A 144,179-nucleotide genomic window follows, 5' to 3' on the forward strand; every position below is an offset into this window, starting at 1 on the left:
CTGAGCTTGAGATAAATCATATCTCAACAATGCATTAACATTTGTAGGCACACGATCCCCAAGGTGTTATATCATTTCATTATTACTCTTAACTCCCTCATTAGCATAGTAATCCACAAGCCCATTTGCTTTACGGTAGACATGGGTAATATAAACTTTTTGAAAGGTCCTTAGGATGTCCAGGGATTTATTAATCCATTTTTTAATGGTCCAAGAAGGTTTTTGGTGGCCTTTTAAACTTTGAATTATATTGCTAGAATCACCCTCCAACCATACCAACTTAGCATTAATACATTTAACCTTTCTCAAACCATGAAAGGCTGCAACAACTTCAGCCATGTAGTTAGTGTGACATCCCAAGGGGAGTGCCACCACTGAAAGAAGCCTTCCATTATCATCTCTGATCACTCCCCCACACCCAACCGGCCCTGGATTTCCCTTATCCATCTCGTCAAAATTAACTTTCACCCAACTAGAAGGAGGAAAATTTGAATGCACATTATCCCTGGGTGATTTAACCGGTCCAAGAGAAATGGAGATATCCACATTTATTTTCCAATTTAGAGAAACCCATGAATCATACGAAGAGAAAATTTTCTTAGCCTTGTCCCCATAATTTTCTCTTGCTTGATGGAAGTTTTCCTTCATGGCCCTAATGATTTTATTGGAAACAACATCTGAAGGCAAAGAAGCATTCCTCAAAACTCTATTGTTTTGTTCTTTCCATAATCCCCATACCAAATGAGGAAAGGTAAGGGACCACAAAAGATGCAAGGCTTAAATCAAAGAGGGAGTTATCCATTGGTTAAGAAAATCCACCACAGAAAATGGAGTGACCCGAACCATATTCCAATTTTGAAGAATAGAACCCCACACCTCACGAGGAAAGGCACAGTGCAAAAACAAATGAGAAGTAGACTCAACATCCTTCTGGCACAAGAAACGCCTGTTAGGTAAGAAAAAACCTCTTTTACATAGATTATCAACAGTTAAGATTTTGTTTTGGAGCATGATCTAGAAAAATATATTGGTCTTTGGGATGAGAACATTGGACCACACTCCAACCCAAGGAGGGGGGGGAAGGGGCATATTGAAGAGAAATAGTCGAGGCAATAGATAAATCACCCAAAGATGAATTTCTCAAGACCAACTGAATACTCTCTGTTGGCATTTTTTATGTTTATGATGTGATTGTCATTGATGGACACACACTTGCATTGAGATCATTTTTGTATGTATGAGTTATGCTCAACCGGCAATTGTTCCAACAGATATGATGCATTATAGTTCGTAGACTATTGGTGTTTTGCAGAAAGTGATTACCGATCTTAAGCGGTATACTGACCCCAAGCGGTTCGAGGATGTCAAGCGGCACGAAGGATCAAAGCGGCAGAACACATATTTCCCAGTCTTCATTTTTGTCAAACCAGCAATTGGAATTTTGCTTGAACCGGTATATTGTATGAACTGGTAATACTCTATGATGAGTTACCAACCGGCATTTTATGATGAGTTACCATCCATCGATTGTTTGATGGTGTCGACACTTTAACGGTGCTTTTTGTGTGGTGTTACCAAGTATGTCTGGGTTCATTGAACCTAGGGAATTGGATTGTAATCCTATTGGACCGACATGAAATCAGATTCCTTTATAAGGACATCATGTCTAGGGTTTTAGGTTGTTGATGTGGTCGTTGTGAAAGTTGATATTGCTGCTAGGGTTTAAGGTGGTTGAGGAGTTAGAGAGAGTGTGAATGTTTAGAAGACTAAAGTAATGTTGGAATGCATTAGGAATGAGCTATCAAGGATCTAACCAAGCAGTATGTGCTATTAGCTAGATCAATCACTTGTTGATTACTCACATCTTCGACAAGTATGTAACCCTTAACCGGGTAGGCCCAAAAGCCTTTTGTAAATCCTCTAACAAGGTGGTTCACATCTGTGGATCTAAAATCCTCTAGCAAGGTAGTCTTTAATCGGACTTATCTCCTAATAGAGATTGAGATTCCTAACAGGATCTGTTCTGGTAAAGAACATTGTAAGATCTTAACCAGTCTGGTTCCTATTCTACAAATAGTTACTTGTGAGTTCCATCTCACCGTGTTTTTTTCCCATTTGGGTTTCCACGTCAAAATCTCATGTGTTATGGTGTTTGTGCTTTTGTGGGTGAATGCATTATTTGCTATTTGATTTGCATGTGTGCTAACCAGTTTGTTTGCTAAACTGTTTTACCGATTTACTGTCAGTCTTGTAAAGTGTTTAAGTGCAAAGATTTTTGGCATACTAATTCACCCCCCCCCTCTTAGTATTCATCACTCTCTTCCGAATTAAGAAAGGATGAATTCAAAGAGATTTGAAAAGGAAGCAGATCAGGGCTAATATCTATAAAGTTCACCCACTTATCTTCAACAAAACAGTCCACAACCCAAATACCAAATATGGCTTTGCATTCCACCATAAACTTGTTGAAGATTGGATTGTTGCAAAGTGGTTAGTGGCCAATCTAACTATCCTCCCAAAATCTTATCCTTCTTCCCGATCCCAATTTCCAGAAAACTCTAGAGCCTAGAGCCTATTATGATCTTAACTTTGACAACATTATTCCAAAGAGTAGATCCCATCAAAATTTCTTGAGATTCAAGTAACCCCTTCAAAGAATCAATATGATGTAGATACTTACTTTTCCAAATAGCATTCCACTCTCCTTTGAATTAAATATTCACCATATTTGTTTAGCCAAAAGGGCTATATGAAAATCTATAAGATTCCTCAGCCCAAGTCCTCCACATTTTGTAGGTTTACAGACAAATTCCCAAGCCACAAGAGGATATCTCTTTCTCTCTTCCACTCAGACCAAAGAAACTTCTTTTGAATTTTCTCAATGGAATCAGAAAATTTAGCCAAAATTTTGAACATACTAAGAGCATAAACCGGGAGATTTTGGAGGGTAGCCTTTAGGAGTTGAATTTTACCATCTTGGCTAAGAAGAGCTCCCTTCCACCCAACTAGTTTTTTATGAAAGTTAACGATTAAAGATAAACAAAAGGAATCTAGAACCTTGGAACATAGAGGCAATCCCAACTATATAGCAGGTAGATTACCAATGGCACAACCCAAAATATTGGAGATCTTCTTTTGCCTGATCTTAGGAGTATTAATAAAATAAAGAGAGCTTTTAGTAAAATTAATACATTGGTCAGAGGCACTAACATAATCGACCAAGACTCTTTTGAGAGATCGAGCTTCCCCAACAGAATAATTCCACATAACAACAATATCATCCACAAATTGTTGGTGAGAGCAAATAAGAACATTAGAAGAAGTTCTGAGACCTTTCAAACAACCAGAATTTACCATCTTAAGCATGTAACTCCCAAAAGTTTCTGTCAAAAAATGAAGAGAATAGGAGATAAGGGATCTCCTTGTCTAAGGCCCCTTGAAACCTCAAAAAAATGGGAGGGGGAGCCATTAATAATCACAACCAATCTAGAGGAAGAAATAAGCTGCTAGACCCAATCAAGCAATTTGCTATTGAAACCAAAAGCAGCCAGAACCCAGATGAGGAAGTTCTGGTCCACCCAATCATAAGCTTTAGATAAATCAAGTTTAAGCAAAAAACCTTAATGATTAGAATTCTCTAATGAGTGAATATTCTCATGGATAGTAATAATGAAATGTTGGAATCAAGAAACACTGAGAGGGGGGGGTGAATCAGTGTTCTGCAAATCTTACTTTTAACTGGTTCTTTTAAGCACTTAACACATTTAATCAAAAGAAAGATGCAAGAACATAAAATAAATAACCACAACACCATAACACAAAGATTTTGTACATGGAAAACTGGTTAAGGGAAAAACCATAGCGGAGACAAACCCACAATATAGGTAATACTTTGTTAAAAGTATTACAATAGAGAATGCACTTATATTTGAGCACACTGCCCAGAGCTCATTGCTCAAGAGGAGGCTCACTGCCTAAAGAATCATTAAAAAAAATTACGGAAATATTTGAACTGAAGAACAACATCTATAAATGCCAAAATATAGTTTCGATTAAGCACAATATACTGATTTCATACACTTCATCTCTCACTACTTTGTTACACTGCTCTGTCAAATATTCAAAGCATAGATCTCTATCTCGTGCACATGAAACTATGCATAATCAATCATTAACACCTTTTGCATATCCAAAATGATCAAAAACATTGATCATATACATCCACAACAAGAAATTAAATCCATCACTAGTCGGCTCATGAAGACTTAGAACATTATTCAAACGTGTATGAACAATCGGTGGCATTCGAGCTCCAATGCTTATGAGAACCAAAAAAATTGTTTGCACGTTGCCACAAATGTCGGCCATACCTCCTAGATCACAAAAACAATCACCAAAATTGCTTCATCAGATCCGCACAAAAATCAACTACACAAATCGGCAATTCTGCACTGTCAAACAAAAAACCAATACTCAGAAGCTTCTATCTTTCACATCAATTATCACCGGAGACCAAAAATCTAGAATAGAGTATTCCAGACATCCATCTACCTTCCCTCAAATCCATGACACAAAATGTATAATAGAATAGAAGTATCGACCAAGATGCTGAACACTATCAAATGCTCTGTTCTTAGCTTGTCAGACTTGAACAAATCTCCAATTTGACTTCCGGTATGATCAAATAATGCACTGTAGATGGGTACTTTGAATTGGGTTGCCATTAATGACAACACCTAATAACCTGTGCAGTGTCTCTTGTCAACAATCTCCCCCTTTGGCATTGATGGCAACACTTGGTGAAAAATGACTGTGTCAGAATCAGTACCACATATGCACACATGCTCCAAAACTCCAAAACTCAAAACTCAAAACTCCCCCTAAGATGAATATTACATTTTTCACTACCCTACACTCCCCCTTTGACATCAATGGCAAAGGCAGGGATCCACATACCAAAATTTCAGACAACAACATATGTACAAATATACATTTCTAACTTACATCAACTTGAATACATCTACAAAAATGTTCTTTAAAAAATTTAAATCACTGTCCCAACCTTTCTTGTAACACTCCAAAACTGAGATGAGACCATTGAAGAGAAATGCTTGCATCTCTACTAACTGAAGATTTGAGGGATCATTGATGACCATGCCATCTTGGACTTCATTTAAAGCACTAAACATTGTTTTTAACTTAGGAGCATTTAGACTTCAAAGATCACCAACTCTACCAACAATCTTATCCTTATCATGAATCAATCTCTTAATCTTGTCAAGTAAAGATATAACTTGACCTTCTTGAATAGCCACATAAACAGTCAAGGGATCAAAGAACTGAGAAATATCTGCCAACCGCTTCTCATTCTCCTTTATCTACTTCTTAATATCTTCAACAAATTTATAAAATGATAAACAAGACTTGTAGACACTGCCTCCTTCAGATAAGGCATTTTGAATACTCTTTACACAAGTGTCTAAAAAAATCCTATCATTAGCAATCATCTCCTTCAACTTACTACATCTTTTAACATCAAACTCATTCCTAACCCTAACTTCTGTTGATTTTTCTAAAGACTCAAAGTGAGTACTTACTTAATTAATGAAGCTCTATAGCTGACCGGAGGGAGAATCAAATGTGTCCTTGACAAATATGGGCATTATCTTCTCCAAGACACCAGATGCAAGACCAAGAAACTCATTATCTTCTATATGAGATTTCAGAATCTCTTTTCTTGCATTGGCCTAAGCAAATGATGCTAACTTCAACTTCTGAATTAGAGAAAGAGTGGCCAAATTGATAGGCTCTTGAGATAACATTGGATCATCAAAAACCAGTTTATCCTTCTCAAGGAAGTCCTTGACATCTTCTGCAGTGTCTCTTACTTTAGAGACAACACCAATTAACTCAACCTTTTTGTCTTTTGTGTCAATCTATGTTTTGACCTCCTTTGGACCTTTATTTGCAATTGGAGCTTGAATCTCCACATATGGCATTGTGTCCATTTTATTCGGTTGGTCTGAAGGATCATGAGTATCCTCAATTTTATCTACTTCAACTGACTCCTCTCCACCTTGGTTCAACATGTCTTCCTTCTCTTTGTTCACACCTTCTTTCAGAACAGATGACACATTTACATCAACTTGTTCAACTTTTGAGTGTAATTCTTGAATATCCGAAGCAGATGAATCATCACCACCATGGGCTTCTTCTGTGACAACATAATTTTATTTTTTTGTCCAGAACTAACTTCAAGATCTTCTCTGTTTCTTTAATAACTTCGTCGGTTTGCCCAATCATTAGCTTGTTTATTCTAGTTTATTCTAGTTTTGCTCCTAAACTCCTTTTTATCTTCTTTGACTATTTTAGTCATTTCTTCTACAGATATCATAGGGCATAGACTGGTCAACACATGCTCCCTTAGTCTTTCATATCCAACCTTAGCATTAACTCTTCTCATTTCTAAAAGGTCATATAGACTTTTAGGTATCTCAGACATTATTTCAACAAGAGCCCTATTAAATGTATTCAAATACTTAACAATGGCTTCTTCAAGTATCCTCTTACTGACATCATCAAACTTATCATAAAGTTCAGAAAGTGGCTTCAAATTACCTTGCATAGTTATAGCTTTTTCAACATCATTGACTGACATGCCAGGTTTGTCTAAATCTAACATCATTTTCTTACTTACTTTCTCTTCATTAGAGGTTTGTCCTTCAAGACTCTTGATTCTTTTGTACCCTTTGTCTTGATCTTCTTCTAGCTTCATCTAACTTTGTCTCGTCATCATCATCAACACTGACATACACCCTTGTGCTCTTAGCTTTCTTTCTCTTTCCTTCTTTCTCAGATTATTTAGCTTGTGATTTCTTAGTCTTGGCTGGCTTAGGAGAACTGGAGGAGCGTGCAAAGCTTCCGGTTTGTCTTGATTTGGTGGAGGAGACTTTCGGACTAGTTGTTTCAACTTTGATTGGTTTCTCCTTAGCTTGCTTTGCTTTCTTCCTAGCTTCCCTAACTGCTTCTACCGAAATTCCAATGCTCTCTGCATATTCCTCTACTTGTTTTTTGACCTTCCTTACTATTTTCGGTCTCTTAAATTGAGAATGCAATTGCAAGTCTTTCTCTGCAAAGGTACCAAATCTCTCCTCTAAAGCATCAATTGGCTTACTCAATAGATCATGAGCATAGCATCAACTTCATACCCCATAGGCATGATCCAAATTGTTCTTGGTTCCACTCCTTCCATTAAGCATTGATCTATGTCTACCATAAAGCAGATAGAGTCCTTATTGTCTGCCTTGCCAATTAGGATAATAACTAGACTTGAAGCCTTAACTCAGGGATTGGACATCCATTCTGAATATCTATCACTCCTATGACCGAGGTTAATTTACTTGTCAACCCAGGGATGTATTACTTGAGATGGGTCAGCACTGTTTGTGCACTAAGTTCCAATAAGAGTCATTCTATCCTACTGCAGCAAATGAAGTTACTGAAATAAACATGTGCAAAAATCCAACAACTAAATGGCTACAGGAAATATTAACACTAAAAGATAATTTTAAATGAACAACTATTATCCAGGTTCAAAGCTAGCAAACATGAACTACATTATCTGCTTTGGTTGCAGGAACAATCTTAGGATCTGGTTCCAGTGGTTGTAGGAATAGTCAATTGCCAGAACAACTACTACAACAAAAGAAAACTTAATTTAATAGTTATAAAAGATTACTCACCAAGTGGGACCCCTTGGATGAGCGTACCCATATTTCAAATGATTTTATATGCTTAGAACAACATAACTTTATTCATTATCTCCAAAAGTTGTTACAATACATAAAATAAGGAAAATACTTCTTGACTTTGAAAACTCTGTCTAACCTCTGCGAAGAGGTTCAAAAATTTATTTATAAGAAAATTATAACAAAATCCTAACTACCTAGACCATGCCCATGACAATAAGTGGAAACTTTTATTACAACAAGGAAGAAGTCAACCATAAAGATCGTGGAACTTTCATCATTACACAACCAAGAATATAGCATGACGGTTTCTACTAGATTGTCGCCTACTGAAGATAGTCATAAATAGATCTGGTACTACCTCGCTATTCTTCAGTCACTCCATTCGCACACCATCTCCCTTATTGTCTTTAATTCTCTCAACCGCCTCTAAAAATCTCTAACTATTTGCATGGCACGATCCTCCAACTGGCATAGCTTGACCGCTTTTGCAACTATTTATTTATTCTTGTATCAAAGGTTAGTGCATGCAAACACATACATATCCATTTCCCATCAACCATAACATTTATACATCCATACATGAAATTATCATTGTAATTCTCATATCTATAACAATAATTAGCCAAAATAATACAAGGTTCAACAGGTTCGGTTAACATTCAATATGCACATAGCCAAAACTCTAATTTATCACATGACCTTCACATTGTCCAGTTATGCAACTTAAAACATAAGCAAAACTTATTAGTCATAGACATAAAAGAGAGATTATTTTAGCTCATCATTTTTCCCCCCACCCTAATGTCTTGTTGATCCTCCTGCGGGAGGAAAATTCCTTACACGGGCACTAACTTTGAAATCACCAATGATACCTTGTCTTGTGCCTCACTTGGCTAGGTTCTAGTCAAATTCCTTTGTTTTCTCCAACCTAGTCCATCTGGTTTCTTCTGCGGTCTCATCATAGGGCTTATCAGTGACTCTGCATCCCATGAGCAGTGTAGTACCCCTGCCCTAATCAATTTCTAATCTCGGTTTAATCTTGGTCAGTTTATCTTAATATAATGTTATAGTCAGATGTTTGATTTAACGCATAGCTGTTGATGTGGTTTTCACACTAGTTGTATGCAAGTTGTTTAGTGTTCCTATTTTGTGGTATTAATATCGGGCTAACGCTTTCATTAAGTTTATATATGTATGCATGTATGACTCTTGGTTGCAGGAGATTTCAGGTACAACGTCGCATGAGTGCAAGGTTCATCTTCACCTGGATTTGCAGGTTTGAGTGTACCTCTTTAATCCTTAGAGTTGGATTAGGTGGTCGTAAGACCCTAGTTGACCATAGTCGTGCTCAAGTGAGCATCGTCAGTTGTCATCGGTATCCCCTTTTTGTTGGGTTTGCGAGTCGTCTGTCTGGCTGACTTTCTTGATTTGCGTGCTTGGTGTGTATGGTTAAATTGATTAATTAGTCCTTAGTATTTAATTTGATTAAATATGTGTTTGTGCATTGAAGATTAATGGACTTAATTAATCGGGATTTCGTTATGCGATTATCGTTGATATTGGATTGCTCGTCTTAAATTGGGAGTAAGTTCAATTAAATGGTTGATTTTGAATATTAAATACATTTTGTATATGCTGTTGAAAAAGAAAGATTTAAATTTAATTGCAATAGAATTAATTTAATCTTTTGACATTTTTGTAATAGAAAGGTTAAATTTCAGTTGAATGAGAAAATCAATTTTAAATGGGAAAAGCAATTCAATTTATTGAGATAGTTAGAAAAGAATTATTTTTGGAAGATTATTTTAAATAAAAATTTTAATTCTAAAAATGGAATTTTGGTCAACTCTTCCTTTTAACCTAAATTTTTGGAAATTTTGGGGGATGGAGTTTTTGGAGAAAAAAAAAATATTTTGGGGATGGGATTTGGGGGTTTTGGGAAGGAAGTTCTTCTGGACCCTGCAGGTTGGGCTCCCCTTCAAACTCTTCCAGGAATGCGTATGGAGGTAGGAATTACCTTATTTGTCTTCCTTGTTGCCATGGAAATACTCTGTTGGTAGAAAACAAAATGCTGGTTGTTAAAGAACCAATCTTTTAAAATTGAATTTTAGATTTAATTTTGGATTTATGGGTTTAGATCTATGCTTATTTGCTTGTGTTCTTCAAGAAAATAATATGGTTGCATCATTGTGGTGAAAATGTTTCCTTTTGGTCCAATATGGGTTTTGCTGGAAATGGTTTTGGGTTTTTTTTGTTTTTTCCCCAATTTACCTTGGGTGTTGAAACCTATTTGTGTTGGAGAAATGTTTACCCATCAAAAATTATATGATACCAAAACATATTTCATTTTAACCTAAACTTACATTAAATCAAAATTTATAAACAAATTCGATTTGGCGTTTTTTTTTAAGAGTTTCGAACTGTGCAAAATATAAAGATAAAACTTTTGTTGGGGTTTGGAGGGTGGGGAGCGGAGCTCCACCCGCCTCCTCCTCCCCCTTTTCCCTTAGTCCCCCGCGCTTGTTTGCTGCTCGTGGTGGTTGTAGGCACACTGCGGAGGCCGCAGGGGCCGCGGTGGCCGCAGGGCGCCGTGGAACCTGCGTCCCCTGCCAGTGGCACCGCCCGCGTGGTTCCCTACGGCTAGGGTTTGGGTCGCCATCCTCTGCGTTGGGAGGTGGGCCCGGCCTTCGCCGCCCCCTAATATTATATTGTTTTTGTTAGTTTTAAAAAGAATGTTTTTTTTATGTATTTTTTTTAATTCAAAAATATATATATATATATATATATAATATTTTAATATTATTTAATGGTAATTTTTAATTAAGTTTTTAATTATGATTAATGTGGCATAAATGTATATATGCTGATAAATATTTAGTTAGATTATTATGCAAGATTTAATATTAATTGTGTATATTTTGGGAAGATGAAATATTGTTTATATTGGGAAAATTTTCGAGATAAAACATACTTTATTCAAGAATATATATTGTTTGAAGATTTTAATGATATAGGCCATCTGGAAATGTTAGAAATGAATATTTAACCCTTGGACATTATGAATTTAAACGATGTGCTTTTGGAAATTTAATTAAGTATCATTTGGGAAAATGGTTTAGTTACTGATATTCTCATTTAGTAAAATGAATGGTTAATTTATATTTTTCCTCTGTTTGAGAAATAGATAATGGTACTATTGCAAATTGTGGTAATGTACTCACCTGGTAACGGTGATTTTCCGTCAATGCATTTTGAAAACTTAGATCAATCAGAGAATTGGATCAACTGTTATGCTTAAATCAATATGAGAAAATATTGTCTTTTCCGATTATTGCCTTTGCGAGTTTAATTTCTGTATTCGCTTTTGCTTATGTAATGGCAAGTCGTGTTTTGTCTGATAGGTCCCTGTCGTATGGATTGATTTGGGGTACCTGTTTCAGTCCTCAGTCCTGAGTTGACTGTTGTTGTAGTCACATAAATATGTCCACTTAATTAAATGAATACTTAGTATTTATTTGATTATTTAACCATCAATTAATAATTAATTAAATTAATATTTAATTAATTCATCTTAACCCTCTTCTCCTATTAATTAAATAAATTATTCAATTTATTTGATTTAATTCACTTAACCAAATTCATACCATTAATTAAATAAATAAATCATATTTGTTTAATTAAATCTTCTCTCACATTTAAATAAATTAATATTTATTTAAATCCCCCAAAATCCCACCTCTCACATTTAAATAAATAAATCATTTATTTAAATCACCTTTATCCTCCACCCACTTGTATTTTCCTACAAAAGCAAGTTGCACAATTATTTTAAATAAATAATTTATTTAAATCACCTTTATCCTCCACCCACTTGTATTTTCCTACAAAAGCAAGTTGCACAACTATTTTAAATAAATTATTTATTTAAAATCCTATTTATCCTCACCCACTTGAAGCCTTTAATGGTTTCCCTTAAAGTATTCAAACTTGATGGCTTTAAAGTCTTCAAACTTGATGGCTTCCTTCTATAGTCTTCTTAAGACTTTAATGGTTTTCCTTAAAGTCTTCAAGCCTTTAATGGTTCCCCTCAAAGTCTTCAAGCATTTTAATGCTTTATCTTCATTTTTCTCATTTAAATAAATTAATATTTATTTGAATATTTATCCAAATACAACTTGCACACATTTATTGAAATAAATGAATTTTTATTTTAATAAAATCCTATTTTCCCTCACCCACCAAATCCACTTGCAAAATCTAATCCCCTTCTAGATTCTTCTAACCCCTTCCTAATTAACTTAATCCATCCCCTAATTATTGTCACATTCCTAAGCAAAATGGAGTCACTTCTCAAAGCCTAAAAGTCTTTGATAACCATTAAAGGCTTTCAACCTTCAACCACTAAATGTCTCAAAGTCTTAGATAACCTTTGAAAGCTTCCAACCTTCAACCACTAAATGGCTCAAAGTCTTTGATAACCATTGAAGGCTTTCAACCTTCAACCACTTAATCCCCAAAGTCTCCAATAACCATTAATGGTTACCTCAAACCCTCCCACATGGTTAAAACATTTGTTTTGACTTAACCTCTACCCAACCCAAGGGTCTCATCAAGCCTTTAATGCTTTGACCATGATTATCTCTTAATCATTTGCACAAAGGTTTATCCTTGCATTAACTCCTAATCCAGTGGGTAATCCTAATTTAGGCTTGACCCTTACCTTCTAGATAACCATGAGGTCTCCTCGGGCATTTAATGCCTCCAACCTCTTCTCTCAACCCAATCTTACGTTGACAATTGTCACCATTTCATTGGTGCAAATTGTGCACATGGATCCCCAACTTTCAAGCTTGACCCTTGATTAAACCTTTCAATCCTGGCCATCCATTGCTCCATTTTTCCTATAAATAGAGCCCATTCCTTCATAATCCAGATCCTGAAAACTTGTATGCATTTAGGCTATAGACATTTTTAGAGAGCATTTAGCATAGCATAACTAAAATCTTGTCTTTTTGGTAAAATCAATCATTTTAGCATCAATAGCATAGTATTTAGTTTTTCATTTCATATTTGAAGTTTAATATTAAATCTCAATCCTCCATAAGCATCCATAGTGCAAAAAGCTGCTGAGAGCTACACTCATTTGGGACTTGGAGAGGAGAGGAACAAGGGAGGAGCAACTATGAGCATCTTGATTAGCTATTTTATTCTATGTTTATATGCTTTCTATTTCATGCTTAATATCTCTCTTGATATGCCTGTTTAGGATAATCTTTTGTTGCTAACACTAACGTTTGTTTCTTGTGCTCTTGTGTGTGTTGCCATCAAACAGATTTTCTAATCCTTTTTGCAGAGCATCAGTTGTATTGTGGTGATGTCATAGTTGGTCATATCCTTTGTGTGGGTGTCGAATGATGATTCGTGGTTGACCTTAGTCGGTCAAGTCTCTAGTTAGAGTATTGTCTATTAGTGCACCTCGTATGAAGTCATGTTTGACCAAATGGTGGATTTCTCCATCTTGAACTCCGTTCGTCTGACCATGTGTATTCCTTGGTTTTTGAGTTCGTCTGAGTATAGTCTAGTGTCGTATGGGAAAGTGGCTTTCAATTGGGGGCCGCGCCCAAAGTGGCTGCTGGGTAACCCATTGAAAGTGAGTCTAATAAGTGATAACCTAATAGTAGATTAGGATGAAATCTCTAAGTAAGATAAATGTGCCTCACACATGGGATGAGTGCTAACATAGACTCGACATGCTGTGAGAAGGCCTGAAATGGCAAACCATCATCCTTGTCTTCACGAGAGGATGTGTGGGTCCACATGAGGCTTGGATGGGTCGGAGGCTCAGATTAGGTTGCCAGTGTAACCCAGTGTATGGGGCCGGGACCTATGAAGACCTACCATGGTAACCATACCAAGTTGTGTGATGACACTTGTCCCTACGTTCGCTAGTGTGTTGTCGTTTTGTCCTGTTAGGAGCATGTTTGTGGGTCATCCTTTTGTCTATGCCCTTGTGAGTATCAAGTTTCATGTTAGACCTTGGGTGGTGATGACTCAGTTTTGGGAATGCTCTCCTGGACCTTTGTATTAGCTTTGATTATGTTCAGCTGGATCCTTTTCTTGTCAGGGATCGTTTATGTAATAATTGACCGATGTGGTCGTTTGTATATTGTTTATGTTTCGCCTTGATGGCAGGATTGTAAATGGTGTAACCTTTTGTATTCCTAACTTTATTAATTATCAGAGGGGTCTTGCAGTTGAGCAGACCCAGAGATGTAGCCCTTTAGGGGTGAACTCTGAGATCATTATGGTGTTATGTGATGTTATTTTCTCATGTTTCCCTTATTCAACTTTATCATGTATGAATAGCTTATGTTAGAATGTATAAGTGGATAAGATGGAATTAACTTTAAATGCTCATATGTAGTCCTTTCTTGAATGCCATTTTGATCGAATGCATAAGTGGTTTAGATGAGATTTATCGTAGATGCATGTATGCAATCGTCTTTTTAATGCAATAAATTGGAATATGAAAGAATGTAACTTAGAGTAATGGAATATATTCAGTTGTTGTTAAGGAAATTAAGTATGCTTGAATAGATCTCATATGTTTATGATGAAATTCTAGTGTGTTAGAATATTAGATGAATGGCTTGTATTTTAGTGAAAAGCTTGAATGAAGATTATGAATAGATCTTAATGGATGAATCTTTGCTTGTGATTTATATTTCCATCTTCTGAAAGGAATTATCCTTCGTTAAGAATGATCTCGTTATAAGATAGTTAGCTTATTGGATTAATTGTGTGAGTTAAGTGAATTGTGAAATTTAAGTAATCTCGTTGGGAAACTCTTTAGGTGTTAGTTGATGTCTTCCGCTATGTAATCTGAATCTTTGATATCTTGTTGTATCTTAATGTGGTGTAACTTTTAAAAAAATTTATTGCACTCTATTCTTGTGTTTTGGCTTATCCCTTCGGGGTTTCCTGGCGGGGCATTACAAGTGGCCACAAGAGAATGGGCGGCTGAAATATCAAGGGTAACCAATTATTTTCTTTTGTCCTACCCAGGTGGATATACTTGGGGGCTCTTTGTATTACTGCATGATAGTTAGGAAATGAATGGGGCTCACCCTGTTTTAGTTCATCAGGAAGCCCGTTCCATCCCTGAGCCAGATGTCCAGCTATAACCTGACCCTATGTCCCAATCAGCTTCTCATATTCTCGGAACACCTCTTCTCTAAGTGGTAGAACCTGGCTCTTAATGTCAGATCTATTCAATAATTTTTGCCAATCATAATACAAGAGTCGTGGATTTTTAGCTTCAGCCCTAAGTGACAATGGACAATCAAGTTCCATGTTCCTATGTGTCCTAGACCGTTCTCCCATACTAATTTTATTTTGTACCCAAGACATCAATGCTTTTAGCTTAATATCTCCAATATATAATAGGGGGTTCCATTCGGTATCAGAGGAGACAACATAATTGTGCAAATATAACTCACATAATAAATTTTTAATGGTTGTAGGAGAGCTTTGGTAAGCATGATAAAATTCTTGTGGGGTCTCCAAAGAGGGACTTAAATCCCTAACAATGTGGGTTAGTTTAAAACACAAGTGTTGTTCTTTCAAATACAAAGCGTAAACCCTTGGTGGAGCCCTACATTGCATTGACTCAGGAATCATGTCTACCATGGTATCCACTTTAGTCTACAATTCAACAATTTGTTTCTCTCTTCTCAATTTCCTTTTGTTGTTGATCAATTATCCCCTGCATCCTAGCTTTCTCTATTTCCCATTCTCTATAAAATAAAAGGGCAGTGGATAAACTGGTAATGGAAATGGGAGGCTTATGAGTAGTTACCTGAGGCTTCAAACCTTTGTCACCTGTTATTAATTGATCTACAATGCTAGCTAAGTTTTGCAATCCTTTAGTACCATGTCCTTCTTGCGGCTGATTCTCTATCGGATTGCCATGCCCTAGCTCCTGTGATTCAACATAATCAACCTCCTCTACACTTTTCTTTGTCGGTGACCTTCGTCTAACCCTACGACTTCTTCTTAATAATAGCTCTTGTGTGGCTGCAGGAGGTTTTGCCACAGGAGAACTATCTCCCTTTGTTTTTCTCTTTTTGGCTATAGGAGAAACCTGCACCTCTTATGGTCGCTCAATAATTTCTTCTTATGCAGCTTCTCTTGCTTTCCCCTTCTTTTTACGAAGTGCGGCCCTAGTCTGAATTTGAGTGGAAGAAGGCTCGACACTTGGTTTATTCATAGTTTCTTCCATATTAGGTGGAACATCTTCAACAACATGAGGTTCGACAACCATGGAAGCCCTAGAGGATGAGGCTCTCTCAGCGGTTCCTTCTTGAGCCGCAATTTCCTCCGCAACAGGGGCATTGCCTTCTCCAAATCTTCTAATATCTTCAAATTCTCCCCATGTCATCTAAGAGAAATCCCTCAGAGAATTTTCCACTAACAATTTAATTAACCCATGATGAATCATAAACTGTGAACTACCCTTTTGCATCTCTTTTGCACTAATAGAAATAAGGTGATATAAAACATTTGGTACATTCATTTTCTGCCCATGTCGTGAATGGCTCAATAACTTGAAATGAACAGAATGTAGATTGGAATACTTGTTGTCACATGTCAAATACTTCATCACATGATATGCTACTTTTGGCCATTCTCTTGGAAGAGACATCCTCTTTGTCCCTTGCTTATCCACACGCTAAGAGGTCCTTCATTTGGATGAGTGAATTTTGCCCACGCGCTCCTTACTTCCTTGGCTTCAGAAAATAATTCCCCATCCCTTGGCAACCCTGTAACCTTCGCTATTCTCTCTTTTGTAGCTACAACCCATAAACCTTTCACTGTAGATTCACCATTGTTGAATATTTGCATGAATTCCTGTGCAATATCTTTATTAAAATTCGTTAATTTCAAGATATAATCAATCCATCCATAATTCCGAAAATAGGGTTCACACTGGTTATCCTATGTAACAAGGCATCATGAGTTACAGGCTCATGGCGGATAGGTGCACCTCCCATGGTTACTTGGGAAAACAAAAAATTCCTATTAAACCGCTATAGCAAAATACAGCATGTCGACATGCTTTGTGAAAATTAAAAATCATGCACCGTATCCTTTCTTTTATCTCAATTTATCTCTCAGTACCTTGGAACAAAAATGGCAACAGGAGAAGTATACTCACACTTGCTATAGGCTTGTCACATCAATGTTGAACTCATTTTAAAATGATTTCAGAAATTTAAAAAAAAACACGTAACACAAGCCTTAAGTGATAGGGACTCACTCTAAAATAACATGGACATGACACATAGCTACGAAAAATCATAGATTTAATCATAACACACCCCCCAAACTGAAGATGACACATGTGTCCACACATGTGGAAAAGGACTGAACTGATAATGAAAGCAGATTATGTGAATCACATATAATAATCATCATAATGGATAAATAAATGCATGATTAAATAAAAATAGATAACATACGTACCTGCAAGCGTGCAAATTAATGATACAACAAACCGTTATTAAATCATAATATGAGGTGGGGTGAAGTGAAGTGGGTGATGTGGTAGAAAAAGAGATGAGATGGGATGACGTGGGGTGATAAAATTTATTAATGGAGAATGGTATTCCCACAAAATGTGAAAATATTTATTATGACTACATGCGAAGAGTGATTTAGGACTTTGGGACAGGAAGTTCCCCTGTAGAAGCTGCAAGAACCGTGGCTTTTGCTTGGATGTCAAACTATTGCAGGAAGTCTTCTTTTGTGGCAGGTTTGTGATAAAGACGCAATCTATGACCATTCACTAGAAGTTTAAATTTAGCAGGGTCTATAGTTTCTAACTGTACTGCTCCATTTTGGAAAACTTCAACAATTTCATATTGGCCTAGCCAATGAGTCAGTAGCTTACCCACTGTATCTTTATACCTTGAATCATATAAAAGTGCCCAATCTCTAGATTTGAATTTCCTCTCTTTAATGTATTTGTCATGCCATTTGGTACACTGATTTTGAACAACTTCTGTGTGCTAGAGAGCCATTTTTCTTACTTCGTCCAGAGCATTCAGCTGCATGATTTGAGCTCTTTGTGCTTCAGACAGGTTCATATTCAGTTGCAGAGTTGTCCTGAAAGTTTTGTGTTCAAACTCAATGGGCATCATGGCTAACTTCCCATACACCATTTCAAAAGGTGTAAAACCAGTAGTTGTTTTTCATGTAGTTTTGTATGCCCAAATGGCTTCTAGTAGTTTGCTTGACCAGTATTTCTTATGAAGAGCTACTGTCTTTGTGAGAATAGCCTCTAGCTCCCTATTTCACTTCTACTTGACCATTTATTTAAAGATGGTATGGAGTGGACTTCCTATGCCTGATATTATATTCATCAACCAGTATTGTGATTAGTGTGGAAGTAAATTGTGGTCCTTGATCTATAACAATTTCTCTGGGCACTCCATATCTTGTAAATATTTTCTCATAGAGAAACTCAGCTACTTTATTATCTCTAGCATGCATCATTGCTTTTGCTTCTACCTATTTTGTGACATAATTAGTGCATACTAGAATGTAGGATTTCCCATTGGAAGGAAGGTTAATTGGCCCTACAAAATCCAATCCCCACTTGTCAAATGGTGTAACTAGTATTTGGGGATACATTGGCATTTCATCAGACCTGGTAGGCCTACCCATCAGCTGACATCTATTTCTTAGTATATTTAGCTGCATTTTTATGTAAAGTTGGCCAATAGTACCCTACATTAAGAATTTTGATTGTTGCTCTCTTAGCAACAAAATGTCCTCCACACGGCTCATCATGATATGCATGAATAATATCATAAGTTTCATCCTCTCAGACACACGTTCATAAGATTTGATAAGGTCCTGTGTAGAATAGACAATCATCAATCCAAGAGAAATTGAAACTTTTCTCAAATAACAACCTTCTTTCCTTGGGAGAAAAGTGAGAAGGAAACTTATTAGCAACTAAATAATTTGCAATATCAGCATACCAGGGGGTGTGAACTTTTATCAAGAACAAGTGTTCATCAGGAAAGGACTCATCTATTGTTGTAGGAGTGTTCTGTAGTTGGAGCCTAGAAAGGTAATCTACAACTACATTGGCTTTCCCTAGTTTGTCAATAACTGTAATATCAAATTCCTGCATCAATAGTAACCATCTAGCCAAATTTCCTGTGATGGAAGGCTTGTTCATAAGATATCGCATGGTTGTATGATCAGTGTGAACAAATATTTGATATGTTGTTATATAATGATTGAACTTGTTAAGTGCATATATGACTGCCAACATATCCTTTTCTATGACAGTATAATTAAGCTCGAGTCCCTACAAATTTTTGCTGATGAAATAAATTGCATTCTCTAAATTATCCAACTTCTGCCCCAAAACTACTCCTATAACATACTCTGATGCATTTGTGTGGATATGGAAAGGTAATGACCAATTTGAACCCTTGAGGGCAGGTGCATGTGTCAATGCTTGTTTTAGCTTCAGGAAAGCTTCATGACATGCTGGAGTCCAATCAAATTCCATGTCTTTAGACAAAAGATAATATAAGGGTCCCACCAGTTTACTAAAATCCTTGATAAGCCTTCTATAATATCTAGCATGGCCAAGGAAAATTCTAACATCCTTTTGCTTTGTAGGAACAGGAAGGTTGAGGATGACCTCTATTTTGGCTAGGTCAACCTGAATTCCAACCTTAGAAATGTGATGCCCAAGGACTATTCCTTCCTACATCATCATGAATCATTTTTCACTGTTCAAGGACAAATTATAATCTTCGCACCTCTGTAGGACTTTATTCAAATTCCCTAATGTCTCTTCAAACTCTGAACCATAAGTAGTAAAATCATCCATATATATCTCCATGCAGTCATTTGAAATGTCTAAAAATATGTTGATGACATCTCTCTAAAAGGTAGCTGGGGCATTACATAGTCCAAAGGGAAGAACATAATAAGCATACATCCCCCAAGGACAAGTAAATGTAGTATTTTCTTGATCCTCTGGGGAAATTCTAATCTAATTCTAACCACTAAATCCATCCAAGAATGAAAAATATTGTTTTCCTACCAAAGAATCTAACACTTGATCCACAAATGGTAATGAAAAATGATCCTTCATAGTTGCTGAGTTGAGTGCTCTATAATCTACACATACATGTTATTTACCTCCTTTTTTAGGAACTATGACTAAAGGTGACACCCACTGGCTATCCGATATAGGATAGATAAATCCAACATTTAACAATTTCTGCAGTTCTTCTTTAACTATCTCTCTTAATGCAGGATTCATTCTTCTTTGTGGCTATCTAATTGGTCTGCATTCCTCTTTGATATAAATTTGATGTGTAGAAAGCTTAGGATCTATTCCCCTCATATCTCTATAGTCCCATGCAAAATATTTCTTATAACATTTAAGTAGATCAGCCAGGGTTATCTTTTGGGCTTCTGTAAGCTGATTATTAATATTCAAACACTTATTCACAACAATTTCCACCTTGATGGTAAGATCTATCTGAGTCACTTCAGAGAGATAAGAAGTGTGGAATTGATGTATGCAATATGTCTATGGTTGCAGGAAGTTCCAATGACGTGACACATGATGTGAGCTCCTGTGAATGTTGCTCCAAACCATATTGATTTTCCATAATATTAGAGAGCACACAATCTTCATCTTGAAGTTGAATAAATGATTATCTATTAATCATCATAAGCTGACGAATAGAGTTAACCTCTTCTTCTAATTCTTTTCCCACATCAGGACAAACAACTTGCTCTTGATCAAGTTGAAGTTGAGCAGGTGAATACAGGGCAAGAGTTTTAGTAGAATTCCCATCAGAAATAGTCATATCCCCTGACCGACACCCAATGTATGCATCAGCTGTAGTAAGCCAAGGTCTCCCTAAAATGATAGGATATCCTCCCAATGTAGCTTTGGGAGATAATATCATAAAGTCTACTAGATATTTCTAGGAATCCAGAGTAACCGCAACATCTTCAATCATACCATCAAATCGGACTGTGGATTTGTCAGCAAGCTGCAGGACCGTAGGAGTGGGTCTGAGACTAGTTATATTAAGTTGTTGCATAATATCCTTATTCATAACATTGATGACTGCTACCAAATCTATTAGAGCATTCTTTTATCTGAGTGTCATTAATGACTATTTTCACAATAGGGCTACCATGATCATAGTATTTAGGTATTGTCACTTTGCCCAACATAATATTAGCTAGTTGACCCATTACCTCAACTATTTGTGGATCCTTATTCCTCCTACTAGGTTTCTTCAAACATGCTTCCTTGATTGCTTTACTATAGATGGGGACATCCTTAATAGCTTGAAATAATGGAATCTTAACACATATGTGTTTCAACTTATCAATGATATCAAAGGTTGCATCCTCATGTTGTGTAGTTTCTTCGGCTTGCAACCTTTGAGGGAATGGAGGCATTTTATTATTTGAAGGCGAACTGATAGGCTACTGAACCTGAGGAACTTGGGTTGTTGGACTCAATACTTCCTTTTCATGTGAAACTTCACTTATAACTGGAGGAGATGGATTAGGCAAGGTTGTCCCAGATCTTAGATGAATATTACTTATATTGAGAGAATATGCAGGATATTGAGTAGGATCAATAGAATATACTTGTTGCTACTATTGGGGCTTGCTATTAGGATTTGGCATGGGTTGAGCTAGCAACTGGGTAGGTTTAGATGGAGTAGCATTATAGCAGGTTGTTGAGGCTGTTGTAGTGGTTGTTGGTATCCCGAAGATTGATTTGACCACTGCTGGCCTCATCTACATTGAGGAGTGGGTTGACAACTCCCTTGTGATGGATGCCATGGTCCTTGAGATTGAGACCAATTTCCCTGTGGCTGCTGCCACTATGGAGATGGATTTTAAAAAAATGGCCATGAACTTTGAGGATTATACCAATTTTGAGGTGGAAAGTTCCAAACATTTTGAGCATATGGAGTTTGCCACTGATTATTTTGTGCATAAGAATTCCCATTATAAGCAGTAAAAGATAATGGATCAGGAGGCATACCTTGTCTTGGGACCCATGCTTTTCTTTGAGCAACATAAAAGAGTTGTTCATCATCTCCATGTATTGGCTTAAACTTGGGAACATCAAGATTTGCAACCAACTTACATCTGCAGTCCTTCTTCTTCTGCCTATAATGTGGACAGAATTCTACAAGCATTGCTTCAGTTTCCTCGTGCTTCTTCTTGGATTGAAGTATGTCCAACTGAGTGGCCATATTATTTATGATATCCTCCTTAAAATCCTTTAGAAGATGACTTAATTCCATTCAGGAAACTTCATTACTTGATGTTGATGAAGACATTCTAGGCTTATAACGCCTATTCTTCTTAGTAGTGGTCCTGGAATACTTTTGACAAATTTGGCCAATGTCATTCCATGATGATTGATTTATATCTCCACCTCCCTTATGGTCTAAGGCATCCATGCATTCTTCACTGATTCCTCTAAAAAATATCAGCTTTAGAGATTCTTCATTTAGGGTACTATGTTTAGACTTCTTAACACAAAATAGAAATCTCTCAAGATAGTCTTCTAGACTCATCCTCCTTCTGTGTGATTCTGAACATATCATCTCCATGGCGGTCAGTTCCTCTACAATAATCTTTATATTTCTCAAGAAACGATTGTTTCATTTCATCCCATGTATTGATTGAGTTATTCCCTAAACTCATAAACCATCTCAAGGCGGACTCTTTCAAAGTAGCAGGGAATATTTTAAGTCTATGGGCATCTATAGTGTAATTATAGCTCCTACAAAGGAAATAAAACCCAAACAAGAAAGTATCAGGGTCTTATGTGACTAGCCCATAAAATTTAGGCAAAGAAGAAGTTGGGATGTTCTTGAGGTTGCCATTGTCATGCAGATCAGAGATGGGGAATTCAAAGGTTGGGTTAATAGGTGGATTGCCACCACCTGGACGTGGGGGATTACCTCCACATCCCGCCATTGGTCCTTGGTAAACAACTAAAGGGTGATGATCCTCTTTAGGTGGTCCAAAAAGAAAATGAAGGTTGTTTTCTATTAGTTCAAATGCAGGATAGTCCGAATTATCTAGGGGTTGATAAAGTGTAGCAAAAGGATTTACATCTGGTGCTTCATATGGATAGAGTCCTCTATGATTAAGATGATTAGGAAGGAATCTACCACAGGGATCTCTTCTTTGTCTATGCATGCAGATTCATGAGAAATACTTAACAACTTATCTTAACTAACAAAACATAATTCTACTAAAAAATTGAAAACTCATGACTATGACAGGTTCTTAGTTTGGCACCATCCCCGACAATGTCGCCAAAAATACCTGCCTTGCCAATTAGGATAATAAATAGACTTGAAGCTTTAACTCAGGGATTGGACATCCATTCTGAATAGGTATCATTCCTATGACTAAGGTTCATTTAATTGTCAACCCAGGGACGTGTTACTTGAAATGGGTCAGCACTGTTTGTGCACTAAGTTTCGATAAGAGTCATTCTATCCTATTGCAGCAAATGAAGTTACTAAAATAAACATGCAAAAATGCAACAACTAAATGGCTACAGGAAATATTAACACTACAAGATGATTTTAAATGAACAACTATCATCCAGGTTCAAAGCTAGCAAACATGAACTATACTGTCTACTTTGACTGCAGGAACAATTATAGGATCTGGTTCTAGTGGCTGCAAGAACAGTCAATTGCCAGAAGAACTACCACAGCAAAAGAAAACTTAATTTAACAATTGCACAAGATTACTCACCAAGTGGGCCCCCTTGGATGAGCGTACCCATATTTCAAATGATTTTATATGCTGAGAACAATATAACTTTATTCATTATCTCCAAAAGCTGTTACAATACATAAAACAGGGAAAATACGTCTTGACTCTAAAAAATCTGTCTAACCTTTGCGAAGAGGTTCAAAACTTTATTTATAAGAAAATTATAACAAACTCTTAACTATCTAGACCACACCCATGAGAGTAGGCAGAAAATTTTATTACAACAAGGAAGAAGTCAACCACAAATATCGTGGGACTTTCATCATTACACGACCAGGAATATAGCATGACGATTTCTACTAGATTGTCGCCTGCTGAAGACAGTCATAAATAGATCTGGACTGCCTCACTATTCTTCATCTGATCCATTTGAACACCATCTCCCTTATTGTCTTTAATTCTCTCAACCGCCTCAAAATATCTCTAATTGTTTGCATGGCGCGATCCTCCAAGTGGCATAGCTTGACTGCTTCTACAACTACTTATTTATTCTTGCATCAAAGGTTAGTACATGCAAACACATACGTATCCATTTCATATCAATCATAACATTTATACATCCATACATGAAATTATCATAGTAATTTGCATGGCTACATGAATACTTAGCCAAAATAATACAAGGTTCAACAAGTTCGGTTAACATTCAATATGCACACAACCAAAACTCCAATATATCCTATGACTTTCACATTGTCCACTTATGCAACTTAAAACATAAGAAAAACTCATCAGTCATAGACATAAAAGAGATATTATTTCAGCTCATCACTTATACGTTTCAACAATGGACTAAGGGATTGTTTCCCTAGCCTACATTATACCTTGGAAATTTTTTAAGTATCCCCAAAGAGTAGTTCTTTGGGCCTTACTATCACCAATGCTATATAAACATTCCCTGATTTGAACAACCAGTGGCTTATCATTTGTCCATTGAACATTTCCAACTCCCAGAATCTCATTCATGAAGTAAAAGAACAAGAACAAGAACAAGACCAAAGTGCCATACTTGAATGCATTCTTCTTGTCCTTCTTTATCTTAACTAGATTCTCCATTAGCTCACACAAAACAAACTCTATATTCTCCTTAACCATCTAATAAGCTGCATAGATTGCAGTATTGGATTAAAAATTCTCCTAGCTGGAGTAATAGATCTTGTAATCAACAACCATTGAAGCAAACTTTACATTAGGCTCAATTATGTCATTAATTGTCATCAATGCTCTTATCAAACTTTAATCCGATATCATCAGTAACAAGTTGATTCTTCACAGACCTCAGCGTAGGCAAACTATCGGATGAGCTCAAACTAGTTACAACCCTGATTGCGTCCTTGGTGATCATGAACGACTTCTTCAACCACATGAATTCAACATGAATCATTTTTAACACATACCGGGCCCATTCATTTTCCTCAAATAGCGGTAACTTGACAACTTGGGTGAAGTTATTCTCCTCCAACACCTTAAATTATGGCTTAAGCCTGTAATCGTCTCCCAATAGTTGTTTGGAGTACAGATTCAACAACTGTAAGCTCCCTAGCTCCTTGAGATCTGCGTGAATACAATCCCTAACATCTTCGACATGAAGAACTCCATACAAAATTGAAGAAAATGCACCTAGCGGATCTACCTCTATAGATTTGAAAGGATGTTTCTTAAACTTAGGGAGAGACCTTTCAGTGATATCAACAACCAACAACGTAGCCATTTTCAAAAATTTCAATTTGAAAAGCTTCGTAGATAAATACCTTTTTTGTCGTATTAGGGTTTGCTACGGAAATCTTCTTGCAGCATTAATCTCAAGGAAATCTTCTTGCAGAGCATTTCTTAACTTCTTTCTCTTTGAATGTAAAGTGACAAATGAGAAGGCTAAGTTACCTTTTATCATCCACACACCTAACTTTTTAGTGTAATAAATGTGCTTGCCCTAAACCTTTCGGATACCCTGTCTTCTCAAATTGTTTTACAAAAGTTCCTCTATGGATCTATAGCATCAACACAAATTCTTTAGAAGATCATTCCAAATCATCTGCAATGCCCCAATACAACTTTTGTCAACCTGCCGGATTCAGACATCAATTGCTAGCAAGGGGAATAGGATTATCTTGAAAACTCCCCTTAGGCCAGAGGCCTTAAATTAATTCCTAGAGGAATTTCCAGTACCAAATTCAAGTGCGGACCCATTTCCTACATCAATATCACTCTTCTTCACCCATGTCTTGTTCATTTTCTTCCTAATCTCATCCACATCTACTTTCCCTTTTCCTTTATCATCTTTTTGCATACTTTGGTTTTTGTTTGTTGGACCCTTCCTATTCAGATTCTTGCAGTGCGGTCGGATTTGTTGCAATTATATCACACAACATTTTCCTGTCCAAACCTGTAATTCACTTGATTTCCTCTTGATCTAAACTAATTAGGAATGTGAGAAAACCTATTACATGCAAAACATCTAACATTCCCTCTATTGAAAGAGTTATTTATCATACTTCTGCATTCACTTAATTTATGTCCTTACTTTATGCAATTGAAACACTGACCAAAGAAAGATGGACCATCTAGATTCATTCTACTTCTACATTGAATAACTTTATGACCAAAATTATTGAAAACAAAGCAGTTACCATTGAAATACAGATACCTTTGAGCATTAGGTTGTCTTACCAAAGACCTTTTATGTTTGTTCTTCTGATTTTTTGGCTTAGGATTGTGTAGACCAGATCCGAATCTTTCACCTTTCTCAAATCCAAGACCTTGCTTGTCATCTACCTTCTTCTGGATTTCAAGTAGCACATCAAGTTTAGCTAAGCTAATCTTGAACTTATCCTTGTACTTATTTGCAATCACAAGTTCATTCTGAAGAATGACAATATGCTTTACAAGTTCTTCCTCATTGTGTTTGGATTTTTGCAGGTCAAGCTTCAATTGGCCAATCTCACAATCTAGTCTGCAGTATTCATCATATAATTATTTCAAGGACTTATTAAGATTCTCTTCATTCTTATTTCTTCACTCAATTTCCTTGGTCAACCCCATCACTATAGATTCCATCTCATGTTTTAGGACTGCATTATCTTTTGCAAGCTTTCACATTCTTATGTCTTCTCCTTCAAGGCTTGAGTCAGGTGACCATCATCCATGCCTTTTCTTTCTTTCTACTTTAGTTGTTCATGGAGTTCCTTTCTCTTTTCCATGGACTTGTTTAATTTCCCTTTCAGTGACTAAATGAAATTCTCAACATCCTTAAGATTCTCTTGTAGTTCCCAGACTTCAGCTTTGGACTGATCAAGATCATCTAGTGCAACTAGGAGTTGTTGTTGAAGACCACTGGAATCCATTGAATCACCTTCTCAGATCTTCCTCAAGCTATTAGACTTCTCTCGAGGAACCAAACTCTGATACCAATTATTGGAATCAAGGAACACTGAGAGAGTGTGGGGGGGGGGGGTGAATCAGTGTTATGCAAATCCTACTTTTAACTTGTTCTTTTAAAAACTTAACACATTTAATCAAAAGAAAGATGCAAGAACATAAAATAAACAACCACAACACCATAACACAAAGATTTTTTACGTGGAAACCCAATTAAGGGAAAAACCACGGTGGGGATGAACCCACAATATAGGTATACTCTGTTAAAAGTATTACAATAGAGAATGTACTTGCATTCAGGCACACTACCCAGAGCTCATTGCTCAAGAGAAAGCTCACTACCTACAAAATCATTAACAAAAGATTACATAAATGTTTGAACTGAAGAACAACATCTATAAATGCCAAAATACAGTTTCAGTTAAGCACAATATACTAATTTCATATACTTCATCTCTCACTACTCTATTACACTACTTTGTCAAAGATCTGGAGCATAGATCTCTATCTCGCACATGTTAAACTATGCATAATCGATCATTAACACCTTTCGCATATCCAAAATGATTAAAAATATCGATCATATATATCTGCAACAAGAAATTAAATCAATCGCTAGTCAGCTCATGAAGACTTAGAACATTATTCAAATGTGTATGAACAATCGGCGGAATTTGAGATCCAATGCTAATGAGGACCAAACATAATTGTTTACACATTGCCACAAATATCGATCAAACCTCCTGGACCACAAAAAAATTCACCAAAACCACTTCATCAAATCCACACAAAGATCAACTATGCAAGTCAACCGTTTTGCACTATCCAACCAAAAACTGGTACTTAGAAGCTTCTATATTGCACATCAATTATCACCGGAGACAAAAAAAAATCTAGAATAGGGTAGTCCATACATCCATCTACCTTCCCTCAGATCTGCAACACAAAATGTATAACATAAAAAGTACCGACCAAGATATTGAACACTGTCAGATGCTCTATTCTTAGCTTGTTGAACTTGAACAAATTTCCAATCCGACTTCCTGTATGATCAAATAATTCAATGTGGATGGGTGCACTGACTTGGGTTGCCATCAATGACAACACCTGATAACCTATGCAATGTCTCTTGCCAACATGAAATCCAAGATTTGCCTATCGGGAACGAAGCCATTCTGCTAGGCAACAATGAAGCGAGGCGGCACAACAAGCAATCTGGACATAAGAACCTTAGACAAGATTTTGTAGATGGATTTGCACAAACTGATAGGATGAAAAGCCTTAAAAGTATTTGCACCGAGGAATTTAGGAATAAGAACAATAAAGGTCGAGTTCAGCTCCTTAAGGATCCTTCTAGATCCAAAGAATTTTTTGACTGCATTTCCCACATTATCTGCCACTATCTCCCAAAAGGTTTGAAAAAAGAACATCGAAAAACCATCAAGTCTCAGTGCTTTGTTCCCTTCAAAGGAGAAAACAACCTTTTTAATCTCTTATAAAGAAGGAATGACAACCAGACTTCTATTACATTCTTCACTTGCCACTCTAGGATAGCCCCAATAAACTCCTTTTGCTTCTCATCATCCAAAGAGTCCTCTGCAGATAATAGATTAGAAAAGTAATGAATTGCTTCATACTGTATATCCTCTTCCTTCTCTACTTTAGACCCATTCCTCTGAATATGAGATATGCTATTAGCTACCCTATGTTTTAGTGTAGACATATGAAAAAATTGGGTGTTCCTATCACCACTTGCCAACCAAATAGACCTAGATCTTTGTTTCCAAAAGTCCTCTTCCTTGGAGATAATGATATTGAATGAGAATCTCATTTTCCTTAACCAAGTAATCTCCGACATATCCTTACCTTTAAATTTTATCCTTGGACAAAAAAAATATTGCCAAAAATTTCTTTGTTCCATTTTTTAATATTAACTTTCACCATGCCAAGTTTTTTATCCACTCGAAACATAGTTGTGCCATCCACCTTGACACTCTACCATTCCTTGATTCTTGAAAATATCTATAGGTGTTGGTCCACATTTTTTCAAAGCGAAAAGGAGGATTCTTCTTACCCAAGATAGGCTCTGCATGAAAATAGAGAGGGAAGTGGTCGGATCCAATTCTGGATAAAGCGTTCAAAGAGCAAACATAATGAAACAACCAATCATTGGAAATAAGGGCCCTATCCAGTCTCACCTGGATGAAGCCATTACCTGCACGTCTATTGGTTTAGGTGTAAGAGGCTCCTTTTAAATCCAGATCATAGAGACATTGATTGTTTATAAAATCCATGAGATCTTGTTTACTATAAGCTTGAATCTGAGACCTCCAAATTTCTCCACCTCCTAAAGAGGAGTGTTAAAATCCCTTATAATGATCCAATTTTCACCTTGAAACTGAGACCTAAAGTCAGCTAAATTCTTCCAAAATTTCCTCCTATCTAATTTATTGTTGGGCACATAGATGTTAGACAAAATCCAGCTAAAAACATCCCTAATGTGTTTGAATCTAATAGCAATGTGGTTAGCATCTTCCCAGAGACTAACACTAGAAATAAAATTTTGGTTCCAAAATATATCACAACCACCTAAAGCCCCTTTCGAGCTATTACAATGAGCACCATAATTCTTGAAAATTTTCATTTTCAAAACTCTATCTTTTTGCATCTTAGTTTCTTGAATGGCCATGATATCAGGCTTATGGTATCTAATGAAATTGGACAAAATATCATGCTTGTGTGAGCTATTTAGCCCCCTTATGTTCCAAGACATTATCTTCATTGCTTTAGAGGGGTATTACTCAGGCAAATTTTTGGGATCATTTTTTGAATCTCATCAACTATGTCCTGAAGACTTTCTTGCTCCCTATGCCATTTTGAGGGTTTACAACCAGAACTTTTAGTGTTCCCACAATCCTCCCTTGTTCTATTTCTAGTAGAAACCCCAAATATCATGGACTTTCTATTCCCCTTTTTCCTATCCACCATAATGAAGGGTGGCTCATCTTCCACCTCTGTTTCCTCCTAGCCCCTATTCTCTTTGCCATGATCTTTCACCCACTCAGCTGGGCTCTTCTTTGATAAACTTGAACTCTCCTTTTTGGCAAGGTTATTCTCATTACAATCTGCTAAAATAATCGGTTCCATATTTTTCTTTTCCTTCACTTGATTGCAAAATGTGGACACCACTATCTGAGGGGAACACAATTTAGAATTAGAATTGAAGCCCACCTCTGGACTTCTAGTGTTGGTAGAAAGAAACCCCATTTCATCCACAACCTCTTCTTTTTCTAGCTCCACGCTCTTTCCCAAGTCTCTCTCAGGAAGGGTCTCAACATCAGTGTTCCCCCCCTAAATATTTTTCATTTATGAGATTCTCGAGGAGAGGATTAGTATCATTGGGCATATGACACTTTTCCTCCTCTTTATGTAGGTTTATGTTTACCCCATTATAGCATTTTCATCTAATATCATCTTAGGGATATAAGTAGTATCGATGGACTTGGAATGAATTTCCAAACTTTCTTATTACCTTCAAAATTCTTATTAGCTTTGTTCTGGTTACTAAAGGGGAATTTTTTAGCCCAATGACTAGACTTCTTGCAGTGGAAATAAACAAATGGTAAAGATTCGAACTCAACTAACTACTCCCACTTACCCAACTTGGAGATTATATCAATAGAGGAAGGGAGATTCGTTGACTAAAGGATTTTAACACAAATTCTTGCTAACACCCACCTTTTCCTTGTTGCTTCCATATGATCAATAAAGAGAAGTTCTCCAAAAGAACTAGCAATGCCCTTAAAACATCTCCATTCAAATACTTCCTGGGTAAACTAGGAAGGCGCATCCACATTGGGACAACTTCAAAGGCTGAATTAGAGAGTTCCAACTTTAGAGACCATTTCTTCAAAGCCGGGGAGGCTTTCCCAATGACCCAAGGACCCCCAAACAAAATAGTAGACAAATCATCTTCACATGAAAATCCAAAAGAAAAGAACCCTTTAGGAAGGGCTGACACTTCCACTTGACCCTTTAGAAGCCATTTTATTCGAGCAAAGGCCCTCATAGTCTCAATATTGGGCCTAGGGCCCACAAATTTTCCAACCAAAGAGGAGCCCATCAAAGAGATATTATGATCAATCACTGAATCTGGAACAAAAATGGCAAACTTACCAGACTTAGGATCTAAAATATTGTTCACCAGGAAGAGAGAAGATTTACTTGATAGCTTTACCTTGAAAAGAGAAACCCACAATTTGTGGATTAAACTTGGTCTAGCCTTAAAACTAGACTTTCCCTTTTCTGTCCCTTCTAACCCACCATGTGTGCATGGGCCCCTATGATCCAATGCTAGGTTTTTTGAATTCCCCCATGGGAAACACCAATTTGAGGAATTCCATTGTGATCCACATGAACAACTTCTACCTTGTTAGACTTACACTTTGACTCTGCTTTTGATTCCTTTTGTCCTTCCTCATCCTTAGATCCCTCCTTTGGTGCCTCCAGATTTGCACCAGTTTCACTACCTCCATTTGAACCCCCATTTTTAAAAATCCTCTTCCCATCGCTTATCGCCTCCTAAAAAAATCAATGCTTACTTAATGGCTATATTGCATCATTTGTTGGAATGGTATGCCCCTTTCCATTGTCATTGATAATGATAGACCTTTCAAAAACCACGATGTTCACAATCTTTCTCATAATTTCATCCACCAAGTGCATTGTCCCATTTCATACCTATCCACCTAATATGGTTTAAAAACTATTAGTATTTATCACTATTCATCTCACCTTGTGCCATACTAAAATTCAATTCACCCATTCCATAATAAACATTCCTATACCTAATTGGGGGCATTTCATCATACTAAACTTTGGATTGGATCCTTGATGTCATCTAGAGATGAATTTTTTTTCACTTTCATAATATCACAATCACATGTCATCCACAATAAACTTTTTCATTCACCAAAAACCATAATAGACACATCCCATTATTATCATGCGATTCATAATAAACTTGTCACTCAAACTTGAAACTCGAGCAAAAGCATGCTACATAGATCACATAAAACATTATGATTTCATGAAAAAATTGCAAGAAAAAGAATATTGATGAAGTAGCCTACTGCCTTGATACACATTGTCTAATCAATTATATACATCTTTATCCAAAGTAGCATACCTTAACGGATGCATCCTTCTTACAATAAGCTCCATCCCATCATTGGGTACATATCCTTTGGCAAGATATTTTATGGTTATTGATTTTGTTTGGTTAGTCAATATTTTTCTTTTCTTGATTTATCTTTTTTGTCTCATTCTAATGCTAACTCATGGCCACATTGATGTTTGTGTATCTTAGCGTGTTTATAAAATTAAAGAATGGGGCATGATCATTATTTTTGTATACCATGTTTTTGGGATGTCCATGTAATATTTCCATGAAAGATATGTTCCTTATGTGTGTTGGAATGGATTCTAGCATAAACATTTGTCATTTTTATATCAGGTCATTTAAACCTTTTATGCATCAAGAAATCATGCTCGTAGTCTAACTTCCTCAAATATTTGGACAAGGTCCTATTATGAACCTAGTATGAATAAGGACAACCCTTTTATTTGTAGAGTCACAGTCCATGCAAAAGATATAGAGTCATCTTAATTTTTCATACCTTGATGCATAATATCCTTTTGCCAGATCAAAATAAGGATTTCCCTTTACATTTTTAGCATGACTTAAAAGCACAATATCAATCCAATTGACATCTTTTCATACATCATAGTTCACACATCCCACTGCCATTTATATTCTTCTACCTAATAGTAGTAAACTCTCACCATCCTAACATTTCATCCTATTTCTTCTACCATACTAACTATCCATCTATCCTATCATAATATCCATTTCATTCATGTATCACAACGCAAAAAAATGAATTGAATCACAAATGCATCTCACTCCATTCACCTACACACGCAAGTATAGAACATCATCCATAACATTATAACATCATTACATATTTCATTACATCATTATAAAACCATAACATACATGTATATCAAAATATAATCATCATCATGTAACCATCACAATAACATCATTACATCCTAACTTATCAAGCATAACATGATTTGTAACATTGAATCACTAGTAATCTATTAAACACATTGCATATAGACATCGTTAGGAATATTCACATCATTTGTAACATCCATATGTATCACCATCATGGAATCACATAAGAAAAACATAACACAAATTATAAACCATTCATATGCACCATACATCATATAGAGTGCATACATAACATGATGGTGGTTGTGATTTCATTCCCCTAGTTGTCCATTGCTCTACGAGATCTCCCTCTCATATAAGGTTTGGTAATAGGTAGCCTCCTATGTTGATAATGTAATATCAACCATAGCCTACCATATAAATCCCTATGAGTTGTATTTAGGATCTACCACATCTCACCTTGGCCTCGTGCCTAAAAATTATCATCGTATCCCTCTCAACAAAGCTCTAAGTTGTAACTACAACCTATCCTGCTCTACAATCTTGATCCCTACTCACCCCAGTGTCATCTCTCTTCTGTATAGATTGATCTTGCTTTGATATTACATTATCTAGATATACCTACGATCTCTCCACCATATAAGCCCACCTCTATCCCCTCTCTCTTATTGACCTCCCACCCCACCCTCCTTTTTTCCTCCACCCTCCTCTCAGCCCTATTATTGTCCTCCCGCATCTTCCTCCCACATAAAATCTACCTCTATGTCCTACTCCTATCCACCTCCATTTTCATCCCCTCCTCCTCCTCATATTTACCTATGTTTCCATCCCCTCCACCACCCTCACCCCCTACATCCTCCTCTAGCAACCTCCACACCCTACATGCATCTTGACCTCCCTCTCCTATTAGTCACATCACTCCAATATCACCAGGACTTGTCAACCATTGAGGCTGATGAGCATCCCCTCATCCTAATAGTAGTTCTACCATCTAAAACATCTAGCCTCTAAATCCCACAAAATTGGTGTAAGAGCCTCAAAATTTGCATTGGTCAATTTGGGCGACACCATCGACTCCCAATCTACTACCTTCCTCTATGTACAAGCAAATACTTCTCTAATAGGTGGTTCTATACTTGACCAAATTATCATAATACTCACACAAACACACATTTCTCAACAATGTGCACTATTCAACAAATTAGAAACCTAGGGTGTTGACAAAGGGTAAAACATCATCATGACTTACAATCTCACCATGGTCTTCGTGTAATTATATCCAAATCATCTAATGCTTGTCTAATAGGCCATATCGCCTAAGAGCCAATGAATAACAACTCTCCTCTACATGTTCACATAGGATAAACCAACTCCTATGACCCTATATTGTTGAGTATGTAATTACTATTTATTCACAAGCTTGTATTGAAGTAGAGTAACACTGCATGCCAAACTAGCTCCATACCTGTATGCCATCTAGTGCATGTCATGACACAAGTGTGAGAGTACACACATCCTTAAGCATATACAATGGTCTCATCCATCATCCTCTCTAGCACATACCCCCAACCAAACAAGAATCACCTCAATCACTTATTAGGTACTAGGATCCCTCCAATAACTCTAGGTTATACAATTGGTACTATATCAAACCTAGTTGATGCCCACCTTAGTTCCATCTCCCCATCCTTAATGCCCATTTCATCAGTCATAAATACTTGACTAAGTGCACTCTCTCCTGAATTAGTGTCATAAATGACCTTCTCTCCATGAAAAGGAATATGAAGAATCTATTAGCATATTTTTCTCGTCTAGTACAATTAGTCGCTAATAAGTGACTAAGGTTAATGACAAGCCTCAAGATTGACCTTGTTTATCTTGTTTTATCTCATACTTTCTATGACATTTCATATGATCTTAAGACAATACTTAAAACTTTTATTAGTTATTTAAGTTTAATGGATGATATACATGTCACATGATAAATAAATGTGTCTATGTGGATATTTATGGATGGTATGGTTTTTTCATGTTAGTAATAATAGTTAATGTGAATGAATGCTTTTTGAGGAACTAACTTGCAACAACAAGCTTGAATACTAACTTGCAGCCAAAGGGTGACTACTTGTAGCATGTCTATTCCCTGTAGTTCACAAGGTAGCGGTCGTGGAAGCAGTGATTATGGAGGCATCAATCTTGGTGTAACTATCGAGAAGGTGGAGTGGTTGTTGTTACCTTTTTCAATATTATTGGTAAATAATAAATACAATCATAGAACATGGAGAGGTTTGTGGAACAATAAAGAACATGGTTCATAATGATGCTACCCTATTCTTGCATGTTTTCTATTTCAACTATTCTTTGACATTGTACTAGTTTGATTGAGAGAGTGACACCCTTGAATCCTTTTAATTAGGTATTTATTATTAGTTGTGGAAGAATAAGTTGTCTCCTCATTATCATGCATACTTGATAGTTGTTAGAATAGTTATTTAGAGTCGCATAACAATCCACTCTTAGGATTCATGTATAAATCTTAGATCCTATCAGAGTTGGAAGGTTACCTAGAATATATTAATTAGTCAATTGTTAGATCCTGTCATAGTTTCTTTGCCAATTCCTCAATCTCCTACAATATGACCACTTTACAAAAGTGACTTTTAGGACATATGACATGATGAACTACAAAAAGTATGAAATCAACAATTCTTAACTCTTATAAACATATAATATTGAGGTTGAGAAACCATTGACAAATTTCCCACATGATGCATTTCCTTTTAGGAGCCATGAGACCCCTAACATTCCCTAAAAATGAAATACATGGCGAGCCAAGTTCAAGGCTCATGTCATCATTAGGGAGATCATTAAGAGATCTAACATGATTATGGGAAGTATTATTCTTTGAAAATCTTCAAAATCCAAGAATAAATTCAAACTAGACAAATTAAGGAAATCCTCTTCTTCGACTTAATTCTCCTTATTAAGCTCATGAACTTCTTGTAGGAGTGGTGAGAAGGTAAAGGAAAGGGAGATTGATTCTTAGATTGAGAGGAAAGTACATTGACTGCCATAAAGGTTTGATTGAATTGTGGTTGGACAATCTTTTGAGATAATTTTCTTATAGGTTTAAGGATCACCAATCTCAATTGCCTTAGAAATCTTTAAATTTTATGGCTTGATAGTTGTAGGCTGTGGAATAACACCTCTTGAACTAGAAGCACACAGACGTTTTTTGTTACCCATTGTGGTCCAACCATCCCCATCCTTTTGAGGTGGACCTAGATAAGTGTATGGAAACATGGTTCATTGAGTAACTAAAGGATGCTCACAAATTTATGGTTTGAGGATTAACATCTATAACAACTACTTGATAGGGTAAGGTACATGACCTTTTGGGTGAAGCTTTGGGCACACACTTGCACTTTTATGGACTCTTTGAGATCTTTGGAAAGATCGACATAGACGTAAACCCTCTTTTAGGGTTGGGTAGAAAAAAACCACTCTTACTCAGTATGAACCACTCACTCTAGAGATGCAATAATGTAATTAAGAAAGACCATAAAAGCAAGGGCAGATCATATAATTCAATCCATAATGGAATGTGATAAGATCATTTGTTAAATGCTACAAAGTCCGAAGTCCAACAATGAGAAAGGATGACTAAATACACCAAGGGCCATGCTCAAAGATAGCCTTGGGAAATTTAACCTAAATGAAATAAGGAAGGAAAATACCCTTGATAAGATTCTATGTAGCCTCTACATAAACTTCATGATAGACCCAAGTAGAGTTGACCCAATTACATAACATACTTTTATAAGGTATATTACCACAAAATATATAACAAGGGTATAGTTTGCAAGCCACTTGCATGTATTTTCAAAACGATGAACTAGTAAAACACTACAATGGTATTACTTTGTCCACTACCTTCATAATGAACCTTCTCAATCATTTAAGAGCCATTTTCCTACGTATTTAAATTCCTAACATCAAATGTGAAGTTATTTGAGAAAGTCACCATAGAAAAAGGAAAACAAATGCTAAAAGCAAAGAAACTAGAAAAACCCACAATAAATGTAAAGTTCTCTTACTCTAGAAAATAGTATAACACAAAGTTGACAAGGATATTGGATCAACATAAATAGAAACATGAAGACCAAATCAAGCCAAAACCTCGACATAACTCCTCACATTTTTAAAGCCATACCTAAATCATAATTTACAATAATACTTGCAATTATATTTTCGTTCTTCACTTTTAACTTATTAATAAATAAATCACAATTTAAAATAATAGTTAAATTTGCATTTTACACGTTTATATAAAAAAATCTAAATGTTAAAATTTATATTTTTCTATTTATAGAAATTACATAAATACCTATTTTAGGTCGACTAAAATTGCACAATTGGTAGTCTCAAATAGCTGCACACATTCACTGCGATTTTTCTTCATAGAGAAGAATAACGATGTGAATTATATTATATATACGCACACGAATAACGAGCTTCGTTTGTGAACTATTACGCAAAACAAGAAGCCTTAGTTTTGCATGCAAGTGCAGGAGCAGGAGCAGGAGCAGTAGCAGTAGCCGTAGCTCTAGCTCTAGCTCTACCTCTACCTCAAGAGTCGAGGCAAATCAAGAAGCTTTGTTTTTGCATGTAAGAGCAGTAGCAGTGCAGTAGTTCTACCTCAAGCAGCAACATTGCTTTCTAACGCAGCAACAGGTCCGATTTTTCTCTGTCTATTATGACAGCAGCAGCTTTATTTTTTATTTGTGAAAGAAGTAATGATAATTCGTTATCTTTTGTAAGCGTTTTCTTTTGTGTAGTAGCAACTCTTACATGTTTAGGCAGTGTAGACCATATTTGAACCTTTCATTTACAGAGCAACAATTTCATAAAAATCTTTCAAATATATATTTTCAGTTTTTGGATAACGGTTATCTAAAATTACAATCCTGTTTAACCGACATCAACAGTAAACAATCGAGTGCATCAAATAAATCAATACAATTCCTGAAACCAGTGATTCCTTATTTGTAAATGAATAAACCCTAAACCCTGATTTACCCTGCCAAATTTGAATAAATAAATCCAAATTTTGTGATCTGCTAGGTTTAGGTTGCAATCGCAGAAAATGGTGGCCTTACAAATTCCAGGAGGCGTCGATGTATCCACAAACCTAAGTGCATCCGGGCTGAGCGCTGAGAAATTAAGCCTTCCGTCTCTGCAATCACGAATGAAATGCGATCCCCAGGGCTACGAGAGCGAGCTTTTATTGTTGGTACGCCACTTTGAGTCGTGTCTCGCTGTATTTCGGCAACACGCAGCTTTGAAATCGGCATCCATGGGCGGCGACCCAGGTGCAGCCAAGGAGCTCGGAGAATTGACTTTGTTTTTGGCCCACGTTGCGCCTTGTTATTCTCAGCATCTCGCTCATTTTCCCAAACAGCTTGCTGAGTTGCTGCAAGCGAGCGGACATTCGCTTCCTTCTGGTTTACGAAGGCAAATTACACAGGCTCTGATTCTTCTCATGAATCGGCAGGCAAGTCAATACTCTACTCTTTTTCATTCATCTCTAGTTGCCGTATTTGTTTAGAAAAAAGGGCCTCGAAGCAAGTGTTTAGACATGTTTACAGGTTTGTATGGTTTCAGTAAATTATTTCCAGATATAGAAGTTAAGTTGTTCTGGTTGTTAAGAATCCTGCATTTCTTTTTGTTCATTTTTGCTAGGATTATAGTAGTTTTTTTATAAGTACTATGATTCGGGATTTATCACATATGTGATGTTCTAGTACATGGGTGTGTGGTTCTATCCGTCCTTAGGTACATGCTTCATTTTGGTTTCTCTATATTATTGTGGGTGAGGCAGTGCACATCTGGTGGGAAGCTTGAAACTTTGTTCTCTCTAGTAAATGATGGGCTTGTTTGCAATTATCATATTTTAGTTCAATTTCGATAGACAACAGGCAGACTGCTTATTTTCATTTTGTATGCCGGCTGTACATACATTAAAATTTTGAGATTCAAAACGTCAAAGTGGATTTCCAAGGTTTTCTAGATATCTTCAAAGGGCTAGCCATGATTAGATGAAAAGCCACTAATCATCAAAGTCATCAAGAGCCTCCTATTCCAAAGTCTATTTTTAGCCATGGTAAAAAATACCTTGTAATAATTTTAGCAAGTATATCCCTCTTGTTTATCGCTTTTAATCTTTTGTGGTGTAGATGATTGAACTTGCAGAAACACTATCTCTCTTTGTGATGCTTCAAACGCTCGAGGACATGGAATTAATTTCATATAGTATGAAGTTCATTATAGACCTATAAAAGGTTAGGAGTTAGGACCAACCATGCCCGATATAGTTTTATAAAATTCATATAGGGAGAGCCATCACAACTAGGGGCCTTATCATTGACCATGAAAAGCACTTATGAGAGATCCACCATTTTGAGGCATTGATCACTAAAGGCACATTACAAAATAGACAACCTAGTGGGAATAATGCTCACACACTGATGAAGAGCTTGCTCAATCTTAGATGAAGATCATTGTGCTTGGAAAACCTGCTGTTTGTGTTAGATAAAATCTTGAAGAATGGTGGGAAGTCCAAAGAGAACTTATTTCCCTTCTTTGATGCATATAATATTTTGAGAAAACTGGCAAGATCAAAGGGATTGAAAAAGTTTAATCAAAATCCTCTCCAATTTTGAGCCATGAAGGTGAGCCTTCATCTAGGCACCTCAAGTTGTATGTATATCAACAATTGACTTGTACTAGAAGAGTTGAGCTACGTATAATTGCAAGGAAGAAGAAAATGGTGGTGCTACTAGCTTGGTGGATGGTGCAATGGAGCTTTGAGGAGGTGGCCTTATATGAGTGGCAACGAAAAAGTGCCAATTGACATCCATAGATTTGCAGAAAGCAAGTTATATGTTTGATTGCATAATTCTACCATTGAATCTAGTCAACCTTCAGTGCTAGACATGTCTTAATGTTCTAGATGTGAAAAATATTAGCCAGTATGGACTGATGATTCATTAATGATGTGTTAAAAAAATCATGTCCTAGGAGCCATGGGCCCCACCATTCACCATTTGATAGCAAACTAGGTTGAAAAGTGATAAAAAGGGATGATATCTAATGAAGGCTTAGCCTTAAATTTGTAATAGCTGACAAAAGAAAAGATGGGCTATCTATCACAAATTTCTTTTTTGTACCAACCTACAAGATTTCCTATGCAAACCACAAATAATGAAGGCAACATTGACGAACATTTAGATAAAAAATTAATTTATTGCACATGAAGTACTAGGCTTCTCACTCACCATCTATCTAGCACATACGTAAATAGCTACAATTATCATATGCCAGCTTAACCATATTAAAATTTCCGTGCACAATTCAAGAGGTAGTGTGTAATGATTGCAATCCATCGTTAAAGAAGAGATCTTTCACAACACCATTAGAAGCATAAATTGTAATGTCCCCATTAGGGATTTGCCTTAGTTCAATCCCGAGACAACCATTCAGACTTAAAGTGAGAACTAGAATATAGAATTCACCCTAACTGAATACATTTCATTATGATATTTAATTTAAATTTAAAGAATAGTGTCAAAGGATAAGACATATCTTGATAACTTTCTCAGATCTGTATACTTGAAATATATATTTATCTCCATGTAATAGTGCTGCCTAACTGAAAACTTCAGATTAGAGTCATAATAAGATAGATTCTCCACCTTTTAGGCTCCTTTCGTATACCTTCTATTTCTTAGAGATATGCGCTTTAGAGTGGATAATTCCATCAGAGAAATGTCCTCCTATTAATTGTATCTTGTATCCTCTTCCTAACTGAGCCTTAAACTACTCTTCTTTGCTACATTTGATATATTTAAACCTTTTATATTGTTGCCTTTAGTTATACATTCCCTAATGTCTCCCAATATCGAAATGAAAGTCCGTTGTCTCCAATATGCCTTTATGAATATTCAGATGTGTACGCAGATATCCCTTACAGTGATACGTTTCTATCCCTGAACTCTGATATAATATATAAATGTATAGAGAAGTATTTTTTCTTAACAAAATTACTGTAAACTAATCATTGTTTGTTAATCGCTTCATGTTCTATATTGAATCACACGACTTGTAGTGTATTGTATTCCTTCATAGTTGCTGCAGATTATATGTATCAAATTGATGCTTTATCTTAATGGTCATCTCTGTCTAGAACAGTCAAAAGACATTGTCCTGAGCATAAAAGATAATTGTTATCATTGCTCTTTAATTGATCTCCAGGGAACACTATCAGCATTCCACTGTATCTTCTGTCATATTGAATCACACTTCCTCACTAAAGCCCAAGCATTGGCTCAGGATGATCGAATCACTTATACTGATATGATGCCATTTCTGATTGACGTGATTACAACCAAGGCGGTGCTCATCCTGATATCGAACTTGTTCTATAACAAACCTTGATACCTGGTTAGAATATGCTCTAATGAGCAGATCTACGTACGGAAACAATAGCCAGTCCCCCAAAACCAACCTCCATGACTTTGAATTTGCATGGGTTTCTTATTAAATATCTCATTATTCTGATCGGTTACGTCTCTTCCTTTAGAGCGGACACGTCCTTTCTTTAATCGTGACTCTTCATACATTAATCGTATCCTTTGGTGGGCATCCTCAGTTGTTAACGTAAACATCTACTACCCTTCCTTGGTGGCAATTACGGGAATGCTTTTATTAATACATGAATCGTTATACATTAGTCTTTATCCAAGTATAATCTATTTGTTAGCATATCAATATTCTTTTGATTTACTCAGATCTTTGAGATGCACGTTCTTCCCATTGAATGTCTATGACCAATTGGCTTATAATGGTGTAACACCTTTGCCACCATTATTCTATTTTGCATGCATAACTTATTATTAGATTAGTCATCGTCCCTATTTGCTACGTAGCTTTTCTTGTCTAGCTGTTGCAAAGGCAGACAAGTCTGACACTATATGTTTATTTAATAATTATTTAAGAGTAACTAATATTGATTGCAATTTAATATTTATTTAATAATTTATTATTATAGAGATAAATGGTTATTCATTATTAATAATATATTACTGATAGAAATAAATGGATGATTAATGAGTACTAAATAAGTGTATTGATATTTTAATTTAATTTTTATGTTTATTATTTATTTTTTGTATTTTAATTTTATTATCATATTTTTTATTAAATTATATTTCGAAGTGGGGACATAACATAAATGTTGACAAACCCAAGGGAGTGGTTATTAATATTAAATAAAAACCACAAAGAACAACTGGTTGAGGTCACATCCGTGGGCCACCACATGTGGTTGCAACCTAGGCAAATGAAGGTGGTAAGTCCTCAATGTCCTACAACATAACCACTGCAAACAAGTGACTTTTAGGCCATATGACATGACAAACTACAAAAAGCATAAAATCAACAATTCTCAACTAGGTTGAAATACCATTGACAAACTTCCCACATGATGTATTTCCTTTTTGGAGTCGTGAGATCCCTAACATTCCCTAAAAATGAAATACATGGAGAGTGGAGTTAAAGGGCTCATGTCATCATTAGAGAGCTCATTAAGAGATCTAAAATGATTATGGGAAGTATTATTTTATGAACATCTTTAAAATTCAAGAATAAATTCAAACTAAACAAATAAAGGAAATCCTCTTCTTTGGCATAAATTCTCTCTCTTTAAGCTCATGAACTTGTTGTAGGAATGGTGGGAAGCTAAATGAGAGGGAGGTTGGTTTTTAGATTGAGAAGAGAGCACATTAACTGCCATAGAGGTTTGATTGAATTGTGGTCGGGCAACCTTTTGAGATAATTTACTTGTGGGTTAAGGATCATCAATCTCAATTTCATTATAAGGCTTTAAGTTTTATGGCTTGATAGTTGTAGGTTGTGGAATAACACATCTTGAACCAGAAGCACACAAACCTTTTCTGTTACCCATATTGGTCCAATCATCCCCATCCTTTTGAGGTAGACCTATATATGTGTATGGACGCGGCTCATTGAGTAACTAAAAGATCTCACAAATTTGTGGTTTGAGGATTGGCATCTATAACAAGTGTTTGACAAGTTAAGATACTTGACCTTTTGGGTGAAGCATTGGGCATCCACTTGCACTTTTATAAACTCTTTGAGATATCGAGAAAGATCAACATATACATAAACCATCTTCTAGGGATGGGTAAATAAAATCATTCTTACTCTATATTACCCACTCTCCATAGAGATGCAATAATGTAGTTCAAGAAAGGCCATTAAAGCAAGGGCAAGCCATATAATTCAACTCATAATGGAACATAAAAGGACCATTTGTTAAATGCTACAAAGTCTCGAGTCCAAAGAGAAAAGATGAGAAAGGATGACTGATTATACCATGGGCCATGCTTACAGATATCCTTGACAAATTTAACCTTAATGAAATAAGGAAGGAAAACACCCTAGGTAAGATTCTATGTAGCCTCTACATAAACTTCATGAGGGACCCAAGTAGAGTTGACCCAATTACACAGCATGTTTTCATAAGGGATATTACCACAAAATATCTAACAAGGGCATAGTTTTCAAGCCACTTGCATGTATTTTCAAAAATGAAAACCGTGAACTAGTAAAACAAAATCAGAATCAATTGTATTACTTTGTCCGCTATTTTCATAATGAACTTATTTGGTCATTTAAGAGCCATTTTCCTACATATTTAATTTCTTGACATCTATTGTGAAGTTGTTTTGGGGAAGTCACCATAGGAAAGGAAAACGAATGCTTGAAGGCAAGGAAACTAGAAAAAACCCACAATAAATGTAAAGTTCTCCCACTCTAGAAGATGGTATGACACAAAGTTGACAAGGATAGTGGATCAATATAGGCAGAAACATGCAAACCAAACCAAGCCAAAGCCTCAACATAACTCCTCACATTTTTAAAGTCATACCTAAATCATAATTCATAATTATAATTGAAATTATATCTTCACCCTTCACTTTTGAACTTGTAAATAAATCATCACTTAAGATAATAATTAAATGAGTATTTTACAGATTTATATAGAAAAATCACGTGTTAAAATTTATATTTTATATTTATAAAAATCACTTAAATATATATATATTTTTTCAACCTAAATTTTACCTAGATAACCATTACAGCCTCAAATGGCACAATTGGAAGTCTACAATATTGTAGGCTCGACCAACAGGGAATTGTACAATCATTTTATTTATAGCTGCACACGTTGCTAAATTTTCAATCTCCAATGGGCAAATATTCACTGCAATTTTCTTTCTCATAGTAAATAGATCATATTTAAATCTTCTTCATTTTCAAGGGCATCCGTTCATAAAAATCTTTCAAATTATTAACATTTTGGATAAGGGTTAGTTTGAACTAAAATCCTGTTTAATTTGTACTAGTGCAGTATATTTTCTTTACATCTTTTTTTCCCATCCGTCGACATCAACAGTAAACAATCCAATGCAATATTGATACGCATCTCTCCAAATAAATCAATACAACTCCTGAAACTAGCGATTCCTTCTTTGTTAATTGAATAAACCCTATACCTTGATTTCCTCATTCAAATTTATATAAATCCAAAATTTGCTATCTGCTAAGGTTTGGTTGAAGCTGCCAATTATGGTGGCCTTACAAATTCTAGGAGGCATCGATGCATCCACAAATGTAAGTGCATCTGGGCCGAGCGTTGAGAAATTAAGCCTCCCATCTCTGCAATCACGAATGAAATGCGATTCCTAGGGCTACGAGAGTGAGCTTTTATTGTTTGTACACCACTTTGAGTCATGTCTTGCTGTATTTTAGCAACACACCACTTTGAAATTGGCATCCATGGGCGGTGACCCCGACAAAACTAAGGAGCTTGAAGAATTCACTTTGTTTTTGGCCAACGTTGCACCTTGTTATCCTCAACATCTGGCTCATTTTCCTAAACAGCTTGCTGAGTTGAGTGGGCATTTGCTTCCATCTGGTTTATGAAGGCAAATTACACAGGCTCTGACTCTTCTCATGAATCGGCAGGCAAGACAATACTCTCATGCATCTATAGTTGTAGTATTTGTTTAGAAACAAAGGGCCTCAAAGCAAGTGTTTTAGACTTTCACAGTGTTTGCTAGCCGAGTTTTATGTTTCAGGCTTTTGAGGTGTTTGTTTGTGTGATAGTTTGCTGAACTTCATGAATTGAATGTGGCTTCCATGATGTTTATTTTTGTGATAATTTGCGGAATCAAATGCTTTAGGCTGCCACATGCTGCATTGTTTTTTTTGGTGATAGTTTGTGGAATTAAATGTTTTAGGCTTATATTTTTATTTTTTAATAGTTGCTGAGTTAAAACGTTCTAGGATTTTATGGTGTGTTCTTTTGTGATAATTTATTCAATTAAAAATTAAGTGGACTTTCACTGTGTAATGTATAAGGCTTTTGAACTTGAAGAGTTCATTTTGTTAGTTTGCTGAATAATTTTTGTTAGGCTCTCATTTTCTTTTTCTTGTGATTGTTTGCTGAATCAAGTTTTGGGCTTTTTATAGTGTTCGCTTTTGTGATAGTTCTTAGTTCTCAAATTGCTACAAAATTATGCATGTTGTTTTGCAGGGTTATTGTGTTATGCTTTTTGATATTTTCACTTGGTTTTTGCATCAAAGTTTGGGGTTTAATCTCCACTCTCATTCTTTGTATTAATAGATAGGTCAGCCAACGGTGTTCTTCCAGTGCTTATAGTGTAATTACATTGTTTTAAAGATGGGTTAGGAAGTTCAGAAGTTAGTTCCTTCAGGATTTATATGTGTAATTCCTCTATGCTATATTTTTTGGTGTCAAGGCTATTCTTTAATGCAGTTTAATGTTTCTTATATTCTGCGGATCAAAGCTTCTACTGTAATTAAACTCTTTGGGCGTATGTTTATCAGGTTTTATGAATTCCGTGTCAGGATTTAGGATTTTAGGGTTTTGAATCAAGATTTAGGGTTTATAGTTACACAGTTTAGGTTTTTAGGGCTCGTGGATTGGCCAATTAGTTAATTATTTACTTACTGAATTTGCAGTTATAATTTCAAAAGTAAGGGTCACAAAGCTATGAATAGTGTTCTTCCTGGTTTAATAATTGCGCATCTTTACTTTGTTTTTGCATCAGGGTTAAGAGTTTACTGTTTTTTATTGGTTTCACTCTTCTTCTTAGGACTTAACAGTTTGGTTAGTGTCGTCCTCACTTTGATTCTTCTTTTGTTAAATTCTTCAGGGAAACAGAGTTAGGAAGTTCAGAGGTTGCTTTGTCAACGTTTATGTATTATTCCTTTTCACATGATTTTTTGCCTTCAGGTGGTTAAAATTTATAAAATTTAGCTTTTATAGATTTATTTACAACGAGGGTTTGGAAGTTCAGGCTTTTGGTTTTTAGGGTTTATGTATGTTACATATTTGCTGGGCTTAGGTTTTTGAAATCAGATTTAGGAAGTTTTTTTTGAAGTTTTGGGGCATTTAACGTCTTTTCTGTCTTGGAATTAGAGTGTAGGCTTTGAGGTTTGCTAGGTTTGTGTGTTTACTTTTTCTACTGCCATTTTGTCTCACCCTTAAGGTTTTCTTTAGTTTTGAGCATCACCAGGTTTTTACACCATAGTTTATGGGTTTAGGTTGTTTGCATTAGGACTTTTCTTACCTTATTTTTTGCATGAATTGATTGTTTGGTCAATGATGCCATTCCTTTGATTCCATTATAATTAGATGCTTCAGATTCTCAGAAAAAAGAGCTAGGAAGTTCTGTTTACAAGGGTTCATTTTTTCTGATTCAGGGTGCAGAGTTTAGTCAGCTTGGGATGTTATGATCTAGGCCTTACCTTTTTCTAACACGTTCTAAGATTCTACTCCTTTTAATTTAGACAATATAGAATACAATTCATGAGTTTTCACAGGATATTCTTCACTTGTTTTACCTGTTTGAAAATACACATCTGTTTCTTTTGTAATTAAATTCTTAGAAAAAGAGCTTATGTACATGCATAGGGTTTTAGGGTTTGTGTTTATGGTTTTAAGGGTTAGTGTTTAGTGTTTTGTAGCTTTACTGTATTGAAATTACTTTTGTAATTATTATCTCAGAAGGATTATTTTGAAGTTAGGTCATTGATGAAATGATAATTGATTATTTGATAATTACAAAAGGAGATGAAAGCTCCTTAAATGGAGATTACAAGAGGATCTTTCCATAATGGAAACGATCGAGAATAGAAACATGAAAGATAGAAAGGAAACTTCCTAAAACTAACTAAAGACGAAAAACATAAAAAGAAGTTTCTAAATACTAACTAAATGACTAAGATGAACATTATATCAATATTATTTTAAGACCCTCCCTTAATGGTCATCCTACTAACTATCCTACAAAAGATGTGACATAATCTGTAGGTCATTTGGCCATGGATGCATATAAGACTGCCCCCTTGTCTTCAGAGCACTCTGGGATATGAGCTTGCTACTGAGAGTCTCCCTGGTTCTGCAAAACTTCTGGATATTACTAAGTTTACCACAATCTTTTGAACCTTCCAACATGATGTTGGGTAACGAAGCCATCCCTCCCTTTATCTAGAGATAGTGAGATCGGTTTCTCAAAAAATTCGGCGAAAAATTGAAACTACGATTTTGTGGAAAAATTGTCAAACCCTGAGTGCGATGTTGAAATCACACACCTTTGTTTTTGTGGAAAGATGGTAAAATCCCCCAAAATAGCAAACCCTTCATGATTTTTGTTGGAAAAAAAATAAGAAAACCCTCAAGAAACCACAATTTTTGTTTAAAAAGAAATCGCCAAAAATAGAAAATCTTCGCATACTAAAATCCTAGCTGTAGAAAAACCCACTATGATTTTTTCCAAAAAAATCAAAAAATTCTCCAGCAGAGAAAAAACCCACGATTTTTGAAGAGAAAATCGTGCAAAACCCTCCATGATTTTTTGTGGAGAAAAATTAGAAAACCCATCCATGATTTTTGAGGAGATAATCGTACAAAACTCCTCAGTCTGTTAAATTTTTTTACTCGTGGACATCACGAGTAGTAAACAGAAATAAAACTCCTTGATTTTTGTGGAAAAAATCAAGCAAAACCCTTCCATGATTTTTTTTTCGGAAAAAAATCAGAAAACCCACAAATTTGTTACTTAAAAAATTTGCCAAAAATAAGTGTAAGCTTTGATACCATGAAATGATAATGGATTATTCGATAATTACAAAAGGAGACACAAGCTCCTTAAACAAAGATTACAAGAGGATCTTTCCATATTGGAAACGATCGAGAATAGAAACATGAAAGACAGTTTGGAAACATCCTAAAACTAACTAAAGACGAAAGACATAAAATGAAGTTTCTAAATACTAACTAAATGGCTAAGATGACCATTATATCAATATTATTTTAATAATTGAGGTTTATGTATTTGTCATATTTAGTTAGTTTTTTCTTCAGGTTTAGGGCTCTAGGTTGTTCTTACATTGGGATCTGAAAAAAAGTTTTGTTTTTTAGTGTGTATTTCCACATGTACGCTGTTTTTTGATCCAGTGATCAGTATTGCTGTAGTTTTGAGATCGGTTAGTGTATAAGCCCTTATTAATATGGCTCAGATGTTTTTTATGTTCCTTTGTTTGAGTAGGTGATTTCTGGGTCCAGTTTAGGCATTGTTCATGATGTTGGGCTCCAGGTATTTATTATGCAATGCATAGTTTTTAACTTTTATTATTGCTCACTTTTGACAGGCTCAGAATTTTTCCAATAAGGACTAGGAAGTCCAGCTGAATGTTTTCAAAAGAGTTAGGCATTTAGCTTATTAGATTTTAGCATTATTTGGGATTTCTTTATTTTTAAACTTTGCTTCGTTTTAATACCTAGTGTTTAGACACGTTTTCAGGTTTGTATGATTTCAGTAAATTATTCCCAGATTTAGAAATTAAGTTGTTCTGGTTGTTAAGAATCGTGCATTTCTTTTTGTTCATGTTTGCTAGGAATATAGTAGTTATTTATGAGTAGTATGATTTGGGGTTTATCAAATATGCTATTTTCTAGTTCATAGGTGTGTGGTCCTGTCCCTTCTCAGGTACATGCTTCATCTTGTGAGGCAGTGCACAGCTTGTAGAAAGCTTGAAATTTTGTTTTCACTAGTAAATGATGGGTCTGTTTGCAATTATCATATTTTAGTTCAATCTCAATAGGCAACAGGCAGACTGTTTATTTTCATTTTGTATGCATTTTCTAGTTCATAGGTGTGTGGTCCTGTCCCTTCTCAGGTACATGCTTCATCTTTTGAGGCAGTGCACAGCTGGTAGAAAGCTTGAAACTTTGTTTTCACTAGTAAATGATGGGTCTGTTTGCAATTATCATATTTTAGTTCAATTTCAATAGGCAACAGGCAGACTGTTTATTTTCATTTTGTATGCCAGCTGTACATACATTAAATTTTGAGTTTTTTGCTAAGGATTCCCCTTTCATTTATTTCTTTTGATCTTTTGTGGTGTAGATGATTGAACTTGCAGAAACACTACCTCTCTTTGTGATGCTACAAACGCTTGAGGACAGGGAATTAAAGAAGCTTGCATTTTCTCACATTTTCCAATATATTCGACGCATGAATCTTAAGCACAAAAATGATGTTAAGAATCGTGCATTGCAGAGTATTCTCTTTAAACTTTTGCAGGTGAGATCTAAAGTCTCATATATTGATTTTCCTGCATGAAATACTTGTGACTAGAGATTAAAGAATAGATGGATTTCAGTTATCTTATGTATCTTACAGTAATATTCTTATTATCTCTTAAGTCACAAGTCTTAGGTTTTGAAAATGATTTTATGGTACTTCGTGGATAGTTTTTGGCACATCTAAACATTCTTCTTGCTATAGGAAGAGCATGAATCAAAGGCAAAGAGTGCACTTGCAGTTCTGTGTGATCTTCATCGACGCAAGGTGTGGTTTGATGAGAGGACTGGGAATGCTATATGTATTGCGTGTTTCCATAAATCCTCCAAGTATGTTTGTAGGAATTTTTTGGTTTTTGTTTTTAAGCCCATCATTTATTTATTATCAAATTATCTTCTGTCTAGCTTGTGCTGTTTTGAGTCTAAAGTGGTATACTGAATGATATGCAGGATAATGATAGCTGCACTTTCTTTTATACTTGGCTATGAACAGAATGTTGAAGATAATGAGGATGAAGACTCAAGTGGTGATGAAGATATTGCTAAGCAGAAACCTCAAGTGATTCTAAGCAGAGAAGCAGTCTATAAGGTTCCTTATTCTTATCTCTGTCTGCCAAATATTTTCAAGTTTCATGTTGATGTGTTTCCTGCATGCAACATTTAAAGGGTTTAAACCCTCCAGTTTACAACTTCCAATGCAAAATTCAACTCATGTGTTGGTGTCACTGTAATGTTCCCAATTTGAAATAGAATTTGATAATAAATAATAAAAATAATAATAAAATTAAAATACAAAAAAATAAAAAATAAAATTAAAATAAAAATATAAAAGAAAATAATTAAATATAATTAAAATACAATTAAGTTAATGAATGGTCAAAAGACATGAAATGAAAAGTTGTGACTCCCTCAAACATGAGATATAAAAAGGAGAAGAGAACCTCATTTGAGGGCAGAATGCTAAAGAGAATCAGAAGTGCAGATCTGATTCAAATAAGAAGATAAGACAACAATTAGGAGGCATGACCCTTCAAATGGATGTCTCTTTTCCAAGAGACGCGTCTTCTCAATAAAATAGGATAGTATAAAAGGATATGGAATGAAATCAGATTGAATATTAATAATTAAATATACAGCAGTTTGAATATACTTGTGGGTTGGGGTACAAGTTCTTTATGCACAACATGATGAATATTATCTGCTCACTACTCATTGATGATTAGTAATATGCTATATATGACTGTTTATAATTGTGAGATTTTGCCAAGATCAAGGGCACAATGAAAAGTATAAAAATAGAGATAAAAGAATGACAAGAACAAACTGTATTCTCATCAATATGAAAATGATCAATTGGATTCATCAATACAATGAATATAGGCCTTCTTATATAGGCAAGGCCATATGGATGTACGAGCACACAATCATGACATGTGGCTCAATGAGAAACAAGGGTAGGTAAGAAATACTAGGGGTAGGTAGGAGAAATAATATAATATTCCACAAGAGGTGGATGACCCACCGAATGTGGAGTGTAACAACAAAACAAGACCACAAAAGGTGGAATTTCTCTTACAAGCTCTATCCCTATGTGCACACTTCCCTAAGTGTCTCAAATCTAAACTACGAAGAAACGCATTATCCTAAGTTAACTTAAGTAAAGTGTAATAATATCCATAATGAATATTTATTTACACCAACACCCCCCCTTAAGTGCAACTTAGGGGAATGAAGACTCAAGTCAACAATGCAAGAGGGTCCCGGCTACTAGGCCATGATAGGTACCCATGTACAATATGCAAATGCAAGCAAAACCATGCAATGCAATCTCTCACAAACGGAGAAAAGGAGAAAACCCAGTGGGAAAAAACTCCCCCCCATAAGAGAGATGAAAGTACAAAAGACTCTCAAAGAAGAAGGACAAAACCTCAAAGAGGAAAAAGTCCCCCCCATAAGAGAGGAAGGAGAAGTTAGCTAACCCCCCCCTAATGACACATCCCACACCCCCAAGACAGCTCGCAACTGCTGGAACTTACTCTCGGTGAAAGGTTTGGTGAATATGTCAGCAACCTGCTCCATTGTAGGACAATACTGCAAATCAATGACCTGCTCCTGAATCAGCTCTCGGATATAGTGCATATGAATCTCGATGTGTTTGGTCCGCTGGTGCTGGACCGGGTTCTTCGAGATAGCAATAGCACTTTGATTGTCGCAATGTAGAACTGTCGGTTGTGGAGTGGTGAACCCAAACTCTGTGAGAATCTGCTGAAGCCAAATGGTCTCAGTTGCTGCATTAATAGCGCCTCGATACTCAGCCTCAGTCGAAGAGAGAGCAATAGCATGTTGCTTCTTGCTCTGCCAACAAATGGGGCCGGAACCAAGGTGAAAATTGTAACCAGAAGTAGACTTACGATCATCAAGATCGCCAGCCCTATCGGAGTCTGTGTAACCAACCAAGCGAAGTCCTGTGCCTGCTGCATAGTGAATCCCATAGTGATGTGTATTAGAATATTTAATTATATTTTAGTCACCTATATTTAGTTCCTTGTTTAATGGTCATTTAGCTTTTTAGTTAATTAGCTTTTAAGCTTTATTTAGCATTTAGCTTTTTCTTTTTAGTTAATTAGCTTTTAGCTCTTTAATCTTTTACTTTAACGTTATGTTCTAATTATAGAACATCGTCTTGTAACCTCTATATATACGTGTGTATATCGTTCAATGTAATCATCCGATTATTGAATCATTCATTCAATTTATTTTTCATGGTATCAGAGTGGGTCGATGGGATTCTTTAAAGTTTGGCGAATTTTTTAATAAAAATTCATGGCCTTCTTTCTGGAATATTTTCCAGATTTTTTTAATTGTTTTTTATAAAAAAACGATTTTGCTTTTTTGAAGGCTTTTTGAGGGTTCCTGGTTCGCGGGCGAATTTCTTTGTGCTGGGCAGCAGTTCATGTTTTTTTTAGTGTTTTGGAGATTTTTGGGCTTGCAACCTAGAGTTTTTTTTGCAGATTGAAAATTTTCCTAGGGTTTCTGCAATTTTCGATTAGGGTTTTGACCCTTCAGTTCAAGTCGAAATTTTATTTTTCTTGTAGATTCTTGGTGGGTTTTTCGAGACCTCAACTGGGTCGCCGTCAGATTTTTCTGGGTGCATCGTTTTTTGTGCCTCAATTTTTGAGCCGTTGGATCTGCATTCTGTTTTCAGATTCATGGTGGGTTTTTTGAGAGCTTTTTTGGGTTGGTCTTAGATTTTTCTGGGTGCCTCGTTTTCCGTGCCTCGAATTTTGTGCCAACGAATTTGCCTTGAAATTTAAAATAGTCAGCGATTTCTGCTATTTCTGTAGACGTTGGGATTTTTGCTGTTTTTTTTGGCACCATTTATGCTGTTTTAAGTGTGCAGAAAATTTTAATTTTTGGGTTTCTTCCAAACCTCGAAATTTGTGCCTTGGAATTTGTGCCAGAATTCTCCTCTAGGGTTTCAGATGTTTTGTGCAGCTGCTTCTATTTTGATTTTTGAATTAGATTCTTCTGTCTCATGCTTTCACTATGTTGACCTCGTTCAACCTCCATTTTTGTAATGGCATCTTTGACTAACATCATGTTGGAACACAGACAAAAGTTCAACAACTGTCAGAACACCTGGAAACAGTGCATGTTCACGATATCTGAATATCGTTACCTTGATTGGATTGATTTAGGCCAGACCTCGTCTTACAGGTCCCAGGGTTTTCATGATTTTTTCTTGAAAAATTGTTCGTCAGTTTTCTGATTTTTTCCACAAAAAATCATGGGAGGGTTTTCACGATTTTTTCCTCAAAAATTGTTCGCAGGGTTTATAATTTTCCCTTAAAAATTATCTCATCTGTAATCTGTGATATTTGCATAAGATTTTAGTTATCTGGGTTTTATCGTTTTTTTCCACAAAAATGATGATTTGTAACCCTCAGATTTCTTGGTTTTTCGATTTTCTCCTCAAAATCGTAAATTCTCTTTTCGAGGGTTCCCATTTCAGGGTTTGACGGTTTTTTCCTCAAAATTGTGCTTTGTTGCAGTTAGTTTGGGTCGCACCTGCCAGGGCGAACATCTGCAACCGTGGTATCTTGCAATCAGTTTTGGAGTTGGTACTCTTTTGCAAAAGGGTTTGCCGATTTTCCTCAAAATCATGGTTTCAGGTTTCAGTTTGGTTACCCAACGTCAGGTTGGATGGATTCTGGTATTCTTGGTCATTAACACTTTTCAGATCCAGGGAGAGTCTCCACCGCAGCAGAGTGTTCTTTTCATTTGTGATCAAAAGACCTACAGTGTCTTCTGTAGGGTAGTTAGTAGATAGAATGACCATTAAGGGAGGGTATTAGAATATTTAATTATATTTTAGTCACCTATATTTAGTTCCTTGTTTAATGGTCATTTAGCTTTTTAGTTAATTAGCTTTTAAGCTTTATTTAGCATTCAGCTTTTTCTTTTTAGTTAATTAGCTTTTAAGCTTAATTTAGCTTTTAGCTCTTTAATCTTTTACTTTAACGTTATGTTCTAATTATAGAACATCGTCTTGTAACCTTTATATATACGTGTGTATATCGTTCAATGTAATCATCCAATTATTGAATCATTCATTCAATTTATTTTTCAATGTGTACCCTGGATGTAATGAAGGATGCGTTTGGCGGCTTTCCAATGAAGCTCATGTGGTTCCTGCATGAAGCGGGAAACCATACCAACTGCAAATGAAATATCAGGGCGTGTATGGGTCAAGTAGATGAGACTACCCACAAGCTGATGATACAAAGTGGCATCAACTGGTGGAGAAGAACACTAAGCCTCAAGCTTGACTCCTGAAAGAAAGGGAGTCGGGGCAGGCTTACAATTAGCCATATGAAAGCGTGCAAGTAGATCAAGAGCATACTTGGGTTGCGATAGTGTAATCCCGGAAGGTGACTGTGAAATTTCGATCCCGAGAAAGTAGTGCAAAAGACCCAAGTCAGTCATAGCAAATCTGTCATGCAAAGCAGATTTGACCCTGCTAATGATGGATGCAGTACTCCCTGTAATGATCAAGTCATCAACATAGAGCACAAGTATCAAGTGAGAGTCATCCTGTTGCAAAATGTAGATATTCGGATCAGAATGACACCTGGTGAACCCTGCTGAGAGAAGAAAGGAATCCATCTTGGCATACCAAGCCCTGGGGGCCTGCTGAAGGCCATAGAGAGATTTCCTTAGTCTGCAAACCAAGGAAGTATCCTGGATGAAACCCTGTGGCTGCTCCATATAAATCTCCTCATCAAGATCACCATGAAGAAAAGCACTCTTCACATCCATCTGATGTACAACCCAACCATGAGCTGCAGCAATAGCAAGTGTCAAGCGAATGGAGTTCATCTTGGCTACGGGCGCAAAGGTCTCAGTACAGTCAACACCTGCAACCTGAGAGAAACCTTTCGCAACAAGCCGAGCCTTATACTTATCCACACTACCATCCGCAGCATATTTGGTCCAATAGATCCACTTACATCGAACCATCTTTCTCCCCTTAGGGAGATGGACTAAATCCCATGTGTTGTTCCTCATCAAGGAACTATACTCTTCCTCCATAGCTTGGTCCCACTCAGGAACCTCTGATGCTTCCCAAAATGTTTGTGGATCGGAAGCGGTAGCAATGAATGCATGTGGAAGATCCTGATGCTGTGATCGAGTTCGCCGTGTATCTGAAGGATCCCCAACAAGAGAACCTACGGACTCAAGTGTCTGTCGAGCCCAACGAGGTCTAGGTGGAGGTGGAGAACAAGGCTCCTCAACTGCAAGTGGACCCTGCGGAGGTGTAACCCTGCGAGTAGGAGTTGAAGAAGTCTCATCATCTGAGTCACTAACATCACTATCCACAATGGAGTAAGGTGGAGGAGGTAGAGAGGCTAAGCTAGGAGAGCTTTCCTCAAAGTGAACACTCCTCTCAATGAACACCTCATGTGTCTCAGGATCCATCAGTCTATATGCCTTAACACCCTCAGGATATCCAACAAATATGCAAGGTCGACTCTATGGTTCCAATGCCTTGCGTTTTTGTGGAGGTATGCGAGCCCATGCTGGACACCCAAAGACTCTGAAATGTCTCACAATTGGTTTCCTACCAGCCCAAGCCTCAAAAGGAGTAATACCTTGCAAAGCTTTGTGAGGAACCCGATTCTGGATGTGTGTGGCACAACTGATAGCCTTGGCCCAAAAGGCGGGATCAAGAGAACGTGCATGAATCATACAGCTAGTCATTTCTTTGAGAGTTCTATTCTTGCGTTTTGCAACTCCGTTCTGCTGTGGAGTGTATGCTACAGAATGCTGAAGATCAATCCCCTCAAATGTACAAAAATCCTCAAGTCTCTTGTTCACATATTCTCTTCCATTATCTGTACGAAGAATCTTGACCACTTTCTCGGATTGCTTCTCCACACGAGTCTTGAAGTCCTGAAATCTGTCAAATACTTCACTCTTATGAATAAGAAAGTAGACCCAAGTGAAGCGGGAGTAGTCATCAATGAAGGTGAGGACATAGCGGGCCTTGCTAAATGAGGGTGCTGGAAATGGACTTGCTACATCGCTGTGAACAAGTTGAAGAACTTCCAAAGCTCTCCAAGCTTTCCCCTTATCAAACTTCTCCTCGGGATGCTTGCCCATGGAACAACCTGAACATACACCCTCTGAAAAACTGATTCGAGGTAGACCTGTGACCATGTCTTTAGTGCTGCGCTGCTGAAGATAGCGGTAGTTGAGGTGACCAAACCGCTCATGCCATAGCTTACTTTAAGAATTTGAATGAGTAAGCAAGGCCCTAGAAGGTGAACTTGGCACAAAGTGGGAGAATGAATAAAGCCTTGAGTTGTCATTGACTTGTCCCACTGCTACCAAGGCATCATCATCAAGTTCCTTTACCACAACTGAATCTGGTGTAAACTCAACCTTTTTCCCATTCCCATAGTGAGTGATTTGGTAGATAGAGAGAAAGATGGTAGACAAGTTAGGAACATAGAGAACATTCTCAAATGTTCCATCATCCATGTCAACTGAACCTTTCCCTTCAACCTCTACTTGTGTATCATCACCTATGTAAATGTGAGGTACCTTAGATGGCTCCAATGAAGAAAATTGCTCCTTTGTAGAACCCATGTGATATGAGGCACCTGAGTCAAGTATCCATTGCTGTGAAGAACTTGTTGTAGCCACAAATGCTTGCCCTTTTCCCTTAGACTGTGAGGAAGAGGAAGGAGATGAATCCTTCTTTGTGTAGGCGGATGGCAAGTTGATGTTGTTTTTCTTAAGAAGATTAGTTAACTCATCAACTTGCTTTGTGTGGCATCGATGCTCATCATGACCATACTTCTTGCAATATGCACAAGTTGGCTTATCCTTCTTAGGTGGTGTCCCCTTCTTGGAAGAGGATGAAAAATCGCCTTGTGATGGAGAGGATGATTGTCCTTTTTCCTGTTGTGGCTTAGACTTGGAGTGCTTCTTCTTCTTGTTGGTGACCGAATAGTCCCATGAGGCCAAGGGGGTACAAGGGGTACTGCCTTTGGGCTTAGAAGGGATGGACTTCCGGGGCACCGTATTGTAAATACACCTCAACCCTCTGTCATGGTGGATCAACTTACTAAGGAGTCCAATCATAGATTTCAAACCCAAACCTATGTATATATATATTCTTTTCTTCCATTCTCAGACCCAAGCTTATATTCATTTCTTCCATTCTCAGACCCACGCTTATGTATTTATATATAGATTTCAAACTCTTTAAGAAATGAAGAGACATGTGCAAGCTTTCATCCCCCTTTTGGAAATGGAAGAGACAGTGCATCTTTTCTCCTCCCTCATGTGACTTTTCACCTCTACTTGAAGGAAATATCAGAACACCATGTTTCTGGCCTCCTGGAAAGCGACAAAATAGATAAGACAAAGTGGGATGTCCACTTCTTTAGGATGTCCATGTTTTTTCATGTCTTTTACAATTTTCCTTAATGATCTGTACCACTCACACCTTCCTTATTAAAGGAACTATACTTCCCACAAAAGCTTACATTCAGGATATACAAAATTTTCCCATTTCGGAGATCTCTGTGTGTATCATCTTCTGCTGAAACTACAACTCCTTGCTATGCTCAAAGCATGCTACAATTTCTTTCCTAATAGCTTACAACAAATTGTAAAATTTCTTTCACATGCTACAATGATTTACATTGATGGAATAAAAATATACATGCTTACAACACTTAAGCCACATGCTGTTGATGCTGGCCATTTCTGAGATAACTATGTGTACCTTCTTCTGCTGAAACTACAACTCCCTGTGATGCTCAAAGTATGATACAATTTCCTTCCTACTTTACTCGGAACAAATGGTACAATTTCTTTCACATGCTACAATGAATTATATTGATGTAATGACTGTATACATGCTTACAACACTTAAGCAAGAAGCATGCATGTTTTTCACTACACCCAGGAACGTGTAATAGTGCTGTTCATGATACCAAAACTTGCTTATTTTTTCCAGTACCTCTTGCCTTCATGAAACAAAGTAGATTACATGCTTATAACACTCTAAAATATTTTCTATAGTGCTACCCATGCTCTCAACAATGTGATGCAATAGTAATGCCCATGTTATCCATGCACGCTTCATCCCTTGCTCATGCAAATAAAACAAAACTGCAATTTTTCTCTTCAGTACATGGCTTACAACATGCGAAAACAAATTGCTACAAGCTGCCTATGCTCTCAACAACAAGCATCAATGTGATACAACACCCAAGAACATGATTAATGTTGCCCATGTTACCCATATATGCATCATTCTTTGCTCATGCAAATGGGACAAAAGTGCACTTTTCCTGTTCAAATCATAGCTTACAACATGTGAAAAGAAATTGCTTCAAGCTGCCCATGCTCATAAGTTCTGAACAACAAGCACATGTGATACAACAACCGAGAAGATGAATTAGTTCTGTCCGTGTTGCCCATATATGCTTCACCACTCACTCATGTATATGGAACAAAACTGCACTTTTTCTTTTCATGTACATGGCTTACTACTTGCAAAAACAAATTGCTTCAAGCTGTCCATGCTTTTGACAACAAGTATATATGTGTCGCAACACCCAAGAAGATGAATTAGTGCTGCCCATGTCACCCATACATGCTTCATCCCTTTTTCATGCAAATAGAATAAAACTACACTTTTTGCTCTTCTCTTACATGGCTTACAGCGTGTGAAAACAAATTGCTACAATCCGTTCATACTCTAAACAACAATCATACAGGTGATACAACACCAGGGACATGAATTAATGTTGCCCATATTACCCATATATGCATCTTCCTATGCTCATGCAAATAGAACATTATCCCTTGTTCATGCAATAGGACAAAACTGCACTTTTCCTTCTCACGTACATTGCTTACAACATGTGAAAACAAATTGCTTCAAGATTTCCATGATCTAAACAACAAGCATACATGTGATACAACACCCAAGAAGATGAATTACTGCTGCCCATGTTACCCATACATGCTTCATCCCTTTCTCATGCAAATGGAACAAAACTGCACTGTTGATCTAAACAAGAAGCATACATGTGATACAACACCCAAGAATGAATTACTTCTGCCCATGTTAGCCATTGATGCTTCATCCCTTGGTCATGCAAATGGAAGTGCAACAAAACTGAACTTTTCTTTTCATGTACATGGCTTACATCACGTGAAAACAAATTGCTACAAATTGTCCATGTTGCTGTTGCATCATGTTTTTTACTTTTTACTAGAAGAATGCTATCTTCATAGTACTAACATCTACATTACTTATTCTTGCTGCCAACAACAATGGATGTGCACCTTTTATTATTATTTTTTCAAGAAATGTAAGAGCCACAAATATGTGCTACCTCCTACATTTTGTCTTTTTGTCTTTGCTTACTCTCTTACCCATACTTATCCATTAGCTTGTAAATCTACTTCTTTCTTGCACAACCAAGTGCAGTTAGCTTGAATACAAACCCAATCTATTAAATAAACTTGTGATGCCACCATATGGTCATACGCATTACAACACATTGTCATCTCTTATATAAATTAAGCAAGTACTTTACCCAAACATCATAAAACAAATCCCTTACCATGCATTAAAGAGATGGAAGAGAAATTAGATTTGCAAGCACATGCAAATGATGGAATTTTTCTTGAAAAAGATTGTTCAAGTCTGGTCATGAAAATATATTTAAATTAAAAAAATAAAGAGAATCATTGGAGAAACCTAAGAAAAAGGTTGAAGAGTATCTAAAAAGGGAGGAGCAAAAGACAATTTTTTGTTGATGAAGATTTAGCAATGGAGCAACGACTTGTCAAAAAGATGAAGATTGAGGAAGATAATCCACTTTTTGAAATAAAGGTAGAGATGTATCTTGGTCTAAGTTCAACAACTTGTGATGATATTAGATTAGCGCAATGGAAGATGAATGGTGAAATGGTTTTTTCATAAAGAATGACCCTTGAGAAAGTTAGAAGTTTTAGGGACAGAGCAATTAGTAGAGTTTGGTATGAATCAAGAAACTTTGCAAGCGTTAAGAGCAAGGTTTTCTATCCCATTAAAGTGCTAGGAGATGAATCCCCTCTTACACATGTGGTTGCTCCACCATTTGGTTTGGGTACGCATTTGCCAATGTGGTGGATAAATGTTTGTTAGGGTTCTGCATGGATAGGTTTCCATCTAGTAGAGGTATTACAAGCTCACCATGCTTTGCAGGGCTTGACCTAAAGCCCTAGACTGTCATACCAAGAAAGGCGACCACTATGGCAAAAGCTTAGATTGATGGTGAATGGTGCTCATTGACGTTAAGCGTGGGGTTTTCAACCCACTAGACTGCCATGAGATGAACCTCCTTGCGGACACATGGTTGCTTCAATATCTAGTTCCGGTGCATGCTCATCAGCACGATGGAGGGATATGTGTTGCTGTTCAGCACTGCTTTGTTTTCATCTTGGAGATGCATTACATTTAGCATCAAACTTGCAGTACATTGTTATTTAATTAGTCTTCTTTTCCACCATGCATATAGAATGTAAGAAAATTCATTCATCTTGGTTGCTTACTGTGACAGCATAGAGTATAGGGATCTTTTGATCTTGAACAAACATTTTAGTTGTATGATTATCAAAATTCAAATAGCAAGCAACTTAGCAAAGGGGAAAAACATAATAAAATATAAGACTTAATTATAAGGCAAACTCATTGGTAAATGTACTGGAGCATTATGGTCAAATGAAATGCACAAATTTGTTACATTTATAAGAGATCAACATAAGTTGAAAATAGGATCCCCTAGTTGTGAAATAGGGCCTGTTGTGGTGATAAAATTGTGGAAGGATGTTTCATACCATATGATGCATGGTTCTAGTTTTGTGAATTCTATTTTGGCTTTGTTTTCAAATTTGAATTCTTTTTATTTTCCACAATCTTTTGGAGATATGTTGTCACTAAGTATAGATTGTGATCTTTAGCATTCTTTTTTTTCCGATCCATTATGTCCACCTTTGGGATGGACAAGAGAACAGGGTGTGGAAAGGAGGGAGAGCCAAAGAAGTTCCAAGTGGCTGCAAGAAGTTGAAAAAAATTCAAATGTAAAAGGTACAACATATGATACATTCATCAATAGACAACTTTGATGCAAAAGTTAATTTTCTAATTTATAGTTGAAGCAAGTTGTTAAAATGAAAATACAGTGATAGGACATTCCAGATACCAAGGTTGGAGGTTGACTAGCAGGGCTTGGTTTATTTTTGGGTTTTTTTCATGAGGGGAAAAGCTAATGGGCACAAAGTTTGAACAATATATATTCAGGTAAAGTGAAAGACCCCTTGGTTGCAGTGTTTTTCAAAGTTATTTGTGTACACAAAACTCTGCTGTAAACCCTTCTTTCACATTGGCACATTGTTGTGATGGATGCAAGAAACATACAATTTAATTCTCTCAATCTTTACTCTTAACTACATGTCCAAAATGCATGATGTTCCCTTCCTTCCCTTCACTTATTGAGGGTTAACATCAAGCAAAATGATTATAACTTCTTTGATGTCAGTAACAATTAAGTTCCCGATCTTCCTGTTAGGTAGAGAACTACCAACAACAACAGGATATTGTTGATGGGTAGCAGCATGTTTGTGATGTGAGAAGACTATTGAGATACAGATGTGTTTGTGAAGGTGCATGGAGAGGTTGCCACATCAATCTGGTTGTTTTGGTTAAGTTGGAAATTTACCCTAACATTGAGAAGAGTGGAGGAGTTTATATTTGTTTGATTTCTCATCAGAGGAATATGCATGAGCCGAGTGGTAGGGTAGAAGCTATTCTCTTTTACCTGATTCTCAATGTCTTATTTTTATGTTCCTTGATGACTTAACTACCCATTTGAATAATTGCATGACTGAAATGAATCACAGTATTCATGTGGGAAACCTAGTTTGTTGCAGCTGGACATCATTGAGCAATATTCAGATGTTTTGTTATAATCTTTGGTCTTGATTCATTGGGGGGCGGTGTATACTGTATACCTTGTTACCTATTTCTTCTTGGATGTTATTTCAGATCGGTGGTTAGCTGGTATAACAACTTTTGGTACTCTCTTGGGTAAAAGAAAAATTGTTTATTTCAAGGGCTTTATTTTTGCGGTTGTATGTATGGATGCATGCAAATATTTTAAAATCAACTACCATTTTACACAGTAAAAAAAAAAGAAAAATATTTTGGTTCCCACTAGGGTTGTCTTATACTCTGACCTAAAGAATGACCTTAACCTTTACCATTACATCAGACAATGATTTAAATAAAACTGTCACTCTAGTTTTACAGATTACTAGATTATTAATTGCAAACATTAATATAACATTATCATAAGAATGTTTTCGGCATTAGGATTTGTGTGAATCTGGCTGGAACGTATTAAGGTTGAGTTTAGACTTAAGTTGCTTACTGCTAATTCAGTTCAGACAAATTAGGGCTAGTTTTACACTTTAGGTTTTTAAGCATGACTGTTTACTGTCACTCTAGGATGCCTCCCGATGGGGATTGGGGACAAGGGTGCATCTCCTAGGATACTGAAGGCATGGACATGTGCCTGTGGAATCATAGGAAAAATTGCTACCAAGATGTTAAGTGCAAATTCAATTCAAACAGTTTAGGACTAAATTTTAGATTTTAAGTTTCAAGTCTGACCCTTTTTTTTGAGTACCAATTTTGTAGCACATTGTGGGATGCCTCGAATGGGATGGAGACAAGGGTGTGTCCCCTAGGATGCTGAAGACATGGACGTGTGCCTGTGGAAATATATAAAAGTTTGGTAGTTGCATATTATGGAAAAAGGGAGCTACAGTTTATCTGTTATTTTGCATTGTTTTTTCCTCTGGTGTTTGTTTGTGTTGTTGAAATCCAAAAAAAAATTGCTTGGAGAATATTTGGGAGTCATTTATATCAATGCAATTTTATCAGTGGAGTCCGTGAATATTGCAATCTAAATTTAATATACAAAGCATCAAGATCTTATTCATTTAAAGGAAAATTTGTTCTTTTCCTCTGAATTGATTGATGATTTTACATGTAATAGAGAGGGTGAGGCTAATTTTACTATATAAATGCAGGCTTTATGGCATCAATCTGTTCTATTACTGCTGTTTTCATTACATTTGTGTCATTAATACTTCCCAATTTTAAGTACAATCAAAGGTGATAAAGAGCACGTCTGGAATTGACCTATACTTGCATGTAGATATATGGATGGTTTGGGTGAATCTTATAGAATTGTATACTTGAAACGAGATATTAATTTCTTTTGTTGATGAAACACATCATGTCTTGATTACAGGCACATCACAAGGGTACTACAAAAAGCAAAAAGAAAAAACAAGCAAAATTACAGCGTGTTATGCGTGGTCTCAAAAAACAAAATCGTGTTCAATCTGAGAGTGTTGATTGGGGTAGCTATTCACCTCTTCGACATCTGAAAGATCCACAGGTGATCCTGGATATCGAATAGGATGTTTTTGAGTTATTTCTATGTCTAGTAAACCAACTTAATTCGTCTTCGCTTTTGTGTGTCATGCAGGCCTTTGTTGAAAAGCTTTTTTCTCGCCTTCAGACATGTAATGAGCGATTTGAGGTTGGTATATTAACTTAGATGCCTATGAATAGTTGGTGTATGACAATGAATGTTTAGTTCTTATGTTATTTTCCCATGTGACACGTACATTTTTAATTATATGAAATCATATTTTTATTCAGGAGTTTTGTTTAACTCTCTGCATTTTTATCTGTAACATTTTTCCTAAACAATATACATCTTATGTATTCTGTCCTAAATACATTGTGGATTTGCATAAGTCCATGTTTGGTAACCTATTGTTGAACACATGCATGATAACTGTTGATTTTCAACCTCACTTGTCATTTGCCTACCAAAACATTCAAGAGTCCTTGCATTATGGTTTACATTGTGTGGAAGCTATGTATGAATTTTGGCTAAACCTTGAATGGAGTTGTACGCAGAGTAAAGAAATAATGAATGTAGCTTGTCCTTTCCAATTTTAGTTACTTATATGCTGGCTAAATGTAATGTCCCCCTTCTGGTTTACCTTATTTTTTTGTCCCAAATTCACGAATCCAAACGAAACAGGGAATATAATATTGTTAGAGGGATAATTCTCACTCAAGAATAAGACAAGTCTGTCACGGAATTAGGATGATACAGCCTGTAACTAAATTATAGTTCTGATTTGATCTTATTACTAGTCTGATTTCTACTATGGAACTCCTGATATTATCTTTTTATATATATACGCTTATACCTTGTAAAATGTTGAATACCTCCACTCTTACATGGTTGTGACAGAGGCTCTTGCTGATCCTTTCTTTTCTGTAATAAACTCCCATATATTATTCCTCTTATTGACTATTACCTTAAGAGTTCTTTCTGATCTTTTCAATCTAATATTCTTTTCTGATTATGACATCTTTATATATATATATATATATATTATATAACCAATTATTAATGTATTTGCTAATTACCCTTTTTTATAAATCATGATGCCACCACTGCCTAAAAGCATAAGTTGTTAGTATAATTTTGGCTATAAAGGCAGACAGATCTGACATGTGTCAGATCTGGTCAGCCACTTTATAATAAATATGACTGTCATACGTATTGCAGTCTATATTGATATTCTGCATAAAACATTATCAGGCTTTGAAGTATATGTATTAAACACATCCCTATGCATACCACCAAGAACAAAGATATTTCTGCCTGTCATTTGCTACACATACTGTAGGGGTCGGCCTTGCCTTCCTTTGTTTTTCTTCTTAAAGTATTCCCCCCTCTCTTCAATTTAAATGTCATATATATATATCATTTCCTACCCTCACACTGAAGAGTCACATCTCTTTGCCTTGTTTACTTATTACACCCCTACGTGAATGGTCATGTGTACCACTTTGTAATTATCAATTGGCATTAGTCAACTGATTTAACCTTAATCATTGAATACTACAGATTTAGTCTAACTATCGGTTAGAGTAAATATTTCTGTGTTAATTTAAAAACAATCGGTTAGAGTAAATACTGCTGATTGTTAATGACTATCGGTTAGGCTTAAATACAGATGTGTCAAACTTAATACCACCGATTAGTACATAGTTTATAAAATTATTCCTTCGATACTCTATAATGAGATTTGTCTTATGGATTACGTGGAAAGATTAATTACTGAATGCAATCTGTTTTATGGGTTATGTGGTCTGTTCTTTAATGATGCAATCTATTCTTGCAAATAAGAAATCGTATATACTTCACACTACGTCCTTCATATCAATGATGCAATATGTTCTTGCAATCCATTCTTTAAGGATACTGCACTATGTATCCTTCACGTATATACTACTTGTATTATTTCACGTATAGACCTGTAAATATGTATTCTTCACATGTAGACCTGCATATATATTATTATATTTGAGTTTAATGTGGTTCATATACAAGTTTGTTGCCCTTCTTAGATAGAGTATATTTGCATATACAATGCTGAAAACTGTCTGATAGTATTCATATCATAATGATAGTGACGATGCTTTATATATACCTTCTTTATTATCTGTTGGTGAGACGTTATCACAAATTTGGCAATTTAATTAATGTATTTTGTATCCTCTGTATTTGGGTTAATTATTTTGGCATAAGAACATATCTTGGGTAATTATTATATTAATTAATAATAATAATTGCTTTATTTAGGATATATATAAGATCAAGGAGGGGACATGACACTAAACTCAAAGAATGATCAGCCAGAAGCATTTTATTTACGTTGTAGGGGTTAACACCTAAGCTTTAGCAGCATTTTTTCGCTAACATCAAATGAAGCAATTTCTATTAGTATAAAATGTATTTTAAAATTTTCATGTCTAGATGGTTGGCAAGTTTAGTAAACCATGGACAAAATTTTCTGAACTTCACATAATACTTGAGCAAAAGAGTATTTGTGAAGTAGATAAGCAGTTTAAAGAAGAATTACAAAATTTAAAAATATTAGCTTTGTTACTAGTCCAGCGTTTTTGTACATATTCAAAATTCAAAATATGATTTGTTGTCACTTTGGAGCATGCGTTTGAATTTGTAGCGTACAGTTCATTTATCCAAATTGCTTCCCTGTCTAGAAGCAGTAGAATCTTCTAATGGCTGGATTTATAGTTATCTTCCTCTTGGCCCAGATTTACAAGGCTCTGAAATGGGTATCTAATGACATATTTCCTTTATTACTATTTAGGATCACTTGTGTGACATGTTTCACTGATTTTTTGAATGGATTGCAGGTTAAAATAATTTAAGTTTTGCTGATTCTTAATTGGTTTGTAAGTTGAAAATAATTCAAGTTTTACTGATTCTTAGTTGGATCTCAGGTTAAGATGATGATGATGAAAGTGATTGCTCGGGCAGTGGGGCTCCATCGATTGATTTTATTAAATTTTTATCCATTTCTTCAAAAGTATGTTCAGGTAGGTCACTGCAATCAAAGTTAAATTTCACGTGTTCATGTTTCCTCTGGTATGGTAGAGCTTTCAGCTGAGGGCTCTTTAACACATTTGTGCAGCCTCATCAACGGGATGTAACACAACTTTTGGCGGCAGCAGTTCAGGCCTGTCATGATATGGTATGTTACCTTGATTAAAGATGTTGTTTGCTGTCCCTGGAGTTATTGCTATGCTTGACTTGTTCTTGATAGCAGAGAGTTGGTTTATTATTTAATCCTTTTTTGGGGAATACCAGGTACCTCCTGATGCTGTTGAACCATTAATGAAGCAATTGGTGAATCAATTTGTACATGATCGAGCCCGTACTGAGGTACATGCGCACATGTCAGGAATTGATAACTCAATGAATGGACATAAATTTTGAGAGAATATTCTAGTTGGCCTTTTCTGTTTGCTAATAATGTCTTTATGAGGATTTTTACATTTAATTTCAAGTCATATATTACTTTTGACAGGTCATTGCTGTTGGTCTAAATGTCGTAAGGGAAATGTGCATTCGCATGCCACTGGTACCATATCTAAACTTCGCGTTAATGCAATTCATATTATTTTAACTTTTTGTTGCAACGTGTTTTTTAGATAATTTAATTGGGGTTCTATACAGGGCCCTCAGCCCTTCTAGTCATATAGATGATAATAAAGCTAAAACTGCATTAACAGCTCTCATACAGGCACAACAGTTGGATGAAACATAGCAACCAATAAAAACAACAAAAAACACCCATATAAAGGTGCCATATAACACCAAAACTCTATACTAGACCGTTATACTGATTGGTATCAAACAAAGACAAGCACTAGCCACAACAAAACTACATCCACATGCCACAGATTTTTTTCAGTTTGGCCACACCCTATTACTCTAGACCTGCACTCCTTGGAGGAGACTTCCAATGGTCAAAAGTCCTGCTGTATGCACCACTGGCAGACACATTCAGTAGCTGCAAGTGTAGCATATCTGGCACTGTAACATGCTCAATCCCATGAACTTTGATTCCTTTAATTACCTAAGCACACTGGACAGCTCAAATGATTCTATCATTGCCCAGGACTGGCAGTGTAAAGTCACTGACCACCTGTAAGGTTCCCTTATGATGAGAGATTACCATAGTTTTCAGCATTAAAGTTTGTATCCTTGAATACACATGTAGGGAAAAGACATGTTCTACTAGAGCTAGCACCTTAGCATTCACTAAACGCAAATCTATCCCCTCTGCCCCTGCAAAATTCTTCTTATATTGCATCTTTGGAGGAGGAATCTGCTGCTGCCCTTCAGCATCCTCGACAAGCTCTTTACCAGGATAGAGTATAATTTTTTCCAAATTTGCTGTAACTTCTTTTTCACTACAACACCTTTAATTTCTGCAGAAACTCATACATAATGGACCCACGAGACCTCATGCTGCCATTATCACAAGGGTCATCTGCACCTAAAATAGCATTCGCCACCTTCAGGCAGCCTATGGATGAACAATTGAATATCTTTTTGAGACGATGATCAATGATAGCAAAGTTAATCTCTGGAAAAATTCTTATTCACCATGCTCCTAAACCCAATATGCATGGGTAAGGCAAGGCACAGAAGGACAGAACGAGGACCAAAAGCCACATGGCGCAATCACACATTTCCACCGCTTTACAATACAATCCTCTCCTTGCTCAGGTGCCATTGCACCCTCAGCAATAAGGAGAAATAATTAAGAGCTTCAATACATATGTGCGAGAAGGCTACTCGCAAAATAACTTACGAATGCTCTAAATAGCAATTACCATTGCAAATCTATGTGCAAACAGCACTTATAATTTACATGCAATTTATTCAAGATAATTAAAAAACCATTTAGAAGTTTCGATACTAAAAATAGTTTGCTTGCATTCAAAGCAAGCCCAAAATACAAAACTGCCTTGTTGCTGTTGGAAATAAGCCACACCCAGACCGACGATGGACTGGTCCAAGAGGGGCCAGTAGCTCAGTGGTAGAGCACTCCAGCAGCGCATGGAAGGTCCTAGGTTCGAGTCCTAGCTGGTCCATGTCTCAACATGGTATCAGAGCCAGGTCCAGGCTAGGAGCCCCAAGCACACGAGAGGTGTGGCTTAAGGGGGGGTGTTGGTGTTGGAAATAAGCCACACCTGGACCGACGATGGACTGGTCCAAGAGGGGCCAGTAGCTCAGTGGTAGAGCACTCCAGCAGCGTATGGAAGGTCCTAGGTTCGAGTCCTAGCTGGTCCATGTCTCAACATGCCTTAAAATACATAGTTGAAAAACAAAAATCTTTAAATATATATCTGACAAAAACATAAAATCTGTCATGGCCCCTGCCTATGAAATAGTATAAAACCTTAGAATTTTTTTATTATTTATAAGACGTCACAAATTTTAAATTCAAGGCAGCGATTAAAGGTTGACACTAGTAATCACACAGGCAGTAATTAATTAACTCAGCAATTAAGACATTCTATAAATAACATTAATTACTATATTAAAGGGCAACTGGGTTAATTGCAGAACAACACTTCAAGTGAAGAGGCACAGGATCAGTTGGTAAGAAGCAGCGATCCAAATCAGCATGACAACAAATGGAATTAAGTAAAACAAATGCAGAAGCATATGGATTTCAAAGAATTGATTCATTTACAGAATGAGCAAGGCGCTCATAAATAATACAAGAATATTTACAAGAATAGCAAGTTTCTAATAAGAAACTGCTGAGAAGATCGTAGACGATCTAACTAAAATAGAATATACACTATTGAGCATTAATACTAAAATTAACATTATTTTAATATTCTATTACCCTCCCTTAGTGCTCAATCTATTAACTACACCTATAGACCCCCAAAATTTTACAAATTTATCAGGACCAAGGGGCTTGGTGAAGATGTCTGCTGGCTGCTCCGAGGTAGGAACATACAGCAACTGGATGGATCCGTCTTCAACCAGCTGTCGAATATAGTGACAATGAGTTTCCACATGCTTGGTTCTTTCATGGAAGACTGGATTCTTGGCGAGTTTGAGCACTCCCTGATTATCACAGAACAAGGGAGTAGGACCTGCCTGGGAGACATGCATATCCGCAAGCATTCGTCGAAGCCAAACCGCCTCACAAGATGCCTTAACTGCTCCCCGATACTCTGCTTCTATTGAGGAGAGAGCCACTGCCTGCTGCTTCTTACTAGTCCATGTGACAGTACCAGATCCCAAACTAAACACATACCCTGCTGTAGACTTACGGTCATCAATCGAACCTGCCCAGTCAGAATCTGTGTAGCCACTGAGTATAGGATCAGAACTCCGAGTGTACAGAAGTCCATAATCAGGAGTGTGTTGACGTGTATTTTGTACACTATCAAACACAGAATAAAATACCTAAAGGTACCTTATCCTCTCTTGAGTAAAGCCTCCGAATGCTGAAGATGTCGCGAAAAGGATCAATCGGGATGACTTCAAGGTTCTTGTATGTAGGGTCTCTACGTGTGGATAAGCTCTTTGTGGTATGATGTGATTTGCTGGAATCACAAGGGGACTTACATTTGATGCCTGAACTTCTGATTTGCCTTGAATATTGCTGGAACATAGGCTCTTACTAGCTTTGATTTGAAAAAAAGGAAAAAAGGAGGAGGGTGAGGAAAGGATCTAATCCTAACACTAAGAATGTAAGAGCAATGAATGATCTTTGATGGAATTCTAACTAAGTCTTGTTTTGACATCCCAGGACCATCTCCACAAGGTTAGTGCGATCTTCGAAGGAAAGCTTTATGATGTTCAAATCATCACTGCAGGTATAGACACCATCAGGTTGATGCATATCAATGAAGAAGTGACAATTGAAGTTAAGCTTAAGCTGAATGATTCCAGTTGACTACACAAGGCAAGTCTGCAATCAACAAACTGCTAGTAGTATGGATATACGAATTCCACCATCAATCAAGCACATTTCTTCCACTCATCTAATAATATGAAATCAAATAGGAGAAGTATAGAGACCATGCAAATTGTCGAATTGACCTATAAATTTCACCATTTCTTCAATGAAGTTACAAGTCTTTTACAACAACATCTTGGCAACAATCTTTGCCTTCTCTCTCTACTCTACTCTAATTGCTATTCTATCAACTAGCTAATCACCTTCTAACTACTCTCTATCTGTCTTCTAACTGCTTCCAACTATATTCTAAAAATTGCCTTTTACAAAATGAAATGCCAGGGCTTATATAGTGCCCTCAATACAATTCGATGGCTTAGATCAATTCGAGATCAATGGCCAAGATTCAACAATGAAAACCCTAATTAAGGTTTGTTACAACCATTACATAACATTTAATGCTTGACCAATGATAAAATTGTATTGCTTGGACACATGTCCTCTCTAGAAAATTCCACCAATGGATAGCTGGGGTAGGTACATCAGAATTTGTGCCACCTTCCATGAGTTAGGTACATTGAATCTGGACATGCTGAGGTGGACCACACTGACTGGATGAGCGATGACTAGGATGCCACCTCGTCCGACACTTGTAACTTGGTAGATATTCAACTTGATGTTGTTGAGAAGCTAGCTTTAATTAATTCATCTGGAACTATCTGCTTCTTCAACGAACCCTTGTTCTAACTTCTTGTGTCCTTGATGTGCAGGATGATTGATGTACCTCACCTTGGAATGCTGGATTGGAAGAGGTTGCCCTTATTGATGTTTGATCGAAGAAGGCCGTCCTTGTCGATGCTAGGCTGGATCGAAGAAGGTCGTCCTTGTCCTTGCTTGATCGTCCTTGATTTGGCTTGATTTTCCTTGAGGAGAGTCTTCCGACTTGTAGATCTTTCGAGCTTGGGAGTCGCCATCTTGATACCTACACAACATTTCACAATTAATAATATATCTTGAAGTGTAGAAAGGAAGATTCAAGATTCTAATTTAGGAAACTTCATGATAAATCTTGAGTTATCATTTCCTAATTTAGGATTTTCACAGCAAAATTTAAATCTTCAAAAATGGTGCCAAGGTGATTACGCCATACCTTCACTTGGGAATTAATTCTAAAAAAATGATGCAAAAATAGGAGAATTCTCTAGGGAAAATGTAGATCAAGACTCCCTTTAGCAAAATGCGCCCCCTTTAGCTTGGAAAAGAACTCCATCTTCCACTAGCTTCTTCAAGATCTGGAAATTCGCCTTCAAATGTCTTCAAAAATTTGGAAATTATCCTCCAATCTAGCAAGAAAATTGCCTCTTCAATAGCCTTCAATATGAATTTCGCCCTCCTTAGTCTCCACACTTGGTAGAAATTTGCTCCACTCCAGCTAGATTTCGCACTTCTTCTTTGCCCTTCCAAATCGCATTTGAAATGATGAGTGAATGATGGATTAAAATCGCTCAACACACCTCTCTTATATAGGCGCTCACCATTTCATTATCCATAGGCCGACTTGGTAAAATAGAACCAAAAATAAACAAAATTAATAAAAGGAGAAGGCCAACTTGCCCCAAAACATTAAAATGATACCTTAAGCGCTCCCATTTTGAATTTTAATTTAATAATTAATTTTAAATGCCTTTATAATTAAAAATTTCGATTTTCCAAGGCTTAAATTAATTATTAAATACCAACGCACCCTTATTAAATGCCAATTTAATTAAAATATTTCAAGGTTTTAGTGAATTTGGCATTTAATGCGATTTGTTTGAAGTAAGCGCTCAAGCTTGGGGAAAATAATGGATATCAATAACATCGCTCTGGTCCCTTGGAGAGGGACAGGAGCGCCCTAGCCAATTTTCATCGAATTTTGTGGTCTTTGCAACTTCATTCCTCCTTGAAGCATTTTTAAATATCATTCCAATCTTGTGCCTTGACCTGGATTTGTCCCAATTTGAGGAGGAAGGCTTGTTAATGTGTTTTTCGCCCTGGTCCCTTGGTGAGGGACAGGAGTGCCTTGGCAATTATGAGCTCTCCTATGCTTTGCTAACTTTCAAAATTATCTTCAATGGGCCGATTATGCCTCCTTTCATTCATCCCAAACATGAAACTTGCTTTACCTTTGCCAGAAATTTGTCTTGTGAGAAAATCGCTCTGGTCCCTTGGAGAGGGACAGGAGCGCCTATTGCCATTTGGGCTGATTCTCTTCTTTGTGGCCTACTCAAGTTATATTCAACGGGCAAAACATACTTCCCTTGACCTCTTCAAATCGCGAAATCACTTAAATCTTGCAAGGATAATGCAAATTTGGAATTCAAGCTCCGGTCCTTCAGTGAGGGACAAGAGCGAATTTTGTCTTTTAGGCCAAAATGCTTCACTTTTCACCATGAAATGTCTTGGCTAAGGAAGATATCATCTTGTTACACGCCGTGAATAAGAGTTCAAGTCTAAGAAAGGTCTAAAAATGTGTATATAAAGAAAATCGCTCTGGTCCCTTGGTGAAGGACAGGAGCGCTTTTACCTTTGTAGACAAAAACTCCATCATTTCATTGTCTTTGATCAAGTCTGGATGCTCTATCATGCTCATTTCGTCCTTCACCATGCCTTTGATGTTTCAATTTGACCAAACAAGGTCAGGAATGACTCAAATAAGCCTTTTCGCCCTGGACCCTTGGTGAGGGACAGGAGCGCTTTGCCTTGGTCCCTTGGAGAGGGACAGGAGCGAAATTCGCTCTGGATCCTCAGTGAAGGATAGGAGCGAAATTTGACTTTTTGAACTCTCTATCAGGATAATTTTTATGGAATATAACATTTAAGTATAAGAAAGAAGAAAGATAGAAGGAAATGTTTCCATATATACTTTCAGGATGTTTGAGAGTGGTTTCAGACCTCCAGGAGTTATATTGCAAAATCTAGTTTTTTGAGGTTTTTCGGTTTCCAGACTTAGTCAAATTTCAGGATCAGGACATTCCAGACTTAGCCAAATTTCAGGATCAGGACTTCACTCCAGCAGGACCTGCTATCCTATTGATCTCCTCGACAACACTCAAAAATGCAAAAGCCAACTGACAAAACCCTAAAAGACCTAAAAAAAAAAAAACCCTAAAAAGCAAAAAAAACAGGGGTCCCCATTTGCAATGGGGCGATGTGTGAAAACGTCACAACAGAGTGCCACTCACATAACGCAGCACACGCTTCGCTGCTATCCAATGATCAGCCTGGGGAGCTGTCATGAAGCGTGAAATGTAGCTCACTGCAAAATTGATGTCAGGTCTAGTGGCAGTAAGATAGATGAGGCTGCCCACTAGTTGCTTGAACAGAGATTCATCCATAACTAGTGAAGATGACCGAGCTGAAAGTTTGAGCTCGGGTTCCATAGGAGTAGAGGCAGGTTTGCAATCCTGCATTCTGAACCTGTCCACAAGACTTCTGGCATACTTGGACTGAGAGAGAAAGATACTGTTCTCAGTCTGCCAGACTTCAACTCCTAAGCAGTAATGTAGAAGTCCCAAATCTGTCATATCAAAGGTGCGGCACAAATCCTGTTTGATCCCAGTGATCAAATGTGCTGAACTGCCAGTAATGATTAAGTCATCCACATAGACAACCACAAACAGAATATCATTACTAGTATGCTTGATATACAGGTTTGCATCAGATGGACTCCGCTGAAAACCATGATCTGTCAGGTACTTATCAATTTTCATGTACCAAGCCCGAGGAGCTTGTTTCAGACCATAGAGTGCTTTGACTAGTCTACAGACCTTCTGTTCTTGACCAGCAACCTTGAATCCTGGGGGTTGCGTCATGTAGACTTCTTCCTGTAAGTCACCATTCAAAAAAGCACTCTTGACGTCCATCTGATGGACTTTCCAACTGAACTGGGCTGCCAAGGCAAGAACGAGCCGTATGGTACTCATTTTGGCTGTAGGAGCAAAAGTCTCCTCATAGTCAATGCCTTCTTTTTGTGAGAACCCACGAGCAACAAGACGAGCCTTATACTTGTCTAGGGTTCCATCAGCTTTGTATTTTACTTTGTACACCCATTTGCAGCTAATGGGCTTCTTTCCTGAAGGAAGATCAGAAAGGGCCCAAGTGTGATTCTTCTGAAGACTCTGGAAGTCGGCTTCCATAGCCTGTTCCCACTCAGGTATACCTTTAGCCTCTGAGTATGTCTGAGGCTCAAAAACACTGTGTATGTTAGCCATGAGAGCAAAATTGACTGTATGCTGCTGTTTTCTCTTATTACGGGAGGTTCTACCCTCAATGAGCTCAGTATCCCTGAGATCACCAATGGTCTTGGCCCACCATTTAGGCCGGAGAGTAGACGTGCTAACATCTGGAGGAGCTGGAAGAGGCTCAGGATCAGGAACAGGAGCAGCAGGAGGAGGATTATTCTTCGGAGGGAACTCAGGTAGTGCATCATCGAAAATAGATTCTGCATCATCCCTCCCATCAGGCGAACCTAATGGAATAAGGACACTGTGAGGCTGATCCTCAGAACTCTGCTCAGAAGAAGGGGACTGAAAGAATCCTCTGTCTCCATCAAATACAACATCACAACTGAAGATAAGACGTTCAGTGTCTATATCTATTAGTCTGTAGGCCTTATGGTGATCACTGTATCCTGTCATCATGAGTTTCTGACTTTTGGAATCCAACTTGGAGTGCTTAGCATCTGGAATCCAAACATAGGCAACAGAGCCAAAAACCTTCAGGTGGCTGATCTTAGGCTTCCGACCAGACCAAACCTCTTCTGGAGTCTTCCCCTTAACAGCTTGAGTAGGAGAACGGTTAAGTAGGTAGACAGCAGTAAACACTGCTTCAGCCCAATACTTATTCGGAACACTCTTGTGTTGTAACATAGAGCGAGCCATCTCAACAACCGTACGATTGCGACGCTCGACAACACTGTTTTGCTGAGGAGTGTAGGGTGTAGTCAATTGGCGTTTGATGCCATGGGTATCACAAAAGTTGGAGAATGCAGAAGAACAAAATTCCCCCCCGTTATCTGTCCTAAGAGTAATGATACTATGTCCAGACTCTTTTTCAACAAAGGACTTAAACTTCTGAAAGATACTAAATACATCTGATTTATGTTTAAGAAAGTACACCCACATCTTTCTACTAAAATCATCCACAATAAGCAAAAAGTATTTGCAACCAGTAATAGAAGATGTATTCATAGGACCACAAATATTAGCATGAAGTAATTGAAGTACCTTAGATGCGCGCCAAGACTTTCCATGTGTGAATGAAGTCCTATGCTGTTTGCCAGCTTGACAGGTGCCACATACTCCAAGATGCTGAGTCTGAATATCAGGTAACCCTGAAACAAGTCCCTCCCGAGATAGCTGAGAGAGATACTGAATGTTGAGATGTCCATATCTCTGATGCCACAAAGTGCTGAGAGGAGAAACATGAGCTGCCAGAGCCACTTCAGGAGAATCACCAGTGTCAAGAAGCCTATATAGGCCATGATCCTCTAGACCAACAACAACAGTAAGAGGAGTCTCCCAATCAATGATGGAACACTTGTGAGCACTGAACACCACATCTAGCTGAGGAGAATTCCTCATAATCTGGCTGACAGAGAGCAGATTAAGTTCCATTCCAGGAACATAGTACACATTCAGAAAAAGGAGAGTCCTGCCACCAGACTGTATCTGAACAGTGCCTCTGCCAACAACTGTATACTCCTCACCTCCGCCAAATACAACGAAATCACTGAAAGGTGAGAAGTCTGTAAACCAGTCACGCCGATGAGAAAAGGGACGTGATGCACCGGAGTCTATGTACCAAGCAGAAGACCTGGCATGATCTGAAGACCTCTTAGCCATAAAGGCATAAAAGGCAGACTCCTCCTGCTCGGAATGTTCAGCAACATGCGCCTTCTGGTGTGACCCTGCCTGCTTCTTTTGTTCAGAAGCGAGCCTCTGACGGCAATCTTTCTTCATATGGCCGTACTTGTGACAGTAATTGCACTGCACATTCTTCTTCTTAGCTCCATCCTGTGTTTGAGAAGAGCCTTTCTGTTGAGAAGACTGAGAGGACTGAAATTTGCCTTTATCCTTGTGAAAGGATTGGGCTGTGAAGGCATTTTCCGAGGAGGCTGATGTAGTACCACTACCAAATTGTTGTTTCCAGCGATCTTGCTGTAGAAGTTTGGTGCACAATTCTGAAAACTTCAGATCAACATTAGTGGAAGTAATATTGAGGGTCTCAATGAAGTGTTCATACGATTTCGGAAGACTTTTCAGAGTGATTACTACCATGTCTTCTTCCTCGATAGTCCAACCAATAGCTTCGAGTTGATCTTGAATGTCCTTAATCCTCGTGAGGTGTTCCTGTAAGGACATACGTTCGTCCATCATAATGGAGAACAACTGATTCTTTAGAAAGAATGCTCGGCTCTTGTTGGATGTCTCATGCAATTCCTTCAGATGCTTCCAGATGTCGGAAGCTGTCTTGCCGGAAGGAATCTGCGGTAACTGATCATCAGTCACTGAGAGTTTGAGAAGCATAACTGCCTCCCGATTGCGTTCATCAAACTTATCTTGATCTGCACCAGTGTACCAGGACTGAGCTCCTTTCCCAAAACAAGCTGGTCAAGATGCCTATAGTCAAAAATGGTCAACATACGCTGTTTCTAGATGTTGTAATTGTTGCCATTAAAGCGTTGACTGCCTTCTAACATCAGGTTGGTTAGAGAAGCCATTTGCACGTTTCCCAAAAAAAATTCTTGGCTGACCCAGAAAAATCCAAAGACAACCCAGAAATTCGTGCGAAAAACCCAAAAGGAATCTATTGTCAGAATCTGGATCAGCGGGCTCGAAAATTGAGGCACAAAAATCGAGGCACCCAGAAAAAACGGACAACTACCCAGATTGGGGTTCGAAAAACCCACCAAGAATCTGCAAGAATAATTTATTTTCGATGGAAATTGGAAGGTAAACACCTTAATCGAAAATTTCAGAGGGTTGTGGAAGCCATGATTTGCTTAGAAAAAAAATGGCGTCGCCGAAGGTGCAGGTCGCGACGCGTTTGCAGGTCGCGTCGCGACGCCGAGGGTGCAGGTTGCGACGCCGAGGGTTCAGGTTGCGACGCCGAGGGTTGCAGGTCGCGACGTCGAAGGTTGCAGACGCATGGAGGTCGCGGACAGACGGAGCACCGGTCACGACGACTCTGCAGGTCGCGCACCACCGCGAACACCGCCGAACACAGGTCGCGACGACTCTGCAGGTCGCGCACCAACCACGAACACCGCCGAACACAGGTCGCAAAAAAAAAACAAAAAAAAACGCGACTGTACAAACCCGCGAGGTAGTCATAGGAGCTAGGAAGCTAAAAACAAATGCAGAAGCATATGGATTTCAAAGAATTGATTCATTTACAGAATGAGCAAGGCGCTCATAAATAATATAAGAATATTTACAAGAATAGCAAGTTTCTAATAAGAAACTGCTGAGAAGATCGTAGACGATCTAACTAAAATAGAATATACACTATTGAGCATTAATACTAAAATTAACATTATTTTAATATTCTATTATTAAGGAGAATTATGCTTACAATGACAAGTGTTACTAATAGCCCTTGTTGAGAGGCAATTGCAATAACAACCATTAATTAGGGGCAAAGTTGACATGAAATGAGTCGTCACTTTACAAGGAGGGTGGTCCGTGGAAAAGACATACCCTTCCAGCCAATAAGGGAGATATATAAGCAGTAGACTAACCATTCAATGAGGCATTGATGAAAGGCAAATCTGATATAAGGGTATCAGAACCAGATATACAACTATTGTACATCGGTAATTTGGTATGAAGTCGTATTCTATACAATCAATCTGCCTATATACAATTGTAGATATTGATAACTAAGTATTTAATACAATCAATCTTCTTATATGCATTAATAGATATTGATTATAATAAGATCGATACATATATTATATTTCTACATATATATACATGTATTCATCCCATAATCAATTAAATGTAAAGTTGGAGTAAGTAAGGGAGATGCAGTTTATTGGCTCCCTCGAACTAAGTAGACCACCCCAAGGGATGGAACTGGTCATAGTTGGATGTACCTGCTGCTTGTGTGCCGAGAGGTGAATAGACTACCTCAAGGGATGGAACTGGTCATAGTTGGACGTTTCTGCCTCTTTTGGGCTGAAAGGCAAATAGATTACTCCAAGGGATGGAACTGGTCATAGTTGGACGTTCCTATCGCTTGTGGGATAAGAGGCAAGTTACCATGATTGGATGTTGCGTGTTCTTAGGCTAGTTGGGTTGGGTAGTTTACTAGCATCCTTTCGAGTTTTTCCTACGAACCAAACTATGATTGATTATAGGATAGTTAGCTATGTTGGAAATGTTAGTTTTGGCACAAACAGGTTAATCCTCAATTTGGGGACATTACAAGTGGTATCAGAGCATCGTTCCTGCCAGCCTACAAGGTAAAGATAAATCAATGGATGCATTCTAGTCAATAAGAAGGATCTAACAAAACTTGTATGTGTGTATACTTCGTGTTTGCATATGCTCATGTGTATGCTCTGTGTTTGGCATATCTACTCCATGGATAGCTATGATTACTGTAAATGTATTCCTATCATCATGAGATTTCTATTTTTGCTTGATCTAGAATTAAGAATAACAAGAGTGAACTAAAAGAAATATAAATTTATTTAGGAAAGAGCATTGCGTTTAAGGTCATAGATATGTGTCATGTTTCTAATCCTCTTCTCAATATATGAATTTCACCCTTGCTTTATCTCAAAGAGATATCCATAAGACCAACCAAAACAGTTCTTATGATTACAATTGATGAGAGAAAGCTTGTCTTAAAATTACAAACCTTGCAAGTTTCTAATCATTGGTCAAGATAACTCACATCAAATTAAAGAGAGAGATATATGCCTTGGGATAATATCAGAGTTGCACAACAGAAGCTAATTATATCACAAGGAAAATCTAAGGGTTAGCTTAGGGATCCTCACATTGAAAGGATCCGGTTAAAACTATCATTGCTTGAGGACAAGCAATTTCAGGAAGGGCAGACTGTCATGGTCCCCGCCTAGAGAAATAGTATAAAACCTTAGAAAATTTGTCTTATTTATAAGACATCACAAATTTTAAATTCAAGGCAGCAATCAAGGGTTGACACTAGCAATCACACAGGCAGTAATTAATTAACTCAGCAATTAAGACATTTTATAAATAACATTAATCACTATATTAAAAGGGCAACTGGGTTAATGGATGAATAACACTTCAAGTGAAGAGGCATGGGATCAGGTAAGAAGCAGCGATCCAAATCAGCATGACAACAAATGGAATGAAGGAGAATTATGTTTACAATGACAAGTGTTACTAATAATCCTTGTTGAGAGGCAATCACAATAACAACTATTAATTAGGGGCAAAGGTCACATGAAATGAGTCGCCACTTTAGGAGGGTGGTCCGTGGAAGAGACCTACCCTTCCAGCCAGTGAAGGGGATATATAAGCAGCAGACTAACCATTCGATGAGGCATTGATGAAGGACAAATCTGATATAAGGGAATCAGATCTAGATATACAGCTATTGTGCATTTCATCAGTTATTTGGTATGAAGTCTAAGTGTTCTATTTAATCAATCTGCCTATATACATTTGTACATATTGATTTTTAAGTATTCAATACAAACAATCTTCTTGTATGCATTAATGATATTGATTATAATAAGATCGATACATATATTATATTTTTACACACACACACACACACATAATGTTCATCCTATAATCAATCAAATTTAAAGTTGGAGGAAGTAAGGGAGATGCAGTTTACCGGCTCCCCTAAACTAAGTAGAGCACCCCAAGGGATGGAACTAGTCATATTTGGATGTTCTTGCCGCTTGTGGGCCAAGAGGCGAATCAACTATCACAAGGGATGGAATTGGTCATAGTCGGATGTTCTTGCTTCTTGTGTGTCGAAAGGCAAATAGATTACCCCAAGGGATGGAATTGGTAATAGTTGGATGTTCCTGCCGCTTGTGGGATAAGAGGCTAGTTGGCATGATTGGATGTTGCGTGCTCTCAGGCTTAGTTGGCTAGGTAGTTTACTGGCGCCCTTTCAAGTTTTTCCTACTGAATCAAACTATGATTGGTTATATGATAGTTAGCTATGTTGGAATTGTTAGTTTTTGGCACAAATAGGTTAATCTCAATTTGGGGACATTACAAAATCTCTCCATATAGATCTTCTAAAATGTCATTGAAAAGTAGGTGACCTAAAACAATTGTGATACAAAAAATAGTTACTTTTCAACCCCACCAAAAAGGCTTGGTGCAATTGCAATGCCATCTTGAACATTCTAAAATTTATCTAGAAACCCTTGAACATTGGATTCCTGTGACACTGCCACAATATCGATTTGAAGAACATGCATATCTAGCACATAAGTAATGTTAACACATCAGTCTCAACCAATTTTTCATCATGCTCATGAACATGCCTGATAATTGTTAGGATCAAGTGTCGCATACCTTCTTGCAAATTCGGGAAAATAGTGTATTTATTTAATATTTTAGTGTGTTGTAAATGTGGGACTTTATGAAGAAAGGTGCTCCACGTAATGCCTCCTTTTGGGATGATCTTGGATGTTGCACTAAATCACAAATTTGATTGAAATAAGAAATGCAATATAGTTATCAACATAAATCCTGGTTTAGGTCTTTCAACCATGCATAATATTTTATCAAAAAAATTGATATTGTGTTTATATATTTATAACATTACAATTGTCAAATATTATTTGATTTAAAAATTTAATTGCTATTAAAATTTTAACATTTATTATAATTAAATTTAATATTGTTTTGTTTTATTTTTATAGTTTTTATTTTTTCGATCAGTTAATGGTATAATTTTTATTGCTAAAAACAAAAGTTATATTGTCTGTAGCCAAGCAGTTCGTATCATCCATACAAAAAATGTACAGTTTGAATCGTGTCTCTTAAAAGCAAACTAAATCAAAATGACTTTGCTCTACCCCCCTTTGTATGCAATAGATAAGTCTATACAATACAAGCTTGCAAAACAAACGATCGACATATAAACCAAAATTTGAAATAAGCAAGTTTACTCTACCGCAACAATCGCCTTGCCTCTCCCACTCGCACTCCCGCCAAGCTCTGTCGGCTCCTTCGAGTCGTCGATATCATTTTGTCTTCGGGCGGAAATCCGATACACAGGGTTTGCCTGCCTTGCTTCTTCTTCGACCCCCTCAGCCACCCGCGTTTGCGCTTGGAGGATGACTCCTTACTAGAGTGTGAGGATTTCATCTCATATGGGCTCCATTTCTCTTGCTCCAGTCTCAGTTCCTACCTTTCCCATGTTTTCAGGTACTCCTTCACTCCTTGCATACCAATCTGCGTTGAGGCACGATGAACCTCCTTGTTGTAGTTCACGCTCCATAGAAGATATGGGCGCAAAGGAGGTTGAAATTCACTTACATGGAGCCAGCATCCATTCAGGCACACAAAGCCAACCCCGTCTCGTGCCATTCTTAGTAAGCTATCGAGTCCTCCACACCATTCCTCACAAACACAACCTTGCACCAGTCATTCCACCTGCTTCTTATCCTCCAACTCAAAACACCACACCGCGAACATGGACACAATGTCCGCATTAGTACGATACTTGAATTGCGCCCTCAAATATTTATCCCCGAAGACTATCTTGGCTCGGGTGAGGAATTCCTTCTCCTCAAAGGGAATACGTTCGCTAGCCATTCATCTGAAATTTGCCCCCAAAACACCATCATTGGTCTTGAAGCCTGCAGTGAGAAATTGGGTTCCATTCTCGTCGGGTTGGGAGGTTGCAATGTTGAACACAGACTCGCAAAACTCTGTTAAAGTTCTTCCTTTCGTTCTCCACTTTCACTGAGGACTTTAGCTTGTATAAGAAGCAAATTTTCATTAATATCCCCGATTATGGCCCAGGAGACATTAATTGTGTTCGGCCCTTTGAAAATAGCAATGTTTAATAGACTTGACATTACTAAAGCTTCACGCACGGGAACTACTTGATTGCGTCGTCAACTTGTTCAAATGCGGACGAGCCCAAGCCTTTGCCAACCAACTCGAGAGATTTGGAGCAGATTGCCCTTTCTTCGCATGTCCATGAGCTGTCGCCGTACAAATTCTAACTTGCATTAAATCCCTTGGGCATCTCGTCTAAAATGAGCCGTTTTGCCACTTAGACATGTCAATCAAGGCAAATTTGAATTACTCTAAAGTAGAGCCGTTAGGAGGGAGGATATCTAAGGTTAATTCACCAACTTGTAGATCAAAAGCTTGGTTGGTGGACTCATTAGCATCTTTATTACCTTTTGTGAGGACATGAGACACTTCGAAGCTTTGGAAAAAGTCGGGTTGATTTTCGATCCACTGAATATCTTTGTCAAGCTTCCAATTCTGAGCTTCTCCCTTGATAATGGCTTGTGTGATAATTTGGGAGTCTCCTAGGTGGAGTTTTCTCACACCTATCCTTCTAGCCACCTAAATTGCCAAAAAAGTCACCTTCACCTCGGCTTCATTGTTGGTACCCGGAGTCAATCGTTGTTTACATCTAGCAATGACAACTCCATTATGATCCTTGGCAACACAACCTACACTAGAAGGTCCCTGATTTCCACCAGACGCCCCATCAAAGTTAATTTGTACCCATCCCGGTTTCGGAGGGCACCAAAGAGACGTCCTCATTGATAAATCAGAAGGATTAACCCTTTGAGACCCATTAACGGGTATTTTTATAGTTTTTATTATTAATATTAACTTTTTATAAACTAAACTCATATCTTAATTTTTATATTATTCAATTTAGATTTTAAAGTATTAAATTAAATTTAACAAATATATTATAAATATAATATGGTTTTATTTTTATATTTTTGTAGTTTTTTATTTTTTAATATTATCATTTAATGATTAAACTATCATATTTTAAAAAATTATATAAGACATTTATTGTCGAATTTTTCCCCTTCGCCGAACTTATTTGAATTTTATTATTTCGAATTTGAACCTTGTGACTTAGCTTGGCACTATCTTACGGTATCAGATTCTGGTTGTGCCATGCTGGCATATTAATTTTCTTATAATTTGTAGATTTATCTTGGCTAGGTGTGGGTGATCCCAGCAAGCTTTCAACAAATTCCTGACTTCTGATAGATATGGAGATTGCAAAGAACCAGTTATAAGGTGATTAATGAATGAGTGCTTGAAAGAACAAATAGAAATCCAAAAACAGACCAAAAAAGAAATATGAGCAGCTCTTTGTTATCAGTTTCTGATTATAAAAACTACAAACCATACGTTAATGTGTTACAGTTCTTCTCCAGCATTGTCTCCTCCTTTCACAGGCGGTAGAAAACTTCTCATTCTTAATGGCATAGAGAGTGTTTCTCTGGATTATTGTCTTGAAATAGACGCAATTTTGGCAGCAGTTATTCTCCTCTGGCAGAATGCTGGCTGTGTCCAACTATACTCAGCAATGGTTTTGATGCCATTCAATATGCCAAAACACTGGGTTCAAAGCTTCATATCAAGAGGACTGCACTTTAACTGCAGATTAGATATTCAGAAATAATAAGTAACTCTCACCACTTTTATACTGGGCACTTCTCTTCCTTTTGAGATATTTTCCTCTACAAAGTCACACATCATAACTCTTTGAATCCTTACATTGTGCACAAACTTGAACAAAGAAGAATCCAACTTGTAGTTTGCTGCTCACAAATGCAGGGATCTTTGACAATATTTTCTTCTATCCTCAAAAATGCTTGCACAGTGCAGCAGTGTCAACAAAACACACAATAATGAACTCAAAATATGATTGGTATTGTTCAGTCTTCTCCTCCATTATTAAACTCTCTACCACAACTTCATCCTTCAGGCTTTCTTATTGCTCTGATACCATATAGAGTTTGATACAGCAAATACACCCAGATTACACCATGGTTGCGGCCAATATGAAAAGTGATACATTGATATTTTTGAAATCCTCATACACATTGATTTTACATTGCATTGGCTCATTAAACCTTGCTTTTCCTGTACAAAACTACCTAAATTATGTCATAGGAAAGTAACTCCCAAAACCAACATTTTAAAAAATTATTTATCTACTAACTAACTATTAAAATGCTAACATCTATTTACCTAATCTAAATTATATATGCTATAGTTGTAATATTAATTCTAACATCTCTACACTCCTTGGCCTTAGATCTTGGCATTTACCTTTAAGATTTGTTGAGATACATGTTTGAGAGCCAATGCAGTCTTTGTGGATGTCATAAGCTGTTTTCTATGTTTTGCAAGTGCTATGAACATGTTGAGTCTGCTTTAGTATTCTATAGAGATGGAAACACAGTCTTAGTCGAAGGTTTTGTGGGGTTATTGAAGTAGAATGCATTGTTGATGAGCAGTGCGTGGTATCACCAGCCTGTTTATGGATAATTTGAATGAGGGTTTGACTCTTTTAGCAATACAAGCAAAAAAGATTAGCAACATGAATAGCTTGAAGGAAATATTTTTCAAAGTTGTAGACATGTATTTTGTAGCAATTTACTGTTGCAAAAGGACAGTTTTGTCCCACTTGTATGGGCAAGTAGTGTTAAAGGATGATATTGCTAACATGGGCAGCAGTATGGTACATGTGTGGGTGTTGTAAGCATGTATGCTTCTTTTGATTAAGCATTGCCAGCACTATGAAGTATTTTTGGGTGTTATAAGCATTAAAATTTTCATTGATTGCATGAGGACGTCTGGCTTCCAGCAAGATTGATAAGTGTTTTAAGTGTTGTAAGCATGAATACTTTCTTGATTAAGTATGGTAAACACTTGGCATGTTTTTGGGTGTTGTAAATGCATAGTTACATTCCATGGCAATGTAAATACTATCGTATGCCTCACTTGTTTGATATGCCAAGAAAAGAAAAATATTTCCATTTGTAATGGCCAATCACTTTGTCTATCATATATAAGGGCAGCCAAGAGCACAACAGTGATGGATTAAATTACTTTAATCTGCATGAACTCTTATCACAGTTTTAGTATGTGCATAGTCATAGGAAGAGGACTCTTTTCAAATTCATTGTAAACATTGTAAAAATGTATGGCCTTCATTGGACATTGATGCAATAAGAACGATGATTTTGTAATAATTTTCAGAACATAGCAAAATGATTTTTAAATGCAAGGATTATCATTTCTGGCAGCAGGTTATATTAAGCATGGTTCATGGAAATCACTGTAACAAATTATATGCAACACACAGGGTTGAAGAAGTGGCCATGTAAAAGTTCATCGTAGGAAGGACATAAAGCTGGGTTTCAATGTATGATAGAGCTTCACCATTTTCTACCTAATAATCCTACTTGTGTTGAGCTTCATTTTGAAGATGCGAGGGGGTTTGTTCTAATAAAAAAGCAATATAGAACATTGCTGCCTTTACTCTGTGACACTTTGTGTTGAGCATCACTTGGTAAATGTGAAGGGGTTTTGTTCCTATTATGCACAAGAGGTCTATATAGTAATATACACAAAGAGCACTACTATTGATCCTTCAATCATCGTGCTTATGGCATGTGTTTGGACAGTGGCGTACTTCTTTGATGCTTGAGAAGGTTTGAGATGGTATGGGATATCTTGGAAGGACACAAATTTGGGTTTCAATACATGATAGACTTCACCATCTTCTACCTAATAGCCCTACTTGTGTTGAGCATCATTTTGAAGATGTGAGGGGTTTTGATCCAATAAGATCAATATACAACATTGCTGCCTTTACTTTGTGACAGTTAGTGTTGAGCATCACTTGGTAAACATGAGGGGTTTTTTGTTCCTATTATTCACAAGAGGTCCATGTACACAAAGAGCACTACTATTGATCCAAAAATGGATTCAGTTTTTGTACTTATGGCATGTGTTTGGACAGTGGCCTACTTCTTTGATGCTTGAGAAGGTTTGAGGTGGTATAGCATATCTTGCAACATTCTCTGATAGACAAGATATCATTTTGGGATTGGTTTTTGTTATTGTGGGTATCATAAATGCAGTTGTGTCGCAAGGTTAAAAAACAATGATTACATGGCGTGAATATGACAGCACATTTGGATTACTCTTGAAAAGTAACTTAAGAAAAACATCACCCTGTTTTGAGTCTATATGCAGAAGTAATGGCTTTTGGAAGAAGTAGGTAAAGAAGGCTTTGTAAGCGTTGATTTTGTTGCTAACCCAGCTATTTCAAGTATGACGTAGCAATTTTATATTGATAGAAGTGGCATTTTCATCATGTAGTTGTGATCACCCCTTGGTGTTCCAAATTTCATTTTATTAACTTCTCCTTCCTCATTGGTGGTCTTTTTAGCATCCTATAGGCATGAGAATCATAAACAAGGTGTATGAGGTTGAACTGAGAATGGACATAGAGTCATGTGTCTCTTACATTGGGAGCTAATGGTGAGCTGAATTTTTATTTTGTGACAATATTGAAGCAGGAAGTTCATTGGAGGGTTGTGAATTGATCCTGGGGAGAGTTTTTAGTTGTTTGTGAAAGCTATTAGGCACGCTAGGGGCTGGGATCAATTGTATTGATGCCTTCTTGGAGTACTCGAGTGAGTGTGACTCACATTTAAGTGAACTTTTTATCCATGAGGGGTTTCACCATATTTTTACTTGTATATCCATTGTTATGGTGTTGTTCTCTATCATATACAAGAGAAAATAAACAATGTGGGGAAACCCCATCTTGCACAATGCTTGGGTTTCTAACCAATATTCAATGTAGAACCTATTAAACTATAATTTTCTCTTATGCTTTAGCCAGTGTCAACCCAACATTCTTCAAACTTGGGTCTTGAGCACTTGCTCACTATTGAGTGAGATGAGATCATATAAACAACCACAATGTGCATGCCAAGGTTCACATCGTTTGTTTAGAGTGGCTAAGGCATTATAATACATAGATTAGGTGAAATGGTGCAATATTTTACAACTCACTGAAGACCTGATATGAGGCATTTCTTCTCAAGAAAGGGTAAATGATCAGCATGTGGCTGTGCAAGCATTAGGGAAGCTTGTACACACCTTTACAACCTTCGACATTAATGTGCATGATCTAGAATCATTCAGTGCTAGTGCACACCTTTATAGCCTTTGGCGTTAATGTGCATGAATGGAATCATTTAGAGCTAGTGCACAAAATGCAAAAGCATGCACACCTTGTGTGATTGGCACTACATGGCCTGCCATTATACATGAGCTTGTGCAAGTCATTGTGTTGTTTTTCACCATTGTACATGACTAAGCATACCTTTGTGCAAAACCTGGCGAATGCTACATAGTCATCACTGCTTCGCATGTGGCATCTGTGACAAACTTTTTCTTCATCCATTGGAGTGGAATGCCAATTGTTGCCAAATAGTTGGAAGATTAAGCAGTTTGGGAACACAAACCGTTTCATCTTCTTCTCTTGTCTTGTAACAATGTTTTACATACAATTGTTTGATCCTTCATATTGGGCATGAAAGACAAATAACTAGGCAACAAAGACAAATAACCACATAGTTTAGGCAAATTAGTATGATGTGTCTACCTATTTCTAGTCACATTCCTCACCTTGCAATTTGTAATATCCTGTGTATCCTATTCATTTCTATATATAAATAAAATTAGCACATTATTGCTAACAGATTTCTGCACATTTGATTGTGTGTTGAGTACATTGTCTCTGTTTTCTTCTGCATAATCTATACCCTTAAATCTTTCACTAAGATAAGGTTGTCCCTTGGACCATAGTGCATGAAAAATGATTGAATAAACAATCGGATAACTTTATTCAGTTATAGAGCCGTTTAAATAGGCGATTACAAGCGGTGATGTTTCTAAAAAGAAACAATTGCTTCTAAAAATAGAAGCCAAAAATAGAAAACTAAATAAAACAAAAATTACACTAATGACCATTAAAATACTAATTAAATATTCTAATACCCTCCTTTAATGGTCATATTCTATCAATGAACTACCCTACAAAAGACACTGCAGGTCTTTTGATCACAAACGGAAAGAACACTCTGATGTGGTAGAGACCCTCCCAGGATCTGCAAAGTGTTAATGATCAAGAATACCAGAATCCATCCAACCTGATGTTTGGGTAAAACAGAACCCTGAAATCACGATTTAAAAATCAGCAAACCCTCCAAAATTGAAGATACAAATCATTTTTTGTGGAAAAAAGTGGTAAAAACCCTAAAACGATTTTTGAGGAAAAAACCGAACAAAACCTTGAAACATCGCATGGCAAGACCCAAAACATCACGTGGTAAAACACCAGACATCACGTGGTAAAACATGAGACATCACGCGGTAAAACACTAGACAACATCATGTGGTAAAATACCAGACATCATGTGGTAAAACCTTGATTTTTAAGGAAAAAATCAAGCAAAACCCTCCCATGATTTTTTATGGCGAAAAATCAAAAAACCCATAATAATTTTTAAAGGAAAAAATTATAAACCCTAGAACAGGAAAACCGAATATAATTTCTTTTTTTTACGGGGCAAAAATTATAAAACCCAGAAATAATTTTTGAGGAAAAAATTAATAAAACCCAAAATATTTTGTTAAGGCAAAAAAATATTAAAAAACCCAAAATAAAAACCCCATCACTAAAGATCGTGAAAAAAAAATTGCCATCGCGCGAAATACAAAATCCGTCAGAAAATAAGAATCACGGGCAGACGCTGCAAACCCATCACACACTGGCTGTCACAAACTCCACAGTCACTGTGGAAACAAAAGAAACCTCTGTCGCATGTTGTCGCTGAAAACCACGGGTGCACACAAAAAAGACTCCGAAAATTGCAGGAGGAGAAAACCCAGAAAAAAACGCAGAATCCGTAGACGAAAGCTGCCAAAATCACGGCTTAGACTCCAGCAAGGTTTAATAAACCCTAGCCGCGGTGAACCACAGTCATAGGTGAATTGCGGAATGAAAAACCGTCGTCGTGATAGACCTAGACGCGTGAAAAATCAAACTTGCAGAAATCGCGGCTCATGGGAGTGCCGAAAATCGCAGGCCAAAATACTCAACGCAGAAGGATTGAAGGAAAGACGAAAATCGCGTCTTAAAAAAACGTCGCGAAAAATATTTGTGTGGTCGTGAAATTCTTCACAAGGACGCCCTAACAGAGCAGAAAATAGGGTCAAAAACCCTAGTCGCGGGTGCCTTAGAGAATTACGACATAAGTCGGACACATAAAAACACACGTAGTGCTATGAAAAGTCGCTGCTCCAGTAAATCCGATGCCAAAAAAAACATTGCGAAAGCCCTAGCTCGCGATTTGATCATTAAAAGTCGCCCAAAAAATCTTCAAAACCCACGAACTGCCTGCAAAAAAAAATCAGACAAGGATGCCCAAATTTTCTTGAAACCCTAGCTCGCCGAAAACAAATCTCAAAAACTTCACCCAAGAAGTCCAACAATTTTTTTCATTAAAAAAATTTCGAGTTACCGGGTTCGGCCCCCTAGACCCCTGGTACTAGTCCGGTACGGTCTTGGTTCGGGGTTCGGACAGGGTTCGTGGTTCACAGGCCTGGTTCAAACCAGGGCGAATCCAAGAGGACCCAGGGTTGAACCCAAGAGGACCCAAGTCGAACCCAGGGGTCTAACAGCCCAAAAATGGAATTTTTTTTTGCAATTTTTTTTTTGAATTCCACCACATAAAAAATTAAAATGACCCTATGTCTCAAGCCACACACCTATGCATCGTACAACCAAGAGAGAAGCACAAGTCTGTACGAAAGAACAAGTTAGAAAACACAACTCCTGTACGGGAGAATGCACTTTGATCAGAATTTTGACTTCTTTAGCCTTGTTCCTGACGTCTTAAAAAAGCAGAAAATTGATGCACGCCATGGAGCTCCGTGTGGGTTTGAAGGTTGTAATTGATGCGCTGCCCCAGGACCCTACGAGGGGCGCTGCCCCTCGACTTCGCAAAGGGCCCTGCCCCTTGACCCCACTGGGGGCTCTGCCCCTAGACCCCCGCAAGGGGCGCTGCCCCTTGACCCTGTTGGGGCGTTGCCCCAAACCCCCATTTGATGATCAAACTTTAAATTGTTGAAAGTTGAAACAATGATACTTGAATATTTTATCATTTTGATATTAAACTTGATGTATATGATGCTGTTATGGTATGATCATGATGCTATGATTACAAGTTTATGTTGGTTTTGTTGTTTATATGATGCTATGTGACATGCTAATCTTAATTCATGCTTATAGGCTGCATATCTATATAATTTACATGTTTTTGTACTAACGAACCCAAACGAACCCAAACCCCTTTTCAAAATTTTGCCGTACCGGCATACCGGGTTCTTCGAACCCGAACCGGTGCCCAAACCCGAACCGGTAACTTAGAAAAAATTGATTAAAAAATTTCTGGAAATAATATCTAGGTAGAGGCTAATGAATTTTTATTAAAAAATTCGCCAAATCCTAAAGAAGTCCATCGACTTGCTCTGATACCATGAAAAATAATTGAATAAACAATCGGATATCTTTATTCAGTTATAGAGCCGTTTAAATAGGCGATTACAAGTGGTGATGTTTCTAAAAAGAAACAACTGCTTCTAAAAATAGAAAACTAAATAAAGCAAAAATTACACTAATGACCATTAAAATACTAATTAAATACTAATTAAATATTCTAATAGTGCAAAGGCTTTATCTTCTAGTGTGGAGCCTTGAAGTAGAAAACTATAGTAGTGATATGCTTGACAAAGGGTTTTGCTCCAGTTGAGCACAAGAGGCCCATATGCACAAAGAGCATTACTAGCTTCTACTGCAAGGTATTTGAGTGTTGAGCATCACTTGGTTTTCATCAGGAGCATGGGAGGGAGTTTTGTTTGAATCAGTTCCACACAAAGGTTTTCAAAAATGGAGGGACAAATATTTCCATCTTCGTAAGTAAGCTTTTTGTGGGACCAAAAGCTCTTTAACAAGGGAAGTGTGATCCATATTGAATCCTAGAGAAAGGCACATTTTTAAAGGAAACAATTCAGCTTATTGTAGGTGAAGAAATTCCCTACAGAATGACAGTCTCCCATAGGTGATATAGTTTTCTAATTGCCTCTTGATGGAAAGGAGTGGTTTTGTCTTGATGTGAAAAAGAAAAAAAATTGAAATGAACAACTTGACTATTCGACTTCCAATTCCATTCAGATCATTCTAGACCATGAGGGGGATGCTTGAGCAGCTGTATAGAGAGGTGGAGAATTGAAGAGTTGCATCTCTTAGAAGTAAAAAACTGAACTAGTAATGGGCTTGATAGAGATTGCAATACACTTTGTACTAGCCTACTTGAGTAATACTCCCTGGCAGAGAGCAATCATCTTTACCAACTGGTTTTTTTACCCTTTATGGGGCTTTACCGAGGTAAATTTTGTATGTGTTGCATCTCCTCCATTTCGGTACTTCATTTCTTTGTGGAACAGCTTTTAATTCCTCCCAATTCTGACTGTCATTCGGAAATCCAAGTAGCACAGTAGATCAGATGTTTGTTTCCCCAGTTTCTAACTAATTTTGGTAGAAATTATGGATCAGCAAAACTGTAAACTAATTTGATAAATCTATATGGTCCAGTCCAAGATAGATCTTTCTCTGTATCACTCAACTGGCAACATACACCATCAGAAACACATCCATGCTTAATAATTTTACACATTGACACATCAATCATTCATGGTCATACAACACTCTACATTCCTGTTGTTTCTGATGTTTGGAACTTACATCAAACAGACATTGACTTGAAAATTCTATCTTTAGGATAAATTTGAATCATGTCTGGTAAATGAGAAATCTATATGCATATGGAGATAATTTATTTGTGGTTGCGGACTTTTAGCCAGCAAGTTAAATCATATTGCCTGTATTCTTTTATTTAGTTAAAACTTCAATCTGATGCCCATCAGTTTAAAGGTAGATTTTGTTAGTCAAGACTAGAGTCTAAGAATATTAGGGTAAAGATGGTTTATTCCAGGTTGCTGTTTTTTTAGCCATGAAGTTAAATAATATTGCCTTTTGCATTCTTTTATCAGTGAAAATTGATGCTCATTCTTGTAAAGTTGGATTTTTTTGTTCAAGACTAGTAGTTGAAAAATATTTGAGTAATGTGTTGGATGACTTGCTTTTTGTTATTTTTTATCCAGTTGATGACTGAGGATTTACTTCGTGACCTTGTACTATATAAAAAATCACACGAGAAGGCAGTATCAGCGGCAGCTCGTTCCCTTATCGGCATCTTCAGACAAGTATTCCATCGTTCTGACTGGGCTATGCATTTTGCTCCTGTATTTATTTTTATATTTTTTTAACTGTTGTTTCTTGTAGATCTGTCCTACATTATTAGACAAGAAAGATCGTGGGCGCATGGCTGATAGAATGGCAAAGCCTAGAGCGTTTGGGGAAAAAGTAGTTTTGAGTGATGTCCCTGGTGCTGAACTATTACTTGAAGATCATGTTTCTTCCAGTGAAGGTGGAAGTGAGGATGAAGATGATGTAGTTGAGGACAATGTACAGCCATCATCTGGTGGGAGTGATAAAGATGTAAGTGATGATATAGACGAGGAAGGAACTGACGATGAAAATGAAGATGAAAGCAGATATAGTGTTGAGGATTCTGACACAGATGATGAGGAAGCAGCTTGTGAAGAAGATGAAGTATACACAGACCTTGATAAAGAAGTAGGGTCTTCTCAGGAGGAGCTATCTATTGATGAAGAGAGTGAATCTGATCACAAAAATGGTTCTGATATAGAGGGCAAGGCTTCCCATTTACAGTCAGAAACTAAAAAGAGGAAATATAGTGAACCTGAAACAGATAAAGATATATCAGGGCAGAGCCTCCGGGCTTTGAAGAAGTTTACTGCTGAAAAAGCTGTAAAGTCTAGTCTTGTCAATTTTGTGGGCCAGGATGATGGTATTTTTTCAAATGAAGATTTTCAACGCATCAAAGAACTTCAGGTATGCTATTTACTATGGTATTTAATATTTATTCTAGTTACATGGACGATATATGAGGGCTGCTTGTGATCGCTTTACATCAAAGTTGTTACATCAAAGTTACAACGGAGGCTGTATTACTAGTACTTTCACATCAATCAAGTCCATTTGATGGTTGCTGTTCATGTGTTTTGTCTTGAAGACTACGGATATTTTCATCTCCATTTAATCTGGACTTGTACATGTTTTTAGTGTTTATTTTTATTACATATTTATATTGTTTTTACTTTAGGAAATAGTTGCTTTTTGTGCATCTAATGCCTTTGTAAATTGTTTGTTCACTTCAATTTCATAATGTATAGACCTATTTTGGTCACATGTTTTTGGAAACTCCTATGCACTGTTAGTAAGATGGTATTTATTTGTAGCTGTGACAGATAAAAAGAAAAACTTATAATTATGGAGCTGCTGTTTACACGATTCATAACTACAGCTAGAGATGACCATATATGGTATTATGGATGTGAACCGATTTGTCACAACCCTATTTTTGAATACTTATTTATTTATTTAACATTTACACAATTGAAAATGCATAATCTTGAAATTATCTATTTATTTTCATAAAGAAAAATTAAACTTTATTTTTTTTTTAAATTAAAAAAGCTCCTATTAAATGTGAAAGGTTTAAAGCCTTGTAAATTTAGCATTTAGAAAAATGAAGGAAATAAGGAGATTTTCTAGCTTTCCACGTAGGAAGAGAAAAAAGATAAATAAATAATTTATTAAAGGAAAGCTTAGTTTATGAAAAAGTTTCTTTTAGTAGCTTCTAGGAAAACTTAAAGAGAAACTCCTTATTTAACATGAGTAGTTTGTTAGAGATTAAGGAGGAGATAAAAAGCCAAATCAAACCGTGCTAAGAGAGTCATTGTTGGGAACGGTTCTGAAGAATTAAACTTAATAGATAAACCTGTACAATGAAATATATAATGGTTGCAGAAGAAATTAAAGAAAAGTAGAAGAGGCTAATTTTAAGGTGGGGGAGTATGATAGGCATCTCAGGATGATTAGAAAGGATGAAGGCATTCAATGCACTGGCAGAGGGCAGACTGCATCAGTCAATGTCTGGAGTTATGTCAATTGAATTGATGCTGACAGAAACCCATATGTAGCCCATGCCTAATAATTCTTACCTTACCTTGTCATTAATATGTTACGGTCACCCATGCTCTACAGACTAGCCATCCATAGCTGTTGAATTTTTTTCTAGATATGGCAGTGAGTTGGTAAAATTGTTGAACAGCCGGAGAGGAGATTCACTTAGTAGATCTATAAGATGGTTATGGTATTTTTCGAGTAGGAGAAGAAATTCAGGCTAGATGTTTGGATGAGGAGCAAAATGTGAGGTGGTCCAGAGCAGAATATGAGATGAAATGCCTTAAGGATTACACTCTGTCAAAATCAGAAAGCATAGTTTAATGCTAAACTTTGGGGGAAATCATTCTTATCTTCATTAGGGGACGATGAAAAGACTAGTCGGTAGGGGAATGTTGGAGAAACAAATAGAAAGGGGAAACATGGTAGTGGTTGTTGTTTGTAGTTTCACCTGTTCAAAGACGCATTAAGAACATGCACAGAGGTATGATGACTTTAATCTCAAATTTAATCATTTTGGTGAACTCATAATCAGCTTTATTGCATTCTATCCTTTGTAACCACACAAAAACATAGTAGATGTTATTGGGTAGTGTTGTGACCTAATCACATCACCCCATCCTAGATAGGGACCCCCCTAGCTTTTAGGCCCTTTCGATGGTTTGGTCTTGGTTTTTTTGTGTGTTTTGGTAGCAGTCTCGTCAATCTCTCTGCTTTGCGGATGTTCGGGGGTCAATTAGAGTTGATCTGCTTCTTTGTCGAGCGAGTTCTATGAAGTCTAGGGCCTGTTTTGTCCCTTTTTAGGGTTCTGCCTTCTGTCCTAGATTTTAGGGGTTTCTGTTAGGGTTTTGGGAAAACTGAACATACAATTGGAATCGGGGACCCTTCAAGGAACCTCCCAGTAAAATTTGAGCCCAAACGGAACGACTTTCTATTTTTAGAAAATCCCTATTTTTTAGGGATTTTTCCGGGTCTTGGAATGTCGTCATTTTGCTAAAAATCAAACTTACCATTTTTAGTAATTTTTATTTTTAGTAAGTTTCTATTTATAGAAAGTCATTCCTGCACCCTGCACCTTGTCTAGGGGTCTAACGCTGACACTTTGAAGGTTTCTATTTTTGGAAAGTCAGTATTGGCAGGGTCAGTCAGACAAGACAACAGGAATCAGACGTTCGCAGACATTTCTAATTCCGGAAAGTCAAACAACAGACAGAGAAAGCCAGAAATTGATCAAGTTCTGGAAGCCTATGCCAAAATGGAGGAAGCAGGGATGGATGGAAAAATTTCATGAATCCTTAGCCCAGGTGAAAATCCACCCAGCTGTGGACTTGAGCGCCAAAATGGAGGAAGCATGGATGGATGGACAAATTTCATGAATCCTCAACCTAGGTGAAAATCTGCCCAGCTGTGGACTTGGGCGCCAAAATGGAGAAGGCAAGGATAAGTGGAAAAATTTCATGAATCATTGGCCCATGAGAAAATCTGCCCAAATGTGGACTTGGGCGCCAAAGTGGAGGAGGCAAGGATAAGTGGAAAAAATTCATTAATCCTTGGCCCATGGGAAAATCCACCCAAATGTGGACTTGGGCGCCAAAATGGAGGGGGCAAGGATGGATGGACAAATAAAAAAATCCTTGGCCAAGTGTGATTTGCGCCCAGACATGAGGGAAGGCGCCAAAGTGGCATGCCCAAGGAGAGAAGGACAATTCCATGAATCCTTCCCCCAGTGAAAATTCTGCCCAAGGGAGTGATTGGGCGCCAAAATGGGCATTCCATGGAACGTGTAAAAAGTGAAAATTCCAAGGGACAGTGAATTCAATGCCCAGGCTAAAAATTTGAAATTTTGCCAAGGCATGGAAGCCAAGGGGTCAAGGAGGAATCAAAAAGCAATATCCCCTCGGGAAAATTTTTGAATTTGCTATTTTTAGACACCGATTCTCGACGGAGTGTGGAAAATTTTATAGATTCGGAAACGGGGTAAAATTCTCCATCCAGTGAACCTGACTCCTAAATTTTAGGAGGATCCCTAAAAAATAGGGATGTTGAAAAGAGACATGGAAGTTCCTTCAAAAGCAGGAGACGACAAGTTAGAATGGAATCAAGCAAATCCTGAGAGATTCCTTCGGATTCCCTCCAAAATTGGAAAGAATGAGAATCAACGAGTTGTCGAAGAGAATCTTCCAAGTATGACGCATGACTTGGAGCATTTAAGGAAAGTTCTAAATTCGAACTCATTCGCATGGGAAGTTGCCTTTGCATGGCGTAGTAATTGAGGAAAGTATGATGCATCATGAATGCAATTGCTAATTTAGTGCCTCTTAAGAAATCTATATAAGTTTGGAAAGGCATTTCATTTCTCACGTGCAAGATTCAGGAAAGAAGAAGTGGAGAAGTGAAGAATAGTCATACTTGGTCTCTGTTTTTATCATTTCCAAGGTGCTTCCAGGATGGCGGAATCAAGCAAGGCAGCTACTGTCTCCAGGCAGGCATTGATCAAGGCAGAAATGAAAAGTTTTCTCCCTCATTCTTGGTTGAATTCAAGATGGGATGAAATCAATGATACTAATCTAGGCACATTCAACTTGGCTGCATTCAAGATCCGAATGTTCGGAACAACAGGGCACAATCCATCCTCGACAGCTGTCAGAATTGTGAAAAGTGTAATTGTTGCGGCAGCTGGTTTTCCTTTTGCTTTTCAATGCCCAGACTTGGTCTTGGAATGTGCAACACATTACAATCTGGAGAGAAAAACAATCTCAACACCAGATGGCAAGTTGCTGGCAACATTGACTCCAGGGTCAATTGGTGAGGCTTTCAGAATTCCTTCACATTATTCCATGATGTACAGGACCAGCATTGGAGCTCAGGTAGTATATGAAGCAGGTCCTGCCAGGTGTGCTGATTTGATTAATAAACAGTGGCTGTTGAAGCCTAGAGTGCACGTTTCCAAGATGCCCAAAACTCTCACCATCTTCGAGTTCAAGCAGGAGTATGTAGACCTAATAAAAATGCTAAGAAGAGTAATGGGATGCCCACATTCTGTGAACTTTGAGGCCTGGATGTTCTTCTACATAGGCGAGATCATGAATTCAAATACGCTGATCGACTGGGCCAGATTGATCAGTCACTACTTGCATGAGCAGTTGAAGAACCTAAAAGAGAAAAGATCCCAATCCTTTTTTATGAGCTCCTACCTGTTCTATATGCTTGCGCGAAGAGGAGGATTCGATGGGATGGGCTGCCAACAAGAGGAATCATGGGTTGCGGACTAGTTTAGTTAAACGTACATGAATGTTATCCCCAGCTGCATCTCAACAATGTTAATTCTTACAGGTTGGCGAATGACACCTTCACCATGTACTTGACGTGGCTTATGTAGAAGAAGTTGCACGTAAGGATGTCACCGCAAGCAAGTGCCTTGGTCCAGAGGTATGAAACTGCGTTCTTACAATTCCCTAAATTATCCTACATCAGGATGCAAGGATTCTCCTTCCAGCCGTACAAGTTGCCCAAATATCCATCAAACAAGCTTGTATTGCTGGAGCTCATGAGGCAGTTAACGGCCTATGATTAGTTGCAGAAGAAGAAGAAGAAGCAATCAATTGAATTTCCAGTTGTTTTGGGTGACTTCATGGAAATATGCCCAGGCTTGGAAGCCGCTGAAAGTGCAGCAGGGGAATTGGCATTCTATCGCCTGCCATTTTATACATCCAGGTCCTAATGTGATCCTTACAGCCAAATTAGGAAGGTTGCTGGTGTCAAATTCATACACAAGTTTCACGTGGAGGATTACTGGGCAAGTGCCGAGGATGACCTTGAGGTCTGGAGAAGAATGTATTCTAGATTGCCCCTCGATGTATTTATTACTGAAGGTATTTTGACTAGACGTGGGTCCAGTCAATGCATGTTGCCGTCAAAGAGGGAATCTTCCTTCATGCCGCCTCCTCATTTATTGTTTTATTCTCCGTGCATGTCGCCGTCATATGGAGAATGATGGGCATTTATTCCTTGCATGGGTGTTTGCTATATTCTGGGCATAATCAACATCATGGGACACATTTAATGTGCTAGTGGGCGCTATTTTAGGCTCTTTGAATTAATTGTACATGGGCATACTGGGCTATTTATTATCGATTCCCACCTTGTTGCACCTTGAGTGGGGAGTCTTCCTTGGTGAAACCCTAATTAGGGTTTGCATGGCCTGAGGCCTATATAAGGGGATGACCCCCTCATTTGTAAAGGGAGGAGAGATTATTGTCTAAGATTTTTCGCATCAGGATTGTGAAGTAGCCAACTTAATGCATTGTTCAATTTTGATGGTGTACTCTTGTTCTACTTTGGCAATCTGCATGGTCTTGCTCTCTTCAATTAGATTAGATTTTGCTTATGAGTGGTTAGAAGAATTGGATTTGATAGGAGAACTAGTTGCAGAATCCGAGCTCATACTTTTGGTGTGCAGCTGATTGTTGTATGCCATGCAAAGTTAGCTTGAGCCTGTTGATGTGTATGCGTTTAACTTCGGTCATCAGTAGAGATTGTTCAATCCGATGGTATGTATTGATGATCTGAAAAGCCTCCACGCACCCTTTGAAGATTGCACCGCCTTCGTGTAGTTGTGCTTTGTTGGCGAAACGAAGAGTGGTTTGATTTTGCATAAGTAATTCCGTCTCCTGTTCTTAGGATTAAATTAGCCTTAGCCTAGTTTTTCTCTACCCTACTCCTATTTACTTTTCGCTAATTCAAAATCTAAAAGATCCAAAACTAGAACTTTCATTGCAAATCATCCGCACAGATATCTTTGAGCTTGCATGAGTCTTCTCCAATTGAACACACGTAAGGCCCCTTGGGTTATCAGCAAACCCATCAAACATCTGAGTCACGTCCACGCACTGAAGGAACCTTGGAATTAGCCGTTTGAACTTTAAGCAATCCTAGCATATGGACTAATCTTGATCAAGAGAGGATAAGGTGACCGTTGGTGACTTTATTTTGTGTTAGACGCTGTCATAAAAAAAAGTCAACAGGTAGTATTCCTTGAAGTGAAATCGTATAATAGGTAGGAGAATTCTATTTGATGTATATTATATTACTGGAACTGTGTGTTTTTATAAGATTATATTTTGGTTTTTCTTGAATATGACTAAAGTATTAAGCATGGACTTTTTTTATTGAATGATAGTGTATAGGTAGATGCTTATCTAGGGTGTTGAGTGCCCTTGTAGAATGGTGGATAAGATTAGACTGATGCCGTTATATGCATGTTTTCATAGATGTATTCTATGTATTCAATGTGTTTTAATGTATGTCGGATGGGTGCCGAATATGGAGTAAAGAGAAGGGTGAGTTTTCTAGAGAAACTTAAGTCTGCTTAAACTCGTTTGCCGGTAGTCAGCTCAAAAAGAACTTTGGCCAAAGTTTTTGTTGATCTCTTAGTGTATGCTTGCTAAGTGAATCATTATATTGTCACTCTCTTCCATATCTTAGTGTCGTTACAATAGCATCTTAGATTGTAGATACACTAAGTTGCACCAGATTCCATCCCCTGCCAGTTTCGAGTTGCTAGACGTCCTCGTGCAGGGTTGGCGGTTCTTCGTGTCATGAAGAACTCCGGGGAAGCGTAAATGCTTTGCGGTTGGGTGGTGAAGCGCTCCGGCAATGTTCTCGCTCGTGCTGTGTTCATGGGAGATAGATGCTGGGAGCTCCTGTCAGGACTATCATCAGTTTTGTAAATTATGTATTGTTGCATTTGACCGTATGGTCTTTTGTAAAGAAAATTGATGTCTTATGTGTACTTATTTTTGAGCTTATGTAATTAACACTGTATCAAAATTTATTATCATGTTTCTATCCTTATCAAATGAGATATTATTTGATGTGTTAATCATGCATGAGATTAAGTCTAATTATCTAGTTTAATATTTTAAAATTATGGAGGTCTTTACTCGATTTATGTGTTATCTGGTTACATCCCCCGAACTTTGCCTTGTATGCCATGTCAGCTGAGGACTCTGCGTACAATATTTTGGCACAGAAATCGTGTAAACTTGATTCCTTTAATTATTTTGCCTTAAACCAGTGAGGTCTTTGTGTAGGTAGATCATGCCATAGAGGAAAGGGATGTTATTAGTTGCTTGCCTGTGAGGTAGTACTTGGTCTACATGCTATCTAACATCCAATTATTTATGGTGTTTTCTAGAATCAGTGAGCTCCATAGGAGTATATGGTAATTTTCAAATACTTCAACAGTTAAAGTGAGCATCATCATGGCTGTACAAGATAATGTCTACTGTCTATTCGGAGACATCTGATAAAATTGGAACAATACAGAGAGGATTAGCATGGCCCCTGCAAAAAACATAATGATAATGTCTACTGTTCTAATTTCTCAAACATTCTTTTGAAATGTAAATGCGTTGTGTCTATATTCCAGATGTTGTGCATGGCTTGCATTAAATTAAAAAATCCATCATAGGTCGCAAATACATGATGCAAAGATGTTCATTGTCTATTGATTCTTGCTAGGCTGCACAATTTCTGTAACATTCATGGTATACTATATTGTCTAGGAAGAATATTGATATGAGAAATGACATTTAGTAAATATTGGTGTCTTTGTTTAAGATCTGTTTTACAAGAGTAGGTCCTGTGATGAAAGGGAAGATGATTGTCTTGGTAGAGTCTATTTTTATTTATTTTTAAATTGTAGTTTATTCTAGTATAAAATTTTAATATCTCACATATTTGCTAACTCTGTTGCAGGCAAAGAATGTGGCAAAACAAGCAATGTCTGAGCATGGAATGGTGAAAGCTGGTAGTGGAAAAGGAATGTCTGTTAAATTGCCCAGTTCTGAGCATCTTAGTGAACACCCTGTAAATCCTGCAAAATTTGAGGTTGGTGAATTTTGTTATGTTTTTTGTTTTTTTTTGGCTTGGAGTGAGGCTCTTGTTTTTATTTCTTTATGATATGTTCATTTTTTTGACATTGTCACCATCAATAGGTTAATATACATAAAAGGAAAGACAAAGAGGAGAGGCTGGCTATTGTGAAAGCTGGACGAGAGGATAGATTGAAATATGCTTCTCGCACAGCTGTAAAACAGAAAAAGGTTGGGCCTTCATACTGATGTTTGCTGACCCCATATTTATGATTATATGCCCACCATCAACAAGTTCACTAGTACATTCTCCATAATTACACTAACAAAGTCGTTTGTTTCCTTGTTTAGACTGGAGGGCTCAGCAATCGGGAGAAGGAACGGAAGAAGGGAATGCCATTGGCTGCTAAACGGGCAAAGGTAGCACGTTCAAGAAATGACAAAAAGAGAAAAAGTTCTTCAAAGCAATTTCGTGGAAAGAAAGCATGGAAATAGGTTTGTCATATTTGCTTAGTTGGCAACTTCCAATCAGACTACTGGTATAAGCGCAGAAGTGCTTGTTCTATATGCCTTTGCCATGATAAAGGAAGAGTTTACACATTGTGAATTGGCTTCTACCTGTGATCACCATTCATTCCTCTACAGAAATTAAGACCGGTGAATTTTCATGAAGATTCCTTCTTTAGTCATGGTCAAGCATATGGTCTTGCCCTATGTTTCATGGTACATGTGTGACCATGCCACTTGTTGGGTACTGATACTCTAATCTTATCTGTGATTGTCATGATCGTGTACCTCTGATAAAATTCTTTGCGGAGAATTTGAGGGTAGCTTAATTCTTTATGATAATCAAAATGAAATTTCATTCAGTAATTTCAGAATCTTTTTGTTGTAATTATATATGTAATTGCTACTAGCAAATGCCGAACTGTTTGGCAACATTTATGTGCCATCGGTAGCTTGTGAGTACCTATGGATTTGCCGTATCATCGAAAATTTACCTTTGTGTCTACACATGATTAAATGGAATCAGAGCCATTAATTATGATATCTCCCATCTTTTGGCAAATGTTGAATTACAAAATTATAATTTTAACAATTGTTTTATTTCATAGATTCAAAAACTATAAAAAATAAATAAATAAAGAATTCAAAAACTATACCAGACATTGAAAGATTTACTGAACTTCAGTCCGTGTCTGTTATTGTGTCTGCGCCAGTGTCTGTCACCACTTTTATGTTTTTTTGAACATCTCTTCACTATGAACATTTCTGTGGATTTTCCTTCACGGCTTAGTTAGGTGGTCGATATATGTTTGAAAGTTTTGAACATCTTCTCTGCGCTATGGTTCTCTATCCTGATGCTACTCGACCAAGTTTACAAAAAATTCACTCTGTAGTTCCATTATTTTCATGCATACTACTACAAGTCCAATCTTTAATAAGGGCCGATAAGTGGTTTGCAATGTCGTCAATTTTTCGAGTTATAAAGGCAAATCTGTTTGTGATCCCGCCAAGTATGTTTCCAACCACTAGCTATAAAAAGTAAAACACTAAAATCTCAGCAGCAAAACAAGGGTGTTGACCTTATACAAAGACAGGCCAAAAAGGCCACTTACAACTGGTCAAGAACAAATCATTGACAGCGGAGGTCAAAATAGACCACTTATAGCACACTAGTAGAACATGCAGTAACCCACATCAAAGGTGGGTAGAAAAATTACCCACAACTTGGGATGTGTTTAGGGAGGGGGAAGAATGTTCTTTCTCAACACAATCCGTGCAATACTATCATTTGGAACACCAACACAAGGGAGAGCAAGAGGGGGAATCCCCTCAATGAGACTGTCAACACTAGGAGTAGAAAATCGACTAAGCAACAAAACCTTCGCGAAAGGTTGGAATAGAATAGGAGCAACAAACGGAGAAGGGTCCATGGGTCTAGAGGGGCCACACTAGTAGCAACAAGTGGTGGAGGATTCGTGGGGCTTGAGGAGAGCACACCGGTAGCAGGAGGCAAACCATCATCCTAGGAGGAATCATCAATAGCTCGTGAAGAGTCATTAGAGAAAGAAGAATCTGTGGCCAAGTGACTAGTAGAGAAGCAATGGTAACATCAAAAGAGGCCTTCATAATTTAATGATTGAGTCCATCGCCTATCCCCAACCATGAGAACCACATCCCTAGGAAGAGCATGGAGATGTTAATATTGATTAGAATGTGAGCGGCCAAGTGACTAGTAGAGAAGCAATGGTAACATCAAAAGAGGAGGCCCTCATAATCCAATGATCGAGTCCATGGCCTATCCCCAACCATGAGAACCACACCCCTAGGAAGAGGCACGACAAGATGATGTTAATATTGATCAAAATGCGAGCAAATGTAGAAAGACTCATGGAGAAGTGGTACCAACCTTCAAGAAGCGGTAGATAGAGTTGCTAATGGCTTCAATTCCCTAAAATGAAGGCGAAGATTGGGGATACGAACCCACATTGGATGCACATTGAATGGTTTAGTAAGAGGGTTAAAGGAGTTTGTTCATGGTTTGGTCAAGAGAGAGTGATCACTCCAAGCCCACATCTTGCTCAAAACCAAATCACGGTTAGCAACAAAAACTAAATAAGTGATAAAAAAACCCTTAGCAGAAGGGAAAAACTCAATGTTACCAATAAGCAAGGGCTTCCAAGGATCCATCACCCATTAATGAAGATTCGGGAGAGAAGGCCGGAGACCAGTGAATATACATACCAACCTGTAGTGTTGGTAAAGTCCACATCTTCCACCACATCTCAACCACAAACTACAACATGGGAGGTCTTGGCACAAGCTAGAGGATGAGATTTCCCCTTGGGAGAAAGCGTAGCAACAGATTTGGCAATATGAGCAAAGCTTCATCCACCAACAGTATAAAAAGGCCTTGGAGGGGGGACCCCAACACCCACAACACCATTGACAATAGCAATACAAGGCTCCTCACCCACCAAATCTACACGAGTCTTGAGCACCACCGTAGAAGTGGCGACAAGGGTAGACCTAATGAGAGAGACAACAACAACAAACCAAGGATGAGGAAGGGTAGGCACACCCATGGCCGGAGCAGACCCAAACCCCAACAAAAAACCCTCGCAAGAAGCTGAGGTAGACCCCATGATAGCAAATCCGACAAGCGCAAAAAAACTTGAACCAGAGCTCACAAGCATATGAAAGGCAAGTGCGGTAGGAGCTAGGAGCTAAAGCAGTAAAAAATTGGTTCAAAAAAATTGCCATTGGAGGATTGGGAGCCATCATAGGATTTCCTTCTAAAATCTGCATTGTTTTTTATTAGGTAACCAAGTTTTTTGAAAAGGCCTAGACCTTTGTACAAAAAGAGACCAAGCAAAAGAATAAAAGAAGAGAGAAAGTAGGGTCTTGACTCTCTACAAAGCTGTCAAAAGCAAGGCAAAATAAGCCCATGCTAGTAAAATATAGCAAACAACACAATGAAAAGTATAATTGTAACCAAGATGCTAAAAAATAAGGAGCAAATGAAAGAGCTAAGACCCTTGCAGTTCCACTTAAGATAATACTAGGTCTAGAATAGGCGGCCTTTCACCCAACACTTGAACATGAGTTAGGGGAGGTAATAGAGGAAGACCTTTCTTCCTCCTCACAACAATGTAGGAGACATTAGTTTCCACATTCTCATAATCAGGGGAAGTAAGGGGGAATCTCCCACAAAGAGCTCATCAACACAAGGGGAGAGTCATATAATGAATAATCTGGGCCAATCTAAAGCTAAATATAGGCATGACGACAAGGCAAAAGGTTCTTTATTAAGAGTTTGAAGGACATGACAAAGCCACACTAGCAGCAAGAGACTTATCATCTTCAGAGGAGTTGTTAGATGTTGAATCAAAAGCATGAATAGTTTATTGATCTTCGTTAGCATCCTTCCAAAATGTAGTGGAGAAATTATGATGCGAGAGAGGACAATCTATACCCAAATAATCAGTGGAGGTGTTGACAACATTTGAAGGCGAGGCCCTCATAATCAAGAGGGTCAGTTGAAGGTCTTTGAAGGCCTATCCCCAACCATCAAAGTTGATATTTGTGAGGAACTGGTTATTACTGGTGGGGGGTGGGGGCGGAATCAGTAATAACAGTAAACTTAAAAAATTTAACAACCACCAAATATTTCTTCTAAAACAACTCATAAACGATACCGGTAATAACTAAAATCATACTGTTGATCAGATTTATCAAACTGCGCTTCTAAGTGTTCATCAACATGCAAGTAATAACTCAACCTATAAGAAATCAAGCAACACATGAACATCAGTATTTTCACGTGGAAACCCAAATGGGAAAAATCACGGTGGGAATTGGTACCCACAAGATTTTTGCACTCTTTTGAAAAGTGCCCTGTTAGGAGCATACCCGGTTAGGAGCAGACCCTGTTAAGAGTCCCCCGGTTAAAGGATTTACCTCAGCCCTGTTAGGAGCTTTATTCTGTTAGGAGTAACCTTGTGAAAGGATTTAGAACCCAAGCTAATGAGTCACCCGGTGAAGGGATTTATTCAAGCAAACCTGTCAGGACTTACCCGGTTAAGGGATTTTGAGTCTGTTGCAACTATTAGGGAACAACAAATGTATGATCTAAAAATAACACTCTCTGCTTGCTTTTATAGATCCTTTCCTGCTCCAATCTGCTTCTCTCTTGCAGCCACACACACTGGTTCGACCACACACTCTTCTTTTGATCACCGACACAGTAAATCATCACAGACTTACCGTAAATAGACTTTACAACTTAGTCGGTTACAAAGCCCTAGATACAACAAGATTCAAATGAATTTACATCATAGATCATAACAAATGATTACAAATCATTACAAATCATCATACAAATCATTACGGTCGTTGAATGATCACCGCACACTGATCAGATATACTTTCAAACCCTTAGCTCACTCTACTAAGCACTTCGCTCATTCCCAAGAAATTCACTCTTTGATCGCGCTAAAACAACATCTTATCACTTCACGTGGATTCAACCACGTCATCACCATCTTACAAACATAATGTAATACACCGTCAAACTCAAAATCATTACCGGTTATAAGATTAAAATACCGGTTGTTAAATCCTACAGAAAATACATTAGTCAATCACAAACATGACTTCTGGTAATCAAAACATGATGCGGTTCCGGTCATAATCTCATTACAATGTTACCAACACATTCCAAACCGCAACACCAAATTCCTCATCAATCTCAAGATCCAATTACTTAAGCATAACATGGTTTCACATTTACCGGTTAAAGTCCTATTTGCCAATTAACTGTCAAATCCATTCCATAGCTTTCCGGTCAATCATAGACGACTTAGATAACATGATAGAACAATGTAACCATAGTTGCCATCAATGCCAACACAAATTAATCATCAAGTCATCAAACAACATCTCAACTATATCATCACCAACAGTCCTTATACCAGTTCATCAATATCATCAACAGTTATGCCAATATCCATTCACATTATCAATTATGCCAATATGCCAACATTCTCCCCTTTTGGCATTGATGGCAACACTGAAAAACCTCATCATGCTCAACTGAACTGATTTGTTATGTACTTGATCTTATGCTCAACATCTCCTTTGTATTTCTTCTATCGGTTATCTAGTTCTTCTTCTCATGGCTGATCTTCAACTAATTCTTCTCACCCTTTGACAACAATGCCAAAGGTGCAAATACCTCTACTGTCTTCATCTCTTCTTATCTCATCGTAGCTGCTCCCCCTGAGGAGTAGCCGACTTCACATCAATCCAAAACTGAAAGATATTCAATGAATTCTCCGGATTGATGTATCACCAACATCTTAGTTGATCTTGTGCAGGGGTACAACCCCTAATCTAACTCTGAGATTTTCAAAGGTTGTCTTAGGCAAAGGTTTAGTGAATATATCTGTTAACTGCTCTTTGCTAGACACATACCCCATTCTTACTTTCTTCTCCTGTACTCTTTCCCTCAAAAAGTGATACATCAACTCAATGTGCTTTGTTCTTGCATGCAATACATGATTTTTTGAAATATTAATAGCACTAGTGTTATCACAATGAATAGTCATCGGTTCAGACGTCTTCCTTAAAACCTTCCAAAATATATCTCATCCATATAGGTTGAGTACAATTCATTGATGCTGCCACATATTCCGCTTCAGCTCTAGATTGTGAAATACAAGTTTGTTTCTTGCTTATCCAGGACACTAATCTTTCTCCTAAAAATAAAGCTCCACCGGTTGTGCTTTTCCGGTCATCAACATTTCCAGCCCAGTCTGCATCTGTGAAAACTTTTAAAGAAAATTTATCATTGTAAGGATACCATAGACCTTAATCAACTGTTCCTTTTAAATACTGGAATATCCTTTTTACCGCTACCATGTGTGTCTCCTTAGGATCTTTTTGAAATCTTGCAACCAATCCAACAACATGTGCAATGTCTGGTCTATTGTGAACAACATAATGCAACTTTCCAATCATAGAACTATATTCTTTCTCATCCACAGACGGTGAATCATCTTGTTTTGACAACTTACAACCTGTCACCATCAGAGTACCAACTGGTTTACAATCTTCCATGCCAAAAGTTTTCAAGACTTCTTTTACATACTTAATTTGATAGAAAAATATTTCATTCTCCAGTGGTTGAATCTGTAAACCAATAAAGAATTTTATCTCACCGATAAGAGACATCTCAAATTCTTTCTTCATTTCATTTGCAAAAGACATACACATGTTATCATTTCCACCAAATATTATATCATCAACAAAAACTTCAGCAAGTAACATTTTGTCTCCATCAGTCTTGAAATATATGTTATTGTCTTCATTAGTTCTCTGGAATCTTATCTTGATCAGATGTGCACGAAATCTTTCAAACCATGCTCTAGGAGCTTGCTTCAATCCATATAGTGCCTTGTGTAGTTTGCATACCATATTTTCATCTTCACTCAATGCAAAACCATTTGGTTGTTCTATATATACTTCTTCCAAGATACCATTCAGAAAAGTTGATTTAATGTCCATCTGATATACCTTAAATCCTTTAAAAGCAACAAAGGCAAACAACATTCTAACACCTTCAAGTCTTGCCACCGGTGCAAAGGTTTCATCATAGTCTTCACCTTCTTCTTGTGCATACCCTTTGCAAACCAACCTCGCCTTGTTTCTAACAACTTCACCATCCTCATTAAGTTTGTAAATGAATACCCATTTTGTCCCAATAACATTTTAGTCTTCTGGTCTAGGAACAAGATGTTAAAATCCGAGAAACAGATTACAACCCAAAATTGAATTGAAAGAGATACATCAAATAAACTGTAAATACAAATGAAATAAACAACATAATAGTGATACTGAGAGAAAACTGATGTGAAGTGCTCCAAGGCAAAATAACATCAAATTACTATCTTCAACTATATGAAAATACAAGCAAGGTAGCATGTTTACATAGACTCAAGAGAGGGGTGGAGGTGGCAATACCAGCCAATGAGGAGAGACCAACATGATGGTCTAAACATAGTAAATGCACCTCCTCATAGCATGTCGACACCTCAATACCCACTTGTCTTAAGTAAACATTCTTTATTAACCTAAGCAAACTTAATTAAAGTGTAGGATAAACCTAGGAAAAGGGAAAATAATAAACCCAACTAGGAAAATAAAAACCTACACTAACACAAGAGACCATGTATTGTTATTCTCAATCTGGTCAAGTTCTTCATTTATTGCATTCAACCAGTCTTCATCTTTCAAAGCTTCTCTAACAATCTCTGGCTCAATAGTTGAAATTAGACAAGAATTCTCTCTGATTTTTCTTCTTGTCTGTACACCAGCATTCTTGTCACCTATAATCCGGTCTTCTGAATGATTTAGCCTTACATATCTTGGGATTACCATTTCCGGTGCAATGCTTTCTACTTCATGTTCATCATCTTCTTCATTGCTTACCGGTTGAGCTCCTATTTCTGCATTGTTCTACTCATCTTCCTTCTGCACTTTCGGTTCAATATACACAAGTTTTTCTTTATCATCAATAGGCTCAATTCTGCTGGACTTGTCAGGTTTGTCAGAAAATTCATCAATTTTAGCATTCACACTCTCAACTATTTTCTTTGTCCTTTTATTATAACATTTGAATGCTTTACTCTTGATAGAATATCCAAGAAATATCCCTTCGTCACTCTTCGCATCAAACTTTCCATTAAAATCATCTCTTAATAAAACATCTACTACCAAAAAATTTAAAGTAGATGACATTAGGAGTCTTACCATGCCAAAGTTCATAAGGTGTTTTATCATTACCTTTCTTCACAAGAACCTGGTTCAAAGTATAAACAATAGTGCTAACTGCTTCTCTTCAAAATATTTTTGGAACATCTCCTTGTATCAACATTGTTCTAGCAGGTTCCACTATTGTTTTGTTTCTCCTCTCTGCAATGCCATTCTGTTGCGGAGTCCTAGGTGTTGACATCCGTCTCTTTATTCCATGTTCTTTACAATACCTAGTAAACTCATTAGAAGTAAATTCTCCACCTCAGTCAGATTTTAAGCACTTCAAATTCTTGTCGGTTTCCTTTTCAACTAGGGCTTTAAAGATCTTGAATTTGCTAAATGCCTTTGATTTCTCCTTCAAGAAAGTTACCCATATCATCCTTGAAAAATCATCAGTGAAAATCATAAAATACTTATCACCATAAAAACTTCTAGTCCTCATAAGACCACATAGATCAATATGCACTAAATCAAGAATATGCTTTGAAGAAAAATATTTACTCTTAAAAGATGTTGAAGTCATCTTACCCATCTGACAATCTTTGCATAACACATTATCTAGTTTAACAAGTTGGGGCATACCTCTCACCATACATGATTTGCTGACCTTTATCAAATTATCACATTTGACATGACAAAACCTTTTGTGCCACAACTAGCTATCTTCAATTTTAGCCACCAAACAACTATTCACATTAGCATTCAGATAAGGTTACCTCTAGTCTGTTTACCAATAGCTATTAAATCTCCATTGCATCCCATGATCCTGCACACTTCTTTTTAAAACTCAAGGTGATATCCTTTATCATTTAGTTGTCCAACACTTAGCAAGTTATGTTTTAAACCTTCAACTAAATAAACATCATCTGCATTACTCTTATCATTAAGTGAAATAGAACCTTTACCTTTTACCATGCAGGGTGAGTTATTATCAAATCTTACCACACCGCCATCAAACTCTTCAAGGGATATGAATTTGTTCTTATCACCAGTCATGTGATGTGAACAACCACTGTCTATTATCCACTCATCACTAGAGTCAAACTGAGATACAAAGGCCTTTTCATCGGTCAGATCTTCCTTCACAACAACAAAGACAATCTCCTCATCGTCCTCTTCCTCAGATTCCTTATCTGTCACTCCTTCATCAACTGCAACATAGCATTGTTTCTTCCATTTTCCTTTATATTTCCTTGTTGGTGTAAATAATTATTCATCTTGGATATTATTACACTTACTTAAGTTAACTTAGGATAATGCATCTCTTCGTAGTTTGGATTTGAGACACTCAGGGAAGTGTGCACATAGGGATAGAGCTTGTAGGAGAAATTCCACCTTTTGTGGTCTTATTTTGCTGTTACAGTCCACATTTGATGGGTCATCCACCTCTTGTGGAATATTATATTATTTCTCCTACCTACCCTTAGTATTTCTTACCTACCCTTGTTTCTCATTGAGCCACATGTCATATTTGTGTGCTCATACATCCATATGGCCTTGCCTATATAAGAAGGCCTATATTCATTATATTGGTTAATCCAGTTGATCATTTTGCATATTGATGAGAATACAGTTTATTCTTGTCTTTCTATTGTCTCTTTTATGCTTTTCATTGTGCCCTTGATCTTGGCCAAATCCTACATGGTATCAGAGCAATTGGGGCTTCATTGATTCGTCTTGAAGAGGCATTATTGCGACGTCAAGAGGCAGATCTGAGGAGCATCATCTTTTGGAGGCGTTCTAGACTAAATCTGACCCTGCCATTGCGTCCAGAAGGCCGTTTCCATGAATTTTGGTTATAAAGTCGGCCTATTTTGGTGAGAAAATTTTTTTCGCCAATTTTGCTATTATTGTACGAATTTCGAAAAAAAATTTATATATTTTTTGAAAAAAAAAATAAAAAAAACTTTTTGAAAAATCAAAAAATCAAAAAAATAAAATTTATTTTCTAAAAAAAAATTTCGTCAAAAAAAAATTAAAAATTTTTTTTTTTGAAAAAAAATAAAATAAAAAAAAATTAAAAAAAAAAAGAAGTTTTTTTGCTGGTTTTTGGGGGGGGTCCACAAACCCCCCCCCTCGTGCAATCCGTACCTGCATGTCGCCGGTGTTGCAAGTCCGGACCTGCCGCTGTCAGCGCTGCCCCTGTACCCGCCGCCGCCCGCAGGTCCCCGCCGGTCTCCGCCTTCCGCAGGCCGCCGCCGACCCCCTCAGCCGCTCCCGGCCCCCTCGGCACCGGCCCACCGGTCTCTACTGCCTCTGGCAGTGCCTCCCTCCCCTGCAGTCAACTAACCAAGAGGACCTGCGTCCGCCACGTGGCAGGCGACCACTGGCCCGCAGGTAAAACCCATACGCACAGTCATTCGCCACGTCATCTGCCACGCAGAGCTGACGCACACCGCCCAGTCAGCCGTCCGTACGGTACGACAGCTCAGTCATCTGCCCAGTCAGCAGTCCGTACAGTACGGACACCCAGTCAGCAAGGAGGCGAAGTTTTTGCGACGGTCATACGACCGTCAAATTTAACCCCGCAGTTTGCTGACGTCATCATTTTTCAAAAATTTAGCAGGCCCCTCTCATTGAACTTTTTGATTTTGCAGTTCAACTTCAAATGGCCATAACTTGCTCATTTTTGCTCCTTTTTCGGTGCAATGTTTTTTGAAATGGGCTAGAATTTCATGTACTTTCACGTGGTGGAATTATTTTCTGATTTTGATGGACAGATCTTTCAGAATTCTCAGTTTTTGGTGACTATATCTGTCCAATCCTCAATTCTGCAACTTCAAAGGCCTCGTTTGAGCTCATACGACCTCCTTTTCAGGTGCCGTTTTTTTTGAAAGTGCTTATTTTTTTTGTCTACTTTCATAATCTATGATCAGATTTCAAAGATTTTGAGTGAAAATTGTACTTTCAGATATTGGTCTTATTTGGCCTATTAGGTACTTGTAAATTGCTTGGATCTTAGTTAGATCTCTTGCATTATCATTTTGAGACTCTTTTGGCCTTATTGAGGTAGTTGTAAAAGTGTAATCAGAAGTCCACTTTGCCATTTTTTGCAAGTGGCCTATTGTATACACACTACTTATAAAGTGCCAAAATCATCACATTTGGGGGGGGGTTTTTTGATTGAGTGAATTTGGGGGGGTGTCTTGTGTGATTGTGCCTCTCTTTGTGCTCTTTCCATTTTTTGTTGCAATGAGTCCTAATAAATTTCCACCTTTAACTCCACATAATTATGCATCATGGAAAATTAAAGTATGGAGTAAACTAATGGAAAAGGGTCTCACACACTACATAGATGGAATAATAACAACAACACCTGATCCTAAAGCTGATCCAATTGCTCAATTAGAATGGCTCACAAAGAATTGCATGGCTCTTGGAACCTTACACAAGTATGTATCAGATGACCTCATTTTTCACATTGAGAAGTGTAAAACAATCAAAGAGGCTTGGGATATGTTTCAGAAATTGTATGGAAAAGTTGATGAAATCAGAGGCTATCAGATTGACAATGAGCTCACCAACTTAGATCCCAAGAGTTTTGATACAATCCAAGATTATGTCACCAAAGCAAATGAGCTAAGAGCAAAGCTTAAGGATTGTGGAATTGACAAAAAGGATGCTCAGTTGATCTTCAACTTGTTGGACAAGCTTGCACCAGAATATGCAACATTTGTGTCTAGCTTCCAAACTCATCGTTTGACAGTGGGGAGTTCTTATGTTATGCCTTCATTTAATGCTTTCATAGAAATGTTGATATTGGAACAATCTAAGTTGTTGAACATGGGGTTTCTCAAGTCTTCAAAGTCCAAGGCTTTGGTGGCTAATCAAGGGAATCAAGGAAGTCAAGGCAAAGATTCCAACAAGAAGAAAAAGCAATCCAAGTCTAAGCCACACCAGGAAAAAGGACAATCATCCTCTCCATCACAAGGCGATTTTTCATCCTCTTCCAAGAAGGGGACACCACCTAAGAAGGATAAACCAACTTGTGCATATTGCAAGAAGTATGGTCATGATGAGCATCGATGCCATGCAAAGCAAGTTGATGAGTTAACCAATCTTCTTAAGAAAAACAACATCAACTTGCCATCCGCCTACACAAAGAAGGATTCATCTCCTTCCTCTTCCTCACAGTCTAAGGGAAAAGGGCAAGCATTTGTGGCTACAACAGGTTCTTCACAGCAATGGATACTTGACTCGGGTGCCTCATATCACATGGGTTCTACAAAGGAGCAGTTTTTTTCATTGGAGCCATTTACGGTACCTCACATTTACATAGGTGATGATACACAGGTAGAGGTTGAAGGGAAAGGTTCAGTTGACATGGATGATGGAACATTTGAAAATGTTCTCTATGTTCCTAACTTGTCTACCAACCTTCTCTCCATCTACCAAATCACTCACTATGGGAATGGGAAAAAGGTTGAGTTTACACCAGATTCAGTTGTGGTAAAGGAACTTGATGATGATGCCTTGGTAGCAGTGGGACAAGTCAATGACAACTCAAGGCTTTATTCATTCTCTCACTTTGTGCCAAGTAAGCTATGACATGAGCGGTTTGGTCACCTCAACTACCACTATCTTCAGCAGCTAAGCACTAAAGACATGGTCACAGGTCTACCTCGAATCAGTTTTTCAGAGGGTGTATGTTCAGGTTGTTCCATGGGCAAGCATCCCGAAGAGAAGTTTGATAAAGGGAAAACTTGGAGAGCTTTGGAAGTTCTTCAACTTGTTCACAGCGATGTAGCAGGTCCATTTCCAGCACCTTCATTTAGTAAGGCCTGCTATGTTCTTACCTTCATTGATGACTACTCCCGCTTCACTTGGGTCTACTTTCTCATTCATAAGAGTGAAGTATTTGACAGATTTCAGAACTTCAAGACTCGTGTGGAAAAGCAATCAGGGAAAGTGGTCAAGATTCTTCGCACAGATAATGGAAGGGAATATGTGAACAAAAGACTTGAGGATTTTTGTACATTTGAGGGAATTGATCTTCAGCATTCTGTAGCATACACTCCACAACAGAACGGAGTTGCAGAACGCAAGAATAGAACTCTCAAAGAAATGGCTAGCTGTATAATACATGCACGTTCTCTTGATCTCGCCTTTTGGGCAGAGGCTATCAGTTGTGCCACACACATCCAGAATCGGGTTCCTCACAAAGCTTTGCAAGGTATTACTCCTTTTGAAGCTTGGGCTGGTAGGAAACCGATTGTGAGACATTTCAGAGTCTTTGGGTGTCCAGCATGGGCTCGCATACCTCCACAGAAACGCAAGACATTGGAACCTTAGAGTCGGCCTTGCATATTTGTTGGATATCCTGAGGGTGTTAAGGCATATAGATTGATGGATCCAGAGACACATGAGGAATTCATTGAGAGGAGTGTTCACTTTGAGGAAAGCTCTCCTAGCTTAGCCTCTCTACCTCCTCCACCTTCCTCCATTGTGGATAGTGATGTTAGTGATTCAGATGATGAGACTCCCTCAACTCCGACTCGTAGGGTTACACCTCTGCAGGGTCCACTTGCAGTTGAGGAGCCTCGTTCTCCACCTCCACCTAGACCTCGTTGGGCTCGACAGACACTTGAGTCCACGGGTTCTCTTGTTGGGGATCCTTCAGATACACGGAGAACTCGATCACAACATCAGGATCTTCCACATGCATTCATTGCTACCGCTTCCGATCCACAAACATTTAGGGAAGCATCAGGGGTTCCTGAGTGGGACCAAGCTATGGAGGAAGAGTATAGCTCCTTGATGAGGAACAACACATGGGATTTAGTTCATCTTCCTAAGGGGAGAAAGATGGTTCGATGTAAGTGGATCTATCAGACCAAGTTTGCAGCAGATGGTAGTGTGGATAAGTATAAGGCTCGGCTTGTTGCAAAAGGTTTCTCTCAGGTTGCAGGTATTGACTATACTGAGACATTTGCACCCGTAGCCAAGATGAACTCCATTCGTTTGACACTTGCTATTGCTGCAGCTCATGGTTGGGCTGTACATCAGATGGATGTGAAGAGTGTTTTTCTTCATGGTGATCTTGATGAGGAGATTTATATGGAGTAGCCACAGGGTTTTATCCAGGATACTTCCTTGGTTTGCAGACTTAGGAAATCTCTCTATGGCCTTCAGTAGGCCCCCAGGGCTTGGTATGTCAAGATGGATTCCTTTCTTCTCTCAGCAGGGTTCACCAGGTGTCATTCCGATCCGATTGTCTACATTTTGGGAGATGATGACTCTCACTTGATACTTGTGCTCTATGTTGATGACTTGATCATTACAGGGAGTACTTCATCCATCATTAGCAAGGTCAAATCTGCTTTGCATGACAGATTTGCTATGACTGACTTGGGTCTTTTGCACTACTTTCTTGGGATAGAGATTTCACTGTCACCTTCCGGGATTACACTATCGCAGCCCAAGTATGCTCTTGATCTACTTGCACGCTTTCATATGGCTGATTGTAAGCCTGCCCCGGCTCCCTTTCTTTCAGGAGTCAAGCTTGAGGCTTAGTGTTCTTCTCCACTAGTTGATGCCACTTTGTATCGTCAGCTTGTGGGTAGTCTCATCTACTTGACTCATACACACCCTGATATTTCATTTGCAGTTGGCATGGTTTCCCGCTTCATGCAAGAACCACATGAGCTTCATTGGAAAGCCGCCAAACGCATCCTTCATTACATCTAGGGTACACATCACTATGAGATTCACTATGCAGCAGGCACAAGACTTCGCTTGGTTGGTTACACAGACTCCGATTGGGCTGGTGATCTAGTTGATCGTAAGTCTACTTCTGATTACAGTTTTCACCTTGGTTCGGGATCCATTTGTTGGCAGAGCAAGAAGCAACATGCTATTTCTCTCTCTTCGACTGAGGCTGAGTATTGAGGCGCTGTTAACGCAACGACTAAGACCATTTGGCTCCAGCAGATTCTCACAGAGTTTGGATTCACCACTCCACGACCGACAGTTCTACATTGCGACAATCAGAGTGCTATTGCAATCTCGAAGAACCCGCTCTAGCACCAGCGGACCAAACACATTGAGATTCATATGCACTATATCCGAGAGCTCATCCAGGAGTAGGTCATTGATTTGCAGTATTGTCCTACAGCAGAGCAGGTTGCTGACATATTCACCAAACCTTTCACCGAGAGTAAGTTCCAGCAATTGCGAGCTCTCTTGGAGGTGCGGGATCTGTCATTAGGGGGGGTCAGCTGACTTCTCCTTCCTCTCTTATGGGGGGGACTTTTTTCTCTTTGAGGTTTTGTCCTTCTTCTTTGAGAGTCTTTTGTACATTCATCTCTCTTTTGGGGGGGAGTTTTTTTCCCACTGGGTTTTCTCCCTTTCTCCGTTTGTGAGAGATTGCATTGCATAGTTTTGCTTGCATTTGCATATTGTACATGGGTACCTATCATGGCCTAGTAGCCGGGACCTATCTTGCATTGTTGACTTACTTAAGTTAACTTAGGATAATGCATCTCTTCGTAGTTTGGATTTGAGACACTTAGGGAAGTGTGCACATAGGGATAGAGCTTGTAGGAGAAATTCCACCTTTTGTGGTCTTATTTTGCTGTTACACTCCACATTCGGTGGGTCATCCACCTGTTGTGGAATATTATCTTATTTCTCCTACCTACCTTAGTATTTCTTACCTACCCTTGTTTCTCATTGAGCCACATGTCATATTTGTGTGCTCATACATCCATATGGCCTTGCCTATATAAGCAGACCTATATTCATTGTATTGGTTAATCCAGTTGATCATTTTGCATATTGATGAGAATATAGTTTGTTCTTGTCATTCTATTGTCTCTTTTATGCTTTTCATTGTGCCCTTGATCTTGGCAAAATCCTACATTCCTAAACTTCTCCTTACTATCATTGTTAGGGCAATTTACAACAATATGTCCAATCTTACTACAAGAGAAACACTTAAGAGGTAGCTTACCTTTATATTTACTAGCGTGTCGTGGAAGTCTCTTAGCCAGAAGAGCTTCAAACTCCATCAGATGGTCTTCATCATCATTATCTCCTCTACTACCATCATGACTAGATCGACAGTCATAACTGTGACATATATCTTTCCCTTTTCTCACAGGTGTATCGGTTACAAATGCTTTAAAAGCCGATTCATATGCCTTAGAAATACATTTATCAAAACTGTTTAATCCAAATGCAATCAGTTTACCAATAGGAGAATCAACAGTGACTTTATCACTACTTACTGACCTTAACTCTTGAATAACAGAAACTATTATAGCATAGGCATGTAAAAGAGTTCTTAACATCTTAATTATAACAATGTCATCTTCAATCTTTCCTCCAACACTTTTAATACCACTGACAACCTCTTTAATCCTTTGTCCATACTGAGCTATATTTTCACCTTCTACCATTCTCATATCATCAAATTTACCTCTAAGACTCTCTTCCTTACCTTTTTGAACATGTTTGTCACTACCATAGATTAGTTCTAATTTCTCCCAAACTTCAAATGCAGTTTCTAATCCATGTACATCAATGTATTCAGTATCAGACAGTGCACTTACAATAGCTTCCAGTGCTTGATTGTTTTCTTGCTGCTCCTTAAGCTGATCTGGAGTTAGAGGATCGGTAGGGGGTACATACTTAGTAGTAACATGTTGCCAAAACTGAGAACCCATACCTTTGATATAAATCTTCATTCTGTCTTTCCATATTGTGTAGTTGTCCTTACTAAACTTCAGACCTTCCTTCTTCATCATTTTCCTCTAGATCTTTTCCTCAAGCGGTTAAGCTTCTGCACACAAAGGAATAATGCTCTGATACCAATTGATATTTGTGAGGAACTGATTATTACTGAGAGGGGGGTGTGTGGGGGGTGAATAAGTAATAACAACAAACTTTAAACTTTAACAACCACCAAATATTTCTTCTAAAACAACTCATAAACAGTACCGGTAATAACTGAAATCATACTGCTGATTAGATTTATCAAACTGTTCTTCTAAGTGTTCATCAACATGCATGTAATAGAAAGATATCAACTCAACACATAAGAAATCAAGAAACACATGAACACCGAGATTTTCACGTGGAAACCCAAATGGGAAAAACCATGGTGGGAATTGGTACCCACAAGATTTTTGCACTCTTTTAGAATGTGCCCTGTTAGGAGCCTAACCCGGTTAGGAGTTTACAATTATGCCCGGTTAGGAGCATACCCTGTTAGGAGTCCCCTGATTAAGGGATTTACCTTAGCCCTGTTAGGAGCTTTACTCTGTTAGGAGTAACCTTGTGAAAGGATTTAGAACCCAAGCTAATGAGTCACCCGGTGAAGGGATTTATACAATCAGGCATGTTAGGACCTACCCGGCTAAGGGATTTTGAGTTTGCTGCAACTCTTAGGGAACAACAGATGTATGATCTGAAAATAACACTCTCTGCTGCTTGTACAGATCCTTTCCTTCTCCAATATGCTTCTCTCTTGGAGACACAAACATTGGTTCGGCCACACAATCTTCTTTTGATCATCGACAGAGTAAATCATCACAGACTTGCCGTAAATAGACTTTACAACTTAGTCGGTTACAAAACCTTAGATAAATCAAGATTCAAATGAATTTACATCATAGATCATTACAAATCATCATACAGATCATTACAAATCAATTATAGTCGTTGAATGATCACCGCACATCGATCTGATACACTTTCAAACCCTTAGCTCATTCTACTAAGGACTTCAATCATTCCCAATAATTTCGCTCTTTGATCGCGCCAAAACAACATCTTATTGTATATGGTGAAAATGGATAACAATAATAACAATATTGAAAGGCTAAATGAATTCAACCACAAAACCCTAGCCTAACAATCAACAAAGATCCACCATAACATATGAAGATTACCTAAGACAATGCAAATCACATGAAATCACAAAGATTATACCATCACATGTCCAATAGGGTTTTGATCTCCATTCTTCCTATCTCCATTGATCTTGCTTGATATATTTGCTCTCAGATTTTATATGCACAAGAGCTTAACAAAGAACGGAATGTGGTTGCAAGTAGGATCGTAGTGTAGTCAATTGCATAAAAGATGATTAGCATGAATGATTAGGGTGATTGATTAGAATGAATCATTAGGGTGCATAGAATGATTAACATGAATGATTAACATGAATGATTAGGGTTTGATAAGGAAGGAAACATCTCCTTATATAGAAGACACTATATGAAATGAAGGGATAAGATTGAGAGGTGTAAAAGGAGGTCGGCTATGATTAGAGGGTAGGTAAAAGAAATAATAAAATAATGAGAGGGGTAGGTAGTGTATGAATTAAGAGATGAATGACATGTGTCATGGGTAGAAAAGGCTAATGAATTAATTAAATAAATAAAGATTTATTTAATTAATAAAAGAAGTGGGATCAATTAAATCAATAAGATATTTATTTAATTTAGGAAAATGATAATTTGAATAAATAAATGTATTTATTTAAATGAGAAATAAGGCTAGAAGAGGATAAATGAATTAATTAAATAAATAAAGATTTATTTAATTAATAGAAGAATTAAGCTTAGATAATTAAATAAATAAAATATTTATTTAATTAGACATGACAATTTTAGGTGTCTACATTTTGCCCCTCTTTGAGACAATGCGGCTTGTCGCGTTGTTTCAAAGAAGATAAGATGAACTGATATAGAGTTGCCCCAGAATGGGAATGATATGCCCCCTCGAGAGATTGGATGAAAATATCTGAAAAGATTGCAGACAATCTCTCGATAAGAAAGAAAGGCTAGAATGGATTGACCGGATAAAGTGACAAAGTCACGGGATAACGAAGACTGACTCGGGAAATGAAGGCGACGGTAGGGTAGGCTATAAGATAGACCACGGGGGAAAATACATCCTCATTGTCATCTACACATTCACAAGAGCATATTACAGAGCAAAAATAGAGCAGGAGCAGTCAGCAGCGATGGCTTTCACTCACAGATTCGACCGCGTTCGCCGATTTCAGAGGCCAGCAGAGGCAGGAGAGCTGGTAAGTACCACCAAACCTCCTCGTACTTTGACGCATTTAATTTTTTCATTAATGCATGTCGAATAGGGTAATAAATGTGCTTAGACTAGGGTCCAAAAAGTATCAAAAAACGTCCAGGCACGTCTGTGCAGAGCATAGGCACGTCTGTGTCAAGAAGGCGCGTCTGTGTTTTTCAGGCGTGTCTATGCAGTCTTTGAGTGCGTTTATGTCATGTAAGCGCGTTTGCGTTTGAAAAGTATGAATTTGCATCTTCTAGGTCAAATCGACAGTTCTGTGATGAACATATGCTGTCGATTGGATAAGCTGTTGAGGGGATACACTCAAGCAGGTCCTCTAGGAAGACTAGGATAGATCAAGGCACTTTGTGATGAACAGTGAGTACCAAGATAGAGTACTTTGTGATGAACATGGAGTACTGAAATATGAGTAGCACTTTGTGATGAACAGGGAGTGCAAATGTGAGTAACACTTTGTGATGAACAGGAAGTGTCACACACGTAGTACTTTGTGATGAACAGTGAGTACCACTAGGATAAATAGCAACACTTTGTGATGAACAGTGAGTGTCACTAGGGTAGATAGCCATATGCATTTAGATAGCGAGTAGCATTTTGTGATAAACAGTGAATGCCACTATAACTAACATGATTGAGTTGTTTGACTGCAGGAGTATTTGCCGATGCTAGAGTCACGGGAGAGATTCCTGTCGACGCAGAGGTTGCGACCTGAGTTGTCGCTCGAGGACAGAGCTGCCATCGAGGAGATGGGTTTGAGACGTGCTGTATGTGCCTGAGTTTCGGGCAAACATGGGTTTGCTGACTGCGCTGGCTGAGAGATGGCACTCTGAGACGTGCACGTTTCATCTGCCGATGGGTGAGATGACGGTCACCCTGGAGGATGTATATAGGATTATGCGGATACCGATTGATGGGGAGCTGATTCCGTATGATCAAGACAGAGACAAGGATGCCCTTAGACAAGTGTTCTAGGATCCAAGACTGGAGATGAGGGTGGGACACGTGGCATGGGATACCATGACATGGATAGGATTAGCACTACCAATAGTGTTGGCAGGAGTGATCAGTGAGTTCCTCTGTATCAGTTTTGTACCATTTTGTATAATGATGTAGACACCTGCGGGTGATTGTAGCCATATGATTTTAACATCATTGTATCATGACACTTTATATATATATATATGAGATGATGCATCTTTGCGGCAACTATATGCATGTGTACCTATGTGCTGAGATGTTCTTATGTGATGCTTATGATATGGATGCAAATATGTATATGATGCAATGCAATATTTTTTTTTTTTGTTCATTTATGTTTTATGTGTATGCATGATGCAAATGTGAATGTAAGTAATGCAGATGAATATGATAATGCAAATGTAAATTGTGCTAACAGGTGTTGTGTGCAGGATGTGATGCAGTTGTGATATCTATATGTATGTATGAAATGTTTATATGTGGTAATGCAGGTGCAACTACATGAAATGCAAATGTTTTTGGTGTGTCATTATACTCAGTGATGTGATAGCAGGCTACGGGGACTCGAGAAGGACGATGGAAGTCAATTAAGAAAGGGGGATGGAAGACAAAAGATATGAAAGTGAAAGAGCTTCTTGTGCGTTATCATCATTGAGCTTTATTATGGCAAAATAGGTTATGACAATCGAGGCATATGTTCGACCCAGAAAGTCATTGTACCTGTTTGCATGGAGATAAGACAATCACAAACAAAGAATGCCCCAGTTCACACTAGACTCACAGTGTCCTCATATCCTTGGACAAGTCATAGCAGTACTAAGAGACAATCCATAGACAGCAAAAGAAAATAGGTGACAATACCCCATCCTTGCCTTTCTAGTCAAAGACATCCTGGGGATAGAATCTCTAGTCAGAGACATCCTGGAAAAGCTAAAAGACATGTCACCAAAGATAAAATCAAAATAAAACCAAGACTCGACACCAACATCCACTGTAGTCCTCAAATTTAGTGTCTCTTGTCACTTGTATAAGTCTTATTTGATTGTGGTCACAATGTTTACTTTCACAGAAATGATAGATAGCACTGAACCATAATGTTGTCTGAGTCTGTTGAAAGATTTGATTTGTTGAAGCCCATTGTTTTTGTTGTCTCATCTGAAATTGACTGAATCCATGAAACTGATACTTTATTGCAGAGAAGACGAAACTTTATTGCGGATCTGTGATGCAAATGTTGCTTTATTGCAGATTGTGTGCGGATAGACTGAAGGAAGCTGGAAGAAACTATACTCCTCGAAACATGTGATGTTCTCAGTTCCACACCCATTACTAGATGTAGGATTTGTCTTAGCCACAGATAGGATTTGATTTATTATGGATGGAAAGGGGTGAAAAGGGATGGTTTATTATGAATGGCTAACCAATCTTGGGTAGATCAATTGACAAGCCATGATGGGAATGGGTAAGTTTGTTATGAATGAATAGGTTGTGAGTGTGTGAAAAGTGAAATGATGAAAGAGAATCCTGAAGGAGGGAGGAGCAATGTCTCTACACATGGCGTTGGTGACCCAGTTTTCACCATGGTACTTGCCCAGGGTGCCACCGAAGTGGTTTTCACCATTGGACGAAATTATTTCTCTTTACTTTTTTCGATTTTTCAATGTTTTTTGTGTCACAAGGCGCTTGTTTGCCAGGTTTTCACCAAGTAACGATTTTTTTTGTTTTATAATTTTTTTGTATTTTTGAATTAGGATACTCTGAAGAGCTATGTGTAGAACCTGCGAAGGTGCATGCTGTTGATAGGATCATCCAAAGGTTCACCTTCTATAGTTGAGAGCTGATATGTCCCAGATCCATATGTTGTTGTAATGATGTAAGGACCAAGCCAATTTGGTTCAAACTTGCCCTTCTTCTCTCTGTCTTGTTGATTTTTGAGGTTTTCTCTAAGAACCAAGTCACCTACCTCAAATGTGTGAGGCTTGACTTTATAATTGTAACTGCAACGTTCCTTGACTGAATGATGTGTATCTTGAGTGACTATCTTCCTTGATAAAGGAACTGAGATAGAATTACTAGTGTGTAGACTACACAGGCCCGTATGCGTGTCACCTGAAGAAGTTTGGGCATCACTGATAGCAAAGTCCTTCGAGGAAGCTCCATTAAAGGTCTGTGATGTATCACCAAAAGGGGATGGATGTGTGGAACAAGTGGATGAGTTATGAAGGCTTATGACTTTGAAAAGAAGTGAAAGTAGGATAGCATGATGGAGACTTAGGATCAACAAGTATGTTTTTTGACTTAAAATTGTAGAACTTTTGCCCCCAGTTATTTTGATATTAGGGGAGATCAACTCTTTCTCTTTTTGCTTCACAGGATTTTTATCCTTGACTTTGATTTTTGTAGAGTCCAATAGCTTTTGATTTTGATTTAGACTAAAGGACTTTTCTTTATTATTGACTTTTAGATTTTTCTTTTCAAAGCTTGATTTTTGATCCCCAATGAGTAAGGGCTTTTGTAATTCTTGTTGATCCAAGTCTGGAAGTGGAGTGGAAATGGAAGGAGTGGATGAAATGATAAGGCTATGTGAGCTCTCAAAAAGACTGGCAATATGCTCAGTAGATTCTTTGTTGGAACCACTCTTAGGACTATTGATATCAAGAGTTGCTTGCACCACTAGAGGAGATGTGCATTCAGACTTAGTAGCCACAACACTAGGTGGTTCACACCCAATTCCTTGCAAATTGTTTATAGATTTTTCCTGTCGACTGAATGGCTTAGGAGATAATGGGAGTTGATCAACATGAAAGATATACTCACCACATCCCATGTCTTTAATCTTGAATTTTTCTTTGAGCTCTGTTTGTTTTGATGTAGAAGCTTTCAATGATTTTGGATCCACATATGCTGAAGATGGAACAACTTCTCGATTAGCTGGAATTGTTATTTCTAATCTAGGTCGTAGATTGTTGCAATATATGAATGGATTTGGGTCAGCTTTGACGGTCACTTCAACTCCACTGTGTGGAAACTTGATACATCAATGATATGTAGATGGTACTGCGCTCATCTCATGAATCCAAGGACGTCCCAAAAGTATGTTATAAGTGAGATCCAGATCAAGTACTTGACAAACCACATCCTTTGTAACTGGCCCAACTCTGAGAGGTAAAATGACTGTACCCTTGGATGAACGCTCTTCATCATCATATGCTTTGATGGTGATTTTGTTTGTAGAATTCACAGCTTTGTCGGAATATCCCAATTGTTTAATAGTGCTCAATGTACAAATGTTTAGACCTGCTCCTCCATCTATCAGGACTCATTTTATTCGATGCTTGTGTATGAAGGCTTCAATGTGTAATGGTGCGTTATGTGGCTGACTTACAGATGCGTCATCGACTTCTGTGAAAGTAAGGGAGTGTGGAATGGAAAGGTATCCCACCATGGCTTGAAACTGGTCCACGTTCAGATCAGTAGGAACAACAGTATCTCTCAAGATTTTGTCAAGAATGGCTTTATGTGTGGGGGATATGCGTAATAGCTCAAGGATTGAAATGAGCGCAGGTGTCTTCCCTAACTGTTCTACAAGGTCATACTCAGGTTTGGTTGATGAGGAAGAGGTGTTTTTAGCTGGAGCACCTTGCAAAGTGAATTTACCTCGATAAGTTGTAACATCACATTCAGAGGTAGGTTCGGAAGAAGATCCAATGCCTTTTAGGACAATCTTGGGTCTCTGAGTAGAATTCTCGGACGCTTTGTCCTTGATGATAATAGTAGAGACGTAATTGTCCATCGATATGTGATTGATAGTTGAATCATAGTTGTAGGATGCTCTGGTATAATTGGTTTGATCATTTGTGGCTTTAGCTTTTCCTTTGTCATGTTTTGGGAATGGTTCCTTAAACATCTCATGTTCTTGATTAGACGAATGTCTCTCAATCTCAATGTCACCTCTATCAATGAGATCTTGTATGATGTTCTTCAGTCGATGACAATTTCCTGTCTTATGACCTTTGCTCTTATGAAATTCACAATACTCATCATCATTCCACCAATTTGGTTTGACCTTTGGTTCATATGGCGGGAAATATGGAATTGTGATCACCTTGTTTGCCACTAACTTCTTGAAAACTGACTCAAGTGGTTCTCCCAATGGGGTATATTTCCTTCGTGATCTAGAAGTTGTTTGAGTATTCACTTGATTGTTTGTAGAACTTGATCCAGAAAAAATGAATTTGGGTCGCACTGTATTGGCATCAACAACACCATCATTGACTGTGTTCTTATTTTTATTCCAAAATCTTGGCTTGTCTTTTCCTTTAAAGTCATCTTTGTTTTCCTTGAATATCTTAATAACTCCTTGTTTAATTAGAACCTTTTCTGTCGCTAAGCCTTTTTCAATGACGTCCTTGAAGGTGGACAAACAAGCTTTCCTTAAGTCATAACCAATCTCTTTGTTAACATTTTGGGTGAACATTTCTACCATTTGTTTTTGTGGAATGTCACAAGAGCATCTGCTGGCTAGATTTCTCCATCTTTGTAAAAATGATGCAAAAGATTCTCCCTCTTTTTGCTTAGTATTGCACAAAGTAGTGACTGATATGTTTGTCTCTATGTTGTAGGAGAAATGTTGAATAAATGCCTCTGCTAAGTCACCCCATGACTTAATTCTAGGTGGAAGTTGGGAGAACCATTCCATAGCTTGATCACCTAAGCTTTGTGGGAATAATCTCATCAAATATGTCTCTTCTGCTGCTACCTCAATGCAAGCTGTGAAAAATTGTCTTATGTGTGCCTTAGGATCCCCTTTTCCTCTATACTTATCAAATTTAGGCGTCACAAAGTGTGTAGGAAAAGGAGGCATTAGAATGCTCTTGTCAAATGGATAAGGACATATGTCTCTCATTGTGTATGTTGGCTTTGGTGTATTTATGTCCTCCATTTTCTTTTGTAAGTCCCTAATTTGTTGTTCCAAACTGCTCTTAGGTGGAGATCGACTTCTTGGACCATACCCCATGCTTGAGGCACCAATTGGAGGAGAAGCATGTTGCATATATGGATGATATTGATCATACACATGTTCATATGGAGGAGGTCTGTAGTAATGCTGTGTATGTGGACCACTTGGTATAGATTCATGTTGAGGAACACCATATCTATTTCGTGCATGTATACCATATTCTATAGGCATGTCATGTTCTATTGTGTTGCCCCCAAATTTGACATGAGGTTTCCTTGTGTCCAAATTTTGAGCATGCCTTTGAACATCCAATTGTTTTGGTGGTTGATCCTTAGCATTAGTATGTGATTGAGCATATTTGTCTGCATAAGACTTCCATAATGGTCTATGAAGGTAAGTATCATATGTTTGACCATGTGTATGTGGGACCTCTGGTTTTTGAAGCAAAGCTGATGGTGATTCAAGTACCATATGTGGTCCTTTATTTCCTCCACTATTAGGTCTCCTTTGATCCATATTGGAGTGAGGTTGTTGCAAAGGTCTATGTTCCATTATTTGAGACATGTCAAAATCATGAGGTATCTTGGCTCCACTTTGTGCCATCATTTGTAAGAAGTATTGTCTATCCCTCCTCATTATTTCCTCAACCAATCGATTGAAATGGGGATTCATAATGGATTCTTCCACATCTACTGAATGTACTGAAAAGTTGTCCACATTGTCATTGTGTGTAGCATTGTTGTTTATAATGTCCATGTTCTCAACATTTGGAATGTTTCTATAGACATCCATGTCAGGTAATGTAGTATGATCAGAATTGAAAAAGATATCATTGTCATACTCATAAGAACTCATGTTTGCGGACTCTTGAGCCTCTTTAGTTTCTCTCCTAGATTTTTGAAGACGGGTTTCAACCATGAACTAGGTATTGACCAAGATATGAGAGACTAGATGAAAAATGGAAAGAGTATGGAAGACCAAGAGTTGAATGGAATGTAAATGAGTCTGAAGTGTACTTGCAATGTCCAAAGTGTAAGACCAAGTATGTATGTAGTAGAGTAGGTGTAACTTCCAAAGAGAGGATAGTTTCTCTTGATGAGGTAAGTTGACCTTGACTCTAAGTAAGACCAAATGAGACCTAAAGGTAAGAAACCTTGATGAGGGACCACTTAGCAAAGTGTTGTTGTATGTAGTGTGTTGACAAAGTATGATGAGGACAAGCAAGTGACCTTTTGACTCAAGTTTAGATAAATGTGAATGTAATGTAAGGTGTAAAGCAATGATGGATTTTGTGAGACCCAAAGACAAGTTGAATGCTAGATGAAAACCTGGAGAAACAACCTAGGAAGCTCAAGAATTCCGAAACTGATTGCTCTTGTTTGCTGGACTGTAAAATTTTTCCAATTTGTGAAGTTGTGACCAAATCTGAATGTTTGACTGTTTTTCGTGACAAGAGGACACAATGTTGATGAGGACTCAATGTTTGCAAGTGTTTAGACTCTCCAAGAAAAGTGTGTTGTTTGATGTAAAAATGTTTTGCATATACTTGAAAACACAAAAGACACAATGTTTTGTTGTTTGGTTTTGAATGTTTTGAATGTTTAAAATAAGTCAAGCACAATTCTTATGGCTGGCCAAGACAATAGTTGTTGATCCCACATGGGGTTTTACCCTCGAGGCTACGCTATTCAGAGCGGATACTTAGATGCTTGACCTCACTGACTCCACCCTCAGCACTCACTTTTCGGGTCAGCCAAGCATCAGTTCCCACGAAAACTCCCCGTGGTGAACTTTGTATCTCTACTAAGAACCGTATGTGTGTGGGCCGCTACCAGAGGTCCGACCTCCTGCCTCAACAACTAGAAGGATTTGGGCTTCTAAAACAAAAAGGTGCTAGTAAGGGCATCTGCTCATGTGGCCATACATGCGGCACTTTCAGCTCTGTAAATATAGAAGGCTCCTAGCCGGTAGGGGTTACGCCCTACAAATGATCAAATAAATTTGATCAAACGGGTTTATAGGGAGACATAGTGTCAGTATGAACTAATCAGCACACGTTATCCATAGTTTTCACCATGAATACAGTTGTTTATAGTGGTTCAAAAGAGGTGGGTTTTCCTCGCTACCACTTGGGTCGTTCTCTTCTCACTACTAGTCCTAATGACCACACAGGAAGACAAACCCTCTAAAGGTTAAACAAAAAGAGCTTATTGCTCAAGACACAAAAGACAATGATTCAATTTTAGTGCACCAATTGAAGTGTTTGCTAGTCTATGAAAACAAGGCACACAATAAAAATCCAAAAAACCCTTGCCAAGGACCTGCAACAAAGATTTATTAGTAGTTTGGATTGTTTGAAATAATCACCCCTTCCTGCAAGCACACAAGTTAGGTAAATTTTAGATCCAAAAGACTTTGTGAAATAGGGGCCTTCAACAATGCGTTTTGTTGACCAATTCAAAGATCTGATTCATCATAAAAAAACACCACCTATAAAATTTCAAGAGATTTCCAAAAATGTAAGAAAATCCAAAAAATTTGCTAATTTGCTCCAAAAATTAATTTTTTATGAAAAATCATAAAAAAATCATATAAAATGCAAAATCGATCCAAAAAATCTAAACATTTTACTGGAGAGTCTTGATGGTCTTTCAAACTTGCACAAAAAAATTTCTGTATCAAATCTAAGCAGTTTGTGAGATATGAGTAAAATAATGCAAAACCCTAATTTTCAAAGATCTAATTTTTGAGGAATGATTTTGCATCAAATTTAAAATCACAAAGAATAGATCCTATGTATAATTCTGAGAGATTTTCAAAAACATAAGAAAATCCAAACAATTCGCTAATTTTCTCTCAAAAATAATTTTTTATGAAAAATCATAAAAAATTCATATAAAATGCAACATCGATCCGAAAAATATGAAATTTTTACTGAATCTTTCGGATGCTTTTCTTGACCTTCATAAAAAAATTTATGTCAAAATTCAAATCCGTTTGTGAGATCTGATCAAAATAAATAAAAACCCTAATTTTTAAAGATCCGATTTTTAGGGAAATATTTTGCATCAAAATTAAAATCACAAAGAACAGATCCTATGTATAATTATGAGGGATTTCCAAAAATGTAATAAAATCCAAAAAATTCTCTCATTTACTCTCAAAATTAATTTTTTATGAAAAATCATAAAAAATTAATAGAAAATGAAAATGTCCTTCAAAAATTCTGAATTTTGGATTGAGAGCTCCTGATACTTTTTCAACCTGCAAAAAAAATTTGGTGCAAAATTTCCTATCCGTTTGTGAGATATGATCGAATCTCTCCAGGATCTTGATTTTGTGTCCAAAACCCTAGCTGCACAAGATTATTCTCCAAATTGTTTTACAAAACAGCAATATAGGGTTAGAAAAATCTGAAAAAAAACATAGATCTAACAAAAATCCATGTCCCACCGGGCGTGCCAAAATGTATATGGTGAAAATGGATAACAATAATAACAATATTGAAAGGCTAAATGAATTCAACCACAAAACCCTAGCCTAACAATCAACAAAGATCCACCATAACATATGAAGATTACCTAAGACAATGCAAATCACATGAAATCACAAAGATTATACCATCACATGTCCAATAGGGTTTTGATCTCCATTCTTCCTATCTCCATTGATCTTGCTTGATATATTTGCTCTCAGATTTTATATGCACAAGAGCTCAACAAAGAACGGAATGTGGTTGCAAGTAGGATCGTAGTGTAGTCAATTGCATAAAAGATGATTAGCATGAATGATTAGGGTGATTGATTAGAATGAATCATTAGGGTGCATAGAATGATTAGCATGAATGATTAGGGTTTGATAATGAAGGAAGCATCTCCTTATATAGAAGACACTATATGAAATGGAGGGATAAGATTGAGAGGTTTAAAAGGAGGTCGGCTATGATTAGAGGGTAGGTAAAAGAAATAATAAAATAATGAGAGGGGTAGGTAGTGTATGAATTAAGAGATGAATGACATGTGTCATGGGTAGAAAAGGCTAATGAATTAATTAAATAAATAAATATTTATTTAATTAATAGAAGAAGTGGGATCAATTAAATAAATAAGATATTTATTTAATTTAGGAAAGTGATAATTTAAATAAATAAATGTATTTATTTAAATGAGAAATAAGGCTAGAAGAGGATAAATGAATTAATTAAATAAATAAAGATTTATTTAATTAATAGAAGAATTAAGCTTAGATAATTAAATAAATAAAATATTTATTTAATTAGACATGACAATTTTAGGTGTCTACACTTATCACTTCACGCGGATTTAGCCATGCCATCACCATCTTACAAACATAATGTAATACACCGTTAAACGCAAAATCATTACCGGTTATAAGATTAAAATACTGGTTCTTAAACCCTACATAAAATACATCAGCCAATCACAAACATGAATTCCGGTAATCAAAACATGATGCGGTTCCAGTCATAACCTCATTACAATGTTACCAACACATATTCCAAACCGCAACACTAAATTCCTCATCAATCTCAAGATCCAATTACTTAAGTATAACATGGTTTCACATTTACCGGTTAAAGTCCTATTTGCGAGTTAACTGTCAAATCCATTCCATATCTTTTAGGTTAATCATAGATGACTTAGATAACATGATAGAACAATGTAACCATAGTTGCCATCAATGACAACACAAACTGATCTTTAAGTCATCAAACAACATCTCAACTATATCATCACCAATAGTCCTTATACCAGTTCATCAATATCATCAACAATTATGCCAATATCCATTCACATTATCAGTTATGCCAATATGCCAACAAAAGTGACATCCTTGTGAAGAGGTTTGTAGATTTTAATCCATTGAGATGCAAAAAAAGTAAGAGTGCTCAAAGAAGGAAGTGGAATTGTCAACTTTCAAGAAGCAAGTAATAGAGTTGCACATGGCTTCTTAACATGAAACCTCCCAAAGCTATAGAGGGAGGTTTCAAAATTCTAACCCATACTGGGCGTATATTATGCGGCATAGTAAGAGGGTCAAAGGAGGCTGACCAAGGTTTAACAAATATTATTCTGCCACGAGCCCATATCATCTATACTAGTATCATGGATGGTATACATGCTAATTATGACATTATAAATGATTTCCATGTAGAACATTAGGATGAATCACATTTACACACTTCATGGGTGCAATCGAGACCAAAGATACACCGTATTCTCCTCCTCCTCCAATGATTGCAATCTTAATAAAATCGCGTGATAATTTTTATGACTCATTATACACATTTGGTAGTCTCAAATATACATCACCTACTAGAGACCTGCTTGATTAATCATGCCAACATATTTATAGTGTAGATATTTTATGAACATTAATCACATTTAACATCAATAATATGTATATTCTATGATTTATTTAAAGATGACTAATGGAATGTGTAGACACTTAAAAATAATTATTTTTAATTATTTTTAATTCCTCACATAATTAATTAATTAATTATGTTAATTCAAATTCTCCTCAATATTAATTAAATATAATTGATATTGTCACTATAGCATGTGACTGATTTATTTAATAATCAATCCCTTTCTTTATTCTTCTAAAAGATTAAATCCTCACAAATCTTCCTTTTGGCTAATTAATTGAAAGTAATTAGCTAACCTACATCATTCCTACAAATCATCTTCTTAATTCATCATTAACCTAATAAATTCTTCTAGAAACTCCCTAAACTCACTTAACCTTATTCTTCTAATTTTTAATTCCCTCCACTCATTCTCTCTCCTAGTGAAATTCTCCTACAAATCCTAATCCCACCTAACATTTCCTCTAATCCCCCTCCCAATGAGTTGCTAATGGCTAATCATCATGATTAGCCACGAAGTCAACTCCTTGTCCCTTCCATCCAACCACTAGTTTTTAATGCTCTTTTCCTAGGTGAATGTGAGATCTTCAAAATGTCACAATCCTCTAGGCATCTCCTCTCCCAAGGAATTTTTAATTCCTTCTTATTCCTCCAATCCCCATGATTATCCCTTTTTGGAGAATTTTAAATTCTTCCTCCCCATTCTTCAAGGAATGTCACATCCTTTGCTCCTCTCAAGGCACATTGGGAAGTCTTCCCAATGCACTTTTCTCTTCTCAAGGTACCTTGGGAAGTCTTCCCAATGTACCTTGAGGAGTGTGGAGACAAGAAATGTCTCTAAGGCATATCTCTTGGTCTCCACACCTTCTCTTGGGCCTTGTGTGAGCTCACAAGCAATCCTAGCCCTCCATCTTGAATCCATCCTAGCCATCCATTCTTTCTCCCCTCTTACTATAAATTGAGAACTCCACCCCTCCATTCCTCATCTCTAAGTTCAGTAATCTTATGCTACCCTTTTGAGCCTAGAAAAATCATTTTAGCATCCTTATCATGTCAAAATCATCCTACATCCACACTTAATCATCTCATTTTCATTATTTTCCAAATACATTCCATTTGTGCACAACATTAGAGAGCCATCCACATCAAACAAGCAAGAGGAGCATCATCAAAGGGCGGCTTCACTTCATCAAGTTCCATCCGAAGGAGAAGGTAAAAAGATTGTGTGAGGTATATACATTTTCATTATTCATGTTTTCATGCATTTCAAATTATGTCTTTGATTTCATATACTTCCATGTTTGATTTGCATGCTTATTAACTAATCCACCTTACAAGTTTTTTATCATCTTCATTTTGGCACGCCCGGTGGGACCCACGTCCCGAATTTAACGATTTTTTTTAAAAAAAATTTTGTGAAGTTTGTTTTCGCAGGTTTACGAATGTTTCAGGGATTTGGCACGACTGTAGGAGAAATTCAAAAAAAATTGGGCGTTCGCCCATAAAATTCTTCTATCTCCTCATTCTTCCTCTCTTGCATTTTCTTGCTTCTATTTATTTTCAGTTTTTGCTTCAGCGCGAGCGTTTTTTGTAAAAAAAAATTTTGAATATCAATGTGACTGAATTTTTTTCTTTTCTGTTATCTAATCTGTTTAGTTTTAATAATCTGTCTGTAAGCTGCTCTGTTTAGTTCTAATAATCTGTTTAGTTTTGATAATCTATCTGTTAGCTGCTCTGTTTATTTTAATCATCTGTTTAGTCTTAATAATCTGTCTGTCTGCAGCTCTGTTTAGTTTTAATTATTTGTTTAGTTTTAAATAATCTGTCTCTGCAGCTCTGTTCAGTTGTAATCATCTGTTTAGTTTTAAATAATCCGTCTATCCGCAGGAAAGTGTGAAAGTAGGAAAGTATGCTCTTGTCTATCTAGACAATAAAAAATCTAGACCTTTGACACTTTTCAATTCTGTTTAGTGCGACTGTCTGCTCTGTTAAATTTAGGAATTAAAAAAAATAAAAAATTATTTTGTTTTTTCGCCATATCTGCTTTATGTTCACTCCATTTCCCTCCAACCTTCACTAGAACCCCCTCATTGCCATTTTGCACATTTCCTTCCTTGGGGGCCTTATCCCAAAATCCATTTTTTGAAGCCCGAAAACCCACATTCCTCTATTTTTAGGGTTTGCCATAACTTCTTCCCCTTTTATCCAATCACCTCCAAATTTTTCCATATTGTCCATCTCCAAATTTTGCTTCTTTGTCCCTCTTGGACAAATTTTTCCATTTCTTCATCTCTCCAAAAATCCTCATTTTTTGCTTGCTTATCCCTTGGAAAGTAGCAAAAACCTAGTCAAACACCATTTACCCATCAAATTTTCCTCCAAATCTACATTTGTCATTAGTAAAAAAGTTTTTATTCATGTTTCTCTACTTATTCCAAAAAATTCAAAAAAATTAATATTTTTGTCATTTTGTTGTCTTTTGCAGGACGCTTGTTGAAGACTCCATTTTTCAAACTACTAATCAAGTTGTTTTGCAGGTTGCCTAAGAAATCCGACCAAACATTGTGCATTTATTTAAATTAGGCACCTAGATATTAATTAAAATGGAATGAACCATTGTTTTATGTGTCTTTAAGAAAAGTGTAAAGGTAGGAGAGTATGCTCTCGTCTAGCTAGACGATCAAAAATCCAGACCCTCCAACCTTTTCTTGTTTGATTGCATGTTTACCTCTAGCGGGCCTGCCCTCCCAACTTGCTCTTTGAGAAGGTAAGAGGGGAACGACCCAAGTGAGTACACCCGGACCTGGGGTTCCCAACTCACTATAATAAATAGGCCATTGACTACGAAAGGGTCAATGGTTGGGGCTATACGAGAGTTCACTCTCACATTGGGTGCTTAGTAGGATCCTAGAGATCTCAATCACGCTTGCGTGACTACTAAGTTCTTGGTGCTTCGTTGGGCTATAGGCCTCAATTGCACTTGCGCAACTTCGAAGGGTAGCTCCTAACGAGAAGACTTACTAAACACCTTGTTCATAGTGGCCAAAAACCTTCTAGTCATTGGTGCAGGAGGTCGGACCTCCGAAGCCGCCCATATTTTTATGGCCCTTAGTAGAGACAAAAAGTTCAGCATGAGGAGTTTTCATGGGAATTGATGCTTGGCTGTCCCGAGAAGTGAGTGTCATGGAGGGGAGCTAGTGGAGTCAAGCATCTAACTGTCCGCTCTGGGTAAGCGTAGTTGGGAAACCGATTGGAATCCAATGACTATTGCCCTTGCCAGCCTTAAGAATGTTGTATATGAGCATGAGTGTCTTTGAGATAATATGCATTTGATCATTGTGCTTGCTTTGTTTGATACATACTTGCCAAGAGACGACTAAAAACATATCACTATCCCCAAACACTTTGCAAAAACACTTGTCAAGACACAAACAATTGTCCAGGTCATTACCCACATAAAGTCCAAAATTGCGTCAAAACTCCATCTATCCCATGTTTCATAAGCCCAAGAGAGAAGCTAAGAGTCCATCCTCTCCATCAACATTAAAGTTTGTCCTTTGAAACACCTACTATCATCCAAATCAGGGTGGTCGTATCCCTTCATACAACTTGTCATTCGAATCGATCCTTCATTAAGTCATGTTCATGCCAAAGACAACATGGTCATCAAGTTTCTTCTAAACCATCACCATCATACCTCCTCCATCAATCATCCTCAAATTTCCTAAGGACTTAGCACATTAAATCAATCTCCCACCGTTATCAAATTAATTATCAAAATTCAAATCCAATCATCCTCTAATCCAATTTAACCTCGCGTTAAGGTTACATGCCTTGTGAGATTCCATTTAGACCTCATCATTAATCAATTGGCTCTCATGCTTGAAGGGGAATCCTCTCCAAGTACCTTTTGCCTAATCCTTTTGAGTCGATCAAGACTCTTAACTCACGTCTTTACTTTGCTTAGGGTCATTAGTCAACCCTTGGTATAAGAGAGGCTTTTTAATCATCAATCCAAGGTCTAAATTCTACACAACTTGGCCATCACCTTACTTGTGGTTGCATCCACTATCTAAAATCCTCATCCAAGGACTAAGGTGTCAAATCCGGGCTCTAATCCAAGAACCATACCAATAAAAAAAAACCCTTGTCATAAAAGACAAAATCCAAAATTTCACAAATATCTTGCTAAGTCCTTTCATCACAAATTTCCCCCTCCAAACTTTTCCAAGGTTATTCGTGTATGGTTACGCTCGATCCCAAAAGAGAAAGATGGTTGAACAATAATATGGCATGCCAGACATTAGTGTCGTATATGAAGATCCCACGCAAGATCCTACACAAAGTAGGCAACCTAGCAATCAAGATCAAAGCCAAAATCCTAGCATGGTTAGCCAAGATGAACTCTCTCTGGAAGTGCAAACTTTCCTAGCGGATTCTTATAACCAAGAGATGATGGAAAAGTTTATTCAACACAATCCCACTGCACTTCTAAAAACTCTCCTTGAAAATGGATCTCAACTTCCACCTGAATTTAATAGATCCGCTCTCGCCTAACAACCACAAGGAGGCCTCACTCCCACACAAAGTGTTGCACCTATTATTCAAACTCAATCAATCGTAGCCCCATCAATCATCCAAGCTCAATCAATCAATGCCACCCGCGACACCTCCCACCATGGTCTCCATCACATCTTCTTCCTCCTTACCATCTATACCACTATCAAGTCCGATCTCATCTATTCTCCAACACACTTCTATACCACCTCCTTCCATTCAACCACATATTTCTATTCCACAAACTTCCCTTCCTGCCAACAATGTCGCAAATTTCATTCGGGCCGTACTCAATCCCATCACAACAATTTGCGGACCGCAACCAACTATCACACAAATCCTTGCGACATCGGTCCTCACATCCCACGTTCCTGCCTCCTCATCATATCAATACATTGGTGGTGGTGCACCTTCTTTGGCTCACCCAATTCTTGGGGCAAATACAATTCATCATTATCAAAGTCCACAACAAGACCTCATCAAGGAAATTCAAGACATGAAAAATATCATCAAGGACATGAAACAAAGGACTAATAAAAGGAAAACTTACTCGTTCGAAGAGTTTTGCCCTTGTCCTTACGACCCGTCTATATCAGTTGCACCCTATCCCTTGGGATTTGAGATGATAGTTCTGATACTTAATGTAAGTATAGATGCCAATAGCTAACAAGATGAGAGGGGGGGGGGGTGTGAATCATACAAACTTAAACTTCCATAAAAACAACAGATTCAACCTCGGTAACTTATACTTCAACAATATAACCAAAACTGTCAAACATGCAAACTCATAAGCATATAATCATCATAACACTCATAACACTAGATTTAACGTGGAAACCCAAATAGGGAAAAACCACTGTGGGATTTCGGACCCACTAAGAAATATACTCTTCTAGAGTGTGCTCAGTTAAAAGCAAATCCTGTTAAAGATTACAAACACATTGCTAGATGTGACCCGATTAAGGGATTTTCCTCAGATCTGTTAGGATCTTTACTTTGTTAGAAGTGACCTTGTCAAAGGATTTCAAACACTCATTTAGAATGTTACCTTGCTAGAGGGTTTACATATAAGACTGTTAAGTCCACTCGGTTAAGAGATTTTTTGTCACTTACAAAATAACAGTAATACAAATCTATCTACAACTTCACATCTAAAATGCTAAAGCAGATTCTTATTTGCTCAAAACAATCTAGTCATAGGACTTATCTTGTCCCTCTGATGGGCTTTCTACTCTGTTATTCAAATAGGTCTTCAAGCTTCTGTGCTCGGTAATCACTATGTAGCATCCCTGTGCATACACTTGCCCGCATACATTGTTTATCAACAAATTCTTATTTATAAACAATTGCTAATCGTTTAATCTCCTTGATCACATTTCCCATGATCAATCTTCGCTTTCAGATCTTCAAACTTGACCAGGTTCAATGTATCTTTCGATTTGAAATTTTTTTACCTTACCTTGGGACTTGCAGTCCTTTCTTGGAACTTGCACAAGGTTAATACGGTTCAATCTGCGCTGTAGATCTTCCTGCTGATTTTCCTTTGCCATAGATCCTTAACAAACTTCATGCACGACATTCTAATCATTTATACATTTCCAGCTAATCATTGTCCTTCATTAAATAATGCTTTTATCCATCCCATGTGCATTGTCGTAACTCGGTTGCAACTCGGTAAATACTAAAATTTACTCGGTAGACATTCTGCCTTCATTAACCGATATTGATAACCTTAGGGTTTCCTGACTAGGTTCTTTGCTCGGTGACATAGTATAGTATAAACCTTACAATCAACAACATATGTAGAATATCATAACAATCTAAACATCATCATCTCATCATTGTCTAACTCGGTAATAGTTGCCCATTGAATAACTTATTCCTCCCTTTATTCATCACATTCTTTATGTGTCTTTTACTGACATCTTAATTCTCTTCTAATCAATCTTCTCAAGATATGGTAACATCATACTGAATCAGATAATCAATCTCTTGACATCAATGACAAAATAATGTTATAAAGATAGTTATCATCCTTCTTCAGTTATATCAATAATCTTCAACAACCTTCTCAATATCCTTATTGAATATCAACAATCTCCTAATATTGAAATGCAAACAATCTTTCTTACTGTAATGCCAACAATCTCCCCCTTTGGTATTGATGGCAAAACCAACAATTAAATGGTAATACCAACAAGATATTCAAATTGATTCGGATTCAGATTGCTGTAAGACTTCTCCTGTTATCCTTGATCTGTTAAAATCTTCTGAAGTCTTTTTCCTTTTCATTAGGCTTCTGAGTTGTTGACTTGCATTTAGTGTTCTCTGTTTCTTTTGCAATCTTCTCCCCCTGTCATTAGTCTTTTGTTATTTCCATCATTCAAGGCTTTCATTCAGTCAACCATTTAGCCTTTCAACCATTTAGTCTTCTCCCCCTTTGACAACAATGCCAAAAAGTAAAAGAACTAAATCATGATTACTTCCTCTTGTCAAGTGATTTGCCTTGTTGTGTAACATCTCAGTCTCGGTCAGAGTAACTGGTTCAATTCACTTTTTCCTGCACAACTTTAGGTGACCTCCTAAAGTGCGTAGATCAACATCAATCCACACATAATATTCTGTAGATTCATCGAATTGATGCTTTCACCAAATTCGGTCAGTGAGTAGAAGATAGGGGTAGGACCCCTAACTTGCTTCTGAGATACTCAAAAGTGTCCCTTGGCAATGGCTTTGTGAAAATATCTGCTAATTGCTCCTTTGAACTGATATATTCCAGCCTAACTTTCTTCTCTTGAACTTCTTCTCTAAGATAATGATACTTTATAGATATATGCTTTGCCTTAGAGTGCATCACTGGATTCTTTGAAATATTAATGGCACTAGTATTATCACAAAATATAGTTACTGGCTCGGTAACTTTCTCATTTATACCTTCCAACAGTTGTTTGATCCATGCTATATTGGTACAGTTTAATGCTGCAGCAACGTATTCAGCTTCTGATGTTGACTGTGAGATACATCCTTGTTTCTTGCTAAGCCAACTTACTAGTCTTTCTCCTAAAAATAAAGCTCCACCACTTGTGCTTTTCCTGTCATCTATGTTGCCTGCCCAATCAGCATCAGTATAAACTTTTAAATCAAAATCATTTCCTTTCTAATATACTAAGCCATAATATTCAGTGCCTCTCAGGTATCTGAAAATTCTCTTGATTGTTGTCATATGTGTCTCCTTGGGATATGCAGAGAATCTTGCTACAATACCTACTGTTGTGCTATATCCAGTCTACTATGCACAACATATTGCAATTTTCCAATCATAGATCGGTAAAGTGTCTCATCAACAGATGCAGATTCATCATTCTTTGATAATTTACAGTTAGTAGTCATAGGAGTACTTACTGGTTTAGAATTCTCCATTCCAAATTTCTTCAAGATTTCCTTTATGTACTTGGATTGAGTAATGAAAATCTCATCTTTCATTTGCAATATCTGTAAACCTATAAAATACTTTATCTCACTGATTAGTGACATCTCAAATTCTTTGCACATTTTATTTCCAAAGTTCTTGCATAAGGAGTCATTTCCACAAAATATAATGTCATTAACAAATATGGCTGAGATCAGTATTCCATTGTCCTCATCTTTCTTCGTGTACATATTGTTGTTTTCACTTGTTCTTATAAAACCAATCTTGATCAAATAAGAGTGCAATCTTTCATACCATGCTCTAGGTGTTTGTTTCACACCATATAAATCTTTGTTCAGTTTGCATACTTGATCTTTACTCTTGTCTTCAACAAATCCTTCAGGTTGTTCAATGTAAACTTCTTCTTCTAGTATACCATTCAAAAATGCAGATTTAACATCCATTTGATATACCTTGAAATTTTTGAAAGCAGCATATGCCAACAATGTTCTCACTCCCTCAAGTCTAGCCATAGGTGCAAAAGTCTCACCATAATCTATTCCTTCTTCTTGAGCATAACCTTTGCAAACTAGTCTTGCTTTGTTGTGAATGACTTCACCTTTCTCATTTAGCTTGTTTCTGAAAATCCACTTTGTACCGATTACATTTTTGTCCTTTGGTCTTGGGATTAGTGTCCATGTGTCATTCTTCTTGATTTGATCAATCTCTTCTGTCATAGCATTTACCCAATCTTCACTATTAAATTCCTCTTTCACTATTCTTGGTTCAAATTCAGATATTAAACATGTGTTCTGTCTCAGTTTGTTCCTTGTCATGACTCGATCATCCTTATCTCCTATAATTTAACTTTCTGCATGATGTCTTCTGACATATTTGGCTAATATAGGCTCGGTAGGTTCTGTATGATCTTCTTCGTCACTCGGTAACTGGACATTATCTTCATTTTCTTCAGCAGCTTTCTCAGTAGGACTTCTCGGTTGAACATAAACAAATTCTTCATAATCTTCTGGTTCTTCGAAATTTCCTTCATCATTTCTTTTTGAAAATTTATCAATTTTCACATTTGCACTTTCTACTATTTTGTTAGATGATTTGATCAGACATTTAAATGCTTTACTTCTAGAAGAATAACCAAGAAATGTTCCTTCTTCACTTTTCTGATCAAACTTTCCATTTCTGTCATCTTTGTGAACATAGCATCTACTTCCAAATATTTTAAAATAACTTACATTAGCTTTCTTGTCATACCAGATCTCATACAGTGTCTTCATAGTTCCTTTCTTCAATTGAACTCGGTTCAGGGTATAGACTGCAGTGTTAATTGCTTCTCTCCAAAATGTTTGAGGTACCCTCTTTTCTATCATCAGGATTCTTGCACAATCTACAATTGATCTATTTCTTCTCTCGGCTATCCCATTTTGCTGAGGTGTTCTCGGTGCAGATACTTGCCTCTTTATACCATGATCATTGCAGAGTAAGTTAAATTCATCAGAAGTGAATTCTCCTCCTCTATCAGATCTAGGACATTTCAGTTGTCTTCCTGTTTCATTTTCAACTCTTGCCTTGTACTATTTAAACATTTGAAAAGTTTTTGATTTTTCTTTTAAAAACATGATTGACATCATCCTTGAGTAATCATCCACAAATAATATGAAGTATTTATCACCATAATAACTTTGAACTTTCATAGGACCACAAAGATCAGTATGTACTAGATCTAAAATTCCTTTTAAAGTGTAGGACTTACTTGTAAAGCTTGATCTTGTTATCTTATCCATCTGGCATCCTCGACACATAGCATTCTCAGGTTTTTCAAGACTCGGTAGACCTCTTACTTGGTGCTTCTTACTTATTTTGATCAAATTATCAAAATTTACATGACAAAACCTTTTATGCCATAACCAGGTATCATCTATCTTTGCATAAAGACATTTGTTCTGAGTTGAGTCAAGATGAAATGTATTACCTTTTGTTTGTGTCCCGGTAGCAGCTAACTTTCCATGCTTGTCATGAACTTTGACAATTCCTTTCTGAAATTCTATTTGGTATCCTGTATTGTTTAGCTATGCTACACTCAACAAATTGTATTTCAATCCTTCAACCAAGTATACATCATCACATTTAGCATTGTCAAGAAGTGTTATAGATCATTTACCTTTCATCGGACATGGTGCATCATTACCAAATCTTACATAGCCTCCATCATAGTCTTCTAATTTAACAAACTTGTGTTTATCACCTGTCATATGATGTGAGTTTCCACTATCTATAATCCAAGAATCATTATTATTTATGTGAGATATTAGGGCTTTTTCTTCATACCTTTCTTCATCAGATCCATCCTTAATAACCACATAAACAACTTCCTCAGTATCAGTTTCATCATCGTTGGATTCCTCATCAGCTATTAGACATGTCTTTCTATCTCTCCTTCTAAAGTCTCGGTGTCCTCTGTATTGTCTTTCTGCCTGTTATCTCGGTATTCTTTCTTTTCACTTGATTCTTTGTCAGGGCAGTTAGAAGCCATATGTCCTATCTTATCACAATTGAAACATTTCAAAGGTAGTTTTCCTTTATACTTACCTTTGCCTCTCGGTAACCTTCTGGCTAATAATGCTTCAAACTCTTCTTGCTTCTTGATTTCCTCATACAGTTTGTGCACTTTTTCCATGTTCTTATGAAATCTTTCACTTGCTCCATTGTGATCTCCTTCAGAGTACTTACTCATTCTATCATTGTAATCATCAGATTCACTAATATGAAAAGAACTGAATGCAGATTCAACTTTATTTACCGAAGACCCACTGTTATTAAAATTACTTAACTCAAATGCATGTAGCTTACCAATAGTAGCATCTAAAGAAACTGACATGTTAGGTATAGACCTCAATTCATTGATTGCAGAGACTCGAATAGCATAGGCTGGTAGAAGGGTTCTCAACAACTTACTTGTTATATCTTTTTCTTCAATAGATCCACCTGCTCCTTTAATTTGATTGACAATCTCCTTTAGTCTTGTACTGTATTGGGTTATGTTCTCACCTTCATTCATCCTCATGGATTCAAGTTGTCCTCTTAGACTATCTACTTTTTCTCTTTGAACATGTTCATCACCTCCATACACAGATATGAGCTTATTCTACTTTGCTTTTGCATCATTACAACCTTCTAGATCATTAAACTCTGAGTCAGTTAGTGCTGATGTAATTTCAATCATAGCTTGAATATGCTCTTGCTTTGCCTTAATCTCTTCCAAGGTTACAGGTTTGGTGCTTGGTGCAATGTAATCATTCTCTAGATAATATGTTGCATATTCTTCAATTCCTGATAAATGCAGCTTCATCCTTTTCTACCATGTGGAGAAACTTGACTTGTTCAGCTTTGGTGCATCCCTTTTATACATCTTCGGATCTTTGCCTCAAGTACCTTTAAACTTTTCTTCCGGAGTCCAAAGCTCTGATACCAATTGATAGTTCTGATACTTAATGTAAGTACAGATGCCAATAGCTAACAAGATGAGAGGGGGGGGGGGGTGAATCATACAAACTTAAACTTCCATAAAAATAACAGATTCAACCTCG

At 37.3% G+C, this 144,179-nt stretch overlaps 1 protein-coding gene and 1 pseudogene across 3 annotated transcripts; both read left to right on the forward strand.

Annotated features, from left to right (window-relative positions):
* The first annotated feature begins 37,455 nt into the window (after nucleotides 1-37,455).
* On the forward strand, nucleotides 37,456-102,957 carry LOC131033631 (uncharacterized). Of its 3 annotated transcripts, none has more exons than XM_057964877.2 (16): nucleotides 37,456-37,761; nucleotides 38,152-38,581; nucleotides 49,611-49,787; nucleotides 49,992-50,116; nucleotides 50,237-50,375; nucleotides 63,679-63,828; nucleotides 63,919-63,972; nucleotides 66,768-66,863; nucleotides 66,959-67,018; nucleotides 67,135-67,209; nucleotides 67,355-67,408; nucleotides 93,085-93,186; nucleotides 93,266-93,898; nucleotides 101,792-101,923; nucleotides 102,031-102,138; nucleotides 102,259-102,957. In XM_057964877.2, the coding sequence occupies exons 2-16, from the start codon at nucleotides 38,174-38,176 to the stop codon at nucleotides 102,400-102,402; spliced, it is 2,457 nt and encodes an 818-aa protein (XP_057820860.2). In that variant the 5' UTR covers nucleotides 37,456-37,761; nucleotides 38,152-38,173; the 3' UTR covers nucleotides 102,403-102,957. The 3 variants fall into 3 exon arrangements, with proteins under 3 accessions (XP_057820860.2, XP_057820861.2, XP_057820862.2); XM_057964878.2 differs by having other exon boundaries at nucleotides 38,158-38,581; XM_057964879.2 differs by lacking the exons at nucleotides 37,456-37,761; nucleotides 38,152-38,581 and adding an exon at nucleotides 45,045-45,138.
* On the forward strand, nucleotides 101,321-101,411 carry LOC131033649 (U6 spliceosomal RNA; annotated as a pseudogene).
* Nucleotides 102,958-144,179: the final 41,222 nt, after the last annotated feature.

This window comes from Cryptomeria japonica, chromosome 3, assembly GCF_030272615.1.
Source record: "Cryptomeria japonica chromosome 3, Sugi_1.0, whole genome shotgun sequence".
Taxonomy (NCBI): Eukaryota; Viridiplantae; Streptophyta; class Pinopsida; order Cupressales; family Cupressaceae; genus Cryptomeria; species Cryptomeria japonica.

Coding starts and splice junctions, on each gene's coding strand:
- LOC131033631 (XM_057964877.2), top strand. CDS start 38,174: ATGGTGGCCTTACAAATTCCAGGAGGCGTCGATGTATCCACAAACCTA. Junction 38,582..49,610: donor TTCTTCTCATGAATCGGCAG/GCAAGTCAATAC, acceptor TTTGTGGTGTAG/ATGATTGAACTTGCAGAAAC. Junction 67,409..93,084: donor TGTGCATTCGCATGCCACTG/GTACCATATCTA, acceptor TTTTTTATCCAG/TTGATGACTGAGGATTTACT.